Source organism: Bicyclus anynana, chromosome 23 (genome assembly GCF_947172395.1).
Source record: "Bicyclus anynana chromosome 23, ilBicAnyn1.1, whole genome shotgun sequence".
Lineage (NCBI taxonomy): Eukaryota > Metazoa > Arthropoda > Insecta > Lepidoptera > Nymphalidae > Bicyclus > Bicyclus anynana.
The window spans coordinates 10266934-10388829 of record NC_069105.1 but is presented as its reverse complement, the minus strand read 5'-3'; the positions used below and the strand labels follow the sequence as shown (position 1 = coordinate 10388829).

Here is a 121896-nt window from a genome sequence, read left to right as displayed (position 1 = left end):
CGTCCACTGCTGGACATAGGCCTCTTGCATGGACCTTCAAGCATAACGATCTCGAGCCGCCAGCATCCAGCGGTTTCCTGCAATCCGCTTGATGTCCTCTGTCCACCTAGTGGGGGGTCGACCAACACTGCGCTTTCCGGTGCGGGGTCGCCATTCCAACACCTTGGGACCCCAACGTCCATCGGCTCTTCGAACTATGTGACCTGCCCATTGCCACTTCAGCTTCGCGACTCGCTGAGCTATGTCGGTGACTTTGGTTTGTCTGCGGATCTCCTCATTTCTGATTCGATCCCGCAGAGAAACTCCAAGCATAGATCGCTCCATCGCCCGCTGAGTGATTTTGAGCCTTCTAATGAGGCCCATAGTAGAGTTCATGTTTAAAGCGAATGTAAGTTAGAATGCAACAAAGTATACATGAATGTGTTTTAGAAATACAATAACCATTAGAGGCATTTGTGTTCATCTATACTTATAATAAATCTGTAGAGAGGTCAATTCTGTACATGAAATATATTTCCAAAATAACTATCAGGGGGTGATTAGTGATCGATACTGATGCCAAAAATGCAATCAGTAAAATTTTTTGTCTGTCTGTATGTTCGTTATAGGAACAAAAATTACTCGACGGATTTTAACGAAACTTAGTACAATTATTATTTATACTCTTGGGCAGGTTATAGTATACTTTTCATCACGCTACGATCAATAGGAGCAGAGCAGTGAAGGGAAATGTTGGGAAAACGGGAGAAGTTACTCCATTTTACAGCGATATTACTGTAAGGGCTGGATTAAAAAGGTCTAAAGGCGGAAGAAGTCGCGGGCGTCCGCTAGTAAATAATAATATTTACAGGCTTTTTACATAATTCCAAGGGTAGCAGAAATTGTAGGTAGCTTTGAATGCAAAGTTTGGTAAAAACCTTGTTTTCAAAGCTAGAATTTTTTGATTGCTTCCAATTTAGCATTAAAAAAACATATGTTACTTTGAGTCTTAAATAATTTGATGCCAGGTAAGTGGACTTTAATTATCTACCAATGAACAGTGTATTCGATAACTAGTGCATCCAAGGTATAAAAGAATCGAAGGCTGTTTTTTGAAAATTTTCTTCCCTAAAAATACTAATTATGTATGGTAAATGTCAATTGATTTATATTTATGATACAAAATATACAAACACGCTTCGTCTGTGTCTGTGACAATTTGCCCCGATGCAGGGGTGAGAAACAAATCGTTGTAACGAAGCTTATTGCCACGTTTTTCTATACAGCATTAACATTTTGCACCCCCATTGCATACATCAAAGAAATGAAAGGGTTGGAACTCGCATAGGGCGTGGAACACTCAATTATTACAAACGTTGGCACAAACAATTTACATTTAATTTCATGTCGAGGAAAACGAATTGCGGAGGAGACTTCCTCTACTCGACAATAGATGGCGCTCTATATATTTACAATAACGCCACTATTGTTCTCTATAATTTATTCGATCATACACAATGAAACATGCTGCAAAAATGTACACTAGTTTATTAGCAAGCAAATGAGTAGGTTAAAAGAACGTATGTATGTCGAGTAGCAACGCAACATAGCTCAAAGTGTACGACCATTACTTACTCCTACATTTGAACATCATCAGTTGCTTAGCCGTAACACGTTAATACAAAAACTATACACAAATAAATACGTTGCACCATTAAAACACTAAAAAATAACCACTGGGTATTGCGTATTAACTTTATTTCACAATTTGTGTTCGATTTCGATTTACGACACAGAGTTCTCTTGCATATCTCCCGCCAAAACGGCGCTGTCATGGCCGGCTGTCATGTTTAAAGCGTTCATAGACAAGTGAGAGTCGGCGTAGTTGTGCGCTATGTCGCCGCTAGATGGCAACTCGGGCACGGTGGTCGGGTTCTCAGGCATCGAGAGCAGTCGATGCGGGAACCCGAATAGCTGAGATCACTGAAGCCGTCCCCAATAATTCGACGCGAGGTCCGGCCCCTGCGAAGGTATTTGCACAGGGACGCTCACGCCCGCCGATATCACACCTACGGAAGAGGGGAAGCAATATTATTAAACTGTAATTTAAATATGTTGCAGATATTTATCGCGTGTCATCCAATTTAACGCAGTGACGCAGTGGTATGAGCGGTTGATTTACAAGACGGAGGTCTTGGGTTCGATCATGGCTGGACCGATTGAGGTTTTTTTAATTGGTCCAGGTCTGGCTCGTTGGAGTCTTTGGCCGTGGCTACTGTCCTACCGGCAAAGACGTACCGCCAAGCGATTTAGCGTTCCGGTACGATGTCATGTAGAAATTAAAAGGGCTGTGGATTTTCATCCTCTTCCTAACAAGTTAGCCCGCTTCCATCTTAGATTGCATCATCACTTACAATCAGGTGAGTCTACCTATTTACTAATTTAACGGTAACGGTAATTTTTACTCTTGCAATGATCATCATCACAAATAGATATCAGACTTTAGATAATGACCAGAAACCGGCAGCTTAAAGAGCTCTCGGCGTCTGCAGGGTGGTAACAACAACAATTTATAAACCTCAGATTTATTATCAAAATTTTTTTGAAAGAAAGAAAACCTAATATATCGTAGCTCGATCCAAGGCTAGTAGAACCCAGAATCTCATGATCTGAAGCCACATAGGCTAACCACTGGACTAGCGGGGCAGTTGCAATTAGCTATATACGAGAAGTACCTACCTATTAAGTATTGTGAGCACCCAGTAAATGAATTATTAAAGTGTATAGTAATTGCAATGAATCGCTAAAATAAGTAAATTTTAGTTTGTAGATAGATTAGAAACTTGAACTCAATGGGCAATCCATTTAACTTAAGTAGCGTACCTAGGCATTTAGTGGGTGGGCACGTTAATGAAATTATTCATAATTTTAGTAAATTCAATTACCTAGTTACTTTAAATTGTCTTTATAAATACCTCCCTAAGTAGTCTTAGGGACTGATTGCACTTATGCGTATTTCAGTGAACTACCTTATATGGTTATCTACAATTATTATTGTTACTAACCATCATAGCAAGTTATCTATTCTGAAATTCTTCTATCATCGTTATGTATACGTATAATAATATCAATAGAATAACATAATATTATATCATTTTTACAAAAAGTCGTTTTGACTATAAGAACCGACGTACAATGAAATGTACCTTAGCTAGCAAACTTACATAATAACTTACATAATGTCTAGGAAGTATATAGATTTGGACAACATCAGTTATGTGAAACTACTGACTACCACGAACGACTATACTATGTAAAGATCGAAATTCATTGATGAAAATGGCGATCGAACACCATTGAAGGTGACTGAATAAATGCCCTATAATTAACAAGCGATAATGTTGAGACTATTTTGTCTTCATGCATATTTGTATCTCGTTTACGTAGAAAACGCAAGTTAGTTAAAATTAAATCGTACTGAAAAGTACCTACGTGTACTGAGTGTGATGAGTCTCTTTACATGAATAAGTTAATGGGCAAACAAACTCCACAAGCTTAAATCCTTCAACATTGTATTTATAAGTATCTCGATAATCTGCATACACATATTCGTACCTAGAGTTAATGGCGCCTGTTCATTCGCATATGCGTAGCTTCATGACTGTATAGTGCATGCGTACCTACACGCTGATAACGTGATTGTGTGTAATAAACTGAACGCAATCGGAATCCTATTAGACATATTAGGGCTGAGTATTGACTATTGATACATGACGTTAATAGGTTTCGTATCAGATTATGGAATATGGGCAAATTTGATTGAAACTATGATGTATATGCTGTTAAGACATTACTGAATTAAATTTAGTTTCTTTAGCATTAAAATTCAGTGGCAGTGAAAGTGTTCGTAATTTCAAGAGATTCACTTGGTCTAAGGGATTCATAAAGTTAAAACAGTAGTAGCTGTTTCCATAATGAGAGTTTTTGACCAAGAGACAACTGCGGCAGCTGTTGCCCAAGAATTTTTAGGCAATGAGATTCAGTTGGTCAATGGAATACAACAAGTGACGATTGTAATAGTAACAATAAGATTCACTCTGTTAATGGGATTGACAAAGGGAAAACTGTAGTAGCTGTTTCCTTAAAAACGAATTTTACATAAAAAGTAGCAATCAGGAAAAAGTAAACTTAACTTAGCAACCGATTTGCCAAAATTGAGATAAATTATAAAAAGAAATGTTTAGAAATAAATTGAGAAAATGTCACTAATCATAAATTTTAAAAGTAGTCAATAAATATCTATTAATATAAAGTTCATACAAGCATATAAATATTATCCACAGCATTTGGCGTTTTACGTAATTCATAGCTTGATGACAGTACTGCAGGCATACGTCGAGATAACACGATTGTGTGTTATAAACTGAATGCAATCTGAATCCTATTAGGCATATGGCTGAGTACCGATACATGATGTTAATATGCTGCGTATTAGGTTTTGGCTCGTGATGAGATTTGAATGAGCCTTGCGATATAGCAGCTTGTGATGGTCTTTTAGCATTAACACTATGTATTCGTTTTATCTATTTACTTAGTAAATTATTAATCATCAAAAAGCATTTTTGTAATGTACTAAAATTTTATCTGTTTGAAGTGACTTTACTAATCGTACAATGCATTCATTTACTGGTTTTAGCTCCTACTTGAATTCAGAAGTCAGTTTTTCTGAGAATATTTTGTGTGATTTCTTCATAGATTCGGTTAAAGTTTTATTTGTTACTTTACTTACAATAATTAAAAATGCAATTATTGAAGCTCCATTTCTTGGGTAACTATAAATTGGATTTGACGTAGTTAATACAGATTATTGAATTCTCGATTCTGTGGTCATTAAAACATTCTAAAGTCCTTGCAGGTATAGAGTAAATAGTAAACTGTCAATTCAAATTTTCTTAACAGCAGAACAACAAATTGAATCGATTCAATACGTGCGAAGGAAAACTGAACTATTACTTTCAACAGCATTTACTATGAAGGAAGGCTATCTATATCGCCTTATTTATAACCGTCTGGCTTCACTACATAATTCTATATTTCACCCCTACCGCGTGCGAGCTCGCGATAACATTTTCCGTTCCGTCGTGAAGGGGTACCGTTTACATTCATTACACGATATTATCGCCTTTAAACAGCCCCGCCGAGACTCGTTTAGTCAATGGTCTGTGTCTATGACCGCCCTCTTGTTTATGACGTTCAGTTTATTTCGGTAAACCTATTAGGTGCCTTCTTCTTGTAAGAATTTGTTATGTAAAGGATTATTAATATTAAAGCAAAGTCTTTTTGATCGAATGAAAGAGTTTGATTGAATTAAATGAATATCTTTCAGTTTAGAATTTAAACTATTGTGAGTGTTATTCATAATAGAAATTTAGTATTAGACCACGGCTAAAACCCTAGAACCAGCTCATAAATAGGTATGAGTTCTAAACTAATAAAATGAATTTGCAAAGAAAGATTAAGAATTGCTTGTTCGCTATTTGATCGGATGTAAAAAAAATCAAGTTAAAAAACGAATACCAAACAAACTGAGTAATGTTAAGTTTTAAAACTCTTTTAGTTGCATTAGTAGATGATTCAATAAGCGTCTGTAATGAAAGACGTGAAGCGCCAAAGTTTATGGAATCGCAAAAGACCGACGCTAAAGTGCGAAAAGTGGAACAAATCCGTATTATTTAATACCGCACGAAGCTGGAAATGCACCCGTCGAAAGAGCGTAAAAGAGTAAATGAAACGAGAGCGTGCATTTTGAATTGTGAAAAACTCTTTTGTTCGCCGCCACTGCTGAAAACTCCGCAGTGGAACAATGCGAGAGCCCCAAACAACAATAATTCATACCGCTTTCCGCCACCTACGGCTAAAAATGTCCGCCACATGATATATAATATCAAGTGGAAAAGTTATAGCTTTTTAAAACAATGGAAACGCCAGCGCCCCGCAGTTTGTTCTTTTTCTGAATACTAATAAATCTACAATGTTTATGTTGCTTTTTACCGTTTTGGCTGCGAAAAATGTAAAAAATATACTCAAAGACCCACATTTGTTCCGTTTTTTAATTTCCACGATGTCATTATACAAATACATAAGAGTATCTGCGTTGATTCAATTCTGCCGTTTGTTAACAAAAGAATTCGATATTCAAAATCAATTTAAAAGCCATTTGTAAGGAACAGACAACGGCAAATCCAATCGAGGCGCGCGCTCCCATTTTTTCCACTTTTTCCTCTTATTTTTTTGTTTCCCCGCCATGTCGCGGTCTTGTGAGCCAGACGCCCCTTGCTCTTGAGTCAGCGTTTTTTACATTTTATTACGAAGTTGGTAAATATTTTCCGAGGCTTGATTTCGCCGATTTTGTAACGTTCCCAAGCAAACCGTACACATTTTACTTGTAGTCTTTTGAATTGAATCCGCTTTTAATCTTCAAATGCGTTGCAATTCCTTTTGAATTAAATTTTTTAAAGGGATATTACTTTACATTAGTTAAGGGTGTATGCCTTAATTATGACTTATTTGCATTAATAATAACAGTTCCCTCTCAAGTTTGGTCTTTTGAAGTAAACGCATTTCAAATGAATCACTTACAACGGGACCAAAATACGACATTTTCAATTAAAATATTAAAATGATTCATTTGAAATTACCAACCTACTTCAAACTGACTTTCTTGTCTGTTAACCTACTATGTATTAATAACTACTGTAGTAAGACATTCAAGCCGTTATCATAATGCTTAAACCAGAAGTTATCAACTTAAAACATATCATAACTATGTTTTTGTTATTCAGATAAAAGTGCATGTTCTTCCGACGAAATTGTAGATGTATGTTCTTCCGACGAAATTGTTACCTATCTATGTACCTATCGGATTACTAGTTAGAACTGAGATAATCCTACTTCCTGTCCTATTTTACTAATATTATAAACGCGAAAGTTTGTATGTATGTTTGTTACTCTTTAACGCCGCAACTACTGAACCGATTTGGCTGAAATTTGGAATGGTAACGGTCAGTACCGGCACCGTATGACATTTGATACATATAGTCTAAATTTCATATATGTCAACTAACATTGGGCAGATTGAGATTTTCTTAATTAGTCCAGGTCTGGCTGGTGGGAGGCTTCGGCTGTGGCTAGTTACCACCCTACCGGGAAAGACGTACCGCCAAGCGATTTAGCGTTCCAGCGTAGCTCATCTCCTCCTAACAAGTTAGCCCGCTTCCATCTTAGACTGCATCATCACTTACCATCAGGTGAGATTGTAGTCAAGGGCTAACTTGTAAAGAATGAAAAAAAAAAAAATTAAAAAAAAAAAAAAACCATACCAGTACTGCCTGCCGCTTGTGGTTGGGAGTATGCCGCGTGCTGTTGATGCGCAGCTGGCGCCCGTGAGTAGCCGCCGCTGCCGAGCACGTCGCCGAACATGTAAGGGTACCCGCTGTCTCGCTGCTGGAGACACGACGACGACAGCCCGCCAGACATTGAGCTGTCAAACACGTAAACCGTTAAGACTTGCCATCCAGAGTGCCATGGGCTGACTGAATCAGATGGTGTGTATTGCTTATATATTTTTAACTAGCTGACGCCGCGCGGTTTAACTCGCGTGGTTCCTGTTCCCGTAGGAATATGGGGATAATTTATAGCCTTCCTCGATATATGGGCTATCTAACACTGAAAGAATTTTCAAATCGGAGCAGTAGTTCCTGAGATAAGCGCGTTCAATCAAACAAACAAACTCTTCCGCTTTATAATATTAGTATAGATACAAATTTAATAAACGTTATGTAGTGTTGGTCTGGTGAATAAATCGTGAATACCTTGACTGAATATCATTCGAAGGTCGTATATTTTATGCTTATGCCGCTAACTTTAATTGATGTAAGTTAAGTTTTATTGCAAACATTTTGTTGTTGATCCACCTGTCATGACCGTTTGATGTAAAAACACGTTAATAAATTAAATAAAGTCATCTATTTACTATTTATGGGCGATTTTTTATCTATTTTGTCGGCATTAGTTGTGATCTTTCTTCTTAATTTGACAGTAATGCCCAACATTATTATTGTCTATGGCCTAAAAGTAAGACAAACGTCCTTATCCTTTTTTCAACAAACAAATAGTTCATTTCTTGCTAAAATAAATTCAATAAATTATGGCTTGAAAAGTTTTCCATATCACCTTTGTAACCTTTATAACAGCTGATCTCATATAAAAATTATGTAGGATAGAACATTATATAATAGACCGGAAAATAATAACCAACTTTTAATATCTATTAGTAACTTGACAACGGACGCGGCATGAAAAAGCGGAAGTCAACCTAACTTTACTAAGTTCAAGTAATTTGCCTCTACAAAAGGTGAAGCTCGTAGGTTCACTATTAAAAATCAATCCAAGTGGAAAGTCGGCGACCTTCGGCTTTCAACTTGCGAATCTCGGTGCAATGGCGGGAAACGCAAGAAGACGCGATCTTTGCCGGCCGATTTGCCGTGGTTTGATTAGTGTCGCCACTTGTTAATAGATGGCGCTATGTATCACATTCCTAACTTTATTACATATCTTAAAATGTAGTTAAGTACGTCTTATTCTTATTGGGTACTAGTTCATAAAGTATTTTTAACTGACTTCTAAATAGGAGGAGGTTCTCAATTCGCTGGAATATTTTATTTTTGTTTGTTCCTTATTCAAAGACGCACGAACAGATTTGGAAAATTATTTTTTGTGTTATAGTATCTACCTCCAACTGATAGTCTCATAAAATTTTCAACATAAATTAGTCCAATAGTTTAATTTTAAATCAAATCAAAATCATCATTATCATCATTACGATCACTCCAGTAGTCCCAAATGACATTCCGGTTTCATCATCATCTAATGACAAAGAGTCGTTAAAAAAAAAGTGTGTGTCAGCTCCGACGCACAAATAAAGTTTACTCTTTTAAATCGACTGTCTAAATAGATGAATGTTGCCCCGCAGCGTATACTATGTACGTCTCAATACTTACGCCGTAAAGTGAAAGGTGCGCAGAATATATAGGTTGCGCACAAAAAACGTAACGTTGTCATTCGTTCATCGGATTTTACTGCCTATATTTTTTCATACAGGGGGCTACATATGTATTGTTAAGGAGTAAATTCCAATATACTCCAAAAACCCAGTGTGCTTACCAGACGACTAAAGTAAAACTTCTTTAGCTCTCCCTCTGAAAGTCCGTTCGGTTGCCCCGATTACAATTTTCGTAACGCACTCACCAGCTTACTTCTCAAGTCGTGCGTAAAGAAATTAAACTTCTAAAACGGGGGTATCTCATAACTCACCTATACGTATCACCCATGGTGGCGATGGGTTGTGGTATCGGGCTGTACATAGAGTTGAACCCTCCGTTGAGCGGCAGGCGCGCGGGGGGTGCGGGGGGTGAGGCGGGCGCGTCTCTCCGTTGGCTGCGCAACTTCTCTTCCCGTCGCCATTTCGCGCGTCGGTTGGAGAACCAGACCTGTTGGAAGATGACAAGATATTAAAGACTGATATTTAACCTTAGGCTAATGCACCTCACTTCCCGGGCGCACGATTTCACACCCACACAATCTTTCCCCCGTCGCCCGCATATCATGGGATCATCAACAAATTTGCCAGGCTATATATATTTTGCGTGTAATGTGTATATGATCTTGTATAGGATAATATGCTTTATCATAGTGTAAATCATGTACCTATGTCACCAAATAATAAAAGTACCTAACCGGACTTTGGCGGGAAAATCGTAGGAATCACATGTAGCTTTCGTTTTATTTTCATTTATTATAAAAGGTATTTTTACGGAGGTTTTTAACCGACGGACACGGTTGTAAACTATGAAACATTGATTCTATAGAGACAGTGTTTATAATCGCATATGATCCTTGGTCATATATTTTGACAGAAAAATAATGTCTTGCGAGGCAGGTCTTTATCTAATTAGTCTGAGATAGTAGAATGCATTTTAGTCAATATAGTTCTGTAAAGAAGGTTGAACAAAAGTGTTTTAAGTGATTAATTCGATTTTCTCGGTGGGCTCTAGCAAAAGCTTTAGTAAGGTTGCCTTCGCCATATTAAAGCATGACAGACTGACTGCTAACGACGGACGAGTAACTACATTTGACCACTTTCGCCCTAATAGGGAAAATTATTTCATAAAAATTATTACTGACTGCCTAAATGCCATATTGAAATAAAAAAGTAAACCTACGGAAGTTTTCCTTAAGATAATAATGGTTCATTCAAGATGAAATCCAGTGTAAATCACAATATTAATTGGACCGTAGACAATATTGTGACATTGAACTGCGTGGAACGGAACGGCAGCCGGAAGCGGCGCTCACGTGCGCGTCACTTCCGCCGACATGGCGTCTGCAATATGGCGCCCTTTCCCGCGCTTTCCAAAGGCGGGAGACGCTTAGTGATGTTCAATGTAATAATTGAAATAATATATAACTTGCGAAGTTGCAATGTAATCCTACTAATATTATAAACGCGAAAGTTTGTATGGATGTTTAGATGTATGTTTGGATGTTTGTTACTCTATAACGCCGCTACTATTGAAGCGATTTGGCTAAAATTTGGAAAGGAAATGGATTTTACTCTGGAGTAACACATAGGCTACTTTTTATCCCAAAAAAATCCATGGTTTCCCGAGTTTTGCGAAAACTGATGATTTTAATGATATGAATGTTTGTTAATCTTTCACACCTCGACTACTTAACCGAATTAGCTGAAATTTGGTATTAAGATATATTATAGCCTGGATTAACACATAGACTACTTTTTATCCCGGAAAAATCCATGGTTCCCGAGGGATTTGTGAAAAACTAAATTCCACGCGGACGAAATGGCTTCAAGGCACGCTACGCCACAGCAGTTCAGGACACAGCAATGCTGGTTGGCATACATTCTGGCGCATTTCCCCGAATAAGCACTGTCACAGTGAGCTCTACTACTATCGGAAGTTCAGCACGTTTTATGAATTAGATGGTCGTACGCTAACAAGCTTGTTACGTTTGAAAATGGAATGAGGAAAAATGAAAAAAAAATAGGCGACCAAAGAGGTCGTGCGAGGTAATGTGTCATAATATTATTATTCTAGCCTCCAAACAAAATCGTCTATCGCCGGTTATATTTTATTCGGTCCCTCGCAAAAACCCACGCAAAGGGTCCGGTAAAGCTGAATGCACACTACGAAAGTTTCAAGTGCCCCGGAATATATGTTGTTTTATTGAAGCATGAAATCCTTTATAAAAGCTTCTGGAAGTTATAATTTATAATAACCATAGGTTGTTTATCGTAACCTTCGCATATTAGAGACATGATTAAAAATAAAAAAAATAATTTCTTTTTTTTTTCAATCAATACCTTTGTTATCTATGGCGCTCTCTATTCAACAAAGCTAGAACCCAGAGCCATTACCAGTTATTAAAAAATGGATATCTTGAAGCGCAGATAACGTTGTTTCTAATATATTTAGGTACTTTAAACGAGTATTAATTTTTAAACAAAAGCTATATAATTATTGATATATTTTATATTTTCACAAGCCACAAACTGGAATCTCATTAGAACCGATGGATGAGCTTTGAAAATTGTGACTAATACCTATAACAAATAACCAGCCAATTCATAGCAATAACATTTCAATGATATACCTACTTCGCTGTACGGCAAATTATTTCATATGAATAATTACTTTATGAATGTTTGTAATATAACCGAAGCCATAAGGAAAAAAAACGAAATTTCATTCAATAAGTACCTATTCAAAAGTACCTACTTCAAGTGAAGGCTCAACCAACTATACTCGAATCACGGTATATAGTAGGTAAATTTTTCCATATATTTAAAATAGCTGAAATCCTTAAACTACAAAGTACCCAATAATTTACACTAAAAAACTTTTCCCAATGTGAACGCGGTCCGATGTAATATTACAGTAAAATATTATGACATTTCTCCTTTTTTCCCATTCTGTCCATAGATATTTTCTCTTGACAGTGATGACAGCACGTTTCCCGCCTCTGTGTCACTCCCTGTTGCCCTTTTATAAATTGTTGGGCTGCCCTCACTCGGGAGGGAAGGTACTCGCGATATTACAGGGGCCCTCCATGAGTGGGATTTATCATAATTCCCTTATTTTGCCGACAAGTTGTGACTGTTATGTCTAATTTCAGTGAGTGCATTACATTACATATTTTTTTCCGAACTGACAAAAAACGATTTTTCATAAAAAAAACAAAATTTTCTCTAAATAACTGTAATTAGGTTTTTTAGATTTCAGTTTCATGTATTTGTACATTTATTTTGTAGTGCCTAAAAAGTGATTCTGGGGTTGAGTCATATGTACTTACCTACTCGTATTTTTTTAACCACCTTAAAAAATAGGAGGAGGTTCTCAGTTAGACGTGTATGTCTTTTTTATTTATTTACATGTATTTTTTATGTACGAGTAAGTATATCCTTATTTTTTTCAAAACTAATGATTTACAGTGGCGTGCGTTTCATAGAAGCAATAATGCACTGCCAATCCTGAGAAATCATTACGAACCCATTTAAGTACAATTTATAGTTATAATGCCTGCCTTAGTTAAAAACCTTGTGCAAGCTTTAGTGATAAGTTCGGTTCGTTTTTCATTAACAAACTAATCCTATTAATTATTACACAAACTAAAGCCTTTGATAGTTCTCCTGGTATATTTCTCACAGAAAAACAATTACACACACTCGCTAAGTAAGTATAAAACATTGTAGGTATGTATTAATGTATATAAAAAGAAAATATCACTTCAGCACCGCAAAATCACCACTTTCTACAAAAGAGTTTAAACACTAATCCCTGTGGCTATTGACATAGGGATGAAATTGGCGTGTTTTCGTGTAAAAAGGTTTTGTTCGACGGGTGCCAATTTTTCAAAACATCCCCTCCTACGCAAAGGTTCCCCTCCTTGCTATAGGCCGGGATCGATACCAACCCCTGTTATGTTGACTATGATTTGTGGAAAATATTATGGATATTACTTCAGGGGCACGACAAAATACCTACGTTTTTTATTTTTTTATGATTTCGTGAAGTTTCACATTTTTATACTAAACTTGTAAGGAGGAAAGGTTTGTTTGTTTAAATAAAATACGTTCTAAAATTACTGGACCGATTTGAAAAATTATTTTTTCATTAGAATCCTAAATTATCAATTTTATTATATAAAGACTAATTCAAGTCTTTTTTATCGACTAATATTATAAAGAGGTAAAGTTTGGGTATTGTAGGGGGTAGTCACTAGATATAAAGAAACGATTTTGAAAAATCTTTTACTTCTAGAAAACCACGTAATTTCTGAGTGTCATAAGCTATATTGTATCTCACGTGAACGAGAATTACGCGGGTGAAATTGCGGGTCGTCGGCTAGTATTTACTAAAATTATCAGAGCACCTACCTATTATGTGTTATAAAATATTATAAAGAGGTAACAATTGAATTTTTCTTTGTCTGCTACGATTTTACTTCAAAATACTCGAACGATATCAAAAATATCACCATTAGAAAGCAACATCACTGAGTAAAAAAGGCTATATTTTATCCCAGTTTTCTCACGGGAATGGGAACTACACGAGTAATACTAGTACTAGTTATAAAATAGTGGAACAAAATAATACCTATCTATACAAGAAAACCATTCACAAAATACTGAAGCATACGAGTAGATCAATAAATACTCAACACTTATCTATAAATATCTTATAGTTTCTTTCTATCAAAAAGTCCACCCCATCCATAGTTATAGATTTATCTACAAAAATCAAAACGCATAAGTCCCCTAGCGCTCGCCATTTCGACACAGCCTTGAACCCCAAGCGCCACGTGGTGCCGTCCGGCCGAATACAAAACGATCTTCCTCGAAAGCCTTCACCCTGTACAACGAATTCAAACTCTAACACAGTGTACTAAAGTCCATTTCACCTTGTACCATGCGCACCGAATTCCCATTCAGGGTTGGTGCGTTCAAATTGGATTTTTTGTGTAATCTTGTTTGAACTGTTACGTAGTTGGGCGAATCGAACGAGATAGCGTAGCGTAGCGTAGCGTAGGCTCTTTTCATATTATTATTATTATTGTAAAAATTTCGTAATATTTTGCGAATTTAGTTTAACAATGTCTCATTCAAATCAATGGGGATGATGACTAGGTTTGAATATGTTGATTTTTATGATACATTTGGGTAAATAAGGTCAATGTTAACTAATTTATACATAAAAAGCAAAGATTGTCTGGATATTTGCAAAATAAATAAGATTATAAAATTTCAAAATCTAATAAAAAACTTTTATCGTAATTAGATTAAAATTCATACAGTATAGCTTCCTTACATTAAATGTGTCATTTTTCAATACATGAACTATAAAACGCACAAATAACAGAGATATCAGTAATTTTGTTTCACCGCCCATACAAATCTAACGATCATTATGGACTTTCGACGTCATAAATTCGTATCATTTTTGTATGGAGCGTTTTTCAGGGATCCGCGGCAGCGCCGCAAATCTGAGCCTTTAAATCCCTGTAGCTCTGAAAGTAATGATCGCAGATACCCTGTTACTTTTACAAAATTGCTTTACTATTAGCATACTCTTAATTTATATACAATTTAAAAAAACTGTCATCATCCCTATGGAAGACTTACAACGTCAGGTTTATTTGTAGTTTTTCTATAAATACAACTTGTACAGCAGATTGCGAAGAATTGGCGCGACATTAAAGCGTTGCTTTTTTTAAATTGACGGTTTTAGTATTTGATTTGGCAAGGATGTTGATATGACGAATAACATCTTCAAATGTATTGTAGTAGGCGTAGTGGTACTAACAAAGATTTAGTTTTTAATTTTATTTCAATAAAATATACAACTCATTATGTAAAAGATTGATATTATTTCAACTATTGTTTATTGTCTAATACGCGATGCTGGGTAGGTATTCAGTACTAATACATATTATAACGAGGTAAATTTTGTTAGTTTGTGAGGTTGTAGGGGGTGATTTCTGAATCTATTGAACTGATTACATATTTCACAGTTAATGGTAAAAGTTATTTAATGTCTATTTAAATACTTAAATGAAAAATACAACCTATTAGAATTCGAAAGGGCTGGGGCCTAGGGAAAGGGGAACAATTTTTATTCATATTTTATTATAATTATTTTACGAGTTTATGTATCAACAAATTAAAATTTAAAATAAAAAATGAAACCCTTTTGAAATGAGAGTTTAGCAAAAACAACATCTTTTGTGTCAGAAAATGTTGAAAGAAAAACACTGATATAATCGGATTGGCTTATCGTATTTTCATCGCATATGCGAGCTCAAAACCTTCTCGATGGCGTCAGCTTTCAAACAAAAATAATCGATCCATTCGTGTAGTAGCCAACGAGAGTCACAAATAGAAACGTTAAACTTATGACGTCACCACGTCAATCGTTAAAGGATATTGTTAAATTTTTTATTGCTTATACTAAGCTCAAAACCATCTCGATGACGTCAGCTTTCAAACAAAAATAATCGATCCATTCGTTTAATAGCCATAGATAATTACAGATACAAACGTCAAACTTATGACGTCACCACGGCATAAGTTTGACGATATTTCTTTACGCATGGTGGCAACCCTACAGCACTTGTTGACCGTGCGAGCGCCCTCTCGAATGTTAACTAACAGCCGACGAGATGTTAATGTGCAAGCTTAGCCTGCGCTGGAAACAATGTCGCCGACGTTTCCTTTTGCATTTTTACATCCAAAAACAACCTAGAACACGCCGATAGTCGGCGCTGACTAAAAGTTTCATTTTTAACCCTCGTGACAAAAAGCTGTTTAAGTTTAATAATGTATCAGTGTGTATACTGGACTGTACGGATGGACCGATTGTTTGCAGAGTTGTTAAAAGTTCACCATAATCTTTCTGACGTTTCCTTTTGCATTTTTACATCCAAAAACAACCTAGAACACGCCGGTAGTCGGCGCTGACGAAAAGTTTCATTTTTAACCCTCGTGACAAAAAGCTATTTAAGTTTAATATTGTATCAGTGTGTATACTATAATGTACGGATGGACCGATTGTTTGCAGAGTTGTTAAAAGTTCAACATAATCTGTAGGTACCTACCTCGTTTTGTATCTCTGTGTTTGTCTAGACTGGATGAATGGACCGATTTGGTTTCGGATTTTTTTAGAAGTTTAACATTATATTTTGTATTTTATAACAATATTATCTGTGTCTTTATATAATTCAATATTGTATCATTGTGACCGTTTGTGTCTGTCTAGACTGGACATCTATCCAGACAAACACAAACAATCAATCAATCACAAACAAGGTGTTAAAAGTTTAGCATATTCTGTACATAACCTCTATATCTATCTCTGTGTCTGTCTAGACCGGACGAATGGACCGATTTTTATCTGATGTAAAGGGTGTTAGAAGTTAAATATAATATTGTTTGTCTATCTAAAATGGACCGGTTTGGTTACGGTTTTTATCCGACGTAAAAGGCAGTTAATAGTTAAATAAATTGTGCATTTCTGTTTATCTAGACCAGACGAATGAACCGATTAATCACGGGTTTTCATCCTAAGTAAAAAGGGTAAAGAACAAGTTTAGCATAATTATTGTATAGGTATCTATCTGTCTATACTGGATGGATGGACTGTTTTAAAGCTGAATTTTATTATAAGAAAGATTATAAAATCAATACCTACATAAACACATTTGTTTGATTTTTATCAAAATTTTTGTGTCTGTCTTGCTTAATTTCCGGAACGGCTGAACCGATTTCAATTGGATGGCAATGGGATTCACTAGAAAATAGATTAGATTTCGATTAGATACTTTTGATTTCAGAAAATTAATGGCTTCCGCGGGATTTGTAAAAAACTGAATTTAGTTAATAAAAACTACAAATATAGGTTATACACACAATATAGTTAGATAGGACTTTTCTAAACGCTTAAGTTATAATTTGCGAAAGATTCAAGCGAAGTCGTAAATCAATTCCGCAAAAACACTTTCGTCCAACAGATTTATAAGACAAAATGACAGGCCACTGCATCTCAGTCACGGTGAATCGTAAATTTAAATAAAATTCAAAGCGTCGTTCTTTAAAACTAATTCGATTTAGCCACCCGGGGCTAAGTGCTCTGGAAATAGTTAAAAGGTTGCAAGCCGGAATTGCATTAAGCCGTTATAAAAGTTGCCAAGTTTCCGCGCACGGTGATAAATGGTATTTTAAACGGTTGGCAACACTGAGTGTGGCTAGCTGCTAGTGATGAGCTCTTTGGTACAGTGAATTAGACTTTGGAGTCCTGGGTTCTTTAAAAAGTTTTATTTAAAAAAATGGCTCAAAGAGAGCCCTTGATTACAATCTCACCTGATGGTAAGTGATGATGCAATCAAAAAAAAGATGGAAGCGAGCTAACTTGCTAGAAGGAGGATGAAAATCCACACCTCTTTTGATTTCTATACATCGTACCGGAACGCCAAATCGCTTGGCGGTATGTCTTTGTCGGTAGGGTGGTAACTAGCCACGTCCGAAGCCTCCCACCAGCCAGACCTGAACCAATTAAAAAAACCTCAATCGGCCCAGCTCGGGATCGAGCCCAGGTCCTCCATCTTGTAAATCCACCGCGCATACCACTGTGCCACGGAGGCCGTTAGCTAGTGTAAAGAATGGCTAAAATAGTACAACAATCGGGAATCGAACCCCACACCTCACGATGTTGAGTATATACAGCCCCTTTACTGTAGAGGCATTGAATCCTTAAGTTTCTTAGCTGCATAAAAATAAATTTAACAACTAAGACATAGTAAGTTTTAGTAGTAGTAGAGATGTTTGCTACAGAAATCCTCCGAGGAAGTACTACATACAGGACATTAGGTATCGTAGTTATGTAGGGCGTATTATTTGTAAGCTCTGAAAACATTAATTAAGTTTATAAGCGATAGCTCTCCACTTACCATCATGTGAACCGCTAATTTATCTCCAATAAAGTTTTAAAAAAATCCTTTCTAAAGATATGATTACATCATTAATTTAAAAATTAAAATCTATATTCCAAATTCCAACTTTCTATAGGATTTTCAGACGTCATAAAGAAACCTATTTTCCAAATTCCTCCTTTTTAAGGGGATAATAAAATCTCAAATATTAAAAAAAAAAAATATATATATATTTCCAATTCCAGCGTTCTATAGGATTTGCTGACGTTATAAAAAACCTATTATTAATTCCTCCCTTTAAAGGGGATAATTACATCATTAATTTAAAAATTAAAATATATATTCCAAAGCTTTTTAGTGCCTGCATAAGTGATAAAAGAAACCTATTTTCCAAATTTCACTTTTCGAAATAGGTAGGTACCTAAATCAAATCGGTTGTTCCTTTAATAAACCTGCATGAATCCGAATAAAATACAGGTAGGTAGGTACTAAATAGGGTAGGTACTAAATAAAGTACTAAATAAGAATAATGTTTGAATTTGATTTGGCTTTTATATTTTGAGTTATTTCTTATAGGTACATTATGTGTTCTACCCTCTTTTAATTACATCATAAACACACATCATAACAACAAACAGAAAGATGAAAAATTCAAACAATAGACGCATGTAAATTAACATATCACTAGCAATATATTTGTTGAGGATATATGCTTTATATTTATTCGGTTGGCCGGCTATATGTAATGCCCTCTGTTTTTTTAGTCTGTTTGCTAAAGACGCATCTACATGCGGCCCGCGCCTATGTCAACACACAGTGTAAACAGGCCCTTATGAACATGCAACGACCGCTTTTAATAAAGCACCCTTGTCATGTTTTTTTTTTCTACCATTTATAAAATACAGCAACGAATTAATGTGCCTTGATTTTGGATCTTTAAGCCTATCTCATTTTAATTTAAAGAATATCTAAAAGTTATTTATATTATCAACTTTATTTTTATCAGCTTCAGAGGTTAAAATCTAACCAAAAGGTATACCTATAGATTTATGTCCGATCGAGTACATAAGGAAAAGCATAGATTAAAGAAAGTTATGGTCAGAAAGAGAGAAGAGATAATGTAAATGGATTATTAAAACTTTAAATTATGTTTTTCAGTCCAAAGATAAAATTAGCCGAAACCACTTAACCTAGGCATAAACAATGTTCACGATAACCACAGTAGATTTGTAAGTGTAGTAGTAGCATGGTCAATAAAACATAGCATATTTTACCTACCCACATTGAATAACTACCCAATACTCATAGAATATGGGTTGTTGGTGCTAGTGGTGTTAGTAGTAAGCATAAAAAATGTCCACAGCAACCAGATAACTTTGTTAGGAGGGTAGGCATAAACTGGAATTTGTTTTACTTACTCATACGTTACCATATTAAATTACCATAGACAAAGTGTTGTTGGTGTTAGTAGTTACAAACTTAGGCATAGACAATGTTCACAGCAACCAGAGAACGTTGTTAATAGGTTAAGCATAGACAATAGAGCCACCTTACCGCGACGTAAACTGGTGTTTCTTTTACTTACTCATTGGTTGCTACATTAAATAACCTATTTAAATAAAGCATTGCTGTTGTAGTTCGCTGCTTAGGCATAGACAATGTTCACAGCAACCAGAGAACGTTGTTAGTAGGCATAGACAATAAAGAGTTTATTTTACATAAGTAGTAAATGCGTTGTTGGTGTTTGTAGTAAGTAACCGAACCATAGACAATGTTCATAACAACCAGAGAACTTTGTTAATAGGTTAGGCATAGACAATAGAGCCACCTTACCGCGACGTAAACTGGTGTTTCTTTTACTTACTCATTGGTTACTACATTAAATTACCTATTTAAATAAAGCATTGCTGTTGTAGTTCGCTGCTTAGGCATAGACAATGTTCACAGCAACCAGAGAACGTTGTTAGTAGGCATAGACAATAGAGAGTTTATTTTACATAAGTAATAAATGCGTTGTTGGTGTTTGTAGTAAGTAACCGAACCCGAAGCATAGACAATGTTCATAATAACCAGAGAATGCGTTGTTGATGTTTGTAGTAAGTAACCGAAGCATAGACAATGTTCATAACAACCAGAGAACGTTGTTAATAGGTTAGGCATAGACAATAGAGCCACCTTACCGCGATGTAAACTGGAGTTTATTTTACCTGGATACGTGCCTCAGGCAATCCAATCTTTTCGGCCAGCCGCTCCCGCGCGAACACGTCCGGGTAGTGCGTTCGCTCGAACTCTGTGGACACGCGTTGCAAAATTAAATTTCGAATTGGATCGTTCCAAATTTGAATGGAGGCGCTGCTGTTTGGATTCGATTTGTGACTTTGAAGTCGATTTGAGTGTTCTCTTTTTAAAATTGTTACACAGCTTTTGTTTATTTCTATGGGTACTTAAAAGAACTCTGTTTTATCTACTTAGTTTGCGACGTTTTACTAATGTCAGTATGTCAGTTCGTGTGTAAGAAATTATGTTCCCAGGCACCAGCCATATTCACGATCGATCTTTGAGAAGCTCCGATAAAATAGGGGTCTTTAACAAAGAGCTACCACGAAGCTAGAGACTGAAAACATGATTTCTCATGATATTCCTTGGAAAAATACGCTTTATACTTAATCATTGATATCTTGTGACCTACTTTCCAAAGTGACGTTACAAACTTTATTGCTACCATATCTTATGTTGCCAAAACAATCACCATCCAAACTCTATAATTGCCTATCGTCCCTATGACAGAAACATAGACTGACGAACTTTCAGCCTACATATAATGAGGTCTGGCTGTAGGAGAATCTCGTTCAAACACAATCTCATCTCAAATGAAACATAAATATATATAACGGTCAATAACAAGAAGCTGGAGAAAAACGGACTCCAAGCAATAAAGGAAAGCAATAAGACGGAACAATAAACAAAAAGTGAGATTAACACTGCAATCGGGACTGCATGATTTTCGATATTAATATTAACCCTATACAGTATATATTCAATAATATTGTGCAATATAATTGATCAACTAGGGACAATAAACGCTGTCTTACGTGAATAACAAACAAGCCCAAGAAACACAATCTCATCTTACGTAAAAAGAGACATAAATAATACGGTCAATAGCAAGAAACTGGAGAAAAACGGACTCCAAGCAATAAAGGAAAGCAATAAGACGGTAGGTACAACAAACAAACAAACAAAAAGTGAGATTAACACAGGCTCCGGTAATTGGGCCCGCACCACCGGTCGAGTGCTGCCCAAATACGGGGGACAATATTTATTTATTTACTAATAACTTGTTATTGCAAACAATAAATAACATGAAAGGGACGTCAAATTGGTTTATGAAGGCTCAGGGGAACGCTTATGGGTCTATAGTAGGTAGTAGAGGATACTCGGCTCTGATTTGTGTTTGCTCTGAGATCTGAACAAGATTCTTGTTGGTAATACTCTAGAGAACTATGTTTATCGATGTTATTAAATAAAGCAGCGAAAACTTTACTTCGTTGAAAAAATATAGGTAGGCAAATTAATTCCTTCCAGTATATGTGTTTGATAATAATCATTTATAACTTTTTCTAGACAGTACTTAACTACTTTTTTTATTTTATTAAGTGTTCTTAAAGATTATTTTAATATTTGCCTATTGACAATGAGATATTGTATCTACCTAATTATAAACAAATAAAAACAACGGCTTTTTATAGGGACTTTTTACATTATTATGTGTGATTGAAGACTAATATCGTATGTACAATAACAATACGATAAATAATAGCATCATTGACTTTTTATATATATATTTTTATATTCTTTACAAGTTAGCCCTTGACTACAATCTCACCCGATGGTAAGATTCAATCTAAGATCGAAGTGGGCTAACATTTACGAGTTGGATGAAGATCCACACCCTTTCGGTTTCTACACGACATCGCACCGGAACGCTAACAAGCCACTGCCGAAGCCTTTTTTTTTTTTTTTTTTATTCTTTACAAGTTAGCCCTTGACTACAATCTCACCTGATCGTAAGTGATGATGCAGTCTAAGATGGAAGTGGGCTAACTTGTTAGAAGGAGGATGAAAATCCACACCCCTACACGGCATCGTACCGGAACGCTAAATCGCTTGGCGGTACGTCTTTGCCGGTAGGGTGGTAACTAGCCACGGCCGAAGCCTCCCACCAGCCAGACCTAGACCAATTGAGAAAATCTCGGGATGGGATCGAACCCAGGACCTCTGTTTTGTAAATCCACCGCACCTACCACTGTGCCACGGGAGTAGTCAAAAGATATGAGGTGTGCAAAATTTGATTGTTTGTATAATATACCTAACTCATTTATAAGACAGTAACTGTAATAATTACCTTTCTCAAGGCTATCTATCTGGTCGTTGGTAAAGGAGGTCCGGTTCCTCTGCAGCTTCCTCTTCAGCCTCAGCCTCATCTGCGAGTCCTCGTCTCCTGATGACGCGTGCTCGCTGTTCCCGTCCGACCCGGCCTCCGATTGTAAGGTATCTGGTGAACAAACTGTTATTGTATTAATTGGTAATTTCATGTTTTACCCAACTTCTTCACAAAGTTCAAAATCAAAATCAAAATTCATTTATTTCAAGAAGGCTCAGTTTACAAGCACTTTTTATACGTCAGTTGGCTATTTGTAAAGATCCTACCACCGGTACGGAAGGTTCTGCTGAGAAGAAACCGGCAAGAAACTCAACAGTTGCTATTTTTAAAAAACATACAAAATTATAATTTGCAGTTTGACAACATTACAATTTCTTATAGTTTTACTTCTTGTGTGAAAGTGGAAGCTGATCCAATGGCCTCCAAGCACCTTTATCATTAAGGAACTCATCAATAGTGTAGTAACCTCGACTAAGTAATAAGTAATAAGTTCGAAGAGCCAATTGACGTTGGGGTCCAAGGTGCTGGAATGGCGACCCCGCACTAGGTGGATTGATTACTTCAAGTAAGTCGCAGGGATTCGCTGGATGCAGGCGGCTCAGGTGATGTTTGTAAGTCTTTACAAGCCTATGTCCTGCAGTGGACGTCCATCGGCTGATATGATGATAACCTGACTACGATGAAGCCCTAATCTCTCTTCTAGAAACCGTCAGAGGTTTAGGTGAAATGAACTTTTAACTTTAAGAACTAACTATTCCAAGTAAGCCGGCTACCATCTTAGACTGCATCATCACTTATCATCAGGTGAGATCGCAGTCAAGGGCTAACTTGTTAAGGAATAAAAATATATATACAGGTTGCTCTGGAGTAATTCCCATAACTTCAAGGTGATGATGAGTCCACTTAACTGCATAATTAATATTTCTTTAACTAAACAATAAAAACTTTTTATGTTTTCATACAAAGTAAATCAAATAATTCCGACTATCCATGTAACATATGCTTTTATCTCTCATTGCATTTTAAAATACGTAAAACTTGGCTACGTCATTAATAAGAGGATGCGTTTAGGGGACGCATTTTAAGATCTATTTACAAAAGTAGTATTATTTACTCCGAAAATATTCATTTTAGAACACATGTTTTTTTTTCGTGTTAATTCTAATTGTAGTTTATATTGTTTTAAAGTGTGTTTTGTTCTGCTTAGCAAGTATTTCTGTGCCTACTGTACAACCCAGTTTTATGTTTTAAATCTGTTTTTAAAGTGTATTTTATATCATATTATGTAAATTATTGTGTGTACATAAATGTTGTTGGCTTAAATAAATAAATAAATGTTCCTTGAACATTTTGAATTAATCTTTTTTGTAAAAGAATGTTAAAGTAGAGTTATAGGCAATACTCCCGAGCATCCTGTATATGTATAAAAGATACAGAAGGTTAGTGCCCTATAGTGGGCCAATAAAAATAGACAGATGATGATATTTATGATTACCTATTCTCCAAAACTGTAGTCTATAGACACGGTTATGTTACAAAATGTTCCACTCCACTATTAAAAACTTCCACTCGATTATAACTATCATAAAACACCGCGCCATTTGCAAAGTAACTTTAAAACGTTGACTATTAACAAATGTAACAGAGGGGACGACCTCTTCATCATAAACTATCAACACAACACTCGAGCGATGCAATGCATCAGCGGAATTGCACAATTGCACCCCAGAATTACAGACAGATCCCAAAAAAAAAAAACCAAGTCACCCTGACCTGCAGTTTCCAACCCCTGTTTCCCCACTTAAGGTCCCCATAGACTAGACGATTCCCCAAATTAGGGTGATGTCAAAATTAAACGTTACTCGTAATGTTGTCGACATGCCCTCAGCTAATTGATTAATTTGCTTTATGGTTGGACCACTTGAGTCGGGTTCGATTCCCGAGTCGGTAATGACTGCACGGTTAGCTGGGCGCGCTCAATGGCCGGCCTGTTACGCAATCTGTCACATTTTTCTGATGATATTCCGTTAGGATGTGGGCGGGAGACTATCTAATTTCCTTAATGGATCATATGTATGAACAGGATATAAGAATATTATTCATTCTAAGAGTAAGTAGACCTTTGTGAGTTCGGAGACACTTAATTCGCCAATTGTAGCAATGATGATTGGAACGATTGACAAGCAAAGTTCTTTTCTTGCTATTTGAACTCTGATAAATGATTTTCCACTTTACATCAAATGACAAGTCATAATGTGACATCAACTATTCCCTGCATTATATGTTTTTCAAGGAAAAACGATCTACCTCTAAATTATAAAACTATCACTAAAATAATACAAAACTCATCTACTTTGAAACAATAGTTTTAGAGAAAATCGCCGCGGACGAACATTGACGTTAAATACATACATGCAATATCACGTAACTACGTACAATAAGATAATACCTATACATATACGGATGGAAAACCTCCTTTTTGAAACTCAATAAAAAAACGTTTGATTACCAAAAAGCCTCTAGGTTACAAACAATGATTTTAGAAGAAAAAAGCGGTAGATAACGGACCGCAAGTGGCACGATAAAAACTACGCTAATTAGCAAACCTAAGCTCAGTCGACGCACTGTCACCGCGCCGTTGACATCGCCGCTGGAATATTTATTGTGTGCCAGTTTTAAACATCGCATGTGGTTTATGTAACCTATCTGCATCTTTTTAACATCATTGGTTAAAAATGCGACAATTCTCCTCATAATTTTTCAAGTCGGTGAAGAATTAAAATGCATAACACACACCAAGCGATCTCATTAGAAACGGGCCAAATAAGGGCTCACGCACACCGCCCGACGCGTGATCAATCAAAATTGTCAACCGATCGGGGCTTCGTGTTCCGAGTCTACATCAATCATATACACGCGACGTGAAAGTTTGTACGTCGAATGCGATTATGAGTGGCGAGATAAGCGCTTCGAATTGGCGAATTTTTTTTTTTTTGTAATAAAAACCGGTGAAGTGATCAGTCTGTCGATGTGTGGGTTCTGTACGAATGTTTGTCTATGTATATTATTTTTATACGGCAACAATAAATGTCTATGTAAATGTTAGTGAATAACGTGATGTTGCACTAATGAGTGACTGAAAATTAAATCTTGTATTAATTCATAGACTAGGTATATCATTTTTTTTACGAAATTTTTGCTATAAAAAATCAGACTTATTTGACCAGTCTGATTTTTTATAGCAAAAATTTCGTTCCCTAGAAAGGTTCTTACGAGACGAATAGATGAAAGCTATATTTTATTATTTAAGCTTACCGAGTTTTAACCCATTTCAAAAAAAGGAGGAAATTCTTAATTCGACTCATGTTTTTTTTTATTGTTTGTTACCTCATAACTTCGTCATTACCAATTTTTACCATTTTATGAAATTCTTTTTTTGTGTGAAAGAGTATACTTCCAGATTGTTTTCATGAAAATCCGGTTAGTAATTTTGTGTTAAAATCAAAATAATTTAATTCCTTCTTGAAGTCGGTTAAATTTTTATCTTAAAAAGATTATCTGAAGTAGGTACGGAACCCCAAGAATACGTGTTTTGTTGAATAAACAAACAAAATGTAGATATTTTAGGGTAATTTTGTACTAATATATTTAAGCGAGCATCGTTAATTTTTTTATTTTAACATATTTTCCATAGCTGTGTTTGAAAAAGGATTGTACGGTTCTTTATTAACCAATTTCAATTAGTTGATAAGTTGTCTTTTTGATGCGTAGAATACCAATGTATAAGTTAAATAGGTATGTGTTTGTTTGTGTTGAAGTGTTCATAATTAAAAAACAGATATATAATGAAAAAGGCCGTTAATTTTAAAGTTAGATAAGTTTATAATTTGAGTTTATGTATAAAATATTCTGTATAAAATATTCTATTAATATATATCTGTGTGTAAAGAAAACTCTACACAGCGATATCATAACCCTAAGAAGTAAAGGCATGGTTTTCCATTTGACTCCTAAATGGACGACCGGTCGTCCATCGTATCCGTTACGTGACATGTATAAAAATATCACTACCACTAAGGGCAATAGGCGAGCACAGTATCATGCTCCGCGCGGTAGAGGAATATAAAGATTTTTTAAATGGCTTACAACGGTATGTTAAAAACGCAGTTAAGAACTCCGTCAACCACCAGTTTATCGTTAATCAAGCTTACGTGATTTTACGCGCAAACTTTGGTGAGACATGTGTTCCAAGTTTAAGTCTTATTTACAGCAGCACTTCGCTTAATTTGTAAGTCGAAGCAAGTTACGGTTCTATAAGCCAATATGAGTAAACTACCTGATTTTTTTAAATACAAGAATTTTTGACATCTCAGACTAATTACCCAAGGACTAGTCTAGCGTGGTGGACTATTGGCCTAACCCCTCTCATTCTGAGAGGAGACTCGAGCTCAACAGTGAGCCGAAAATGGGTTGATAACGAATACCTACAATCCGCCCGTCGAGCGATCATTATTGTCTTGTTAGTCAAGAAATAAAATCGACTATCTCCTAGTAGATAATTAGTTAAAGTATACTTAATAGTATACTTTAATGGGCCCAGTAATGGGGCATTCAAATAACCTAATAATAATAACACGTTGTACATATAGTGCCTACTCTAATTACAAACCTTGTGCACACCACTGCTAACCTATTAGATTTGAGTCCGGTACCTTGACCATGCTATTAAATCCTAGTACATGTTACTTAAAGTGAAAGACCTAAACAATTTGTTACAACTCTATTTATAACACCACCAAGCAACGAACACGGTACATAAAGGAGAGGAATTCATTAAAAAATCCATCCCCAGCACTTAACCGCAGTACCAATAACAACCTACGAAATTATCGGACGACCTCCACAGAGCCCAGGCGGGGCGGAACACGGGAAAATACCTAACGGAAAAATATTAGTAGTAAGAAAATGGAAAGAAAATAAAAAGCGGTTAGTGCCACTGATATACGAAAAATCCACAATATTCTATCTACTTATCCACATTGTAGAATTAATGCGTAAGTTGAATACAAAATCTTTGATTTTTTTTTAATTATTCGAAATGGGGTTTTCTTCTGATTGTGTAATTGTAGAAGACTAGTTAATAGGAAGGGCCGTGATAGCCCAATGGATATGACCTCAGCCCCGATTCCGGAGGGTGTGGGTTCGAATCCGGTCCGGGGCATGCACCTCCAACTTTTCAGTTGTGTGCATTTTAAGAAATTAAATATTACGTGTCTCAAACGGTGAAGGAAAACACCGTGAAGAAACGTGCACACCAGAGAATTTCTCAATTCTCTGCGTGTGTGAAGTCTGCCAATCCACATTGGACCAGCGTGATGGACTATTGGCCTCCTCTCATTCTGAGAGTGAGTCTCTCAGCAGTGAGCCGTATACGGGTTGATAACGATAGTTAATGGGACATCACACCGCAAACAGAAACACCGACTGGTGATCTACAAAAAAGTTAGTTAGTCTAGTTATCGTCTGTGGTATTTTCTTGTAAATAAATGAGGCAATCTCATATATTTCTTAATACAAGAATTTATTTTATATTGTTATGACTGTTTGAGTAATATTAAATCTAATTTTAATAGAACGTAACTATTTAATAAACTACAAAAGTCCCTATCAGTAATTTTTGCGTCATATTTTTTTCAGGCACAACAACGATTTTTAATACACAGTTTTCTATGTCATGAAACTTAAGAGTGATATTAATCTCTGTATCACTATAAACAAGTTTGTTTATACCCTGTAGCTGCATCTCTGTATATAAAATTAACAGCACTTTTCTGTTGTGTTGACATTACTATACATTGCACACACACACACAAATTCGTCAGAGTGAAGCTGTAAGTTTAGGCAAACCATCTCCCGGGAATAGAAGAACTATTCCCGGGATTTACTTTTAACTGCATTTCTTAGTTTCGTATATCTATGAATCAATCGAATGGGGGCAGTGTAAGAAATTGTTGAAAATAAGCACAAAGGGTGAGCGAAGATAGTCAGAAATCGGATAGATAAAGCGAATCGGAGTTATCAGAACACGCGGTGCTCGCGCGAATCTCAAACATTCTCGCTTAACTGGTGCTATTGCTTTTACGAGAATGTGTGAGATTAATTATGCTCAGACGAACTGACATACCGATCCAAATAGACACCTATTATATTTTAATTATAGTAATAATTGACCAAACTAATAAGAAAATTTACCCATCGTGTTAAGTGGTCATGAAGTGATATTCTTTGTGTGTGAAGGTGACCACCTCTAACAGTGTATTCTGTATTAGCGACATTAAGGTTTCCTCCGCGTAATTTCCGATCCTGTGAGAATACAAGGGTAAAATAAAACCTATGGTACTCGCTGATAATATAGCTTTCTATTAGTGAAAGAATTTTTGAAATTAATCCGGTAGTTTTGGAGCCTATTTGCTACAAACAAAATAATCTATCGAACAGAATTTGCAAAATGCACCAACAGGACAAACCTATTTGATGTACAATTTATAGCAAATTAATGATTCGTACGCGCAGTTTTCCGCCCGTCCTAATAAACCATTATTATCAACGACTCACCATTCTACCCAGACCCCTCGGAAAGCGAGATTCATCTCCCTCTATATACAATTACGATGTACCGGTATAAGAAGCTGGGGTCAATCTCTCTGGTTGTTTGTAATCAACATCTTTCCCCAACAGGGTCATCTAAATTACTTAGTATTGGGGTAGATAAGGTTTAGTTTTTATTATTGTGTGCTGGACTGTACCAATTGATGTCTGGTAATGTGTGTCGGGAGGGGAGAGCTGGGCAAACGGCGCACCGATACACTGCGGTAAATGTCGGGTGGTAATTGTGTTTTTGTTTACCATTTTATTTTATATTCTTTAATTGGACTATTAAATGACATAGTTTTTTTTGTATTTGTAATCAATACTAATTAGTATTTTAAAACAATACGATTTCTTGTCTGTGTGTAGTTTTTAAATACCTGTAAAACTTTTTTTACTTTATGATGATAGACTATCTAATTAGAATCAACACCTCATAATTCAATTTTAGAAGTCTCAAAGATTATGGAAGTCTCGAATGATTTTATAATTAATTTTAGATGCTAAATTTGTTTACCATTCTATTTTATTTTCTTTTATTGAACTATTAAATGACGTTGGATAGTTTTTTTGTATTTGCAATGAATATTTTTTTTTGCAAGGAATTATTAGTACCTATTTTAAAACATAGCGACTTTTTGTCTGTGTATAGTTTTTAAATACCTAGCAAAGTTTTTTTTCTTTTTAATGATAGATCTAATTAGAATATACGTTTCATAATTCCAATTAAGAATTGGAAGTCTCCAATGATTTGCATAACTAATTTTAGATGCTAAATAAGAAAACGAATAAATAATTTTAATATTCAAATGGAAATAACTATTATTAATGTTAAAAAGACTATTAATATACTTCAAGCAGCAATTTTGAATTTGACATATTCTATAGCTATAGCTTTATTTTTTTTACTTTCTTATTTGTTTGTCTCGTTGTCTTATTAGACTTCGTTTACGTCGACTACTAGGTGCAGACAAAATATATGCATTAAATAAACACTTTTACTACAAAAAATGCTTTTGATTAATTTTGAAAAGAATTTTTATGTGAACAGTTTTTAAAAAGAGATGAAAATTTATCAATCAGTCAATATTTTTTTCCCGTGAAACGGAATACGTCGGCCATTTTGCTTCGTTTTGTTCCCGTTGTGCGCACCCCGAGAACATTGGCCGTGCCCGCCGACCCGTTAACCGACTGAATATTAAAAATTCGTAGCCGATTGCGTGTATCGACGGAAAACGTTACGTCACTACAATTTCAATGTTATTGTTTTATAGCAAACGGTTATTGTAGTTGATTGTTGCAAAATCATAAGCGATCAAACTTGCTGACTGACAAGCACTCTTTATCTAGGCATATCATCATCATGAATGAGAGGGGCTAGGCTAATAGTCCACCGCGCTGGCCCAAAGCGGATTAGCAGAGTACACACACCGAGAGAATTGAGAAAATTCTCAGGTATGCAGGTTTCCTCATGATGTTTTTCCTTCACAGTTTGAGATACGTGATATTTAATTTCTTAAAATGCATTCAACTGAAAAGTTGGAGGTACATGCCCCGGACCGGATTCAAACCTACGCCCTCCAGAAGGCAGAGGGCTATCTCAGCATATATTCTATTGAAATATTTTCTCCATAGTAGTGTAAAGATACCCCAAGAAGTTAAAGAGATCGTTTATGGACATTATATTATTTAAATGAATTTTTCTTTTTCTTCATCTACGTACAAGTTCTGTAATTTAATTTAAATAAGGCAATAATATTTTCTGGAATAAATACTTATTACTATTACCTACCTACTACTATAGTTACGGAAATTGGTAATATTCTCGGTTAATGTAAAAATTATTATTACGAATTCATTTCATGGGTACCTATTGTAAAAAAATATTAAAAAATTATAAAGTCTATTCAAAATGTTTTAATTTGTAAAACAGAAGAATAAAAAAGTTCAATGGGACCCTCCCCTTCGCAGTTGTTACGTTATCGCTAATAACAAAACTATCGATTACACTCAACTTCACTCGCACTCGATTGGAGTAGGTAGATGAGTGAAACAATAGCTATTTAATTGGGCACTCACTCACAATTGAGTTAAAATTCAAAGGCACTCGTAATGACGTGTTAAAAAGTTAATAGGTTTTGCACACCGTTTTGTTTCAATGGTTTGAAATGGAGACTGCGGTTTCGATTACAAATTAGGGAAATTAGAGTTGCATCTGCACTTGTGAGTGCAATTATAGCCATGTTTAACTCACTACAATGAAGAAGATGAAGGGATCTGAACTTAGGGGGAGGTTTTGAAACGCGCCTCGAATAACGAGATTAATTATTATTCAACTGTTAGTTTTTTTAAATGTTAATATAAGACTGCAATTTTCTTAATTCAATTATAAATATTGCTAAAACATTACTAAATGTACCCAAAATATTTTGCAAAATTAAAAAAAAAATGTCCAACCTCAATTCATATATCAACATCTATGTACTTGGATTTTTCATATTGGACGATGTATTTTGACAACACACTTAAAAACAAAGTGTGAATTATACTGCCAAAACGATGACAATATCAAATACACCAATTAAAAAACAAAAAACCAAAAAAGAACACTGCATTCCAATTGATAGACCATAAATTACCCATAGATCCCGCAATTATTTATTCTCATAATTGTTTATTCAAAATTGTTATGGAACCGACGATATTTGTCGTATTGCGGCAACTCAAATAATTGCACAAATTGCTTGTGCACACCGGGTTAGAATATAAACAGTTGACGCGACGGTCGGTCAACTGGCGGCCGCTAAATTGTACGACAAATTGACTTCAATGTTTCAGAATAAACAACTATTGAAGCTTAGCTATTTTTAATTGTTACTGGCTTTTACTATTGGTTTATTTTTGTATTTTGTAGGTAATAGTTTTTTAGTTAACCTTTCGATTCCCATTCCTGAACCATAAAACTAAATAAATCTTTAGCCACGTAACCTTCAACACTTACATGCTTCAAGTTGACGGACACAAAGTATCAAATAGTTCGTCGTATTCCTAGTAAGCGTGCACTGTTTTATTGATAAAGGCGATGATTTTCTACTAAAGATCAGGTCCGTTAACTATAACTATTATGGTATACTCGAAAAAAAATTGTTTTTTTTTAATTTTCAGAAATAGTAGCCTTCCTTTTTAATGAAAACATGTCCAACTCTGACAATTATTTTTGACAATACCAATTGTAAAACAGTCATATTCCACAAAATTATCGAGCAATTTTAAAATTGTATCTATGGTCTATTTAGCTAAGGTCTACCCTAATTAGAACTACCAGCTATTCACTATCTTAATCAGTTTATAACGCATAATCAAGACGTTTTAAATGAATTAAATTTTTCTAGGTTTGTTTAAAATGAAATCTGACAGCACCTAATTTCGTCTAGTAGAGCAGTAAGAAAGAAACAAAAAATATTCTAGAAAATCAATTTTAATATGTACGGTCTATTTAGCTAAAGTCTACCCTAATTAAAACTGCCAGCTGTTCACTATCTAAATCAGTTTATAATGCATAATCAAGACGTTTTAAATGAATTAAATTTTTCTAGGTTTGTTTAAAATGAAATCTGACAGCACCTAATTTCGTCTAGTAGAGCAGTAAGAAAGAAAACGAAAAATATTCTAGAAAATCAATTTTAATATGTACGGTCTATTTAGCTAAAGTCTACCCTAATTAAAACTGCCAGCTAATCACTATCTAAATCAGTTTATAACGCATAATCAAGCCGTTTTAAATGAATTTACTTTATCTAGCTTTGTTTAAAATGTAATGACAGCACCTAATTTTGTCTAGTAGAGCAGTAAGAAAGAAAACGAAAAATATTCTACAAAATCAATTTTAATATGTACGGTCTATTTAGCTAAAGTCTACCCTAATTAAAACTGCCAGCTAATCACTATCTAAATCAGTTTATAACGCATAATCAAGCCGGTTTAAATGAATTTACTTTATTTAGGTTTGTTAAAAATGAAATCTGACAGCACCTAATTTCGTCTAGTAGAGCAGTAAGAAAGAGAACGAAAAATATTCTAGAAAATCAATTTTAATATGTACGGTCTATTTAGCTAAAGTCTACCCTATTTAAAACTGCCAGCTGTTCACTAACAAAATTAGTTTCGTCGTTATCAACCCATATACGGCTCACTGCTGAGCTCGAGTCTTCTCTCAGAATGAGAGGGGTTAGTTAGGCCAATAGTCCACCACGCTGGCCCAATGCGGATTGGCAGACTTCACACACGCAGAGAATTAAGAAATTCTCTGGTTTGCAGGTTTCCTCACGATGTTTTCCTTCACCGATTGAGACACGCGATATTTAATTTCTTAAAATGCACACAACTGAAGAGTTGGAGGTGCATGCCCCGGACCGGATTCGAACCCACGCCCTCCGAAATCGGAGGCAGAGGTCATATCCACTGGGCTAACACGCTAATTCACTAACAAAATTAGTTTATAACGCATAATCAAGCCGTTTTAAGTTAATTATATTTTTCTAGGTTTGTTTAAAATGAAATCTGACAGCACCTAATTTCGTCAAGTAGATCAGTAAGAAAGAAAACGTTAAGTTTCAAGTCACGCGCGGCCGGCGCCGGCGGTGGAGTGTGATGTCAAAGTGCATAGAGCAGAACGTGTCCTCATTTGTAACCCGGGCGACTTTACGTGGCTAGTAGGCGACTTTAGCTTCCTTATTCTTTTAACACTTTGCGATAACTGTGCCAAGTTACATAGAACTCGATAATTTGACAGTAGGTATTTAATTTTTACATCTGACTTTGTGTGGCTAGTAGGCGACTTTAGCTTCCTTATTCTTTTAATACTTGTGCAATAACTGTACCAAGTTATACAGAACTCGATAATTTGACAGTAGGTATTTAATTTTTACACCTGACTTTGTGTGGCTAATAGGCGACTTTAGCTTCCTTATTCTTTTAACACTTGTGCGATAACTCTGCCAAGTTACAAAGAACTCGATAATTTGACAATAGGTATTTTTTTACACCTCCAAAAAAACGTAGGTAAGTAATTTGGTAGTATTTTAATTTTTGTCACTTTCACTTTCATAGGTAGGTACAATTTTTAGAATGTGTCCTGATTTGTAACCCGGGCGATTTTTAGTGGCTAGTAGGCTACTTTAGCTTCCTTATTCTTTTAACACTTATGCGATAACTCTGTCAAGTTATATAGAACTCGACAATTTGTTAGTATTTTAAATTCTTTTACATTCATAGGTAGGTATAATTTTTAGAATGTGTCCTCATTTGTAACCCGGGCGACTTTACGTGGCTATAGTATGCGCATTATCATCTGAGTCGTCCGGTCATAAAAGTCAAAAAAGATAGGAATGTGCAGCGCGCCTACCTGCGCACCCTAATTATCGATAAACGGCTACCTGCGCACGTGCTAATGATGAGTCAATAATGATTTGGACGATTCTGATTGGTCGGTTTCTAATGTAATTGCATTGCGTATTTTTTTTGCTATAAATGTGTTTACTGCAATTAAATAAATACATTCATGTGTTACTCGTTGCGCACTATGGATACTAATATATAATAAATTTGGCAGAAGACGAAGATTCTGATGATGAAGACTCAGATGAAGATTAATTTTATTTAGTTAATAATTATATAATATGAAATATGTATTATATTAAATCAAATATTGTTAATTTTTTTAATTTTGTGAACAAGATACGATAATAAACTTTACTTATCGATAATATGTCTTTCATTGTTACACCCTTCACTAGACGGCTCCATAAGACCCATAAGTGCAAGCGAGATAGATATAGAGAAATGATTTATGGCCCTAAGACTCAGTTGTTAATGCTATTAGTATAGTAGGCGACTTTAGCTTCCTTATTCTTTTAACACTTTGCGAAAACTGTGCCAAGTTATACAGAACTCGATAATTTGACAGTAGGTAAAAAAACTTAGGTAAGTAATTTGGTAGTTTTTTAATTTTTGTCACCTTTATAGGCATGTGTAATTTTATTTTTACATTCATAAACAGGTATAATTTTTAGAATGTGTCCTCATTTGTAACCCGGGTGACTTTATGTGGCTTGTAGGCGACTTTTAGCTTGCTTATTATTTAAGACCTTAAGTGATAACTCCTTCGTTAAGTTTTATGGAACTCTATAATTTGGTAGTTTATTTTTTCAGCTTAGCCGTAAGCCATAATAGGTAAGTATACCTAATTTTCTTTTAAAAATCCACGGAGCCAATGTCATTAACTAACAAAATCCGGACTATAGGTAATTAATAATAATATATTAAATACAAATACTTGATTTCTTTATATACGAAATTCTAAAAGTAAAAAAAAAAACTAAATAGGTACCTACCTACCTAAGTAAAATCAAATCCCAAACCTAAAATAAAACAGCCTAAGCCAAATAGATAAAAAAAAATATTACCTTTCAAAAAAAATAGTGTAAACCTACAAAGTTTCAAAATATTCAAACGTAAAGACGTTCAAACGCTGCAAGCTTGCCAGTTTAACGACTAACTGCACACCGCACAGCGATAGCTAGAGGGACCGATTGAAACCACGCGTTAAGCATAATTTGCTGAAAACTGTCGGGAGCTTGATTTGCACAGACAATGTTCACAAGCTGTTGAAAGTAGATTGAAATAAGATTATTTTCAATCGGTTGAATATATCGCTTCTACTACACGAAAGAAAAATAACTTCTTTCTTTTTTGAAAACATAATATTGTCAATTAGCAAAACTAACATTGTAAATTAAAGTTTGTTTATTTGATAACAATTATGTCAAAATGGATGAGCTGATTTGAATGATCTCTAGAACGAGCAATGGTCTTAGTTCTACAATCAGTTTTACTAACATTGTAAATGCAACACAATAATAAAACGGCTAAACAGATTTGAATGATCTTTAGTAAGAGGTCTTACTTTTATTTGGACGCACGTGTCGGAAACTGGTTGACATCAGAAGCATACTTAGAGAGCAAAGCACGATTATTGAATGGGAACCTATCAGGTCTAACAATTCCCAATAAGAATGTTACCAATAAATCTTCGAGTGGCAGAGAATTACCTTGAGCGAAGTCCCGGACTTGTGACCGAAGGATGTAGGGTTAAAGACGTCTTTTAAAAATAGTTAACACTCCCCTTCTCCACTCAAGTCACTCAACTCGTCGAACGTCACAATAAGAATGAGCTAGGCCGCTTCTTACTACTTCCCACCTAACTCAAGAAACATTTCATACTATCTCGGCTCGTGACGACACGAGTTAACCGATCGTATGACTCACTCGCGCCGATACATGCAATAAACTTTCCACGAAAAAACACAATTCCAGTATACACCCGAGTTGTTTGGAGGCAGACATGTCTATCAGTCGTAAAAAGCTAGACTCACATTATAAAAAAAATGTTCAACAAAACGCAAAACTCATCTTTAATCCGCATGTAACAAGCGTAACCGAACATGACGCAAGTAACAAAGAGGCATAATCTTGCAGGCCACAAAGACTAAGAATACCGTAGTAGTGTCTACCCGCCCCATTCCACTTTATACCACCCTACGTACAAGAATTTATTCAGGGCTATCTGCGTTCTCTATTAGTGGATTACGTTTAATAAAAAAACAGTCTCTGGGCAGAAGCAAATAGAAAATAGTAGAAAAAAAGTAGGTAGGTCCTTAAACGAACTTACAGCTACGTATTTTTGTATTTTAATTTCGTTTATTTTTCTAGTTCGTTATTTATAGATCCTAAAAATAATTGAATATTGTTTAGTTTTGTTTTTCATAATACAAAATGCATAGGGACTTTTTTGAATGGTGTCTCGCCTTGTACTAACTAATGGCCGCCACGTATACTCGTGAAATTCAGTTTTTCACAAATCCCATATATCCCACATATTTTTTTTAAAAAAAAGTATAGATACGTTGCTCAACCGCCTTTATCTTCCAGTGAACGTTCCAACTATTAGCCCAAACAAACAGATAGATAGACAAAAATTTAAAACAAGCTTGATTGTGTTTTAGTATCGTAATAACTAAAAGCACTTGAAACACTAACTTGACATCCCAGACAAACACTTGAATGTTATTTATATGTATTGATTGATTAGGATTAACAGCAGCATTATTAAACCAAGCTAACATTTTACTCCGCAACTATTTAGTCGCTGGCACCAGTTTCAAGCTTCCTTCTTCCTTCCAATCGATTAGGGAAGAGAGATACGTCCGGATGTCAGCCTGGGACGCGACAGTCACGCACAAAAGCAGCTAAGGATACGACTGGTCGTACTGTAAATAGAGTGGTAGATCTTTTTATATCAATTACGGGCTATAGTGTCGCCATCTGTATCTGTAGCCATCTGATTGGGCCATCAATAAAAAAAATTTAGTGACAGCCCTAACAGTTCTACGGCGTCTAGATCGTAGCTCAAAGCGAGTGGGGAAAAAGGACATCGCTGTCATGTCATGACCTCTATTAGCTGTGTGACACTTCGTGTCGACGACGTCATTATCACACGGCTCAGCTTCCCGCATACTTGCAATTACGTGCGTTTGACTGATGGAAATCGTCATGTAACTAACCTACGTGGAATGCTAGAACTAGAATCTTAATGTTCCCTTTTAGTAAATCTGAATTAGAAACGAACTTCACCCATCTATTTTTCAATATTTATTGTATTTAATGGACTGTTATCGCCGCGTTTGCCGCTTTTTAATTTACATGTTGTTAATAAATAGTGTAGGAAATAGTAGTCTGTGACGGATATGACGTCGCTCGATCTCGTGTTGGCTTCAGTGTGCTTGTGGCGTTCGAGCCGTCCACATCTCTTGTTGTGTAATTCTTTATGGGTTACTTGGGATAGTCGGGGAGAGTAACTTGAGTGGAAAAGGGGAGTGTTTGATATCAGTAAAAGGCGCCTTTAACCCTACATACATCGTTCACAAGTACGTGACTTCACTCAAGGTCATTCTCTGCCATTCTAGGGTCTTATTTTGGTTACAGTTTGATTTGTTAATTAAGTTGTCCTGACAAGTGTTGTGAATCATAACCTTTGTTCGACATAAGTTTTCTTATATTTGTAATCACCTTTTGAGTCCTATAATAGGACGAAAAGTGTTTTATGTCAAACTACCAGATGCTCGCGACTTCGTCCGCATGGAATTCTGTTTTTCGCAAATCTCGCAAAATCCATGGATTTTTTCGGGATGAAAGATAGCTTAAATGATAATCCCGGCTAAATCGGTTCAGTGGTTGCGGCGTTATAGAGTAACAAATCTCCAAACAAACATCCATACAAACTTTCGCGTTTATAATATTAGTAGGATTTAGTAAGTTAAATAATATATTGCGAGTATGTTGCCTAAAAAATCCTAGCGAACCTATTATTATCAACTCTCATTAAAGATAGTTTGGTCTAGAGTTATTGAGGCAACCTACTGGCAATATATTATTTAACGTACTAAATTTGATATGAAACACTTTTCATCCATTATCAGATGGGTGGGTCGTTTCTAATACAGATCTAAGACTATTTCCTCTACGGTGTAGTTAATTAAAAAGTTGTTTTGGAATAAGATGATTTCTTTGACTCCGTTCGAGCGACGACTCTCCACTTGATCTGCCATCTTTGTCACATCCTTGTGTCATATGCAACCCCATTCAATATTTTTTATTATTAGGGATGGCACATAATAATAGAGATGTACTGTACAATCGATAAAAACGCCATGATAAGTCTACGTTTTTTATGATCTTTGGCAGTTAGCTTATTGAAGAAGCGACTAGATTCTATTAATAAAGTCATGTACCTACTTCCTTCTTCTTTTATGAACTTCAGAGTAATTTTATCGTATCGTATTTAAATTGCAATGATACTCTGATAATATCTGTAGAGATCAGCATGTTTAACTAGGGATGTACCAAAAAAGCCTGCTTCTCAGCTTATATAAGTATTAGGTATACCTATACCTTTTCTGACCTTCAGAGGTCGGCCTATTCAGCTGGTGGGGGGTAGTGGCGGAGGTAGCGCCAGCGCGGTAGGCGCGGTGGGTAGTCCAGGGTACCACCACCCCGTTCAAAGGTCAGCCTGTTTAACTAGGGATGTAGGTACATTGTAAAAATATCTACCTCGTTTATGGTCTTCGGACGTCGGCCTATTCAGCTGGGGGGGTAGTGGTGCAGGTAGCGCGGGCGCGGTAGGCGCGGCGGGTAGCCCAGGGTACCACCACCCCGTGGCTGCCTGCCCATTGAACATCCTCAGCTTCTCATACACGCTGTCGTTCTGCGCTGATGCTGCTTGCTCCTTCTGTGATGCTAGGTTCCTTAGCACGCGGTTGATTGATGACACCTGTTCAGATGAGATTTGTTAGATAAGAATTGAGTAAACTTTTGACGGCCTCCGTGGCGCATTGGTATAAGCGGTGGATTTACAAGGTCCAGGGTTCGATTGAGGTTTTCTTAATTGATCCAGGTCTGGCTGGTGGGAGGCTTCGGCCGTGGTTTACCACCCTACCGACAAATACGTACCGAAAAGCAATTTAGCGTTCATGTACGATGTCGTGTAGAAACCGAAAGAGATTTTCATCCTTCTCCTAACAAGTTAGTCCGCTTCCATCTTAGATTGCATCATCACTTACCACCAGGTGAGAGTGTAATCAAGGGCTAACTTGTAAAGAATAAAAAAAAATAATGATACTAAGCTTATTCGAATACTAGCAGACACCAGCGAATTCGTCCGCATGGAAACCTTAAAAGGGAACAGAAAACGCTCTAAGGCTATGACCACACTCGACTTCACTTTCTACCTTGCTCTGCGGGTAGACGGAATTAGAGCAAAATGTATTACAACATGAACAAAATACATGTACCTATGTGAGTGGCATAGTAGGTAACAGATAAGATCAAATATGGAGATGATTACAACCCACAAAAAAAAACCTAAAAATTTTAAGAAGAGGAAGTATTCCGTTGGTCAAACTAAGAAATCAAGCCAATCTATACTAATATTATAAAGCTGAAGAGTTTGTCTGATTGAACGCGATAATCTCAAGAACTACTGGTCCGATTTGAAAAATTCTTTAAGTGTTAGATAGCCTGTTTATCGAAGAAGGCTATAGGCTATATTTTATCCCCGTATTCCTACGGAAACGAGAACCACGCGGGTGAAACCGCGTGGCGTCTGCTAGTATACTAATAAGATTTAAATATACATACATATATCTGTCGTTATTGAATAACAAACCAATCCAAACCAAAAGGGAATTTGTAATTGAAAACATACACAAAATCAATATAACATACGAAACAAACTTTCATAACCAACAAAAATTCCACTTCACAGTACCTATACGACTACCCATATTAGACCCCTAGGTATACCTATATACGAGTAGGTACATCAACACATGAACACACTCCCGTCCCAATCTCAGCCGAACTAAATAACTATCTAATAGGAAACAAATTGCAAAACGCCCCGCCCTTTTAACTTCCAAGCACGTGTAATTTAAAATTTAATATGATTACTAAATTCCAATCGGGAGCCTCAAAGGGACACAGATTAGGGCCCTCCCCACCCTACACCCCTTCAGGGCCTAAAAACCCCAATTTCATCTACTTTCGCCGAAAAAGCACGCATGCGTAAAAACCTAACCCACACAAATATAGCCCATGTTATATGTATGCTCGTTTAAGGCATCTCTAGATGGGCCAACAAATCTATTGCCGACACCAATGTTATTATAATAAGGATTCGTTACTGGATCTAGATTTGATAATCATAAACCTAAGAACATTCAGAGTTGAAATAAAATAGCATATTAATCTAATACTGGAGTAAAAAATATGAAAATATGGCAATTGAATATGCATTAATTCATTCAGTTACGATGTTAACCTGTTTCAATAACTTTGGTTGACCATTTAAATCTATAACACCTCATAATGTACTTAATATTTTATATTTAAAATTACATTTATTTTTAGCGTATGTAACCAGCTATTATTATTTAAATAATACAATAATCATAATATTTATCTGCAGCTTAAAGTATAAACTATGTATAATAATTCTAAATAAATTTACCTAATATCTATAACCAAAATGGTTAACAAATACATATCAACAAAGGGTTATTTACACGTCCCAACCAAGTTACATAATTGAAATCAGACAAATTCGATATCAAAAAGTCAACTGACCTAAGTCGGAATATGTGAAGAAACTTTATACCTATAGGTATCTATGTATGCCCATTTTAACACGCACAATTCCGTACATAGTTATGTACATAGACAACACCGCGGGGCGTCCCTAGATAATAATATCTATCTGTTTTCTCGTTGCTATCGGCAACGGGGAAAATGTATTTTTCCGCGCGAAGGGGGAAGCTGGAAAATCGTGGACGTGTTCAACAGTTCTCGAGATATTGCGTTCGTAATCGATTTTCTTCGGACAGTTTGTAGGTTTTTGTTGTAAGTCGTTTACTCAATAGAGATAAAATATTTTTTCTAAGAATTAATAAACTTATTTTATTTATAGCGAGCATGGATGCAGACGCATAAAAACCATGTTGTATGGAAGTCCTCAAAACAGTAATTTTTTACGTTCCGAAGCGTTAGCGTGTGTAGAGAGAGAATAAATGTGCTACATGACTACATGCCCTGATTTTCAGCTCCAGGTGCCGCCACAAACATAACTTTTCATAACCTTATAATCACAGAATAAAGAATATCCAAAATGAGACTTTACAAGCAGCGTAGTAAAGCCGGTGAAACCCATTAAAAAAACGACAGTTAAAACTAAAGTTTAAAGTAGGTACATTCGCTACGCTATACTACGCTACGCTACACTACGCTAGGGCTTAACCCGGCACCTGTTAAATAGGTGACAGACAGACAACTGCCTGAAGTATTGGCATAAATACTCAATAGAACTATTAAAATAATAATTGTAAAAATGTTAATTGTAAAAATAATGAATTTTGTATATTGTATTGCAATTGTAACTTTATTTTTAATTTAATTTGGTAATTATGACTATTGGTGTTATTTTTTCTTTTTTCTTTGTAATTTCATTTAATTAAATTTAGTAATTGTGACTGTATTTATCTTTTTCTTAATCTCATTTCATTTAATTTGGTAATTGTGACTATTTGTATTTTTTATATTTGCACACTATTAATTTAGTGGAATGTTGTATTCTTGCAAATAAACAATTATTATTATTATTTTTAGCTACGGCCGCGCAGTTTTGCCCGCGTGGTTCCCGTTCCCATAGGAATACGGGGATAATATATAACCTATCCTACCTTCCTCGATAAATGGGCTATATAACACTGAAAGAATTTTTCAAATCGAACCAGTAGTTCCTGAGATTAGCGCGTTTAACTAAACAAACAAATTTTATAATATTAGTATACAAGTAGATGAAAAAGTAGGTACTTTAAACCAAATAAAAAAGCATTGTTCGAGCTTTTAAAACTAAAGTTCAAAGTACATACGCTATACTACGCTACGCTACGCAACACTACCCTAGGGCTTAACCCAGCACCTGTGCATTACCTTCCATTAGCGTAACCGGGATTACGCGGCGAGTTGCCCGACCGATAGTTCACATTTACCAGTTATTTTGAAACATTTTACGTGTTAAACTAAATATATGTTACGTTCTAAAATAGTATAACATTTAAACTTTACCTACAAACTCAATAAAATGGATGGACTTCATTCAAATACAAAAAAAAAGAGGAAGTTTTTTATGTTTGTTACCTAATAATTTTCCCATCATATATTAATCAATTTTAAAAATGTTTTTTTTTTGTTAGGAAGAGTACGTACCTATACTTGAAGATTGGTCCCATTTAATTTTCACGAAAATCAGGCTCAGTGATTTTGTGTTAAAATCAAAACAAGTGAACGAAATTGCCCATACAGTGGCGTTTACAGTCACTATGCTAAAATCGAAAAATAAAATCTTTAAAAAAAAATCAATAAAGAAAGAAACAAAATGAAATTTATGAGCCTATTTGGCATAGCACCGACTTCAAACCGATCAATAAAAAGGACATAAGCACGATGTATTTTTCACTTTCTAGAGAAATGCATCTTTGAAACTTTTTGGTTAAGTTTTTTTTTGTGTTTGAAAACAATTTATTTTAAAATAGCAAAAATTACAATTAACCTTGCGTTTAATATGTAACACGTTGCAGTTTGCGAATTTTACTCCATGATCAGATATCTCATGAAGTCGTGAAATCTCGTAATATCTTCATTGGTTAGCCTGTATTCATTCATTGTTTAGTTAGTCCTGCATTCTGCGAAGTGGCAGCGATGTGACATCGCTCGTTTCCAAGGCAACTTAGTTGTTAGTGAGTTATTATTGGCATCCCATAGAAATAACGTTCAAATTCTAATAAAACTTTTTGTAGGCGAATGTTACATCGACGAGTATACTCTTAAAATAGCGGAATCACACCTCAGGTGAATCATAATTCGTATATTGATTCTTATAAAATACCTACCTTAGTAGATTGGTATCCACATGTCACATGAGTGGCTAACCTGACATAATACCAATGTCAATCTCATTTGTATTCAAATAAGAATATTATTTATTCACAATCCACATGCTATAAGAAAAATTCAATTAATTTAAAATCCAATTCTCTACAACGCATAAATCAATTCTGTAATTGAAACGTCGAAAAAATAGTCGTTCGAAATTTAAAAAGAGCCAATAATCGAGGTGCATTTACAACAAGCGCTGCTAGTGACAGCTTACCGGCCAATCAGATAGCCGGATTAGAGTAGCGCGCTCCTATTAGAATTTCAAAGGATTTATTTTGTTTGTCGTCGCAAGAGGTTTATTTTTGTAAATGCTTGTAAGAAATGTTTTTATCTTTAACCGGTTAAATACATACGGATAAAGTCCGTGTACATTTTTTTTTTGTAAATAACGAATATGGTAAATTAGTTAATTGGTCTGCCTAGTCCTTAACAACCTAGTCTAGACCTACCAATATGCCAATTTTGATTAATTATTCTTTTTATACCTGTATAATCCTGGGTTTGAGTCCAGGGTTGGGTTATATAATATTGAATTTTCCTAACTTTAGTCAACTCTCAATTAAAATGAAGTCAGGTTTTAACACGATCGATGTAAAACGAAGATTGGATCTAAAAGATTATATGTCACCACAATTAAATTTTTAGTACGGGGTCAAAATCACCCCGTAGGTACTGCATGAAGTTTTTTTTTATAATAATGAACAACAGATAAATGATTGCCACTGTGAACTGTGAACGCTGTGAACGATTATAAACAGAAAGAGGTTTTAACACGTTCGATGTGAAACGAAGATTGGGTCAAAAAGACTAAATATAGCCACAATGAAACTTTTAGTACGGGGATAAAATCACCCCGTAGGTACTTTACGAAGTTTTTTTGTATAATAGATAAACTATAGATAAATTTTTGCCGCTGTGAACATGTTAAAAGGTTTTGCCCAATTTTAAATTAGTGCCGGTGTTAAAAGTAGATTTTGCATAGTGGATATAGGACCTTTTGAGTCTGCGACCCCCGAATCAGTGGCCAGCGATGTGTGTAAAGGGCCCGTTCAGTTTGAGCCGACTCGGGGGTCCGGGTGCGATTTAAAAATCGTTGCGTGAAGTGGGGTTCAAAAATAAATATGTGGCCGTTCCTGTTAATTATTATTATTTTCAGGGTTCCGTAGTAAATTTTTAATGAGTAGTAGTCGAACATTATAAGTACAGTTATGAGTTTGGCGGGAAAATCGTAGGAATAACATGTAGCGCGCCTTACTAAAGCATGATATGAGTTTAATAGAACCGGCTTACGGACAATGGACTCTATATTTTCCCACTTTCGCCTTATTAAGGCAAATTATTCAATTGAAAAATATAACTTGAGGACTGGCTAAATGCAAAAAGGCCATAAATAAAAAAATAATAAAGTACTGTCATGTACAAATATATAGTCAGAACAGCCGTAGATGTGAAGCTACCATAATATCATCAGTAAACACTAACCAATTTTTCAGACCAATTCACTGCTGCTAGGCGGAAATAATACCTACCAAGGTATGTACCTAAATAAGGCAGGTGTAGGTATAAATACCTACCAGACTATATCAAAATACAAATAAATAAAAATCCGTTAATGTGCTATAAAAACTCCGTTAATTTTGTTTTTATTCCACATTACCGGATGTTTAGAATTTATTTTTTGCTGTATAAAATCTCCTACGTCTGGTAGGTAAGTATCTAAGTAAATCGTATTTTACTTCCGCCATGTCTAGGTTTTTTTACCCAGATTCTGCCTGGTAGAGTACTTAATTAACTTTTGATATCTTGGAATATCGTTAAGTTTCTTTAACCCAGGGGTCGTTTAAAGTGTGCACAAAAAATAAACAAAACATATTCTTATGTCTCAAGAAGTTTTCGCGTATTAGGGTTAATCTGATAAAAAAATGGCTCAACCGATTTTAACAATTATTTTTGTATATTTGATTATATGAGAGTAGGTTACAAAATATTTTGACCCCCAATTTAAGAACGAAAAAAAATTGATATCACAGAACAACGTGTGCCGAGTCAGCTATTTATTATAAAGAAGATACATTGAAAATGAATTTTATAAAATATCTATTGCTTAAACAGCCACTAGGTGTAGGTACCAAACAAGGTCATTGACCCAAACGCGCCGAAACTAAACGACATTAGGCGCTATACCATCGTGGCCTTTCATAAGCTTAAACATAATTCAATATTAATAATGTGTGAAGTCGAGCCTAAAATCCCACTACCGAATATGGCCTGAAACCAGATCCTTGACGCCTTCAAATGACGGCTGTACACTGGGCGACATGCATACGTTAGACGTATAATTAGAACATAGAAAAATGTGCCTTACTTCTTCAGATTTAAGAGTTACAATTGTGCAAACATTTGCGATAGATTACGTTGGTATTTATTTTAGTTTTGTTTTAAGACTTTAAGGCATTTTACGTATGTGTTTAGGTAGGTTTACCTCGTAGCTTCAGTGATTATAGTCTGGCAAGTTCGTTGATGACACTCCCATGATATGCGGGCGACGGGGGGGAAAGGCTGCGCGGGTGTGAAATCGTGCGTGCGGGGAAGTGAGGTGCGTCAGTCGCATATTTTCAACCCAGATTTAGCGAATTGTTGGTATTGGATAGACGCTGGCGTTACTTTTCGGAAGTTCGTCATGAATATATACCTAATAATTTTTTTTTTTTTGCTATCAACCGCGAAAAGCTGACGAACCCATGCGACAACGTCACCCAGATCCGAATACTCTCTACGTACGTTTCACCCCGAAACCGGAGCATCCGCAGGAGATGTTGACTCTACAACAACTTTGCAATTGCACGTTGTAGAGTCAACATCTCCCGAGGATGCTAATAATCAACTTTAACAGGTTGGTTACTGCGAAAAAAACAACAAAGAAACGAAAGTTAATAAAAAAGGCACAATTGTAAACAGGCTGTACGGTCAAAGATCTTTGCCGATACCTTGCAGACGAATTAAAAAATAACCACCAGATAAATACCCCAGATAAAGAATAGGAAGTTAATATATAAAATTACAATTTAATATTATTAAAAGTAGAATGTGATATAAGAAAACAAGAGCAAAGATAACAATCTTAGTGTGAGGGTACGTATCAAGTTTCGCGATTCAACGTGACTTGAGCACGCGCGATCCCCAGTGAACAGAGAATTGTAAACTAATGCATGGTGTACATTGACGATTATGTAAGAATCATACTTCCGCTAATATTTATACTTCATGTGTAATGATATTAGATACTGTTGTTAGATGTGTTACTAGCGCATGAAAAAAGAGGCGCTCAGAAGAGGAAATTTATAGTCAACTCAATGTTTTGTGGTCAATAATAAACGTTATTTAAACAAATAATACCTAAATATCGTCTACAATGTCGAGTTTTGTGTAAAAACGATATACCTATACATAAATATACAGGGTGAGGTAATTAATAGATAAAACGCAAATGGCAGATACCTACACCACCTAATTTTCTAAAACTAATTTGTAAATAGTTTTCCAAAAATCCCTAGGGTGACCAAGTTATATTTATTTTTCGTATTTTTCAAAATTTTCTATTTTGAATTAGTTTTTTCAATGTAGCTGCTGGAATTAGGATTTTGAAGATCTGGTTTTTGTTAAACATTACGGATTAAATTACCAATATATTATAAAGCTATTTTTTTAAATAATGTTTATTTGTTTTGCACATGAAGATTTGAATGCAATAAACAATTTAAAAAAAGAGCTGAAGTGTACCATTATTTTAAAAACTTGTACACATATTGAGGTTTGTAAATTGGTCTAAAACTTGTGTCTACTCTTTGTATTTACAAAGTTGCTGGTAAAAATGTATGGGAGGTCCTGACTTTTCAATACATTGGCGAATTCTTAATTGGCAATACATGATTGAAAATTGATTTTTCATACATAAAAAGTATCTTTTTGTCAGCTGGTCTTAGAGTGCACACACTCGAAGTTTGCGCATGGCCAAAATCAAGAACTAATCAAATGCCCCCATTTTGTTGTTTATCTCTATCTATCTCTAGGCGGGTAAAAGAGATCGCGGTAAAGCTGGCATCAAGAGCGCCACCAATCGCAGACAGACTTATACTAAGTAGGTAGGTACTAAGTTATAGTGATAGCCCTCAGAATTATGAATGATAGTTTATTCCCATTAAGCGAGCAATGGATCGTAAGTAATCGCATAGTGTCGGGTTATAGATCACCGTTGCGCGGCGCGCGGGCGTTTTCACGTCACTTTGACATTGACAGGTGTCACTAGGGATGCGCGCACGCACGTCGTTGCGTCGCGACATAACGATAGATCATACGATAGTGGTGTACCCGTGTAGGTGGTCTCGGATGACACGTTAGAACAAAAGCTTAACTATAGAACCGATCAGATTTTTTATCGATGGCGTTGTTAATTAAATTGAATGTAAAATGAACATAACGGTGGAAATGGATCCTTAAGGAACATATTTTTTTTATTATGCGTGATTTTTTTTTTTATTGTCTTCAAGTTAGCCCTTGACTACAATCTCACCTGATGGTAAGTGATGATGCAGTCTAAGATGGAAACGGGCTAACTTGTTAGGAGGAGGATGAAAATCCACACCCCTTTCGGTTTCTACACGGCATCGTACCGGAACGCTAAATCGATGAACGAGTCGAAAATTAGTACATTTTCGTTACCTACATATCCTCGGTAAATGAGTTTGGTGGCTTTCATTTGATGAAAGCGATTGAATTAGCGAATACAAGTGCAGCTTGCGTTACAGTGGACAAACAAATTGTCGCAGATTGTAGAAGCGTGTACAAACTTTCGCTATATCCCACAAAGTGCTCTAACACCACACGATACGATACGATAACGACATTGATTGAAACGATCAAAGGATTCGCAGTCTGACGTCACAAACAGCTTAGTGGCGTGACGTAGAGTCTAGTAGTAAAGACTACTACTGGAGTTTTCTACAAAAGATACATAACTTTTTTCCTTGATTATAGGGCTCCAAGATTAAGAGGATGTACTCTACAGTGGAGAGGTCATTGATTCGCCACCGCCCGTTAAACTTTACTCGTAGCTACTTCTAACACAGCCTTTACGACTAGGTGAAAGGGAATGTTGTGGTCTTATTAAAAATCAATGTGTGTGTTATAAAAAAATAATTTTGTTGTATCCTTATGTCACTTTTACTAATAAGAAACACCTACGAATATAACTACCGGCCTCTCAAATTGAAATTCAACAAGCTTTTTAGGCTGTCAAATAAATGTTATAAAGGCAGTCAAGACTACCCCTACTTTTTGTCAGAAATCAGTCGGGTAAAAAAAGATGTAAACACTATTTTCAGACAAATCGTATCGTCTGGTGTAAAAACGTTACGCAAGCTTTCATCGCTATTCAACATCAAAATCGACACAGACGGACAAAAGCCATTACATTCCAACAGAGGGGGCCAAGCCCCCGGGATTAGAATTACTATTGGCATTATCTATAAACATTTTAGCGTACACGCTTAACCCGCGGAGACCCGGGTTCGATTCCCCGGTGGAAAGCGGTTGGGGTGCGGTTGGAGGGGCATTTCGCAATTCTCTTAGGATCGCGTTGAGGGACCGGGCATTGTGTTCAGTTGATTATCGGTTAAATAAACTATTGCGAGGTAAAAAAGAGGTTTATAAGTAATTTTTCTTTGTGGAAACTGTGGAGTTACGTATATTTCAAGGTTTTAGCTGACTCGATGGGTTTTCAAAAATCCATAACTTCTTTCATATGGGGCATGTAATAATTACGATTCTCTTGTCTGGTCTCTTGTGTAAAAAATTGCCTGTCAATCGGTTTATTGGGCTTATCTTTTTTTTATTCTGTAGGCACAAGTTAGCCCTTGACTACAATCTCATCTGATGGTAAGTGATGATGCAATCTAAAATGGAAGCTAACTGACTTGTTAGGATGAAAATCCACACCCCTTTCGGTTTCTACACTCTACACGATATCGTACCGGAACGCTATAACGCTCAGCGGTAGGGTGGTAACTAGCCTCGGCCAAAGCCTCCCACAAGCCAAACCTCTGGAACGGCAGATCCGATATAAACAGGACTTTCATTGGAATATGGAAGAGGTTATTTAGCAACGAAAGGGTATAGTATCCAAAAAATCCATGGTTTACGCGTGATTAAAAAAAATAAACTAGCTTCACACGGGCGTCGCGAGTGTCAGCGCTAGTTCTTAATAAACTTTCGTAAAGTAACACATGCTTCTATTCAATCAAAATAACCGTGGAGCTTTTAAAGCTCTTAAAAGGTACTAATAATATATTTATGGAAAGTCCAATAAATGAAACAACAAAGCAAATTAGTAAACAAATTCACCTGGCGATATTGTATGACATTACATTATATTACGTAAATTAATCGTGATCATTGTTTTGTGGTAAACAATCATTTGCTCTACCAATACATTTTCATTATGTTCAATTGATGATTGGTTCAATGAAAAACTTTGATAGGCTCTTATATATCAACTAGCTGACGCCGCGCGGTTTTACCCGCGTGGTTCCCGTTCCCGCAGGAAAACGGGGATAATATATAGCCTATAGCTTTCCTCGATAAACGGGCTATGTAACACTGAAAGAATTTTTCAGATCGGACCAGTAGTTCCTGAGATTAGCGCGTTCAATCAAACAAACTCTTCAGCTTTATACATTAGTATAGATATAGATTAGGCTCAAATGTTTAATTGATTGTAGATAGTTTTTTGTCCTGGGTACACGTCTCAGGTGGGATGACAAATAACAAGTACGTATCTTTTTTTGGGTTTTTGTTGATATAATTACCTATTTTATTATTCTTAACCGACTTTAAAATGGGAAATTCGGCGGATTTTTTCATATTTTTTTTGTAAGTATTCTCCTTATTTACAATTTAGTGCATATTTTTTTTAAAGTAAAAAAAAATTCATTTGCTTTATTGTTAAAGAAAGAATCAAAACGTAGGTACCTAACTGGAAATTATAGAGTCAACCTTCTGATCTGATTTTTTATCTATGGCGTTGTTAATTAAATTGAATGTATAACGAACTTATCGGTGGAAATGGATTCTTAAGGAATTATAGAGTCAACACCTGAGAATTATCCTGTTATCATGTTGTCTGGATGTTGTTATCGGATTCATCGATTTTTCGCGATGAATAACAAAATAAATCCATGATTTATTTATGATTATCTTCCGCAAATTAACTAACACATGTTTTAATTCCCCAGAAAAAAAAAATAACTTCGGAAGATGAGCTTCTCAAAAAAAAAAATGGAACATCTTAATGACATTGTAAGTCGGGTGATCCAGTTACGACGGTGCGTGTAAACGAAAACGAAACTCCGTGGGGCTACGTAATACCTACCTGTACCTATATGTGTACTGCTGTACCTATACGTGTACATACGTGACACGAAGCCCCCAAAATGCGACGCAGTAGCGTTTTGGCGGTGTCACGTTACGTGCTGCTCGATCGAGCAAGCCACAAAATTTAAAACACTAAATTGTGTTTTTTTTTTAATTTTACATTTTCCGTTTATGTTACAGTAATTAGAGTGTAAACTGTATGAGAGAAAACGATTTACTATACCAACACGTTGACGTAAGAGACGTCACGATTTGACATACACACGCGTAACACGTTGACGTCATTCATCTAATATTATAAAGCAGAAGGGTTTGTTTGTTTGTTTCTCTGATTGAACGCGCTAATCTCAGGAACTACTGATTTGAAAAAATCTTTCAGTGTTAGATAGCCCATTTATCGAGGAAGGCTATAGGCTATATTTTATCCCTGTATTCCTACGAGAACGGTAATCACGCGGGTGAAACCACACGGCGTCTACTAGTTATGTATAATCGTGTACGAAATTTCCAATTGTTTGGCATCTTCATTATAACTATAAATTAAGAATCAAGCGTCTAACAATTTTGTTTATAATTGTACCTGCCTACGAAGACAACTGGTTTTTTTGTTTCAACTTACCTATATATTAACATAGCTGATCTGCCATAAATTTCTTTCACAGAGAAATACTAAAAACGCCATTAAACATTGCATCGACGGTGGGGGTAGAGAGCTGATAATAACTTTACGATCTATTCTCAGCCTACTAATAAAAACACAACATATACAAAAAAATCTGAAAATAGATCGAGCCATAGACCTAAACTTACCTCTCCTTACCTACTCATAAACCTAAATACTAGGCACCTATACCTACTACCTACTTCGTTATCAACCCATATTCGGCTCACTGCTGAGCTCGAGTCTCCTCTCGGAATGAGAGGGGTTAGGCCAATGGTCCACCACGCTGGCCCAATGCGGATTGGTAGACTTCACACACGCAGAGAATTAAGAAAATTCTCTGGTATGCAGGTTTCCTCACGATGTTTTCCTTCACCGTACCTACTTAGTATAACAGTAATTACGAAAATACTTAGGTAACTCTAAGAACAGTTTTTGTTGCACCGTCTACTGCCGGTATATCTACTGTGCCGGTACTTAAAGCGACAAAAAGTCTTAACTTACGTAGCGCAAACATTTATGAACAGTTGTCAGTCAAAGTTAGGAATTATCATATTAACAATGACACTGATAGCATCGTGTGTGAACAATGTGTGTAATTTATACAATTCATACCTCTCGATTATTCTCATAGCTGAAAATTCCGACATTTCCATACGTATCTGGACTTAACCATCAATTCCTATGCCGTCATAAGCAGTTGGTGGCAAGGGACAGATGCATGCTCACAGCGTGTGAGTGAAAGAGATAAAGAGTGTTTGTGCACTCGGGCGTAAAACACGGCATTACGATAGCAGCAGGAAGAAAAGTGACGTAAGTCACGTACAACCCAAAAGTAATGTAACTGTCGGTTTTCATTTATTTGATTTTTAACAAATTTTGGTACAAGGAAAATGTACACCTATAATTAGATTTAGGTAATCTAACATTATCTAGATGTTATTAAAGGATTTTTTGTACATTATAATTATTGTTTAATATATGTTAATCTTCTTACTTGTGTCAAATAGATAATTATATTCCCTGTATTAAATAGATAATATCTTACGGTTGGTGCTTCTTGATATGAAATAAACAGAATAGTTTTGCATTGGTGAATTTTTCTTTGAGTTGTACGAAGGTTTTTAATGCGGAAGTTAATGCACACATATAACATAGTAGAAACTCTTGACATAGTGCACAATAAAACCAGTTTTTCATATCCATACCTAAGTAGGTACCTACTAATATTATACAGAAGTACCTAAAGTCATAAAACCGATGGACGTTGGGGTCGAAAGCGCAGTGTTGGTCGACCCCCCCACAAGGTGGACCGAAGACATCAAGCGGGTTGCAGGGAGCCGCTGGATGCTGGCGGCTCGAGACCGTTTGTTTGGAAGTTCATGCAAGAGGCCTATGTCCAGCAGTGGACGTCTATCGGCTGATAATGATGATGATGATGATGATGATGATGATGATGATGATGATAGGTAGGTATAACTTTATTCTATTTTCCTATATATTTACCTATAGTCCTACCTACTTATAGCTATACTAATATATAAAGCTGAAGAGTTTGTTTGATTGAACGTGCTAATCTCGGGAACTACTGGTCCGATTTAAAAAATTCTTTCAGTATTAGATAGCCCATTTATTGAGGAAGGCTATAGGCTATATTATCCCCGTAATCCTACGGAAACGGAAACCACGCAAGTGAAACCGCGCGGCATCACCTAATATTTTTTATATACCTAATTGAATTGCCAAATCTGAGTTAACACTTACCTATATAGCGTTAGAATTAACATATACCTATTGACTAAGTTAACTACTCATCTAGCATCTGTGATAGGACAGGAAGTAGGTAGCTAACTTCTAGACTAGGTACTAGACGTATTTCAGAAGTTATCTATAAATATAACCTAAACCTCTACGATATCACTACACAAATCTAATCGTAATTTGTTTAGCATATTGTTTATAACGCTGAAGTATCTGAAAACCGTCATATCTAAAAACAGTATTTTAGAGTTAGACTCTTTTAAAAAATTGCAAATTTTCTTAGATTTTAAAAATCATCATAATTGCAGAAACTGGCATAATACTCTTTGAAAAACAGATAATAATTCATAAATATAGATAAGTACAAATAAAACAATCAATAAGAAAATAAAGGTCACTTAGAAGGACCAATGTAGCTGTCACTTACGTCGTTCTGTCGTAGCGTCATCATCGATTGTTCCACGTATTTTTGTCTCGCAAAGCGGTAAGAAACATCACGCCCATTCGACCGTTATGACTAGACTACGCAACTCGCAATAAATACCTATCCCTTTCTAACACACGTGCGGGTGCATCTTTCATCGCCAATGCCCATTGGGCCGTGCGTGCGACAGTCATAAAAATAGCCCCTTCACGAATCTACAAGGTAAGAGGGATGAACTGGCATTCCAATTTTCCCTCTTGTTATGGCATATAGATATATTTGTTGAGGTGTTTGTGTGTGATTTATACTGTATATCTATGTAAAATTGTATCTTCGGGGCATAAAGTAGGCTGGCGACCTTATTTTAATATCTAAGTACCTACATCGTTCTTCGTTCTATTATTACAAAATTTTTATTTTAAAATGGACAAATTTGTATTTTTGAATAATTTGATGTGAAAATTATGATGATAATTTTAGCATAAATAGAGTTGAAATCCTTAACGTTATTATAATAGACTATAAAAAATAAAAATACTTACGTAATTTAGGTAAGTAGTAGGTAGGTCATATATAAAGTTTAATCTCGGATCTAAATTAATACAATACTTTAATTAATATTTAATACTGAATTTGTTGGACTTGAAAAAGTACAGGATACCTACCAACTGAGAAATCTAAACCAAATCATAGGTACCTAGGTAGTTTTTAAATATATGGAACTATCCAATGATTCTTCTAGTAGTCAGCCTTTTTGGTCTCGAGTTAGTAAATTGGGTTCAATATTAAAATAATGAACTTTTCTTAGTTCTAGAAATCCTCAATAGGAGTCCAAATGGGACGTAGACGAAGACTTTTCAGCGCATATTTTTCTATATACCTATTCAGCAGAGACGTGGGCTGATTTTTTTTTTTAATTCTTTACAAGTTAGCCTTTGACTACAATCTAACCTGTTGGTAAGTGATGATGCAATCTAAGATGGAAGAGGGCTAACTTGTTAGGGGTAGCATAAAAATCCACACCCCTTTTGTACACGACATCGTATCGGAACGCTAAATCGCTTGGCGGTAGATACTTTGACGGTAGGGTGGTACCTAACGAACTACGGCCGAAGCCTCCCACCAATTAAGAAAACCGCAATTTGACCAGCCGTTGATCGAATCCAGGACCTCCGTCTTGAAAATCCACTGCGCATACCACTGCGCGACAGAGGAGCTAAATATGGAATTTGGAGCAGTAAGTAGGTATATTGCTGCATTCTTATGAATTACTGCTCTTACAGTAAACGGTAGGTACCTACCTACATATCAATTAGGGCTGTAGTATAGTTTTTAAATTTACTTATAATAACAGACCCTATTCATTTGTATAAAAACGCAAAAATCCGTGTAAATATTACATCTATAAGTAGTAAAAGAACCGCTTCTTCAAATCATCTCGCACTATAATTGGCATCCTCAATTTCAAACTACTCCCAATCATACTGACAATGCCAAAAATCCGCGGCTTTGTCACAAAATGTTTACACTAGTTCACAATGCACTCAGTTTTGACATGATTAACAGAAAAATTGGTGATATCGATGGAAAAAACTCCATTGTGCTCTTTTTTGTTGACGGCAGATGTCGCTGGCATACGCCGGGCTCGATAGCCGCGGCGCAAAAATAGCTTTATTTGAGTTTCGATAGTTTACATTGTGCTGGCGGTTTGACGTTTGCGTATGTGGGTGTAACTTTATTAAAATTGATATCCGTTTTCGTTTTGATTTGTTATCTGTAAATCGATATAAGCCAATCGATACTACCTACACTAGTAGAAGTTGTAGAATCATGTCAACTTTTTCCAAAGTAAGATTACCTATCCCAAATCTAGCAGACGACGCGCGGTTTTACCCGCGTAGTTTTCTTACCTTTGCGAATACGGAAATAAAATATAGCCTATTAGCAATCACAAATAACCTGGCTTTCAATTAAAAAAACAATTATCAAAACCGGTCTAGTAGATTCGGAGATTACCCCGTAAAACCTCATAAACTTACCTACTGTTTATTACTTAATTATTTAATAAACTTTTTGGCTGGTTTGAGGCTTCGGCCGTGGCTAGTTACCACCCTACCTACAAACACATACCGCCAAGCGATTTAGCGTTCCGGTACGATGTCGTGTAGAAACCGAAAGGGGTGTAACTTTTTGTAATTCTTCTAGGTAAGTTAGCCCGTTTCCATCTTATAGATTGCATCATCACTTACCATCAGGTGAGATTGTAGTCAAGGGCTAATTCGTAAAGAATAAAAAAGAATAGTGAAAATCCTACTTAGGTATTAGGAATGGAAATAAATGCTAATAAATTATGTTGTATTTATAAAAATATAGCTGTTTAAAATATTATGTCTTTGTTGTTTAAATTTTTATGATCTTGCATGAGCAGAAAACAACCTATGTATACCTACTTCTATAATAATATCACAGAATAAAGAATGGTCCAGAATGAGCCTTTACAAGCAGCGTGGTGAAGCCGGTGAAACTCATAAAAACCCCCAAACGTCACGCGTATTGTTGACATCCGCATATAGAAACATTTTTCATAATTTGTATTTCAAAATTTAACACTAAATAACAATTACGTAAATTAATATAATAAACAATAATAATTGGTCCAATAAAAAATACTAAAAATAGTTTTAAAAATATTTAAAAACATAAGACGCCATTTTATTTAATTCCCAATGTATTTTATAGTCCTCTATACGCTTCGTGTCATACCGACTCGAGAATGTAAGTAATTTTTAAATACTAATATTATTGAACCTGACACCTCTCAAATTAATGCCAGCCCCATAACCGAGAAACTATTAGGTAGTACGACACAACGAAGTTAAACTTGAACTTAATAAAATTGTAAGAATTTATGATCTCCCAGTCAATAGCGACCGATTTGTATTGACAATAACACAAAGCGAGCCGAATGTCGGATTTTATGAACTGTCGTCAGAATGGATGCCTGCAGAATGGACTTTGTAGCTTGAATGAGTCTCCGAATCTTCTGGACAATAGGTAACAGCATATGGCCGAAATGTTGATAAATTTCATAAAATTGGATTAAAACTGTTGTATGTTGAGTGGACGGTTTAATGCAGCTATAGAATATTTTTATTTGAATTTACTTATTTTGACATGCAAGGCAATGTGTGTCGATCTATTGACATTTTTAATTATATTTGGGATTTTGAGAAAACATTGTGAATGTACAATGTACGAGTATAGTTCGTTGATGACACTCCCATGATATGCGGGCGACGGGGGGAAATATTGCGCGGGTGTGAAATCGTGCGTGCGGGGAAGTGAGGTGCATCAGTCGTGGGTTTTTTTATTCATCGCTACTCGCTCATAACTACGCACTACATAAATATTATTTCAACAATTTTTTTTTTATTCTTTCCACACACTTTTAGTTAGACCTTGACTACATTCTCACCTGATGGTAAGTGATGATGCAATCTAAGATGGAAGTGGGCTAACTTGTTAGGGGGAGGATAAAAATCCACACTCGCTTCTGTTTCATCACGACATTGTACCGGAACGCTAAATCGTTTGGTGGTACGTCTTTGCCGGTAGTGTGGTAACTAGCCACGGCCGAAGCCTCCCACCAGCCAGACCTGGACCAATTAAGAAAACCTCAATCGGCCCAACCGGGAATCGAACGCAGGACCTCCGTCTCATAAATTCACCACTTCGCCACGGAGGCTTTAACTTATCACTATTACCTTCTTTTAGTATCTTGTCACTACTACTATATCTATACCTACTGAAGTAATAATGAAAGTAGCTAAAGACTGAAATCACCAAATTAAAAAAAAATCGTAGGAAATTCTCAGAATTATAGTACAAATATTAGAATAACAGTTTAATACTTATAGTAGGTAGGTAGTAATGTATTCACAAACAAAAATATAATCTAAACAAGTTATGAAAACGTATGTTATTTTAATTTGTTTAAGTAAATGATTTATTTTAATTTGGCGGGTGATTTCTCTACTTTCATTAGCTAAACTCTAATAGTTTTAATATAAAAAACATTTATAATACTCACGCTAGGGATATTGTCGTTATTGCAGACGTTTTCGCTAAGCAGGCGATCCCGGATCTCCCACGCGAAGATTGAAGGGCACTCCCGCTTGTAGTCAGCTATCTTCGACACTACCGGGGTCGTTGCGACCCGCGGCTTTGACCCGCCGATCGCACGGGGCTTGATCGACCCCGTCTCGTAGTACCTGCCAGCAAAATCACTAATGCAGATAATTTGTTTACAATACATTTTTCACCAAGAAATTAAAGGTGGGTAAAAATTATCAAGTTACCCACGTCTCTAGCCTAACTTTTTTACCCCTAGGTGAACAATGCAGTTGTCATCACAAACCTACATGTAAGGGTCAATTTACACTGTCGTGGCATGGACGAGAATTGCGAGAGAAAACGCGAGAATTCGCGGGAATGCCTGAGAATTTTCGTAAAGGCTTGATACCTTCTTCGCGGCACATTCCGCGGATTTCACAGACGGCACAGATAGTAAGTATCTAGCTAGGGAAATTCTCGAGAATGCGCGAGAATTATTTGGCTCTTACCAATTGACATTTTCTCTAATACCTACATAAAAATTGGCGTCCATTCTTTTCCGCGGAAATTTAAAATAATGATTTTTAAGTTTTACTAGCGGACGCCGCGCGGTTTCACCCGCATGGTTTCCGTTCCCGTAAGAATACGGAGATAATATATAGCCCATAGCCTTCCTCGATAAATAGGCTATCTAACACTGAAAGAATTTTTCAAATCAAACGAGTAGTTCCTGAGATTAGCGCGTTCAAGCAAACAAACAAAAAAACGAACTCTTCTGCAGCTTTATATTATTAGTATTGATTAAATAGGTTAGGTTTATGTATTACAATTTTTGTTACATAGAGTAACAATTAAGATTAAAATCCATCCATTTATTAAACATTTATCTACATTCTTGAAGCACGACCCTAGTTTTTACATCCCTTTAAACTGAAGAATACATACTTGATAATTTGAAAAATCTCTTTTGTATAAATAGTACGTATGTTACGTTTACCATTGAAAACATTCGACCCACTTCGAACAGCATTAGCTAACAATTACGAATATAATCCGAAACTATCCCCTTATTTCGAGTACCTACCAACCAACTTAAAAAGTCCCCATAAACTGATAATTACGCCGAAAAGGACTTTATTTCGTATTAAATAAGGTTGTGGAAAATTTTGTTGGACGCATCTGTAAGGCTGTCACGGTAGAGTACGTGCTTCAGTGACGTTATTGTTGTTATCGACATGTGTCGATATTTGCGAGAATGTCTATGGGGAAGATACGATTGTCGAATTGGGTTTGTCGATATTTAAGAAATATTGCCTGTGACTGGGTTTGGAGTGTTTATTAATGTCATGGGTGGTGGAGAGTTTTCGTGATTATAGACATGGGGTAATTTTGTAAATTCTTAGCCCCTAAGTACCTAACTAGAAAGATTTAATATTGCAGTAGATATTTGCAAGGGTTAAATTAATATCTTGGTTTTGAATAATATATACATTGGAAACAATAAACCAACCAAATCAGACAATAACCTAATTAATTAAAATTATTAATGAAATGAATTAAAAATATTAATTAAATCAATTAAAAATATATTTATAATTCAATTAATTAGACTTAATAATTTAATTAATTAATTATTAGTCTAGAGATATCAAAGTAGCAACCCAAAGTAATGCATTGGGTGGGTATCTACCCAATTGATGATAAAGGCAACCTATGTTTGTCATTAGGGTGGTAATGGTAACTAGCCATGACCACAGCCTCCAGCCAGTGAGGCCAGTTCGTTCGTTATCAACCCATATACGGCTCTCTGCTGAGCTCAAGTCTCCTCTCAGAATGAGAGGGGTTAGTCCAATAGTCCACCACGCTGGCCCAACGCGGATTGGCAGACTTCACACACGCAACTGCACACCAGAGAATTAAGAAATTCTCTGGTGTGCAGTTTTCATCACGATGTTTACCTTCACCGTTTGAGACACGTGATATTTAATTTCTTAAAATGCACACAACTGAAAAGTTGGAGGTGCATGCCCTGGACCGGATTCGGAGGCAGAGGTCATATTCACTGGGCTATCACGGCTATCACAGGCCAGTTACCAGCCAAAAAAACATAATACCAAAATAGTAACAGAGTAAAAAATAAATCAAACAACAATCTATTACGATTTACTCTATGACCCCCAACGCCTCGGGCTCAAACGATTACACAGCCCCCAGCGCTCCTCGACTCTAATAACCATCTAATAGCACTTCACAATATAGCAAACATCGCTTCTGTATCGACAGATGACATGTATTTGATAGTAACTGTTTATTTGGGGGTAGACGCAGCTTTTTTGAGATGTCACCAGTCGTGCTTGAAAGGAATGTAACGGTTTTACGAGTAAGTGTTGTCACTGAAATAACACAATAAAAAAACAATCAGGGGTAATAAACCAAAAAAATAAAGGTTTTTAAAATAATTCAAAACTTTTTAAATGACCTATTGGAAGTCGTTTGCGTTGCGTGTTTATCTACAATTCTGAATTTTGACAAAATTTGTGACAAGTTGTTTAGTAGATAGTATGTTATGTTTTCCTAAGCCTGTGTGAAGTTATCGATATGTTAAATAATTTTTTTTATTTCTTAATTCTTCTTTCTATAAAATATTATCTTTTTTTTTATTGTTTACAAGTTAGCACTTGACTTAAATCTCACCTTATGGTAAGTGATGGTACAATCTAAAATGAAAGCGGGCTAACTTTAGGGGGAGGATGAAATCCACACCCCTTTCGGTTTCTACACCACATCATACTGAAACGCTAAATCGCTTGGCGGTACGTCTTTGTCGGTAGGGTGGTAACTAGTCACAGCCGAAGCCTCCCACCAGCCACACCTGGACCAATTAAGAAAAACGCAATCGGCCCAGCCGGGAATCAAACCCAGGACCTCAGTCTTGTAAATTCACCGCGCATACCACAGCGTCACGGAGGTCGTCAAATCTCATCACGAAAAAAAAAAACTGAAGTTAAACAATTAAACATACTTAAGTAAATAAATTTAATTATTTGTTTTTTTTAAATGCCTCATTAGTACGCTAGCAAAACTACAAAAAATATGTTCCTATCCAAGTAATCAGCTAAATCGTAATTTGTAGTGCCTAATTGGTATGCTATAAAAGAAAAAAAAAGAAAAAATCCTTAATTTCCAAATGGTTAAAAGTTCGTTCAATGCATATCAAGTGAGGCTCAAACGCCGGGGGTCAAAGATTGGATGTAGATAGCGGATCGCAGCGGGAGATACCGTTTCAACACTTATCTGATATTGGGTTTGAGTTTGAAGTGGTTATTTGTACATTTAATTTACTGTTTTGGCTACTGACTACTTTAGTTTTTTATTTTTTAAAAAGCAGCTACAAAACTGCATGAAGTCTAGGCTAGGTTACTTGTACATATGTATTCTGTGCCTAGGCCTAGTACCAATGATCGTTAACAACCCATATTCGGCTCACTGTTGAGCACGAATCTCCTCTCAGAATGATAGGGGTTAGGCTAACAGTCCCCAATGCGGATTGGCAGACTGCACACACGTTAGAAATTATGAAAATTCTTAATAGATACATTTAATTTAGGTACTGTTTGGCTACTGACTGACTGACTACTTTAGTTTTTTTTTAAAGCAGGTACAAAACTGCATGAAGCTTAGCCTAGGTATTGTACTAATCATCACTTACAACCTTTTCGGCTCACTGTTGAGCACGAGTCTCCTCTCAGAATATTTCATATAGTATTATAATTCGCGTGATACTTATTATTTAATTATGTATTTAATTTCTTAAAATGTACATAACTGTAAAGATGGAGAGTAAAATATTTATATATAAGTATTTTAATTATTCAAATCTACATATGATCTGGCTAATGCTAATTTTATATTCATGTAGGAAATTATAATAGAGCAAGGAACTGTTACCTTCTTATAAAAATTAGTTAACTATAAATATTTTTAACTGACTTTCTTTTTTGAAGTATTTACGTAAATTGCACTTCTATAAAAATATAATTATTACGAATTTTGAAAAAGGTTGTTAACACCTGCCTGCGGATGGTTGCTAAGCAACTCTTTGTTGTTATTCTGTCCATATCGAATTCGGCTACTTACGCAAAATATACGCTATGAGGAAAAGCAAAGAAAATTAGTTTTAATCAGTAATAATAATATTCTTATTGACTACAGAGTATAATAATATTATAAGGTTAGTGTATTTTAAATATTATGTATATTTTTACTTACTGCATATTATTCCAGGATAATCTGGGACAAAAGAGACAACGTATCAGTTATTGCACTTTTTATCTATATTTCAATACATCGTGAAAATTTATAAACACTTGATTGTTTTGAAATACTCAGTGTTTTGATATATTGTCCACATAATTAGTTCTAGAGTTACATTTGTATTTAAAAAGTTCCTCTTTTTTCAATGTAAGTAAAAATATACATAATGATTTAAAAAATAATTTCGAAAGCGCAAATAGTTCAGATTGATTGAATGTTGAGATTCATTTTATCCCAACTTTGTTAGTGATTTTCAATTTCACCTACGTAGCGATGAAATATTCGTGAAAATAAAACATAAACATTTATAACTATCAAATAATTCTTTATTTCTATATTTTATAAAAAATAATTTATATTTTATGATGACAACGTATTTTATGAAATCAACTAAAAAAATCATTGGACTTGGTCACCTAAGCATACTTGCGAATACTTATCTAAATTAAAATATTTTTGGCAAATTATTTTTTTTTATTCTTTACAAGTTAGCTCTTGACTACAATCTCTCCTGATGGTAAGTGACGATGCAGTTTAAGACGGAAGCGAGCTAACTTGTTAGGAGGAGAATAAAAAATCCACACCATTTCGGTTTCTACACGACATCGTACCGGAACGCTAAATCGCTTGGCGATACGTCTTTGCTGGTAGGGTGGTAACTAGCCACGGCTAAAGCCTTCCACCAGCCGAAACCACGTAAATGCAAAACATAAATCTTTGTACTTACTGATTTTGATGAATTATAATGTAGGAAAAATAAAGCCTTGAAGAAGAAAATAGTCTATTTTTTTGTCGCGTTAATAGTTAGTAAACTAATTAGTAGCTAAAATCCAGTTTTTAAATAATATTCGTGAAAAACGGGTTCATTAACAACCCCACCGCTGATAAGAAAATAAAATATTGCATTATGATACAAACTATATCAAAACCGACAAGTCGCAAACGTCCATTAATACATATAATGTATTGCACCTTCCCGCTCTTTCTTCGCAAGTTCTCTCGTCAGGGGTTGCCTGGTAGAGATTACTTATAGTAATAAGGCCGCCTTTGCATGCTAAGTTTAATTTATGTTTTCTAATGTTTCAATTTATAATTGTATTTTTGTGTGCAATAAAGTATTTCTTCTTCTTCTTCTTCCATTAAACTAGTACCTATAAGTCCATCATAATAATGATAATGATAATCTATACGATCAAAGATACAGTTTTAAATATTCAGATTAAAAAAAAGATTGGTATCAAAGATTAAAGAAACTAAAAGAAAACGATGTAAAGTACAGAAACAACTAACATCTAAAATCAAATGTGAACAGCTAGGCGGGAGGGCTCCTTAATTAGGATTCCCGCCACGCTTGCCCTTTGCGGGACCCTAAGGAACGGAACCCTTTACGTAATTGGCACGATAAGAATTTTAGGGGTGTGTGGGAAATGCACACGCATTTTGCAGCCGCGGTTGATTCTTTCTAGCTCACGCTTTACTGTAATTTGTGGAATGTGGTGTGCGTAGGGTTTGTGACCAGGGCAAAAGCGAATCTTTAAAGCCTCAATAACCAGTAACGCAGGATTTAAGTCGTACCCACTCCTAACTAATTGGAGGGAAACGGGAATTTTGGTCATATTTTAGAAAAAGAGCCGTGATAGCCCAGTGGATATGAACTCTGCCTCCGATTCCGGAGGGTGTGGGTTCGAATGCATGGGGCATGCATGTACCTACTTAAGAGTTGTGTGCATTTTAAGAAATTAAATATCACGTGTCTCAAACAATGAAGGGAAAACATCGTGAGGCATACCAGAGAATTTTCTTAAATTAGGAGCAGGATGAAAAATCCACACTCCTTTCGGTTTCTATACGACATGTTACCGGAAATCGCTTGGCGATACGTCTTTGCCGGTAGGGTGGTAAAACCTCAATCGGCCCAGCCGGGGATCGAGGTGTAAAACGAACTCATGTCAATCATAAGTACCATAGACGCAGTTAGTTATTTATAGATCCTTCCCAATAGTACCTATCTACCAAGAGCGTGCATAAGCTTTCTAAATAGGGTATGCACTAAACTTACAAATTATACAAAATGGAAAAATCCTTCTGCATTAATTTCGTAAGGAGTTCTCAGGGTAGGCAGTGTATTACTGCATCTATAAAGTGCATGCCACTGGTACTATATTCTCATGTTGGTTCTTCAAACATAATTTCACCGATCAATACCTCAACAAGCAAACATAACAAAAATAATAACAACCCCAAACAAAAATCACATTCCTACAAGATCTCTTGAAGTGCAAGTGCCAGCAGGGGTGCCAATTACTGGCAAATATTATTATTTTCCCTTTTATCGTATTTATTTAGGGGCGGTCGTGGGACAACCCTGACAGGCACACCCTGTATTAAAAACTCTAGTCGCTTTGATTGACGTCTTTTAAATTTCTTTATTGTCCCAAATTGACTTTTGGTCTTTTGTTCGCGTCAATGCGTGAAATGGAAATAAAACTTCTCAAAAAGTTATGATTATTTAAAAAAAATAATGAGGTCATAATGGTAAAGGTCTATTTACTGAAGTAGGTATAGTACCTACTTTAGTAAATAGACCTTTACCATTATGACCTCATCGTATTTTTTAAATTTAGTATTTAAGTACTTAGGTTTTTTTTTTTTTATTCTTTACAAGTTAGCCCTTGACTACAATCTCACCTGATGGTAAGTGATGATGCAGTCTAAGATGGAAGCGGGCTAACTTGTTAGGAGGAGGATGAAAATCCACACCCCTTTCGGTTTCTACACGGTATCGTACCGGAACGCTAAATCGCTTTACGTCTTTGCCGGTAGGGTGGTAACTAGCCACGGCCGAAGCCTCCCACCAGCCAGACCTGGACAAATTAAGAAAATCTTAATCTGCCCAGCCGGGGATCGAACCCAGGACCTCCGTCTTGTATATCCACCGCGCATACCATTGCGCTACGGAGGCCGTCAAAAGGTTTATACATATACTAAAATTTAATATCCATAAGTAAATAAGTATCATACGGAAAGTTGATTAAATATTTTTACAATAGAATAGTACAGAATGTGAAAACGCGAACAAATTTCAGAATTTTTTTTTTTTTTTTAAAAACAGCTTATATTATTAGCTATTTAAACTGGTTACACATACACAAAGGATTTTCAAAATACCTACGATATTTTAAATAGGTCGTTGGACGTAAATATCTTCCTGAGAAACTATGTATTTTCAATATAGATCTTTAAGATAGGTAGGGCTTCAGTATATATACATAATTATATTATTACTAGCGGACCCGCTCAAGCTTCGCTTTGACTTATGATGCACTTCTTCCCTATCCCTACCCTACCGTACCTCAACCCTACCCCTACCCTAGTTATACCGTACTTTTACCGTACCGTACCCCTAGGATTTAGGGGTTTGAAAATAGATGTTGGCCTATTCTCATAGACACCGGTAAGCACAAAAAATTTCATCAAAATCGGTCAAGCTGTTTCTCCTCCGAAACGGCAACGAAAACTGTGACACGAGAATTTTATATATTAGATTTAAGATAAGGTAAAGAAGATATTCTACAATCTTTATCCAATTTCCGTCAAACAATTTAGATCTAAGAATGGTACAAATCAAAGTATTGCATTTGCACTTTGGCTGTCCTATATAAAATACATGTCACTTGCTACGTTTTGAAATTGCACAGCTGAGACTCTTGTCTTCTTGCTTACAAAGTTGCTTGACTATTACTTTGTTGTCCCTGAAGAGAACCAATATAAAGTTATGTGATATCACGTTTCACTTCGAAGTTAGCTAGCACTTTGTATTGCACTTTGTGTGCACAATTTTGTTTGCAAGATTAATAGATAATGAATGAATGAATTTTTATTTCAGTTCAAGAACCATATAAATAATAATCTAGATGAGTTAGTAAGATTAATAACAATTTTTTACCTTAAACTATGTTAGTATTGTTAGTGAACCTAAAAATTAAAATTAAAATTAAAAATAAAAGTAACATCTATCTATGTAACATCTATCTACAAAAACGGCCTGTAGCCATAGCTATCCATCGTGCCACTATTGGGCAGCTCAACCTCTCCAATATTGAGCCCAGGATGCTGTTGTGGCCATCGCGAAGACGTTGTAGGAGTGAAGCTGCCTTTTTGCGCATGATAGCATGGAAACCATCAGTGCGAGCATCGAAGAACATGCCACTTGCACTACAATACCTTGGCAACCCCAACAACATCCTAAACCCATTATTGTATTGAACTCTAAGGGTATTTAGTGATCTAAGTGAATATGTCACCCACAAACCACTCGAGTAGAACGATTGACAGTAGGCTTTAAAAAGCGTTATTTTAACTTCTTTGGTACATCGAGCAAATCTGCGGGCAAGCATATTACACCTAACTGACAAAGCCCTTCGTTCTCTTTCTATGTCATCATCATCCCTTAAGTTCTCTTTTATGACGTGTCCTAAATACCTGAATTGCTTCACGACCCTAAGCTTCACACCTCCTAAGCATACCGGCGGCACATAAATCTATACTTAATATTAAAAAGAGGTAAAGTTTCTGGATCTACTGAACTGACTTTGAAAATTCTTTTACCACTAGAACGCTACGTTATTTGTAAGTGTCATAGGCTAATTTTATCCTTGTATTCTCACGGGGAAGGAAAGTACGCTGGTGAAACCGCGGGGTTATCTCTGGTATTGTAGAGGTTATCTCTGGATCTACTGAACTGATTTTGAAAAATTTTTACTACTAGAAAGCCACGTTATTTGTGAGTGTCATAGGCTATATTTTATCCCCACATTCTCACGGGAACGGGAACTAGGCCAGTGAAACTGCTGGGCGTCGGCTAGTAGGTAATAAAATCAAAATTACATCCTCGTTGATTCAGTGGTTAGCCTATGTAGCTTTGAATCTTGGTTCTTAGTTCGAGTTCTGGGTAGGCATATAAAGTATTGAGGTTTCCTTCTATGAAATGGTTTTACTTGTACATCCCCTTGCCCTTAAGCACGTTAATCTATAGGTCGCGGTAAATATCGTAAGCTACCTGATTGTTAAAGACTTAAACCAGGGACTACCTAGTCCGTCAGTTATCACCCTAACCCCGCTACAGTCATTACGTCATCAATCGGCATTACGTCATTCAAAAATCTATCTGTTTGCAGCGAATCTTCCTTCAGATTCCTCTGAGGAAGAGCAACAGCTGTTATTTTAATCAGTTTTACGTTAAAGCGATTTCCGTCTGGAAACAATGCATCTACTAATTCAGTTGTAACAGGCATTTCAATAAACAGTCGAGGGCTAAAATCCTCAGTATCAAACCGATAAAATCGCAATCAAACGTTAAAGGATAGAAACTCCCCAAAATTAGGCACCCCACTGTCAGCGCCCGATGTCGATTCCCACCTAGCGCCCGCTGCGTACACTTCATTCATACAAAAACAATACACTATGGGAATGCAAACTTTTTGTATTGATTAAGTCATTGAAATTCCTCAATTCCTTGCGTATTGTTCACTCCTTTGTAGAATACCTCGGGAGGTAATGGGAACGTCACCAATTTGCTCGCGTGGCGCAACTATGACCTCAACGCTTTCTTAGAGCCTCGGACGGACGGGCCCGACAATCGATTCTTTGCTTTTGTTATACCAACAATGGGTTTTGTGCTAAATAATTCATTTATTCGCGTAATAGTACTCGATTTAATTGTTATGGGCGCCCTTTGGTTAATACTGTTAGACTTGGATTTGACACTGAATTGGATTAAAGTTTTCTGTAAATGGGATTCGGCATTGTTAATGTGGATTTGGATTTGCTTGCCTTGACATTGTTCAATAAATAATAGTCCAAGAAAGATTCGTTCTAAAGAAATTAATGTATTAATGTAGACGCTGCTTCATTATTAAACAATTATATGTCAAAATGTACTAAAAGAATTTGAGTATAGGTATACCAATCGATTAATTATTATTTGACCTGTTCAAAGTAGGTACAATATTTGGTCCGATAGCCTTTTTTTAGAAATTATCAACATTTTGCGAGTTCAAAGCAATGGCTGTTTAGCTACGTACCTTCTTGAGGTAGAGGTCATAATCTAATTTAAGAATTAAGTAACCTGGGTAATATGTAAAATTAATGATTATTACAATTTATTTATGATCTGTAGAGCATCGAGCTAATTTTACAACTTGTTTGAAGGCTTAGATTGACATTCAACATCAATAATTGTCTTTTGCCATTGCCTACCTATATAATTAACAACCATGTCGTAACAACATTAAGTCTAAGAATTAACCTGCCTATTGCCAAAAGCATGCGCCGGTTCATAGACTTTGTAGGAACATACGGAGTGAAACTTTATTATTTCAAGAAGTTGGATAATGTCTGTAGTGTTTGCACACACTCTCTGGGTGATCGGTTGATCACTCGGCTTATCACATCCAGTTGGTTGAACACTGTATCTACTTAGTACCTCGTGGTACGTACTGCTGTAGCACCAAAGTGCAACTGCCCCCTCCGAGGCTTGTATTTATAGATTCATCTATTGACAGTCTAGGCTGTTGACATATACTACAGTGTCAATGACAGTAACAGCATCATCTGCTAGAAGATGGCCAGTTGTCGCCAATCACATCAATAGCTTTAATAAGAACTGACCTGCCTAGTATCTTGGACACACACCGTTGGGCACCTGCAGGACTCAGCAGATAACGTCCATCCGTGCCTCCGAGTGTGCCTTCTCTACTATCTATTGCCGCGTGGAGTCACGCAAGGGTCGGTCTACTACAAAGAATACCTCACACCGAAACATGCAGTATTGGTTGATCCACTGGGTTTGAATGACACTAAGAGAGTTGCTTGATGCAGGCTCAGGCTCATTTAAAAGTCCCTGGTCGTTCTCCCACGAGATGAACTGACTAAATTAAGAGAGTTGCAGGGTTCGCCTTCAGGATTTACCGTACCGCAACCTTCTACCTCTTACATAGTAGATATACCTAACATATGAACACGCTATATTTGTCGTTCTCCCACGTTATGAACAAGTAAGTCGGAGGGAGTTTCTGGATTCAAGCGATTTAAAACCATGGTGTTACTGAAGTCTCTAAACTATTTCCATCCATTAAGTGATGTGATAATCGTGATAACTCCTTAGAAGTAGAGGTTGCCAATCAATAACCAAAGCTCAAAGCAACGTAAAGAACTGACCTGCCTAGTATCTTGGACACGCAGCCGTTGGACACCTGCAGGATCCTGCTGATGTCGCACGGCCGCGCCCCCGAGTGCGCCAGCTCCACTATCTTCTGCCGCGTGGAGTCGGGCAAGGGTCTCCCGTTGACGTACACCCCGCCCAGCTGGTTGATCCCGCTGTGGCCGGCAGAGGAGCACCCGAAGAGGGCGCCTCCGCCCATTGCCGCACTGTGCATCAGCTCATCTATGGGAGAAAGCATGGGAACTCTGACTGATTTGACACATTTGTATAGTGTTATGTAAAATTAATGGTTATATTTTTTTGGTTGTGGTAGATTTTATGGGTTCCGAACGTCCGAATATCAAAACAATATCAATACGACGCTTAATAACTTGTATTTCTTGGGGAGAATGAATATTAGAAAAGTAGATTTGAATAATCAATATTTGATAAGTAGATTTGAATAGTCAATATTAATTATTTAGATATTAGTTATTTTAGTTTTAGTTTTACTGACTGTCTGTAACTTGTAGATTTGAATAAATTTATTTTCTATCTTTCTTTCTTTCTTTCTAGAATATTAGTTATTTTATGTTTTTTTAATTTTATTTACTTTTTAGTCTTTGTACACTGACCAGCCTACGCGTTATATAAATTTAAAGCACCTCCTTTGGCACGATTAAGTAATTGATGGAAATACCCTCGTTTTCATAAAAAATGTAATCGGTGTATCCACAACGAATTAATTCTAAATATTCTTCTTCGATGCAATAACCCCGATATTATGCGAACACCAATTTTACTGTAGAATAGAAAAACGATTTAATATAAAAAAAAAAGAAGTAAAATGATGTATTGCCAATTTCGCTAAGGAAGTAGATATTTGAACCACAAAATAATTCACTCTCAAGTGGGCATAGAATTCTTTTCAAATAAAAATAGAGAACTACCCGCAATTTTTTACAACAGGTACCTACTAACATCTTGGATTTAAAAAATAACCCGTTAAAAACTAATCCGCTTTGCGAAAATAAAAAAACCCCAAAGTCTGCACAAAAAAAGGGTTTTTGCGGCACGAAAAAGGAGACCACAAATTATTATCTAATCCCCGAAGATGCGATACTTCAGCACCCTTTGTGTTACATATACTACTGGGTTATTAAAAAAAAACTTTTTGTATTACGAAGCCCTGGATGAGATAATGCTTGTTAAAAAATTGTGTTTTTTATTGCTTTCTTTATGCTTGACCACACTTTAAATATTTGGCACATTCCAAATCAATAGATATCATCTTTTTTAACTGAAATAATAAAAGTTTTATATTTTACGGTCTATCCATGGTCAAAACCTAACTAACACTAATACTAATAAAAGAATAGTGTTTTATCGCACGAGTTATACATAAATAAAGTTTGTAAGTATTTGTATATGTTTGTTTTGCGACAAGTACTGAACTGATTTGGCTAAAATTTAGGATGGAGATAGATTATAGATTATGCCCTGGATTACCACACAGGCTTATTAGCCCGCAAAGCTTGTTTTCAGCAGAAAGTAAACATAACTGTTAAAACCTCTAGAACTAGATAGAATTGGTAAATCTTAAAGAAAGAAAGACTTTTAGGTTATGAGTAATTTTTAATAATTAACAATACAACTCCACACTGGCAGATGCAATGTTTTAAATAGCTTCACGACTGGAATCTAGACCTTTAGGGCCTTCAGTGGCTAAAACACTGAGTAAATTATTTTAAATACTAGTATACCCATAAATATTTATATACTACTTATAAATGCTAACATCTATACTAATATTATAAAGATGAAGAGTTTGTTTGTTTGATTGAACGCTAATCTCAGGAACTACTGGTCCGATTTGAAAAATTCTATCAGTGTTAGATAGCCCATTTATCGAGGAAGGTTATAGGCTATTATTATCCTCATATTCCTACGGGAACGGGAACCACGCGGGTGAAACCGCGCGGCGTCAGCTAGTAATATATAAATACACCCACAAACTGGAAAACATCCATGCTCATCACACAAATATTTTCCAGTTGTGGGAATCGAACCTAAGGCCGTGGATGCAGAAAGCAGGGTCACTACCCACTACGCCATGCCAGCCAAAGCAAATTAAAGTAAAAGTAACGAATACAGAAAAAAACTAAACACAAGAGTCAAGAGTTATGCAAAACCATCGTATCACTGCAATATTAATTTCACATTCGTACCGCGCCTCGAATTAACCCGGCAGATTGCAGATGGCATTTCCTAACAGTTGCTTCGGAACAATTATAGCTGCGTCGGGTTTTTTCACACCAATACGTCTCAATAGACGCATTACATCAGATGCACTCAACCGTATATCGCTAGATAATTCCTTTTTTTTCCACCCCCGATATATAAAGAACGCCTCGCGGTAAAAAGTGAACAATTGGATGCAATTTGCGGGCGAATTTGGGGCAGCCCTTGATTAAGAAAAGGGTGGGGGTAAAAAGTTCATTGTTTTGGCCCTTTTTGTGGTCGCTCATAATATTGGACGCGTGTCCGGAATGCCGATGCTTGGTTGCTTTATGGGTTTTCTTTTCCTGGTAATCGTGAAAGGGTGACTAACGAGGAATATATTTCCATAAAATTGACGTTTTCAGCCATCATCATTAGTTTTGTGGAGTCAGTAATAGTTCTGTGACAGAGCTCATTCCAGTTAACCTACTGTTTGCCATGCATTAACGCTGTTTTGATCTGGAAAGGCTCCTCGTTAAGTTATGACAAGAAGAGTATAGACATTTATACTAAAATTCAATCCTTTCAATCAATTCGGCTTAGCGGAAAAGAGACCCTTGATTAGTCCGTTTTGATCTAAAAAGGCTCCCCGTTAAGTTGTAACAAGAAGACTAATCTAGAATACTAGAATCTGTACTAAAATTCATTTAATTTGGCTTAGCTGAAAAAAGACTTTTGTTTAGTCCGGGTATTACCGTAGTATACTGTACTGTACTTTACATAAGCTACCGCTCTGCAATCATGTGGAAAACGATGATGCAGCTTTGGGACGCGTTTGCCAAGAAATCATGGCAGTCCTGCCATGCTGCGCGCGCAGTTTACATTAATTATTTCGCATTCGCCAATTACGCGAGGTATTTTCGCGCCAAAACGTTATTAATAGTACCTCTTAGGCGTCACCGTCCTCGCACTAACAAGCAAGCTGTTAAAAGAACAATGGACAATTGCAGTGGTACGCCCTATACTGTGTTTGGGTGGGTTAAGGGAGAAGCGAAACACTGCTGGGCTAAAGTCTTAAGACTTTACAAGCTTGTATTGAACTTCCCTATAGTCGATCAAACCTTAGAAGCTAAATTAGAACATTTCGACACTACAATGGACTCGGTATACTTGCGTATTTTTGGTGACAGTCCAAGAATAGCATACCGTGGAGTTGGCCAGAGAGGTGACCATAACTCAATTAAGATAAACCCATTGAGTATTAAATATGATATTCGATACCTGCCACCCCGAAATCTACTTATCATTTAGACTAATTGGTCGACAGATTAGCGTATACTCAGACTTGTGTCTATCAGAGACTAAGCTCTTATTTTTAATGATTAATGATTATGTCCTCCTGGGACGTCACAAAGTCGATACTTACGAGTAGCGTTTGACGTCATTCTAGTGCTTTAAACCGTGTACCGAGATACAGATTGACAGCCTAGTCTTTTTTATGAAAGAATTATACACAGAGTTTAAGAAGACATTTTAACAGGTACTGTTTCAGTGTGTCATGCTGTTCTGAATTTTTAGAAAGCTTTGCACACTGTTTTCTGTTAAATATATGCATATAGCTTAAGGTTTTAAGTCATCTGTAACTTGTTTACAGTCCGAGTAGTCTTACCCATCTTACGAGTCCCAATAGTTTTAAAGAAGAAAATTTACAAGTACCTTCTATGAGCCCACATTGGCCACACTTGGGAGGAGAGACTGGCGTGAGACTAATTTGGGCCACTGGACTGTGAACGTGTTAAGATGAGTCTACGTTTCCGCTATCGCTTATGCCTCGCTCCACACGCGCCGCCTGCACAAGTGCGCGTGTCGTGAGGGAGTGTTTTAATTTCAGAGGTGCAATTTATTCGAGCGATTTATTTTTAATCCCCGTTTTTATGGCCGCCACTCTATAAATTTATGTGTTATAGTTGTTGTTATTTTTATAAATTAAGCCCCCACAATGCTTGTGCGTTTAATTTTATTTTAAAGAGTTTAAACGCTTATCTATTTTTTGATTGTAATATATTACATACGTTATCAACCCATATACGGCTCACTGCTGAGCTCGAGTCTCCTCTCAGAATGAGAGGGGTTAGACCAATAGTCCACCACGCTGGCCCAATGCGGATTGGCAGACTTCACACACGCAGATAATTAAAAAATTCTCTGGTATGCAGGTTTCCTCACGATGTTTTCCTTCACCGTTTGAGACACGTGATATTTAATTTCTTAAAATGCACACAACTGAAAAGTTGGAGGTGCATGCCCCGTACCAGATTCGAACCCACACCCTCCGGAATCGGAGGCAGAGGTCATATCCACTGGGCTATCACGACTCTCTTATTAATATATTACATAGTGCTTATTTATGTGTACCTAGAGGATGACAGTAAGTACTTTTTTATGTAAGTAAGGTTTGTCTATACTTCCATAGGTACTAATATTATGTAGAGGTAAAGATCATGAGGTTGTAGAGGATAATCTCTGGATCTACTGCACCGATTTTGAAAATTATTTTACCAATAAAAAGCCACGTTATTTATGAGTGTCATAGGTATGTTCTGTCCTCGTATTCCCACGGTAACGGGAACTACACGGATAAACACGTGGTATCTGCTAGTGTATTATAAAGTAAGGCAATAGCGATGTTTACCCAAACTTCTCATTTACCTTTACTTTATATAGCTAAACTTCGTAATGACGAACTTTTGAGTTTATTCCTCATGTGTGGGCATTCCTAGATGATGATGACAGAATAATCTAAGGTGTTGGTCGACCTGACAAGATCAAGCGAGTTGCAGAGATCCGCTGGATGCAGGCGGCTCAGAGTCGTGATGTTTGGAAGTCCCTAAAAAAGGCCTATGTCCTGCAGTGGACGTCCATTGGCTGATATGATGATGATGATGGCTATATGCAAGGCTGCGGAATAAACATGTATCTATAGTTTTAATTATTATTTTGGCTGGTGGGAGGCTTCGGCCGCGGTTAGTTACCACCCTACCAACAAAGACGTGCCGCCAAGCGATTTAGCGTTCGTCGTGGATGAGGGGCTGTGGATTTCCTTCTCCTAACAAATTAGCCTGCTTCCATCTTAGACTGCATCATCACTTGCCAACAGGTGAGATTGTAGTCAAGGGCTAATTTGTAAATAATACTAACAAAAAATTAATTGTCACCAGGATTGAACAATCGTGCAAAATTTTAGGTATAGTTTAGAGGATCTCTCTCAAAGATTTTAAGATAATATAAACATAATGAGTAGTTTACGTATAACCTTGTACGCGTTTCTTTAGATATACCTAGGTTTCCTATTTCTGAATTACCTATTGTTTTTAAATTTTTGTTTACGAATCAAAAATGCATAATGTTTCATCAAAATCATAATAATTAATACTAATCTTGTAATTACGAGATAATTAGCACGTAAACACGTAATGTATGATGTTATACCTAATTATTTTGTATACTTAATTTATTTCTGTACGAATAAAGTAATAAACATAATTTAGTGATCTCCAGGAAAAACGATTTTCATTGCGTAATAGCTAATAAATTAATTATTATTTATTGTTGAATTCCGCAAAATGTTTTATGATTTTATTTTATCTGAATAGATATGTTTGACGGCCTCCGTGGCGTAGCCTCCAGAATACATTATATATTTATGTATATGCTTATAGTTTTTCAACTTGCTGAACACACAACTTGACATTGTAAACAATATTTAGGTTTGTTTAAATAACTTATGTTGTTTAATAAGTGACTAAATGGAAATAACACAATTAGTAATCTTTGTTCACCTTAGTTTCGACGTTAGTAATAGTAAAAATCTTTGGCTTTTCACGGCTAAACTTCTGAGCCGCTATGGATGGAATTTGGTATAGAGATAAGTAGAACCTTGGACCAGAACATAGGTTACTTTTTATCCCGGAAAAGTCTATGGTTCTCGCAGGATTTGTAAAAAATTTAAAAAAACGCCGCTACTACTATAGCGATTTGGCTAAAATTTGGAATGGAAATGGATTTTACTTTGGATAGACACATAGGCTACTTTTTATCCCGAAAAAATCCATGGTTTCCCGAGATTTGCGAAAACTGATGATTTTAATGATATGAATGTTTGCTACTCTTTCACGCCTCTACTACTTAACCGAATGAGCTGAAAATTTGTATTGAGATATATTATAGCATGGATTAACACATAGGCTACTTTTTATCCCGGAAAAATCCATGGTTCCCGAGGGATTTGTGAAAAACTAAATTCCATGCGGACGAAGTCGCGGGCGTCCGCTAGTTTACTATATGTGAACAGAGTCACGGGCTTCCGCTAATATTTTAATAAATAACCAAACTTAGTCGCGTCCTTTGACATCAATGGCGGCATTTATATTCATTTAAATGCAAAAAGGATACATTAAATGCATTAGCATTAATCAAACACTTACTATATAGTAAATAAGTTATTTAACTAAGGGGCGACCCTTCCCAACACACCTGGTGTCACTAACAGACAGACATCCCCCCACTTAATGCCCTTCTTATTATTATTTTGTATCTGTTTTTGAATTGCTTTAATCTGTGGGGGAAAGTTTAATTGTTGTACCGCCATTTTGGATGCACCAAATCCCGTTTGGATTAAAATTTTTGAATGTTCCTCTTAGCTTTGTTGGTTTGTGGTGACCGTTATTTTGTACCTACTAATTTTAGTATATTTTTTAATTAATTAGAGCTAATAATACCTATTTCTTTTCGACTCGTTTGGGCAGCGTTCGGAAAACTTCGTGACATCTTTTCGTCCAAAATTCCTCAGTGATGATTGATCTTTGACTTGTCACTAACTATGGGCTTATGTTTCTCTGATTCTATCTCTACGTGATAGAATCAGAAATGATATCCGCAGAAAAACCAAAGTCACCGACATAGCTCAGCCATCGCGAAGTTGAAGTGGCAATGGGCAGGGCACATAGTTCCATTTGCCAATGGACGTTGGTGTCCCAAGGTGTTGGAATGGCGACCCCACTAGATGAATGTCCAGCAGTAGACGTCCATCTAGTGGGGGGATGAAGATATGACTTGATAGCACTGCTTTTGCACTTCGCGCATGATTTTGATAATGCTAGTGGGACATTGGTGTATTATACCTACTAGAAGAATGATAATATGATGATGATAATGTTAGGCCATTAGATGATATGTATGGCTTCAAAATAAGGCCTACATGCTTATTTTCAAACCATCCCGATCACATTACATATTTTTTTCTTTTTTAAAAAGAATATTTGTAATTTTTTTAATATAGCCAATATTCCCATTTAGTTCATTTGACCAACTAGTCGGAAAAGATTGAACTTATTAGGAGTAAGTTCGACAAAATATTTAAAAAAAAACTTTTCAAAAAAAAGTTACGACGACCAAAACAAAAACAAGCACAAAGCAGAAATATGCGCACATTTCTTTCCCAAAAACGTATTTTATTTTATGTGACCCATTCAGACCGCCGTTTGTTTTGGCCCATGGCATAATTTATGGCGTTTGACGGGAACCACGCCCACTTCACGAGAGAGAAAAAATACACCATTGACTAAAATGTGATGTGAATGAGATATAACACATCACTTTACACGACTTTGAGAAATCGTTTTTATTTTTATGGGGTGTAATTTTCTTGTGCAAACTATTTTGTGATACCTATTAGACACTAGCTGCGCCCTGCGGTGTTACCCAGGAAAAATAAATATGTAATTTTCCGGGATTTTGGCTTTATGTAAATCTAGGCTTTCATTTGTCTTAATTCCAAATTCAACTACAGTTCGTGCACTGTAGCGTGGTGCGGGTGACATCTCGCAAATATTAGTATTTTTTCGGGATAAAAGCCTATAACGCATAGCCTATAACGCAAAGATTCCTATATACTAGGATATAAATTTTAACCAAAACGATTCAGTAGTTGCGGTGTTATAGAGTAACAAACATCCAAACATACATACAAATTTTCGCATTTATAATATTAGTAGGATTTGGTTATTTTAACAACCTCTAGCGCACAATATCTATACTAATAGCATTAACAACTGAGTCTTAGGGCCATAAATCATTTCTCTATATCTATCTCGCTTGCACTTATGGGTCTTATGGAGCCGTCTAGTGAAGGGTGTAACAATGAAAGACATATTATCGATAAGTAAAGTTTATTATCGTATCTTGTTCACAAAATTAAAAAAATTAACAATATTTGATTTAATATAATACATATTTCATATTATATAATTATTAACTAAATAAAATTAATCTTCATCTGAGTCTTCATCATCAGAATCTTCGTCTTCTGCCAAATTTATTATATATTAGTATCCATAGTGCGCAACGAGTAACACATGAATGTATTTATTTAATTGCAGTAAACACATTTATAGCAAAAAAAATACGCAATGCAATTACATTAGAAACCGACCAATCAGAATCGTCCAAATCATTATTGACTCATCATTAGCACGTGCGCAGGTAGCCGTTTATCGATAATTAGGGTGCGCAGGTAGGCGCGCTGCACATTCCTATCTTTTTTGACTTTTATGACCGGACGACTCAGATGATAATGCGCATACTATAAGTCCTTAGGTTCTATTTTCAGCTCGATTCAATTAACATTTTTTTAATTTAGATCAGGGTTGATGGAAGGAGGTATTTGACCATTGCTTCTGACTCTACCGGCAAAAATGTCCTATCTAACATGATTTAACCTTTTAAATCTGACTGATTACAGTATATTCTTTTAAGTTGGCAAATACCTATTCAATGTCTAGCTTTATACCATCTTAAAGTCCATCGTCACTCAACAACGGGATTACAATAAAAAGCCCAAATTACTTATATTATAGACTAATATTATAAAGAAATAAAGTTTGTGGTATTATAGAGCGTAATCTCTGGATCTACAAAACCGATTTTGAAAATTCTTTCACCGCTAGAAAGACACGTTAACTATGAGTGTTATAGGCTATATTTTATCTCCGTATTATCACGGGAACCGGAACTACGGGGGTGAAACGGACCGTCGGTCAGTCGATAAACAAATATGCGTTGTTGAATAGTACGATGTCAATAAATGCATAATATTAAGCAAAGCCCCGATAAAAATAATACACAGACAGTCAGATATTCTATTTATATTTCAATCATTATAACACAAGTGTGTTTTATCGTCAGCTCTCTCAAGTCTCAACAGAATCCGATATTCGCTACCCCAATCCCTTATACTTTCAATACCTCTCTTACAAAACACAAAGGCTCTAGCAAACCTACCTAGTGCTTAATCATTAAAATTCCCCCGGCGGCGTAACAAAGCAACGTCTGTTTATCTCCCTCTTACCGTCGATTTTACGCTCTATTTGTCTCTATCTGGCGCCTAATGTGACAAGATTGTCGCATGCTCCGTTTAGCCTGGGATAATTATATTTTGTTGGCAAGCTGCTAGAACGCGAGAATCCGTATTCGAAGATAAATGCCTTGTGTGTTCTGAGAGTATCTACTTGTATGAGGGTAGACTGACATTTTATAATAATTTGTTCTACTAGCGGACGCCCGCGACTTCGTCCGCCCTTTAGACCTCTTTAATCCAGCCCTTACAGCTGTAATAACTTCTCCCATTTTCATTAAAATCTGTCAAGTACCTACTCTTTGTTTCTATAACGAACATACAGACAGACAGACAAAAATTTTACCGATTGGATTTTTGCCATTACTATCGATCACTAATCACCCCCTGATAGTTATTTTGGAAATATAATTATATCATGTACAGAATTGAGTTCTCTACAGATTTATTATAAGTATAGATATAGAAGATTAAAGTTTAGCCCAGTGGATATGAATGACCTCTGCCTCCGATTCCGGAGGGAGTAGGTTCGAATCCTTTCCGAGGCCAACCACCAACTTTTCAGTTGTTTGCATTTTTAAGAAATTAAATAGCACGAGTCTCAAACGGTGAAGGAAAACATCGTGAAGAAACCTGCATACCTGAGAATTTTCCCCCTAAAACATTTTTCAACGAACTATCTCATCGAATCTAAGAATCTACAATAAAAAAAAATCTATACACACTAAAAAGTCTTTGTAACTTACACACTCTATATTATTAATTACATTTATTCTAACAGATGGACAGAAAAACCGTCAAAATTAAAACACTCTTCTAACATCGAATAGAAACATATTTAAATAATCCCACACAATGCGGAGTGAAATTTTAAAAATAACTCGCAACTTTTTATAATCTTGTTAAAAAAACGATTTTGATTTGAATTAATTAGTAAAGTGATTTTGAAATATGTTCACCAGTGGTAATTAGCTATGCCAACGTCGTTCTTTATTTAAACACAAAGTAAAATACCGAAAAATGTGTAATATCTATACGGCTTTAACACCTGCACCCGAATGTTACACGAAATTACCTAAGGCAATTAGACGTTAGCAGTAGGGTGTCCATGGGTTTAGATGTTTTTGAATTTGTCCTTAAAAAAAATAACTTGCACAGATAGCCTGCGTGATACAAAGTTGGTCTATTGTCGTACCCACTCTCAATACAATCTTTCACTTTAAAAAAAAATTTATTAAAAAGAAACTGAATGAGTTTCCTATCTCCGTTTATAATTTAACAATAAGGGTATGAGGTGGATAGTCTTTTTATGTCTCAGACTAAATACATAAGGACTAGTATCGCACCCAAATTCACGAACAAATTTTTCTGCCATTTGCTAAGGAAAACGAGCTTAGATTTCATACATATCTTATACTAAACTAGCAATTTTTGTTCGTTTTTTACACCATTTAACTACAGAAAAAGTATTTTTACGGAGGTTTTAACCGACGGACACGATTGTAAACTATGAAACATCGACTCTATAGAGACAGTGTTTATAATCGCATAAGATCGTTGATCATATACTTTGACAGAAAAATAATGTCTTGTGAGGCAGGTCTATATCTAATTAGTCTGTGTTTTGTGTAGCAAGTATTTCTGTGACAATAACTGTGTGCAGGTTTCCTCACGATGTTTTTCCTTCACCGTTTAAGACACGTGATATTTAATTTTTTAAAATGCACACAACTGAAAAGTTGGAAGTGCATGCCCCGGACCGAATTCAAACTTACGTCCTCCGAATCCGTCCGAGGTAATATCCACTGGGGCTATCACGGCTCTCGGTTCATTGTGAATATCAATAGGTAGGTATATGACGAGTTTTTTGTTATCCTGTTTTCTATTTAATATCAGAGGTACCCCCTACTCAAGACTGAATTTAACCTACTAGTTCGCACACACACAGCTTAAGCCTATTAAGCATAATTATGATTTTTCAAACATAGCAGATTGAATTAGATAAACCGAATTTGATTTGCACACAACCGAATTTTTTAATTCAACTTTAACTTTTTATTAAAAAATTCAGACTACTACTATTTTACAAAATTATAATATTGCATACAAATTTCTCTGAGATTTCTAAATAATTTTATTACTAAATTTACTTTTTAATTATTAAAAAGTAGGTAGGTAGGTACATATAAATAAGACAGTATATATGTCCTTACAACTGTACATACAATACTAACGGTAGGCCGCAGTTTTTTTTATTCTTTAGGTACAAGTTAGTCCTTGACCACAATCTCACCTGATGGTAAGTGATGATGCAATCTAAGATGAAAACGGGCTGACTTGATAACAGTAGGATGAAAATACACACCCCTTTCGGTTTCTACACGACATCGTACTGGAATGACAAATCACTTGGCGGTACGTCTTTGTTGGTAGGGAACTTGCCACGACCGAAGCCTCCCACCAGCCCGACATGAACCAAATAAGACTTCAAAACGTCAAAAACTACGTCCGCCTTAAAGTATTTTCATATAGGTACATTTTCTTCCCCTTCAGTAGTTACATTTATAAATAAGTACATATTCAACGTCTAAGCAAACGATCCAAGTTGGTAAAGGCTGTTCACGTTGCTGGAAACGCAAATTTAACTTTGATCAAGTTTATTTAGACTATTGTGGCATCTTGAATAACTTCATCAATTTGCTTCCTAAGGGAGACGTGGAAAAGGCGAGTTGATCTTCCAGGAATCTTGTGTTCAATTGTTTAAATAACTGTAAAACAATATTAAGTCATACAATCAAGTATAGCCGCGATAGCTTAATATGACCTAAGCCTCGAATTCCGGAGGGTGTAGGTTCAATCCGTAGCTTAAGCCTAAGCCTCCGATTCCGGAGGGTGTAGGTTCGAATCAGGGGCATGCACCTCCAACTTTTAAGAAATTACATATCACGTGTCTCAAACGGTGAAGGAAAAACATCTTGCAGAAACCTGCATACTAGTGAATTTTGTTAATTCTCTGCGTGTGTGATGTCTGCCAATCCGCATTGGGCCAGCGTGGTGGACTATTGGCCTAATCCCCCTCATTCTGAGAGGAGACGAGCTCAGCAGTGAGCCGAATATGGGTCGATAATGGTGATGACAGTACAGGATGGAGCCATGGAGTCGCAGTGCGAATTTCTTCGAACTATCTGACAACTCAACTGGTGTCAGAAGGGCTGGCTTATTTTCGCGCAAATTATCAGCCTGGCTGTCCAGCGCGGAAATGCAGCCAGTATTCTTACCACCATTCCACGTGATGGGCATGATTTATATAGTTTTTAGGATAAGTTAGCATAAGTTTTTGACGGCGTCTGTGGCGTAGTGGTATGCGCGGTGGATTTACAAGGAGGACCTGGGTTCGATCCCCGGCTGGGTCGTTTGAGGTTTTCTTAATTGGTCCAGGTCTGGATAGTGGGAAGCTTTGGCCGTGGCTAGTTACCACCCTACCGACGAAGACGTACCGCCAAGCGATTTAGCGTTCCAATACGATGTCGGGTAGTAACCGAAAGGGGTGTGGATTTTTCATCCTCTTCCTAAAAAGTTAGTCCGCTTCTTAGATTGCATAATCACTTACAGGTGAGATAGTAATCAAGGGCTATCTTGTAGATAATAAAAAAAAGGTCCATTATTTCACTATTATAAAAAAAATTATCATGATACTATTTTGGAGTACCTAAACAAGTAAAACTTAGACGACAGTTACGCAATTTACAAGTTACCACAATAGGCAGAGAGACGGTGGGAACAAGTGTCCCGAAGTTTGAAACTCTCAACAGGCAAACTTGCAGGCTTGTTACGAGGAGGTTTCTCTTATTTAGCAAAAAATACCTTCTAACAACCCTTACTTACAGTCTGAGGGTACTTTAATAAACCTCTAAATGTGAATTAAATCTTTATCATTATATTAAATACTAATGAATGCCCGTGACTTCGTTCACATTTCAAGTATCAGAGGGCCTAGTGGCAGTTTGATTGTGTTACTATCACGTTAACGTAAACGCGAATTTCTAAGGAATTGAAACAGCGCCATCTAGTGCACTACTGCACAAATGTTTCAATTACATATAAATTCTTGTTTACGTTAACGCGATAGTAACATTATGAAAACATTGAAAAATCCCACTAGGCATGTTGAAATTCAAGATCAAGTAGGTATATCATCCTATACCTATGTGTCCTGCAAGGTTTAGATTACTTATAGGTCAAGTCTATACTAATATTATAAAGCTGACGAGTTTGTTTGATTGAACGCGGTAATCTCAGGTACTACTAGTCCGATTTGAAAAATTATTTCAGTGTTAGATAGCCCATTTATTGGGGAAGGCTATAGGCTATATATTATCCCCGTATTCCTACGGGAACGGGAACCACGCGAGTGAAACCGCGCGGCGTCAGCTAGTATTACCTAAAATACGCCATCCACTGAGCAAGTAAAGGGTTTTTCTTTGTTAGTTATTTTAATAATTTCAAACTCGGAAAAAACAAATTTTATGTCTAAGTAAATAATAAAAATTGTACTAACAATATTGGACTTCTGTGTCTGAAAACAAAATAAATTATTAAATTAGATACTATTGCGTGAGACATGGGTACAATTATTAAGTCTAATATTTTAATTTTTATAGTTTATTTATTTTAAAATATATAAACGATTATGAACGTATATCTATGTAGGTATACCGGGAAAGAAAGAGTACCCTTCGGCAGTGTTACGAACGAATTTGCCATGCCATGCTATAGCCACGGTTGATGATTACTACCAGATCAGCCTTAAGCCAATGTAGAAAATTAAAATCCTAAACCATCCAGAGTTGGGAATCGAAGCCAGTACCTATTTGAGAATCACAGCACTACAAACTGCGCCAGAGAGATCGTCAACAATAAAAAGAGAGAAGAAAGAAAAAATCGTTTATTCTAAAATTGTGCCGCGCACCACAATCATCATCATCATTATCAACCCATATTCGGCTCACTGCTGAGCTCCAGTCTCCTCTCATAATGGGAGGGGTTAGGCCAATAGTCCACCACGCTGACCCAATGCGGAGGACCCCCTCGTTCTGAGAGGAGACTCGAGCTCAGCAGTGAGCCGAATATGGGTTGATAACGACGATGGCATATGAAAGTAAAAGTGAGGGTAGAGAGACATTTACCTTTGTGCGGCATCTTCCAGAAGGCTTCTGCCGCCGTGGTGGGTTCCCGCGGCGGCGCCACCAGCCCCCCCACCAGCGTGGTGGCGGCGTGCGCGGGCGCCGGGGCCCGCCCCCACCCGCCGTGCAGCGCCACCCCGCTGCCTTCACACCCGCCGCCTAACCCCCTATAGCTGACAATCTTTACGGCCTAACTGCACCCCTTATAGCTGACAATCTCCACGACCTCAGTTCACCCCCCTTAGCTGATATTTACGGTCTAATTTCACTCCTAGTCTAACTGCACCCTGACAATATTTACGGCCTAACTACACCCTCTTACCCTGACAATTTTGACGGTTGATTTTACCCCCCTTTAGCTGATCTTTACGGTCTTTTACTCCTATGTTTGACTAATATAAGCTGGTAACTTTTAGACCCTGTGAATAAATAACCTAAAAGCTAATTTTCTCCGAATATTTTTTGCTCTATCTATAACAATCCCAAATATTGTCAGAAATATTTTTGATATAACCAGAAATGTTTAGAGTCTGGTACATTCCATGGTTTTTAAAAATATCTTTGGTTTAAAGCCCAAATTATGCGCGTCAGTGTTTGTCCCAACTTGCAGCTTCGCACATCTGAACCGGCGACCTGCAAAAGAAAGATTCACGATCAAGAAATTTGTTGACCTCAAACTTCAAAGCGGCATTAGACAATCGCATCATCAATTACAATCAAGCCTCTCTTGCGTTCCTTTCATACCGCCCCACCCTGTCGCACAGCCGACTTTCTCGTACGAGTGAAAGAGTTAGACGCTAATTGGTAGATGATTTTGCTGAATTGTGTTAGGAGATCGAGAGAACGCCATCTATTGTTGCATAGTACAAATAGTTGCGTTGCGCTCGTGAGGCGATAATGATCAATGGGCTGGAGTAATGAAGTAAGATGGGAGCCGATATACTCGGTTGCCTGTGCCACCCATCATGTTAGCAGCCGAACGGTAGTCGGGCCCGTGTGTCGGCCTGTCGGGAGGTTTTTATTTTGATATTTGACAGAGATGTTGCGTGGCGGGTCATGGGAGCACGAGAAACACTTATTAGGGTTCCGTATCCATAAACTTGAAGAAATTATCGACTGTACAAAAATATCTAACTTGGTTAATTATGTTTCTTGCATTGTTAGTTGACAATGAGCAGTTATAAAATTTTAATCAGAAAATGGAATTAGAACAGAAGAAGTTTATTTTTGGTATTCCATGTAACAGTGTTCAAGAATAACAATAATATAGAAAGATAAAAAAAAATATTAGAAAGATGGGAAAGTTAAAGCACCATATTACTATTTTAAGTAAATACTGCAACATAAAATACAAAAACAAATGAGGAAAACTAGAAATTGCTTAATTTTAGAAGCCCTTAAAAAGTTTCTGGCGTTTTTCTTTTTTTTTTGTATGAAAAAGTAACTACACAAATGAATGAGTGTAATAATAAACCAATAAATTATATTTAAACGTCTTTCATAGATCTATCCTTTTATTATGTACTAATGCCGACTAACTAGCTAAATCAATTTGCATAAAAGTTTCCCTACGTTATTGAACACCAGCTCTAACTCTAACTAAACTATTAATTCAACCAGTTGATAGTGATTTTCAAAGATTAAGGATACCTTTTTTTTATATTGACGTAATTGGAATTTAATCAACTCGGTAATTTAAGATTATCGAAATTTTAAAATTTAAAATCGGAGATTATTTTAAAAGTGATATAAAAAATAAAGTATGCAGAACTCTCAGACGATAAATCATTTCGCACTTGGCCAGGCTTTTTATATGGTTGTACCGCTATTTGTTGTAACAACTCATACACTTATAAAAGTTGGTATCACCAAGTATCTCAAAGATCGTTATCAACTGACAGACGTTTTTTAGCATCAGGATCGAAATTTGATTTTAGTTTGTGCGACTGTATATCTGATGTACAAAATATGGAAGCATTTAAGAAATATGGTTAATTAAGGTATCAGAATAATTAAATACTATTTAAAAATATCAGCGACAATTTAAAAGTCATCGATCAAATTATAAAACCGGAGTATTTAATGTTTATCTTTATAATATGACTTGTTCATTGAATCTCCATAAAAACATGTCCATCTTTAAAAGACATTTTAAACTGCTTTTATCGGGATATATGTACTACGATTACACACCAAAATATAATCAGATAGGTTTTAAAGGACACACTTAAATAATTAAAAAGAAATAATAATCTTTAATTAATAAAAATCTTTTCAATGACGAATAAGTTTTTCTAACCCATCACCAACTGGTGGTATACTTCAAACAAACAGTACGCGACGGAGTACCCCAGGGAGGTTTCATAGCGCCATTATAACTAAATAAATCCAATATCAATCGCATTATAAAAGTCACAGGTACGCCCAATATAGGGACACGTATTTGATCTTTTCAAGTTCCAATCGACTTCCACTTTGATATTTCCCCTCTGGATGTGGTACAATGGGCCAAGTCTAAGGGTCGCCAAATTGAAGACTCACTTTGAGTCTAGTCAAAGCGAATGCGTAAAGTGGATGCCGACTGCCGTCTAACATGAAAAGTCGGTAAGTATCCGCGGACAGTTCGGCCGCCTTCCACTGTGTAACGAAGCGAAAGAGATAAACTGTACTACATGATGCACAGTTCTGTGACAGTTGAACAGAAACGGTAAAAATAGAGTTGTCTTTACATAGTGTATTATAACTTTGTATAAAGTTTTCTATATTTTGTGTTTGTGTTAGTGTGTAATGGTGTACGTTTGTTATTCTATTACGCAAAAACTACTATATGGAATTTTGGATACATATACTGTATTGATAAATAGGATGCTTTTATGGCCTACCTGTCTTTAACTGTTCACTCTTATTTCCGCAAAAAACTAAATTGAAATTTTTCATATTATGCATATTGTTATGATTTGATCTTTATTATTTATGATAAATAGATTTCTGCTTGACTAAATCCAAAATGACTCTAAATTCCTGCTTTAAAATGTACATATTTAAATATTAGAAGTCAGAAAACAGATTCATAATACATAATAATTTATACTTTCTTGTACGAATATAACGAATGTAAAATATAGCAATGGTTCCGAGTATAATCGTTAAATAGCGGTGGAACAACGACCTAACAATAGTGAACCTTCTGTGGCGATTTTAATAACTTTGTAGCACAAGCGACATTGATATTTAATTCACTTGTGTTTAAAGCCCATTTTGCTGTGTACACGGCCAATTGATTTCGTATTGAAGATTTGAATAATTGAGACCGGGTAGTTGGGAACTGTATAAACTATTCGACGCCTGCGCTATAAGTGATATTCTGTCTGTAAACATTTGTTTTCTATGTAGAGAGTGTTCGGTGAATTACTTTTATAACGAAGCTCGAGGTTCTATCGGTTTTGTCTTCTTATAAATCGACTTGATTACTGCCGTGACTTTGTCCGCGTGGTGCTGTGGGTTGTGATTTAGGAATTCTGCTTTCTGAATCTATGGCCGTGGGTTTGATAGCAACAACTGGAAAATATTTTGTGGGATGAGCATGGATATTTTACAGTGTCTGGATGTGTTTATACATTAATCATTATATGATGTATGTTTGTTGAATAGGCTCTGAAACTACTGAACCGATTTGAAGAATACTTTCACTGTTGGAAAGCTACATTGTCCCCGAGCGCTATCTCATAGCTATCTATAGTCATTTCATTATCTACTCGTCCGTCTTTTACTTTGATATCTTCTTCCACTGTGTCTTAACATCTCTGGCCTGGCCTGGCCCGGTCCTCTCGTCCGTGGCCATTGGCCAGGTTTTATTTGATATTGGTCAGACCAAGGCGCGTTTATGTTGCGTTTAAACCTTGGTTTTAAGTTTTCGACTTCAATTATTACCATATCTAATAACATAACATGACGTTTCAAAAATGCTTGTAAATTAAGCCTAATTAAAGTTGACTTTGACTGGTTTTTTTACGTGGAAAAGATATCTGATTAAAGAGATTTCTCTTCGTTCACCAAAAACATTATCATACCCAAACCTAGTCTACTACGTAGAACCCAGGACTTCAGAAACCCTGGTACTCAACCATAAGCTCTCGTGTCATCTCGCTCGGCCCACCGTACCCGTAATGGATCAGGGCCAATCAAACGTCGCGTTATCTCTCAGATCGTCGGCCCCCTTTGTGCTTATCGGCCGCATCGGGTTACGGAATGTACAAAAACTTGTTTCTAATTATATTAATTAGATGTGTAGACCACTTTGGGATCAGAGAGTGCATGCGGTTTTTCACAACATCTAATGCAGATTACGAATAAGTTTCATCATCATCATCATCATCATCATTATCATCATCATCATCATCATCATCATCATCATCATCATCATCATCATTATCATCACTTTACCTCTTTGTAATAAATTTAGATGAAATCCTAAATTGACAAGTGCTAAGAATCAAATGACGATCTCCAGTGATATGACTAATAAATCTTTTTCTGATTATGAGTGAGTGAGTGAATCATGAGTTAAAGCTTACCGGTGCGGGGTCACTATTCCAATAACTACCGGTAAACGTACCGCCAAGCGATTTAGCGTTCAGGTACGATGTTGTGTAGAAACCGGAAGGGGTGTGGATTTTCATCCTCCTCCTAAAAGATCATCTTAGATACGAGTAGCATCATCATTTACCATCAGGTGAGTTAAGGACAAACTTGTACAGAATAAAAAAATAGTATAAACGAGTTGACTTGCCAAGCACAAATTATTTAGGTTCATAGGTATAATATAATATACCGAGTTTTTTTTTCAAAGTACCCCCGTGTAAAGAGTGAAAATATATCAACACAAGTGAAAAGTGAAAGTGCAGTGCGCGCGTTACTCTGTGCACAGAAAATGACGTTTTGAACACTGTAGATAATGTTAATTTTTCGTAATTAGCTCTGTAATTAGAATGTCGCACTTCGAAATGTGACGAATCACCTGCGAGTGAACTGATGGTGTTTTATATCAATCTTGCTCTTAATATAAATCTGTACCTATCTAAGTATTTCAAGGGTATATTATTAAACTTAGGTCCAGTGGTTAACCTACAGGTTCTGGGTTCGAATCCTGGGTCAGGCTATGAGTCACTGAGTTTTCTTACTTCCAAGAAATTTTCGGTTAAAAAAAGTTGGTGGTATTACACCCCTGTGCTTTGGAGAGCACGTTAAGCCGTCGCTTCCGGTCATTTTCATTACCACCTGACAGTGGCTGTTAATGAATTAAGCCCGCCAACCCGCACTGAATAAGCGTGGTGGGACTAAGCGACAAAATCTATCCCCTTTCCTATAATGAATGTGACCTGCAGTGGGTCATTAATGTGATATTTATAATAAATCAAAATATACTAATTATGTACCTAATTTCGATATAAAAGACTTTTTAAGAAATTGAATTTCTGACTTTATGAAAAATATAAATATTGTTGCGAAATTCGACTATTTAGCTTAAATTCAGCGGGAATTTGGCATATATAATATTGGTACGAAAGTATTCATTAATTTGTATTTAACAACTTTAGAAGAACCAAAATCACCAACATAGCTCAACGTGTCGCGAAGCTCAATAGACAATGGGCGGAGCAGTTAATTCGAAGAGCCGATGGACGTTGGAGTCCCAAGATGCTGAAAAGGCGACCCCGCACTAGAAAGCGCAGTGTTGGTCGATCCCCCCACCAGGTGGACTGACGACATTAAGCGAGTCGCAGGGACTCGCTGGATGCAGGTGGCTCAGTATCGTGATGTTTGGAAGTCCCTAAAAAAGGCCTATGTCCTGCAGTGGACGTCCATCGGCTGATATGACGAAAGAACTTTAAATAGGTACTATGTCAAAATTCTACGTCGAAATTGTATTTCCCTTCGATTGCGTCACTTACCAGTTGGATACCGTCATAATACGGTCATTGATAAAAAGCTATTACGAGCAAAAAATAATGTTCTAAGCCCTTATTACTCGTATGTCCATCTCAGGTTGTCGTTGAGGTAAAGTGCTAAACCAGTTATGTGAACAAAAAACCGGTTAAGTGAGATTCCGACTAACATAAAGAGGTTCCGTATATTTTTCATAAAATTCAAATTCAAAACTCGTTTATTTCATTATATTAGGCTTAGTTTACAAGCACTTTGGAAACGTCAAGTTCTGTTATTATTTACCTAATGGTGGTGATTAAAGTCAAAAATTTTAAATTAAAGTTACAAGGGCTTTATTAAATACCCAGGGTTTTATCATCATCATCATCATCATCATCAGTAGAGTATTTACTATTGTTTTGTTTTGCCTTTGCTTCGGACCATGAGGACTAAGTTTCATTCATTATCATTAGCAACCCATTTTCGGCTCACTGTTGAGCACGAGTCTCCTCTCAGAATGAGAGGGATTAGGCCAATAGTCCACCATGCTGGCCCAATGCAGTTTGCAGACTTCCCATACGTAGAGAATTAAGATAATTGTCAGGTATATAGGTTTCCTCATGATGTTTATCCTTCACCGTTTGAGATATTTAATTTCTTAAAATGCACATAACTAAAAAGTTGTAGGTGTATGCCCCGGACCGAATTCGAACCTACGCCCTCCAAATCGAAAGCAGAGGTCATATCCACTGGGCTATCACGACTCTAAGTTTATTCTAGGTCTATGTTTAACAGCAGTATATCCATGCGGAACCCTAAAAAGTGACACAAAATAGGGCTGTGCTTTCACTGGCAGGTGAGATGTCACGTTATGAAGCAAACCGCGATACACTAATTAATAAGCGCATTAATGTTATTAACATTATCTACGCAGTTAAAGCTGACTTCCCACCGTGCTAAGCCAAGCTCCGAGTAGCTAAGCTTTATTTAGTTATAGTTGATTTTCCACCGTGCTCCTAAGCTATGAATAGCTAAGCTAAACTTATAATAACTGAATTTATCGCTTATATCGATGTATTTTTTTTTCTAAAACTACTCGGTTTATATTTATATGTGTACCTATACTTTGTGTACCTTCTTGTGGTATTGTAGGGGGTAATGTCTGGATCTACTGCAACGATTTTGAAAATTGTTTTATCAATAGAAAGCCACGTTATTTGTGAGTGTCATAGGCTATATTATTCTATCCCCGTATTCTTACGGGAACAGAAAATACGCGGGTGTAACCGCGGGCTAGTGTTATTGTGTACCAAAAGTCACCTCGGTTTCACTTGCTTAGTTTATATTCATTATATGGCATTAATGGAATTAAATATAGCTTATGCTACTCGCTGATAATGCAACTTTTCATTGGTGAAATATTTTTTAAAATCGGTTGAATAGTTTTGAGTTAAATCGTAACAAACAAACAACCACAAAATCGTACCTCTATATAATATTATTTTTAATGAATTTAAGCAATTTTATTGCTCGTCTCGCAATGTGACACAGGCTTAAACTGAAGTTACGGCTCAAAACGCGGCTAATAACCCAAGAAAGTAGTAAAAAAACTACTTCACCGCAGTTTTACCATTTTACAAATGTTGTAAAAAAAGCAGTTTACCCCCAAGAGGCGCGCGGCCCGTCAAAGGGAAAACTTCGAGCGGCCGGAGTTTAGAATTTTAAATTCCTCTTCCACCAAGATAATGTTGGCTTTTCGATAACTTAAGGCCTACCTTTGTGGTTTAATATTGGTTTTATAAAACGTACTTTTCGTAGGACACATAAAAAAAAGTGGTTAATTATTTTATTTACTCGTACTTTTGATGGTGGTATGCAGTGGTATGCGGAGGTCCTGGGCTCGAATCCCGGCTGGACCGATTGAGGTCTGGCTGGTGGGAGACTTCGACCGCTAGTTACCACCCTACCGACAAAGACGTATCGCCAAGCGATTTAGCGCTTTGGTACGATGTCGTGTAGAAACCGAAAGGGGTGTGGATTTTCATCTTCCTCCTAACAAGTTAGCCCGCTTCCATCTTAGATTGCATCATTACACCATCAGGTAGAATTGTAGTCATGGGCTAACTTGTAAAGAATAAAAAAAACTTACTAACTATATTATGTTGAACGATTTATATACATAAAAAATACTAAAACTTGACTATTAATAATAATAATCATTATCATCGTCATGACTAATCGTTAAAAAATAATAATGATAAACTGACAAACTTACAGCTTTTATAAAATGTCGAAGGTCTGGCCATCGCAAGCTAGGCCATCTTAAGATAGCCTTCCGTTCTTGGCGACCGCGACGCGCGTCCGCGATTTGCGTCGCGCGACCGTCTTTGTTTAGTGCTAAATATAAATAAATTCATACTAAGCAGTGGGTCGTACGACGTGGTCGCGGTCGCAGGTCGCGACTTCGTCATACTCTACCTTTAGTTACTGTTTTCTCTGTTCACATAGGTATAACACCGCATAGTGATTTTTTTAAGAATATTTGCCATATCTTTTAAATATGAATAGTCTAATTCCCCTCCAACTAGTCGGTAAGACTGTGTTAGGAGTGAGTACGACAATAGTCCAACGAACCACGATCCCTCGGTATTTAGTCCGGCCCTTTTATCGTTGAACTATCGAGGTTTACAGTTGAATCTATAGCAAATAATCTTCAAACCTAAACCGATCCAGATAGAGTCGAAATAAAACTAAAAGGCAACCGAAGCCGGTAGTAAATACTTGTGCATTATAAAAATGTAAGTAAGCGAAATGTTTAAAAAAAAATCTCGGTCTCTAAGTGGCCGTCTGAGCTAGCTAAAGGGGAAACTCTTGGAGCTTTTGAAATTTAAAATTCTAGTACACCAAGATAATGTTTGTGGATAACTTGTACGATGTATACGCTCGTTCGGTTCATTTTGTGGGGAACTCTAATATTTACCTAACTACTATAAATACCGTGGGTTCAGTGGTTAGCATATGCATCACGAGGTCCTAGGTTTGAGACTTAAGAATTTGAGAAGTAACTCTTAACTCATGTCTTTAGAGGATGAAATACTATAAAGACATGGTTGTACTATTATTTTGTGGTAGAGGAAACATTTCGAGCAGGTCCCAGGACTTGTGACATTGAGGTTTAAGGGGGAAGTCAACACTCACCTTCCCTGTCCGACATCTTCTCAAAACATAATTGCACAAAATCACTAACGCGACTGGCAGCGTGACGGCATCTACGCTGCCTAACAAACAACTGATCTCAAGTCATCAAATACCCTCTTATTGATACCAACACTGATACCTCCCCTATACAATAACCTAAATAATGAATGTTAATACCATGAATGTAATCGAGGATCTTGTAACATCTAGGTATCAAGACGATCTATGTGTGATATGTTGCGTCTAGTCGGACGCAAAAGATAGCTACTGTGGACGCAGACTAGCCGCCATTTTAGACGCACCTGCTATTCCTAGTTGAATGCAGGCGAGCTAATGAAGTGTATCGGTTCCAGACATTCGATCTTTATGGAGCTCTCAAGACGGTCCGTGAATCTTACACCGACTATCTTGTTTAAATATCGAATCGAGCTTTCCTTATTTATTTAGGTGAATAAAGCATTAATACCATTGAGTTAAGGGAAGGAAATACAATATAACTCGTACACCAATCTAGTATAAACTAACAGTAAACTATATTTACTCTAGGTATCACAGTTTTAATCTAATGTAAAAAAAAAACAATTAGGATCTTTATATGTTCCTATTAATATTGGGAAATTTAAAGACAGTTTATTATTATTTTAGCCTATCTCTTTAGTAAATGGTTTTCTCTCCCCTTAAACCTTTTGTGACGTCGTTAAATACTCTGTACGTAACTGTAATATGCCCTGTCTATTGATTGGTTTAAAGACGGACTTTAACCTATTTGGCTTTTCGCCTTTAGCTGATCATCATCATCATTATCAACCCATATTCGGCTCATTGCTGAGCTTGAGTCTCCTCTCAGAGTGAGAAGGGTTATGACAAATAGTCTACCACGCTGGCCCAATGCTAATTGGCACTTTACACACGCAGAGAATTAAGAAAAGTTTCCTCACAATGCTTTTCCTTCACCGTTTGTGGACATAGGAAACATAGGACATAGTTGTAATGTACCTTTCACTCTATAATGTAGATAGATAAGTAGATACTTATCTATCTACATTGTATTATTTAGGAAGTCGTTGGAATTCTATTAAAATGTGGATACGGTTAATATTAAAAACACTACTAAACCTAAATATAGATAGGTATAGGTATTCAAAGCCAGTGAAAAAAACGTACGTATTCCTCTGCTACATAAGTAAGTATTAATTTATGTCTTTGTATTACTTTGTTTATGACGCCCTTGATTATCAAGACGTCAAAAACAACATAAAAACCTAAGTGTCTTTGCCTATTATGAAGGCTTTGGAATTATATTAAAATGTGGATACGGCTAATGTTAAAAAATTTAAAGTAACATCTACACTAATACCTAAATACGTAGGTATTCAAAGCAAGTGTAAAAACCGTACGTTTTCCTCTACTAAGTACGGAACCGCTCGTCGCCACACCTCATTAGACGCCTTTGATTCAACTCGTTACTCGCAGGTGCCGCTAATGTCTCTAAGTGGAATCGATTCTGCCTCGCGTCTTGCTCTTGATACATCGTTTTAAAAAGAAAATACACGTTGCATTCTATTTTGTCTGTGGTAATGCTAGTTTTACATACGTTATCAACCCATATTCGGCTCACTGCTGAGCTCGAGTCTCCTCTCAGAATGAGAGGGGTTGGGCCAATAGTCCACCAATGCGGATTGGCAGACTTCACACACGCAAAGAATTGAGAAAATTTTCTGGTATGCAGGTTTCCTCACGATGTTTTCCTTCACCGTTTGAGACACGTGATATTTAATTTCTTAAAATGCATACAACTGAAAAGTTGGAGGTGCATGCCCCGGACCGGATTCAAACCCATACCCTCCGGAATTGGAGGCAGAGGTCATATCCACTGGGCTATCAAGTCTCTAACATAAACATAAATACATCCTACGTTTTAAAAATTGTTCATTTCGAATAGGCGATATTGAATGGCAAATTTAGAAAGGGGAAGAAGGCGAAAGCTCCTGGGTTATTTTTTTTTTATTCTACACAAGATAGCCCTTGACTACAATCTCACCTGATGGTAAGTGATGATGCAATCTAAGATGGAAGCGGGCTAACTTGTTAGGAGGAGGATGAAAATCCACACCCCTTACGGTTTCTACACGACATCGTACCGGAACGCTAAATCGCTTGGCGGTACGTCTTTGTCGGTAGCGTGGGAACTAGCCACGACCGAAGCCTCCAACCAGCCAGACCTGGACCAATTAAGAAAATCTCAATCGGTCCAGCCGGGGATCGAACCCAGGACCTCCGTCTTGTAAATCCACCGCGCATACCACTGCGCCACGGGGGCCGCCAAATTCAAGATATTTTCAATAAAAGTCCGAGCAAGAGTATCCTAAACCAAAAACGTAGAGTACCTAGTCCGTGCCCTAAGCCGATGAATCTATACTAATAATGTTTGTTTGTTTGATTGAAGGCGCTAATCTCAGGAACTACTGGTCCGATTTGAAAATTCTTTCAGTGTTAGATAGCCCATTTATCGAGGAAGGCTATAGGCTATATATTATCCCCGTATTCCTACGGGAACGAGAACCACGCGGGCCAAACCGCGCGGCGTCAGCTAGTTTAATATATAAAAGGATTGATCAAAGTATGTATGTTAAAAGGTCATGTTTATCTGTTGTTATAGTCTACTATGTACAGGTTATAGAATTCAGGTATTCTGTTTTATCATTTACATTACATTACAATTCAACAATGTTAAGAAATTCAACTAAATTTAGGTATGATATTAGTAAAAACTGTAGGCAAGATTTGCAAAGATGAATTAAACAACAACACATAAATAAATAAATCTACTTTGCTTTTCAAATCTGTATCTATTCGCATACATTACAAAAGGAAAACTGGGATTCGCCGAAAACGACATTCTGTGCCCATAGAGCTCGCCTCTACATTCGTCATCAAAGTGCAACTCGCTCTTGTCATTCAACGTTCGAAATTCGAAAAGCAGCATCAAAGTATAAAGCCCGTTACACACGTGCCTTCCAAACACAAAACATAATATAGGCACCTACGTGGAGGGCCCTCTCGCTAAGTTGCAAAAGTCAAAGCGCGTCCTTTTCACTGCGTTTAAAAAAAAAACAGAAACGTACTTTCTATATAATTAACAGTGATGTAGCTCGCTGCTTTGAATTGTCGAGTGTCATAATGCTCGTTTGATGTTTTTTCTCTATTCAACAATCTGATTATGTGAGCGAAATACGTCAGCGTCTTTTGGAGAAAGACCCGCTTTTCGCTTTTTAAACGTTCGAAGATTATAACTATGTAATTAAACACCGTCTAGATGACTTTGCTGTCTATAATATAGGTATCTTGTACGGACTACAAAAAATACTGGATTTCAGTGTTTTTTTTCGTAGCACTATTTGTATTATATCTATTAGTATTTTTATCATTTAGGTTTATTATCTAGTTTTTACTAATATCTTATAGTCATGGGTTTTTATATTTTAACTTCATAATTTGCATTTGAAAAAGAAATACAAAGTAAGTTAATAAGAATAATATAGAGCAATTTGTGTAATTCTATACTGTTACGTACAGGTTTGAATGTAAATGTTGAAAATTTATGGCGAAATAAAAAAAAACAAAGTTAAGTTAAGACGACGTAAAATAGTTTAGACAAAATAAATGAACACATTTTTTAAACTTTTTCCACGCAAATAGTTTTACAATTATTAAAAAAAAAGTTGTTTCATTTAAGAGTAAAGTGAACCCATTTGCCGATTTCTGTCAAATTTACAATAAAAAGCAAAGTTACCCAGCGTGCCTGTTTATTTAAGTGCTTTTCCTTTCACGTGATAAATTTTTCTCGATTGTTTGGTGTTGACAGTGTATCCTCGGTTTTTAAAAGTGGCTTTTCAAAATCGTAATAAAAAAAATGCATTGTTTGTTTTGTTTTTGAAGTATTTTAATTTCGAATTTGATTTTCACTTAGCTCATCACAAAATCTTGCTAACGAGTTGTTAGGAATACAAAAAGAGAAGGACGCTATTAGGTAGGTATAGGTAGGTATAGGTATTTACTTATAACAAAGTACAAAGACAAAAAGTAGTGTTTCCAAAATAACTACCTACTGACTAAGCGACAACACCGGAACGCAAAAATTCCTTGGTGGTAAGGTGGTAACTACGGTCTATGCTAGACATGTACGAATTAAGAAAATATAAAATCCTAAATTGCCCTGCTCAGAGTCACTCAGCGGGCGATGGAGCGAGTTATGCTTGGAGTATCTCTGCGTGATCGAATCAGAAATGAGGAGATCCACAGAAGAACCAAAGTCACTGACATAAGTAGCTCAGTCGCGAAGCCGAAGTGTCAGTGGGACGCTGGGATCCCGAGGTACTGGAATGGCTAAGGAATAGATTTTGATGATGATGACCACAGACAATAATATTCTATACATGCAGATGCACCACTCTATAAATTAATCCTTGCGGCGCCCATAGACAAGAAACTCAGACAAGAAAGGACAACAATATCACTTCATAACAAGTAGTTCAAATCCTAATAGAACTAAATAAAACATAATGAAACGTCACTGACCCGTGGCGGCCATAACGGAAACCGTCAGCAAAATAATTATAATGTAAATGATTTTATGCTTTTCATCAGCCCAATCGCTCGGAACGCGAAATTGATTAGATTGAGTTGTCAGAAACAATTAAAAGCACATAGATTATATTATAATTATGTATCAATATACCAATTCAATCCGCATATTTGATTATCTATGCAAAATAGGCACAAATTATCTACATTTCTATATTGGTTTAACAACTTTTTTAGTCACCAATTTGTACAAATAAAATTGAAGTTTGTAATTTTAAATTAATTGCTTTTCACTAAATGTGTCTAAATGTGTCAAATGAATGTCAAACTAAATACGGTACATTTAGCAAAAAAAACGACTCTTATTTTTTTTCTGTCTGTTTGATGGTTCTAGTTTATCTCTGAAACGGCTGTATTTATTTTGATGGAACTTCATCTAGCAGATAGATTATAGTTATAAAAGTAACTTTAATTATATTTTATTTCCAAACAATTAATTAAACAAAACAACATACTTTATTATTAGAAAACAAATTAAATTAAATGAAAACAATTATGTAATTAGGGAATGCAAGTAAAACCGCAGGGTATCCGCTACTTCATTATAAAATAAAGTCGAGTTAGTTATACCATTTATTACTCCAAAACGGCTAAGCAAATCGGGATGGATCTTGGATCTTTGGATGGAAATAACAGAGTTATTTCTATAGATTATATTCTGGAATGGCACTCATGCTACTTTTTAGCACGACATTCCCACGAAGACTTATTTAGTCTAGTCTTTTAATCGGTATCGGCTAGTTTCTACTATATCGGCACATATGGGATTCATTTGGAAGTAAAAAGTAAACACTCATACATCATCATCATCATCATCATCATCACCGTGGACTGCTTGTTCACTACATATCAGGTGAGGGCGAGGAGTCAAGTCACAACTTATTGATGAATTGTGTGATTGTGTGATTTTTAAATTTGATTTTTAAAAATGAAAGAGTACCTACTGTATATTTGTCTACTAAAGTTGTTGAATTTTTAATTTAGTAAACCTTTGATTGAAAGTATAGGTACATTATAATTTTCTGAAAGGCAAACACAAACGGGTTTTTTTTCATTTGCTCGTTCAGTACCTTTGATGGAAAGTATGAATGGATTTCAATGCAACTTGGGATAATTATAACTGATTCTATTGATCAGTCTGTCTGGCTTATAACTTTGAAAACATCTAAAAAATACTACCTACAGTGGGAATTTGTAATTTTTGTAGAAATTTTCAAGTAATGACTAATAAAACAAAATTCAAAAATTATAAATAAAATATGCGTTATAGCCTCTAGCCATGTTGCATATCAATTCTCTTTTTACAATCGCTTACGCTTCGGAAACTATTTAATTTATGTGAGTGACATTCGTTAGCGATAGGTCACGTGATCAAGCTATCATTCTGATTTATCAGTTCGATACATTTTTTAGTTTTTGATGCGTTAGCCGTTGTAGAAAGAGAATCGACATTAGTAGATGCCCTTGAAATGTTAAGCTATAGATACAGAATGAAGACACAAGACGCTATAAACGAGTCCTAGGAATATCTATTTTATTTAATGACATCTATCTATACCTACCTACTTATAATAAATTGGTAGAGAGGTCAATAATTTTGTACGTGAAATACCTATGTATATTTCCAAAATAAATATCAAGGGGTGATTAGTGATCGATACTGACGCCAAAAATGCAATCAATGAAATATAATTTTTTACTGTCTGTCTGTATGTTCGTTATAGGAACAAAAACTACTCGACGGATTTTAACGAAACTCGTTACAATTATTTTCCATACTCCAGGGCAGGTCATAGTATACTTTTAATCACGCTACGATCAATAGGAACAGAGCAGTGAAGGGAAATGTTGTTAAAACGGGAGAAGTTATTCGCTTACACATACTTTTTTTCTAAAACGAATAAAAATTAGATGTTAAAAAATACAAACGATGTTTACGAAGTGTTTACTACTAGTTTTCTCCATAATTACAGTTTCGAAAAATAAAACGAATATATTATGTAGTTTAAATTAAAAACAATTACCTACTCGTACTGCATACTAATGCAAGTAGGCAAGTACCTATGCAAATGAGATGCAATCCACATTACATGATCATTAAAGTCACTTTCACTTAAGAAGTACCTACTCTTTATAATTACATAGAGGTGTGAAAAAACAAGATAATTTAGATATTTTGCATTTAAATATTTAGATTAGAATACACCTTATCTGAAATCTCAAAATCTAATTTAAATTTGTATATATTCTGTTTAAATTTGACTGTGAATCGACCATACATACTTAATATTTTTACATCTTATTAAGAAGCAGAGCACTGAAAATATTACTAAAAGGAGTTTTATTTATTTTGTTTTATGAATATTACACGGAACTGATAATATTTTAATTTATGTCACAAGAGACTAACAAAAATCAATAGCTTTTACATTATTAGATTTAGCTTTAGATGTAGAAACCACCTAATTACTAAAAGAGTAGCTACTTAAAAAAATCTATTACTTGATTCATATTTATAACTACTCGTATTGATGAATGTCCTATGGTGGGTATACCACTGCAAAAATATTTTATTAAAGATCTAAATGACTTAGTAAAATAAAAATATGTACCTAGATAATAAGTACCTAAGTAGCTATGAAATATAAATATATAATATTTATATTATTTTCTAAAATTAGGTGGTCATAACTTTTTTGCTATCGCTACATTTTAACACTTGTATAGCTCGGTTCATGTCGATAAATCAATCTGTTATTGTGTATTCAAACACCTCGGCTACTTCAGTCAGTTGAAAAAAATGAAAAAAAAAACAACACAGCAAAATGATGATTCGTAATGATATCATTGCTTAAGAATTAGAGGTAACAAGTAGGTATAAGTGTCTTATAAGTTTAAGTAAACTCAAAAGTATTCAAGTAAAATTTCTAGTTTAAGTTTGTTTTGTTAAGTTTGCATACAAGAGTTATTATTTTTGCCCAGTAGGTATTCTTATAATTGGTAGTTTTCACGAAATGTACGCCTCCGTACTTGTTTGACGTTTAATACCCCATGAAAATTCAATCTTAATAAAATAATTACCAACTAAAAACTAAAGGTACCTAAAATTCACACGAGACGAAAAAAGGAAAACTCAATATTATATTATTAAAAATCTGCATTTGTCATATTGTTTAACAGTTACAAACAAGTACCTAAGTGGTGCTTTTTTAAATTCCACAATCGTTAATATGGATATTTAAAAATGAAACAATGCAATATTCAAACTGGCACCGTCGACATAAAAAACAAGAAAAAAATTAAATATAATAAGCGAGATACATCGAAAGGTTTTTACTGTAAAAGGCTGTATCTTAATCCTTTTTAAGCCTGATCGTCAAGGGTGAGAGGCTATTGAGACGAAAGAGGTGTTATTTTGAGCCCATCGGGGATTATTTTAACTTTTTTCTTCTCAACAAACTTTGTGCCGTAATACAGAAGGCGGTTTGATATTAAATTTAAGAAGATTATAATCTACACAAATTTATATTATTTACCTCAAGAATATATCGAACTTTTTTCATTATTATTTTTAATACATACTTACTTTACACTTATGGTTAAAAATTATATTTTGCCTATGTCTTCATAAATGTAGAGATGTCAAATATGCTCAAAAGGGCTAGAAGTTAGAGCCTTAAAGCCATTTTAACAAAAAAAATATACGTCATAACTACAAAATTTATTCTGTCGCTTTTAAATGTGGAACACCGTTTAGGCCGATCGTAAACGCTCCCTTGACATTTGCGCCCGAATCTTTTACTACCGTGTAATGACAGCATGTGAGAACGTACCGGCTACAACTGTCAATGGTTATGTCTCTTTTGTCAAAAAATATGTCATTAATAGTAGGAAAAAATTGTCATAGGCACCCTTGTTACATAATGGTGTTGTCAGCACTTGAACAGCTTTTCAAGTGTAAATAATAGTTCAGCAACAATGGTAGCAACTTTGTCGGCGTATGAATTAACGTCGATTTATTGATTTTGCGATGACTTTTTTGTAACGTTCGTCGGGTGATATTGAACTTACAAACGAAAAAATATGTTTGACTTCTTTTGACTGTTTGTTAAGTTAAGAATTGTGTATAATTTTTAAATAAATAAAAATGTCAAATAATTAGTATAGGCATCATAAACAGTAGAAAGGGCATAATAAAAATATTTAATAGTTACAGTGAAAATCCAAAAAATTGTTTTGATTATTAATGAAATTATAAACCAAAAAACATGTAGGTACATATCAGTTATTAAGTAGGTATTAATCTGATGGTCTATCTTAAACCAACCAAGTAACTAGGCTTTTTCTTTCATATTTTTGTAATTTTGTTGGCATTTTATACAAAAAGAAAAGAAAAAAAATACCGGTATTTTCATTTACTTTACACTTCATAAAATAACAATATGTAATCATTGATTTAAAAAAAACGTAGGTAAAAGAAGGGGCCTAAGTGTAAAATAAAATATAAAATGTTCTGCTTTTTAGATTTTTTTTTAATAATTTACATGTTAGATTCCTACATACGTGTATAGATAGGACGTATATTTGTATTTTTCGGTACCATTTCAATAAAAGCAAAAAGAATTTCCAAAGTGTATACACATTTTAGCAAATTGGAACCCGCATCACTGTCAGCTATTGTACTCGAAGTATCGCTTACCGCAGAAATTATTTGAATTATTTGCCACAATACGCAGCGATCTCTATTTAACGAAATTACAAAAATTTTCGGACACAAACGTTACACAATAGGTCCTCGTTCGTTTCGGAATAGATCAAAGACGTATTGGTCCCTTTTTTCTGCCCTTATTTTGTAGACGTGTCCTATTTTATGTTTGCTATCAGTAGCAATTTGTAATGATATAAAATGAAAATACTAAATACTTTCAAAAAACAATACTTATTTGTTTTTATAAGTTGATTGCCGTTTTTTTTTTTTGTTTTTAAGAGTATTAGTGGTTTTACTATACTATGAAATGGTTAAATAAATGAAGTAACTAAGTAACATATATTCATTTATAAAAAAATAACACGGATTTTTTTACGGAACTTCTAGATATTTTTACAAAAAAACAAAGTACTAAAAATTATTTACAGATATATTTTTTATTAGGGGAAAATTAAAATAGGAACGTTATTATTTTTTGTTTTTTTTTTTTTAATTTTAATTATTTTTCATGCTGCTGATCTACCTATAGCTATTGTTAATATAATAAACAGACTCATTTTTTTATAATATCAACGCAACTACCTATCACATTACAAATTGTAAATCGCAAAAAAGTTAACAATAAGTAGGTTTAAATGTTTACTATTACAAATTATCCCCAACAAAAGCGACGAGGTCCAAGATTCGATTACTGCTCAAAAAGCCCCGCATCAGGAATTTGCTAAACAAAAATATCAAATTACACGCCGGGGTATGATAGAGACGTTTGGAACAGGTACATTTTTTTTATTTTTTTGTTTTATCATCTTTTTGAAAGACGGTGAGTTAGATCGATATAAAGTTTTATATTTTTTTTTGACGTCTCTGTTTTGTTTTTAAAGAGTTTAAAATTTTGAGAGGTTAAAATATAGCTATTACGTTGTTTCATTTTTGATTTAGTTAATTTAGAAAAAAAAGACAGTTTACTTAAGTACCAATGTACTTATATTTGTGCTAAATTTGGTAGATATTGTAGTAGATTTTTAGAAACATTAGTTATGAGAAGAGATAAAGTTTATGAGTTGTAATAGCAGGTAAACCCTACCTAGCTCGAGATCACTTTTATAAACCTATTAGGTAAGAGAAAATTCAGAGATAACTATGTAAAAATGTATGTCTTCAATTTCATTGGATTGTCAGTTTTTGATTCACTTACATTAAATATTTAGTATATTACCTATGTTTTAAAAATATGTATTTACATAGCGCACATAGAAGGATAAACTATATAATAATATATAGATAATACAGAAGTAGGTAGGTATATAAAGTTTAAATAATAACATCCTAAATAACCACTGACGTGAAGGGCTGTCATATTTGATGACAACAACCTTTATTGAGTAAAAGAGATTTTTCCATCTGCACCGAGTATAGTAGTATAAGATACGAAAAGGCATACAAGGCAGGCATGAAGTAAATCCAGAATCGACGTACCTAAATCGATGCGTCGGCAACGTTGAGCAAGAACACAAAAACAGTCGGCAACACCAAAATAACACTAAAACTAAACACAGTCCGGAAATCAATTGAACCGTTCGAGCGCGTGCCTATTCTTTAATTTGACAAGTTTCTGAATCCGGCCCAGGGCCAGCGTAGCGCGAAATCATCGAATGCCCTAAGTATTGGTAAGGCCGTTCGAAAGCTACGAACCGTTTCCGATGTCACGGCTCGCTTACGACTGGCCGAGCCATCTGATTCCAAGTCAGCCGTGTGAGCATCAGAGGGGCGGGGCCTAGAGGGGCCGAGAGCCGTGTGTAGGCACCCTAGGGTGGGTGCGCACACAGACGCAATGCACACAACCACACGAGCGTAGTGTGTAACAATTCACGCCCACATAAAAGCGGTTTGCAATGTGGCGTCCCAGTCGCGGGCACGCTGTATGATTCGATGTTCGAAATTCGAATTTGGATTTCAAGTTTTTGCGAATAGAAAAGTTCGTTTGCGTTTTAGGTCTTTTATAGAAAACTCAACGCATACGTTGACGTAGGTAGAGTTACGGAGTTACGGAAACAAGTTGCGATGTCCTTATGGCGACGTAACAAAACTTTTCCACGGTTATTAACGGAAGTTTGTCTCGGTATTTTTAGTAAAGATGGTCGTAAAGTTCGCTAACGCGAGTTACTAGTCGGGGAAATATGCGTTTGTTTTTACTGCAAACTGTTGTTTTGTTATTTACGAACTCGGTGTAGGTACCTAACTAAGTTTTCTAAAATAAGATTTATTGTATGTAGAAAATTTTAAATTTCGGACTTGTTTACAAGCCTTCAATTTACTACACTACAAATAATTGTTTTATTAATTATTTGTAGTATTACCTTACCTAAACTACGCAGTTGTGGATAAATTATTGATTTAAAATTTTAGATTTAATTGTCACTAAAATGTTTTTTTTTTGTAGTAGGTAACTTTCTATTGCATTACCGCCATATGGGAATGACTTTCCTTATCAATGTATTTTTTTTTTTTTTTAATTTTCGAAAGCTTAGCGATTGTAGAGAGAGAATCGATACGTAACAATAGTTAGCTAGTGGAGGTAATTAAGTGACATAAACTACTTATCTATGAGTTTTTAAATTGTAACATATAGACATATTTTTTAAATATGCTTAGTTTATTCACGATATGGTACAATTTGCTTAGCGAACTGATGGTTCTGATGGGTTAGTGATCGATTGATTGATGGATGGTGTTGGTCACTCACTCAGTAACAGACTTGACTTTTAAAGGTTGCTGAAAGATATAGGTCATTATAAAGAAAATTAATTTAATAGCAAAGTGATGATGAAAATGATTTCTTTTTATTTTCAGTTAGATTAATGTAAGCATAAATAAATTTACAAACTTTTGAAGTGTTTATCTGGGTAAATAATTATGTAAAATATACGTAGAGTTAGGTAAGTAGGTACCTACCTTGTATGTATCTAATTCTATAGTTATTCTCTAATACCTATCTCAAAATGTCGACTTTATGAGTGATCGCACTCCTCAGAAATGAATCGATCGATTTTAATGAACTTTTTGAAAACGACCGCCACGTTTTAATCGCAATTTTAATACTTTTTACATAAGTATATTTTAAATAAATTGTCGGGTCAAACATAATTATATACATAGGTACATAGTTTAAAAAAGGTAGATAGATGTTTTATGTATTAAAACTACTAAAAGCCGGGGGTATTTCAGACCGCGGACGCTCGTAAACGGTTAAGTTTTACAACCCACCCGTCTTGGGGTTATTATGTCCTTACTAAGCAAGAAGGGATGTAAAATTTTTACATCTCATGGGTTGAATGCCATATCCGGAATATATTATGTAGAGTTTTTATACTTTATTGATACTTAGGTACAGAGGGCGTATAAAAAGGGTTAGGGACACAGATATCTACAGACAAACAAGTACTAGCTATATACATATTCTAAACGCTTCTTTGGTTCAATAATAGCCTCAATAGCTCAACGGTAAGAGCGGTCGGACTCATCACCGAGGGGCGGTGGTTCGATCCCCACACCTTGTCTATTGTCGTACCCACTCCTAATACTTTCTCGACTAGTTGGAAGGGAATGGGAATATTGATCATATTTAAAAAAAATATGGCAAATATTCTTTTTAAAAAATAAAAGAAAAAAAAAATGAAAAAGAAAAAAAAAGAATAGTAAGACTATGCGGCTTCGGGTCATAAAGTAGGTAGGGGTCAGGGTTCGAGGCTTGAATTTTTTTTAATTCTCTTTCTGAAGATTGTAACACTCAGTCTAGATAAATTACTTTAAACATGAACATTATTGCATTACTAACTGCTAACTTAATAATATTAATTTTATAAATAATTAATTAAAAAGTATAGGTACCTATTGTTAACAGGTCCACTACAGCAAAGAGTAAGTACCAATATAACAACAGCAACAAAAATTATACAACCTAAAATCAACAAAACCCGATTACGCAGACTTCTTCCAATGTCAATCAAACAACATTTCGAAATCTTAATAAAATAGGTACATATTGAATATTTTTTTTTTTTACTCTTTACAAGTTAGCCCTTGACTACAATCTCACCTGATGGTAAGTGATGATGCAGTCTAAGATGGAATTGGGCTAACTTGTTAGGAGGAGGATGAAAATCCACACCCCTTTCGGTTTCTACACGGCATCGTACCGGAACGCTAAATCGCTTGGCGGTACGTCTTTGCCGGTAGGGTGGTAACTAGCCACGGCCGAAGCCTCCCACCAGCCAGACCTGGACAAATTAAGAAAATTTCAACGTGCCCAGCCGGGGATCGAACCCAGGACCTCCGTATTGTAAATCCACCGCGCTTACCACTGCGCCACGGAGGCCGTCAATAAAATAATATAAAATAATGACAAGTTGTGTCATACAATTAGGTAGTTCATAATTATAACGGCATCTCACCAAAAGCTATATAACCTAAAATCACCAAAAACCGAATTCATAGTCTACATTCCCAATGTTAATCAAACAAAAAGACTGCATCTTAACAAAATAATGACACAAGTTACGTCACACACAATTAGTTCCATAATCATAACGGCCTCTCGCCAAAAGCTGTGTAACCTAAAATCAACATAAACCCAATACGGAGACTCTACAATCTACATTCCCAATGTTAATCAAACAACATGACTGCATCTCAACAAAATAATGACATCAGTAACAAGTTGCGTCACACACAATTAGTTCCATAATCATCACGGCCTCCCGCCAAAAGCTGTGTAACCTAAAATCAACAAAAACCGCTTTCGCACGCCGCGTCACAACAATGGCGGCCACGCGGCCAACGTCACGCCAGTCAGCGCTGAATGAGTTAGCCCCAAATTATACTGGGACTAATTTCACGCTCGCTCTTGGTTATTGTGAGATCCGACGATTCCTTGTCACGGTATTTCGTCACGACTGGTTATCTCGGCTCGATTGAGACGTCATTTTTTTAAGGCATAGGTCAAATTTACGTTGACTACGCACCCTAGAGGGTGCAGTGCAACAAAAATCTATAATTTATAGAATTGATACGTAAAACTAAGCTATATCGAAAATACGAAGTTAATTTTTATACAAAGATAAAAAGGTGAACAAAGAGTGATTCCAACACAACATAGAGTGATTCAGTGACGAGATTTTTACTCAGATTAATTCGTCACAAAATTTCATTATAAAATCTGTCAATAATCTAAACCTTGTACAGATCCAAATGGATTGTTTTTTATTCACTTGTGTATACATTGAAGTAGGTATATGTATTAAACAAATAATTAATATGTTTATCACATCAATTTACAGCTATTCAATTCCGTTTAATTCAAGGTCAAGTTTATTCACTTCACAACCAAAAATGTTTAATTGTCATGAGATGCCTAAACCAGTTATGTAAACGACTGATATTGAGTCCTCACCTTTTTTATTCTTCCCTCTGAAAGGTCAAACCGCGTTTACGTTTCACCCAACCTCACCAACAGATTTCACCCATACAATGCACAAATTCAAAATCCGTCTTAAGTCAACCATCAAAAATCGTTTTCCACAATGGGTCTAAAAATAAATAAAAGACCTTTTTCACGTATAAAGAAAGTGTTTGTGTAAGAACAATGGGGCGCAAAACAGCGGGACACCGAGATGCGAGACTATTTTCTTTATAACATAGGTTTTTTTATATTTGCACTTATACCATAGTTGAATAGAGATTGATCCTTAATTTACGCATCGCTAGCTATGTTCTGTAGTTTCACAGTTTGTAAGGAATTGTTCTTCGGTTTTGTAACATTGCGCAAATGTAGGCTTTTGTTCGGCGGCTTTTATTTGGCTTAAAGTCTGTTTTCTAAAGAATTGATTAGCTCCCATTGTGTGGGGTTAAGTAATGAAGTACGGTGCTCTTTATGTCGCATAATCTTGCAGCATTACTTGCTGTATTAGCCGTTACGTGGATGTTGCCAATTATCAAATGTAAAGAAAAGGTTTACTAATTAAAAACTTTATAATTGTTAGTGGTATGAACGGATCTTAGATGATTTCTTTTAATTGATAATCATATTTTAGATGATCATTCAATGTTGTGTTATAAACTTTTTATGTAAAGCTGCAATCATGCCTGATACTAAGTCAAAATTGTAATCTATGGTGGAATGCGCATGCTTAGAAAATGGTTTCACTGTACTCTTGACTGCATGAAACCAACTTTGAAGGTGGCAGGGAACACTTCTTTTTTTTTAATTTCTCCAGAAGTTAGCCCTTGACTACAATCTCACCTGATGGTAAGTGATGCAATCTAAGATGTCAATGTCAAAACTCGGTCAGAGAATCCCCCATGGTTTCTTTTCATGGTTTGTTTTTTTTTTAATTTTTAACATTGTCAATCATCATCATCATCATCATCATTATCATATCAGCTGATGAACGACCACTGCAGTACATAAGCCTTTTGTAGGGACTTCCAAACATCACGATTTTGAGCCGTCGTCAGTCTAGTTGGTGGGGGTCGACCAACACTGCGGTTTGTAGTGCAGGGTCGCTATTCTAGCACCTTGAGACTCCAACGTCCATCGACTCTTCGAACTATGTGCCCCATTGCCACTTCAGCTTTAAGCTGAAGTGGCTGAACTGTGTCGGAGTCTTCAGACAGTGCGTGTTGCCAGTTGATTCCGAGGCATGGTTGCTAACTATGTACTTCATAAGAAGGCTCAGGTCACACAACGGGCGATGGAACGATTTATGATAGGAGTTTCTCTGCGTGATCGAATCAAAAATGAGGATATATGAACTAGTTGCTGTGGCAACTTCACCCCACAATAACAGCAACCAGCTACTAGCGACATGATTCACAAGTCGACCAGCTTTTACATAAAAGCTATTCGTATCGTCAGCATTACGATAGGAAGGTATCCATAGCCATACCTACAGATGCCTACAATACATGCAAAAGTACGCGGTTGTAGGAAGACACCGCACGACGCGCCAAATTGGCCACAAAGCGATCTAATCTGTAATCTATCGCTGGAAAGATTCTCATCCTTTTTTAATGCGACGCCTGTGGCCCAAGTCATGAGCTTTTCAAAACACATTTAACACTTAAACATTTTTTTTTTATTCTTTACAAGTTAGCCCTTGACTACAATCTCACCTGATGGTAAGTGATGATGCAGTCTAAGTTGGAAGCGGGCTAACTTGTTAGGAGGAGGATGAAAATCCACACCTCTTTCGGTTTCTACACGGCATCGTACCGGAACGCTAAATCGCTTGGCGGTACGTCTTTGCCGGTAGGGTGGTAACTAGCCACGGCCGAAGCCTTCCACCAGCCAGACTTGGACAAATTAAGAAAATCTCAGTCTGCCCAGCCGGGGATCGAACCCAGGACCTCCGTCTTGTAAATCATCGTCTCGCATACCACTGCGCCACGGAGGCCGTCAAAACATGACGAAAATCTGTTCCTTTTCTGAAACTAAGTAAAAAGAGCTATTATTTTGTATGTATATAGTAGGTACCGACAAATGGCGGTATATCCATTCACAATGGCTAAGATTTTTAAATCACACAGGCCGGTGTCGGGCAGCAGAGTTGCGAGAAATCTGGCCCTGCGCTGACCAACCCGCATGCCCAGCATGATCAGTATCGGGCAATTCTTTGTATATGGACCAACAAAATATAACACAGCCCCTAGTCCCCGGCAGTCCCGCTATTCCTGGCTCTGGCCGCGGTTACGGTAACGGCGGGGCAAGGGGTGTTAAGAATCTCCGGCAGAGATTCCGCTGTCAACGCCGACTGGTTCCGGGACTTGGTCGCTAACTATAGGCCTCATAAGAAGGCTCAGAGTCACACAGCGGGCGATGGAACGAGCTATATGTTAGGAGTATCTTTGTATGATCGAATTAAATAAATAAGGAAATCCGCAAAACAACCAAAGTCACTGATATAGCTCAACGTGTCGCGAAGCTGAAGTGGAAATGGCAGAGCACATAGTTCTAAGAGCCGATAGACGTTGGGGTCCCAAGGTCCTGGAATGGTGACCCCGCACTAGAAAGCGCACAGACGACATTAAGCGAGTCGCAGTTATTTGCTGGATGCAGGTGGCTCAGGATCGTGATTTGGAAATCCCTACAAAAGGCCTATGTCCTGCAGTGGACGTCCATCGGCTGATATGATGATGATGATGACATAGGTATTAGGTAGGTACATCTTATGTCTAAAATCACACCGGCGACCATATCCTTCAGAGCAGACCAGACCTTGTGATAACATGCCACAAAGGCTAACGAATGCACCAATGAGGTAGAACTATAAAAGGTGAAATCGCTTCCTCCTGTACCTTGCGCCCACGTATCGGCACGCACAAAGCGGGTCGGCCCGCTGCCGCCAGTGATGCGTGTAAGACGCTGCAGCTGCGCCGAGCTAAACATCGGCTGCTTTATAACACACAGATTGCTAGCTTCGCTATCATACCTATACTACCTCTTCCTCGCATACTTCGTATTCGTTTGCAATACGTAAACTGTTTTATCCTGGCGTGTAGGAGCCGTATCTACGCACTGTTTTAAGGCTAGATGCATACTCATCCCACGAATACTTCTTACTCGTTTGCAATATGTAAACTGTTTTATCCTGGTGGTATTATGGCTAGATGCACACTTTTTGCAATATGTAGATAGGTAAAGTGTTTTGTCCTGGCGTGTAGAAACTGTACCTGTATACGCACTGTTTTAAGGCTAGATGCACACTCTTTCCTCGTATACTTCTCACTCGTTTGCAATATGTAAACTGTTTTATCCTAGCTCGTCTGAACCGCATTTACGCACTGTTTTAAGGCTAGATGCACACTCTTTCCTCGTATACTTCTCACTCGTTTGCAATATGTAAACTGTTTTATCCTAGCTCGTATGAACCGCATTTACGCACTGTTTTAAGGCTAGATGCACACTCTTTCCTCGTATACTTCTCACTCGTTTGCAATATGTAAACTGTTTTATCCTAGCTCGTATGAACCGCATTTACGCACTGTTTTAAGGCTAGATGCACACTCTTTCCTCGTATACTTCTCACTCGTTTGCAATATGTAAACTGTTTTATCCTAGCTCGCATGAAAAGCATTTACGCACTGTTTTAAGGCTAGATACACACTCAACCCTCGCATTCTTCTTACTCGTTTGCAATATGTAAACTGTTTTATCCTGGCGTGTAGGAACCGTATTTATTTAAGGGTAGATGCACACTGCTTATGGTACCTCTTCTCTTGCATTCTTCGTAGGCTAAACGCACACTTCCTATAATATCTTTTCCCTTGCGTGCTTTGTATTCGTTTATTAGAATTTAATAATCGTATTCACACACAGTTAAGTACTTTTGTCACACACTATTTGTCTTGAGGCTAGACGCACACTAGCGATAATATTGTAAATGAAATAGGGTCACCTACTTTCACACAGGAAATAAAACTATAAGAAATTGTAATGATATTAACAATTGTAAATTTAATACCTACTTACTGTATGATTTCTTTAAAAGTGCTACTGTTGAGTTTCTTGTCGACTCTTCTCAGCAGAACCTTTCATAAATAAAATTGCATCGTCACTTACCATCAGATGAGATTGTAGTCAAAGACTAACTAGTTAAGAATAAAAAAAATCCTTTACTGTAGGTACCTACCTAATAAAGCTTAAATATTTTATATATAACATTTGTACATAGTAATCCAAAAAGACTACACCATTCACATCGTCATAGCAGAAAACCAAATGCCAAAAGAATTCGGTGCCTTTCATTATATGAAAGCAACCGACTTAACAAATACATGCCCAATGGATCAAGGTTTCAGTTAAAGCGTTTACTTCGTTTAATCGCAGTTAACAGATAAATACGGCTACATATTAAAAGCCTTGTAACAAAACAATGGCGGATTAATATTATTAATATTTATTAATGATATGTACCCTTCGCCGCCGGTGGCGATGAATTCGTAAACAAAGACCTGAATATATAATGCGAGCTGCATCTGATGATTGCAAGGGTGAATATTGCTATAAACAGAGACTAAGTGGGAAAAATAGACGGAAACCTCCTCCGTCCAATGACCAGCGGTCATTTTAATTTATATCAAATTCAATCCCGGTTACTAAATCGTGGTTAGCCTAGGTATATGATTTTTGATTGTGTGACACAAGTTTGTCCTGGGCTTCCAGGAAATTGTTACAACGGAGTTAGGCTTGCCTTGTCATTATCATTGATTTCTGAAACATAAACCCCAGATGCAAAGAGCGTGGTGGGTCTAAATTGCATTTCCTTCTCCTGTAAAGAGAAAGAGAAAGCCTGGCAATGAAGTTAATTTAAATTGTGCCTTTAAATTTTTTTTATTTTAAAAATTTAGATTGACAAAATTACAATCTTCCCTGAATTCTTACGTCACGCGGACGTCAATTCCAGTCAGTAACGTGCACTTCATAGGTGCAAAAATGCACTGAGGGCTCGTTACGAACCTGGATAAGAGAAGGAATTTTCTGTTTTGTGCAATTTGTAGGTAAACCAACATAATATAACCTACCTTGGTTAAAAATCCTGTAGGTATACATCACTAATTTCAACCACGTTAAGGTGAAGTTAGCCCACAAACACGTTCAAGTATTTTTGCCCTCGGGGTTTTACACTCGCTCAAACCCTCGCAGTAAACCCTACCATCAGAAAAATAACAAAAATGGTAACTATACGAGTACCTAAATGCATAAAGAATACGAAGGGCTCCATCTATTTTTTCCCGTTACTCTGTGTTTTATAATATTCTCAAATTATGAACACCATAATATTTGTTGAGAGCAACACTCAATGTATTCCTGCAAAATTTACATTAGGTAGCTATGGGGCTTAACGTGATTATACCAACATATAGGCTACGTATCTATCTACCATCATACCATTCGATCTGCTATTGTCTAAATATTATTTGATGCTGCGAGGTAAATGACCTTGGTCCTTGAGTTTTTCTAGTTAGTACTTATCTATCTATACTTTTTACATTGACTTAGATCAGCAAATATCAACAAAATCATTTAAGTTAGTAGGTGCATTATATAAGTTTTTTTATGAAAGACAGGCTCGCGCTTGACTACAACCTTGCCTAATGCCTAATGATATGCATTAATGAGGTCTGATTTGGAGCGTGATTGCCTAGAAGATGCCTATTCTTGCCTTGAATGTGTTCAAAAACGCGTAGTAAATGGTTGGAAACATAGTCGCTGGAAGGGCATTCCAAACTTAACTAACTAACAAAATTAACTTTTTTTTATTCTTTACAAGTTAGCCTACAATCTCACCTGTTGGTAAGTGATGATGCAGTCTAAAATGGAAGCGGGCTAACTTGTTAGGAGGAGGATGAAAATCCCCCCCTTTTTCGGTTTCTACACAACATCGTACCGGAACGCTAAATCGCTTGGCGGTAGGTACGTCTTTGTCAGTAGAGTGGTTTAATACTTAATTAAGAAACCCTCAATCGGCCCAGCCGGGGATTGAACCTAGGTCCTCCGTCTTGTAAATCCATCGCACATACCTCTGCGCCACAGATGCCATCAAAATAATAATTTTAAAGAGTCAAATATTGTCACACTAAGCCCGCCAGCCCCCACTAAGGCAACGTGGTGGTTCTATGCTACAAATCCCTCCTATAATCGAAAAGGCCTCCCATCTGGGGGGATAGTGTACCTTTACCATTAAAATGGGATTATATTGTTTACTTATAGGTATAGTACTAGATATCAATATTAATGCCAAAGTTAAAAGTAAATTAAACCCAACAAACTGCGAAACAAGTGCAGATATAATAAATAGATTCCCAGCAAAATCCAAACCATTAGCAGTAGGTAGGTAAATAAAAATAAAGAAATAAAAAACAATACAATAGTGTTGCCATCAACAAAAAAGGTGATGTAATCAAAGCCCGTATTTGAAATGAGAACAACGCTTTTAAATGTTTGAAAAAGTTAAAAAGACGTTCCATTTTCAAAATGCGCGGAGCGTCGAGCTTTCCCCTTCGGTGGAAAACAACGCACACAAACGCACCCATTGTACGTACATTTGTAAGACTCATTTCATTTGTGTGCAATATTAATTTCAGTACCATTTCAATCAACATAATGTCTACTTGCTAAAAACTTTTTTGTAATCAATATTATAATTGTTTTTATTATCAAAACAAAACAAAACAAAGTGCAATAAAAAAGAAAAACAGATAAACAATTTACTATATTGATAATAATTTCGGCTCCTTACCTTTCAGTGCAAAAAATATATAAATAAATCGAACAGTAACCAATATTAAAACAACACGATGCATCATATTTCCCTCGACGTATAAACACGCACTTCGCTGTCCCGCTCTAATGGATAGTTTTTCTTGATATGCCCGTCTCTGTCTACGTGGGGCGTGTTCTGCTCGCTGATTGGTGGAGGGGAGAATGGCGCTCTGTTCTCCGTCGGCAACCTCCCGACGGCATTTTCCCGACGGTAGGCGTTTGGGAAATCGAAAATCGTCGGCATTCTTTGGTCTTTATTATAAACGGTTGTGCTATTCAGTTAGGAAAATGTGTCACTTATAGTAATTAAAAATGTTTTCAGGAGGCATATCTACTAGGTAGGTATGTAGTGTCAATATTGGAAATAAAAATTTAATTTGTTACAATTTTATTATAATTCGGATTGCATTTTCACGAGTGTTTTTAAGATGGCATATGTCTCTATTTACCTATGTGAGTCAGGCAGGCAGGTACCTATATATTTTCAATTTCAACCGTAGATCTATGATTTCAACAGTTAAAAATATGTTAGAAACAAATTAGTTTCAAGAGTTCCAATGATACATCTAGTTTTCGGCAAACATTAAAAAATAGTGTGAAAGTTTAATAAGTGAAAGTTTACCTAATAAAAGTTTTTATATGAAGGTAAAGGCTAGACACTATCTAAACGAACGAAGAATCAATGTAAAAAAGTTTTTCAAAATCTTTTATATTTTACAAAACTTCACGAAACAATCGAATTTACCTGGGTCCTGGGTTCGATCGCCGGCTGGCATGGCTGGTGGCCGTAGCTACCACCCTACACTACTCTCTCCCAGAGTCCGTGTTTTGTAGTTCTTACGAGTAGGTATAACCTGGGCATCTTTAAGAAGAGATCGAATATGCATAACTAGGCAAACACGTTCCACATTAAGCCACATATTACACTTACCATCAGTTGAGTAAAAAAAAAGAAAAAAAAATTGGGCAGTCATTAAAAAATTGTTGCTAAACTCTCTACCTTTCTCTGCCTATCTCTACCTTTTAGAGAAAGATACCAATTCAAAGCTCACACAGTCGAGTTTCACCAACATTGTTATAGAATATGCTAAGCTCTCTATTACTTACTCATTGGCCCATAAATCCACTTTAGGCCACATTCCACTTACCATCAGATGAGTAAAAAAAAGAAACAAAATGTTAATAAGTAGGTACCTACATATTGTGAAGAGAGGTCATCAAAAAATGTTGCTAATCTCGTCTCTATCTTTCTTTGTCTAACTCTACAATTTAGAGAAAGATACGAATACGATGCTCACACAGTCGAGTTTCACCAACATTGTTATAGAATACGAGTTGCTTCTATGCTTACTAAGATCTCTATTACTTACTCATTGCCTCATAAATCCACCTTAGGCCACATTACACTTACCATCAGGTGAGTAAAAATAAAGAAAAAAAAACGATAAGTACCTACATATTGTGAAGGTCATCAAATAATGTTGCTAATCTCGTCTCTACCTTTCTCTGTCTATCTCTTCAATTTAGATAAAGATACGAACACGAAGCTCACACAGTCGAGTTTCACCAACATGGTTATAGAATACGAGTAGCTTGTATAGGTACTAAGATCTCTATTACTTACTCCATGGCTCATAAACCGACACCGCGCTATCATAGTTGGGTGCGCGTACGCACCCATTCGTGACACCGTGTAATTGAGTGCCCACACAGGCATACACTGTTTTTTTTTTTTTTATCGACGACAGCTTCCTGTTGACCATGATCTCGTGTAGTCAACTTGTGATGCATTTTTTTTATGGTAGACAGAGTCGCGCTTGACTACAATTACTTAGTGGAGTCTGCGTTGGAGCGTGCCTAGAAGAAGCCTATTCTTGTCTTCATTATCAACACATATTCGGCTCACTGCTGAGCTCGAGTCTCCTCTCAGAATGAGTCTGGCTGGTCCAATGCGGATTGGCAGACTTCACACACGCAGATATTTAAGAAAATTATCTGGTATGCAGGTTTCCTCACAATGTTTTTCCTTCACCATTTAAACACGTGATATTTAAATTAATTCTATTATTAATAGTTATAAGTATCAAGATGTGTATTAGTTTTAAGTCTTCAATGTGTTGTGTTAATAAATAAAGTGTTTCTATTCTATTCTATACTATATTTAATTTCTTAAAATGCACACAACTGAAAAGTTGGAGGTGCATGCCCCAGACAGGATTCGAACCGACACCCTCAAGAATCGGAGGCAGAGGTCATATACACTGGCTATCGCGGCTATATTCTTGCCTTGAAGGTATTCAAATTGTAGATGGCAGGAAACATAGACGCCGGAAGGGCATTCCAAACTTTTGCTGTGCAAAATTAAACATTATTAATTTTATTTTAAACTGACGGAAGAATTACTTCACAAATGATTTATGATTATAAACCAAAAAAAAACAATTAAAATATACTTTAATTTTTAAAAGAAAATCCTAACTTAAGTCTACGTATTGAGATTAAGTATGATGGCAAAATAAAATTTTTCTAATTGGTATGTGTGGTTTTTTATGCAATTAATATTTTCAAGTAGGTACGTCGATTTCTTTTGTTTCAGAGACTGATCTCACAGCACACTAGTCCTATTTAATCCAATGTTCCACTAAACTAATGTATCTCTTAAGAGACGCCCTGAGAAGCGTTTTGCCTGTCTATTTTCTTCTAGCTCTCGGGCTCGACTTAAAAATTTCTACGCTCGTCCTTCTAGGATCCATAATGGGACCAGAAGGATCACCTAGACTCTAGGTGATCCTTCTGGTCCCAATATGGATCCTAAAACAAATGCTCAATCAGTGGCTCCACATTTGAAATATCATCAGTATCAGCCTATTTTAACGGCACATCACAGGGCGAGGTCATCCTCCTTATAGAAGAGGAGATATAGAGCTTCGACCCACCACGCTGCTCCAAAGCGGCTTGGTGGACTTAGAGTGATAATGTTTTGATTATTTCATAATTATCAACCCATAATCGGCTCACTGATGAGCACGAGTCTCATCTCAGAATGAGAGGGATTAGGCCAATAGTCCACCACGCTGGCCCAATGCGGATTGACAGACTTCAGCACTACAGAATTAAGAAAATTTTTAGGTATGCAGGTTTCCTAACGATGTTTTTCCTTCACCGTTTGAGACACGTGATATTTAATACGCTGTCATATGCTAAAAAATTTCGCACCAAAGCTATATTTACATATCTGCCACTTACATTAAATATTCAAATCTAATTAATTTATAAAGAATTAAATTTTCGATAAAAAAGATAAGCAATTAAAAATTAATTAAAATAATTAGCTCAAAGTTTAAATCTACATAAACCATTTGCAAATTAAAGTAACTTCAGCTGTAGACAGTTACAGGACAAATTAATCAATTAAAATGTAATGTAAAGAGCCTTTATGTAAATTAATGATTCAAAACATTTTAATACTATGAATTTAACTATCGAATAAGTTTGTGTGATTTATAGCTACATGTTAAAGGTAAGATTTTTAAAGCGAACAATTGAACAATTGAAAATAAGGGTTTTATTTTATTTAGAACAACATTTGTAGTAGGTATTAGTGGACGTCCACGATATCGTATAAAGGGAAATTGATTTTTAGGGTTCTTTAACTACTTTCAAAGGAATAAACGGAACCTTTTTATGGTGGTTGTCTATCTATGTCTGACTTTCAAGACCTTTTTGGTCAGGAATGTTAAATTGAAATTCACACCAATTTCGGGTCTTAAATGCCTTGGGATGTGAGAATATCAAATTTCTAAGTCAAGGCCATCAAAATACCCTTAAGAATATAAGTTGCATGCAAAATCAAAACCAATAGGTAAATATATTTCAAGGAAAATGTTTGATGAACCTTTAGATGATTAACGCCTGACAAATATGGATTTAAATAAAAAAAACTCCATCTAATGTGGATAAGTACTTTTTGAGATCATCAAATATCAACCCATATTCGGCTCATTGCTGAATTCGAGTCTCCTCTCAGAATGAGGCCAATACATAGTTGGACAAGGAACTTTCCAATTATTACTTATAGTGTATCTCTCTCTCCGCGTCGTGTTCCTCATTACTGAGGGTCGTGACCCCTATCACACATTCATAACTTTTTCCGCACGATGTCACGCCATGCGGCTCGGCTTTTCGCGACTTGTAGAGCATCGTGTACTTTTGTATCGAGAGTGGTGCGGATTTGATCTGACCAACGCATCGGGCTACGTCCCCGAGGTCTCATTCCTTCCACTTTGCCAGTGATAACAAGTTTCTCTAGGTTATCTCCTTCTCTCCTGGCAATGTGACCGAAGTACTCAAGAATCCTCTGAAGACAGGTGGTGGAAAGTCTTTTCGAGATGTTGAGTTGTTTCAACACCGATGCATTGGTCCTATGCGCTGTCCACGGAACACGGAGCATTCTTCGCCAGCACCACATCTCAAAGGCATCTATGCGATGCCGATCAGCTGATTTGATAGTCCATGTCTCAGCTGCATATGTGAATATTGGAAAGATTAGAGTCCGGACAAGACGCATTATATATATATACTTATAGTGTATACCCTAGTTAAAAGCCTTTTGCACGCCAGTGGATACGTATGACATAGACACAGTAGATGTAGAGCACGTCATAGACGAGTGCGCGCACGCACTCACTCATGAACGAGTGTAATTGAGTGCGTATCACATGCAACCGGCCGAGTAGGCGTTGGCTATTCATACTTGAATATCATAGTGAACACCAGAAACTAGTTCATTTTTAACCGATTTTAATAAAGGAGGTTAATTTAACCCCTGCCTAGGTATGTTTGCATGTCTGCGATTATCTCAAAAAGCCGTGTTAGATTTAGGCTTGCACCTCTAACTTTTCAGTTGTGTGCATTTTAAGAAATTAAATGTCACGTATCTCAAAGTGAAGGAAAAACATAGTGAGGAAACCTGCATACCAGAGACTTTCTTAATTCTCTGCGTATGTGAAGCTGCCAATCTGCATTGCGCCAGCGTGGTGGACTATTAACCTAACCCTTCTTATTCTGAGAGGAGACTCGAGCTCAGCAGTGAGCCGAATATGGGTAGATAATGACGATGATGATGATGTTACCATTATATTTAAAATTCATCATAATCCTTAACAAGCACGAGTCTCTTCTTAGATTGAGAGGGATTATGCTAATAGTCCACCACGCTGGCCCAATGCGGATTGGCAGACTTTACACTCGTAAGGAATTAAGAAATTCCCAGGTGTGCAGGTTTCCTTACGATATTTTCCCTTCACCGTATGAGGCACGTTGATATTTAAATTCATAAAATGCACCTGAAAAGTTGGAGGTGCATGCCCCTGACCGGATTCGATCCTACACCCTCCGAATTAAAGGCAGAGGGCATACCTATTAGGCTATTACGGCGACTATTTAAAATTTGAACATTTAAAACAGATAACAATTTTCATTCATTTTATTTTATGTTGTATTTTCGTTCAGTACTTCTTAACACTGAATCTCTTCGGTGATATCTTGAGAATCGTAACAAAAATCGCACTTCGCTAAGAGCATTACGAGGAACATTTATAATCGGCTAAATATCGAATTGTTCCAGCCATTGTTCGGAGGGCTTAAACCTTCGGTACCCTCGAGAATTGGTTTCGGGAGTTTTAAGCCTACCGCCTTCGGAAAAACTACTCTATATCGAAGGAAAATCCACTCAAAATACAAATAAATTAAAGTCGATTTTCCTTTGTGTGGGTAAACTAAAATAATTCCTGAAAAGTGAAAGCTTTCCTACGCAAGGTATTTAGGTTTAAACTCCTATTGAAAGAGGTGAAAGTTTGAGGGTAGTTGTGTTGTTGTATTGTGGACTTTAGCAGATAAATTTTAGGGTTTACTTTTGTTTGGTTGATGCTAGTGTTGAGAAGATTGTGCAGCAACGAGTCTACACACAGGGTGTAATTGTATCGGGGATCAGGATCGACCCGCGTGTGATAGTGCTGGGGCATTGTCGATAAAGGGACAGAAATTATTCAAGCGATTTTAGCCCTTAGCGGTTCTCTAAAGTCTCTGTCACAAATTACTTATGGCATTTTAACAGACTTCATGTGTAGCAAGTTGTTGTTTTATAGTACTTTGAAAAACTAATCTATTATTTAGCTCGGAATTCCATTTTGTAGTTGCGAAACCTTGCGCTAACAGATTTCCACTTAAAGCAGCATTTAACAACTTTATCACATAAAAAACAACCGTGGGGCAGTTGTAGCAGACAGTATCATGTTGTTGTTGCCTATCGATCATCGGATGCCTTCAAAAAGAGAAGGTACTGGCAAGTTGCCACTGCGCAGGCAAGATGCTTCGATAGTGTCAATAGATATTTTGACTAACTGAAATAAGTTATTATAACTTTTTTGCCTACAAAAACATTTGAGAATTACTTATTTTACTAGTGCTATAAACCAAATATAAACCTAAAAAGTTAGGTTGATGTGAACAATACTTTTCCTTGAAACTGTGAATTCATAGTAATTCATAAGCAAACTGATGAATAAAAACAATAAAAAAAAGAACTTCATCAAAATGTAAATCCATGTCGTTGTTAATAATTAAATACCATCTAATAAGTAGTAATTA

The 121896-nt window shown here is 36.2% G+C and overlaps 1 protein-coding gene across 5 annotated transcripts; it reads right to left on the bottom strand.

Moving 5' to 3' along the window:
• Positions 1-401: 401 nt before the first annotated feature.
• Positions 402-104644, bottom strand: LOC112047137 (paired box protein Pax-6). 5 transcript variants are annotated; one of them, XM_052888631.1, is made up of 12 exons: positions 104406-104644; positions 84458-85087; positions 83830-83847; positions 69658-69883; positions 62395-62415; positions 58103-58283; positions 39299-39518; positions 22445-22606; positions 20247-20329; positions 9352-9527; positions 7359-7519; positions 402-2048 (listed from the first exon to the last, which is right to left on the bottom strand). In XM_052888631.1, exons 2-12 carry the CDS (start codon positions 84468-84470, stop codon positions 1960-1962), a joined length of 1350 nt encoding a protein of 449 aa, XP_052744591.1. In that variant the 5' UTR covers positions 84471-85087; positions 104406-104644; the 3' UTR covers positions 402-1959. The 5 variants fall into 5 exon arrangements, with proteins under 5 accessions (XP_052744591.1, XP_052744593.1, XP_052744592.1 ...); XM_052888633.1 differs by having other exon boundaries at positions 20259-20329; XM_052888632.1 differs by having other exon boundaries at positions 22445-22594.
• Between the last annotated feature and the right edge of the window lie 17252 nt (positions 104645-121896).

Bases quoted from the DNA above. Each gene is read 5' to 3' on its own strand.
- LOC112047137 (XM_052888631.1), bottom strand. The intron at 62,416-69,657 runs GTCAGTTCTTTA...CTTTTGTCCCAG, and splicing joins GTGTCCAAGATACTAGGCAG to ATTATCCTGGAATAATATGC. The intron at 2,049-7,358 runs GTATGGTTTTTT...CCTCTTCCGTAG, and splicing joins ACAAGCGGCAGGCAGTACTG to GTGTGATATCGGCGGGCGTG.